This window comes from Globicephala melas, chromosome 11 (assembly GCF_963455315.2).
Source record: "Globicephala melas chromosome 11, mGloMel1.2, whole genome shotgun sequence".
Classification (NCBI taxonomy): Eukaryota; Metazoa; Chordata; class Mammalia; order Artiodactyla; family Delphinidae; genus Globicephala; species Globicephala melas.
The window spans coordinates 6,087,555-6,209,450 of NC_083324.2; the positions used below are offsets into that span (position 1 = coordinate 6,087,555).

Sequence of the window (121,896 nt, forward strand, 5' to 3'; positions counted from 1 at the left end):
ACGAAGCAAACACTCAGAGGGTCCTTGGCTGTGTCACACCCTGTCCTGGGCACTGGGGGGCACTTAGCTCGGACAGCCCTGGGCACACCCAGCCCTTGAAGAGCACCCAGTCTCATGAAGGAGACAGACATGGGGATAATGACAGCACCACATGCCCAGGTTATAATCCAGGTCTGAACAGCGGGTGGTGATGACGATGGTAATAATAACACACTGTACTGGGATTGTTTTCAGAGCTGGCTAGTGAGATAATAGAAATTCAAGAGGAATAATGCAATGCCAGGGCATCGTATGTTTGTGAGAGGTGATAGGGATTTAAGAAAAAAAAGGAAGGAAATAGGAATGATTTGGAAAGGGTGTTGAAATTTAGACTGTTTCTAGAGGAGGCCTTACAGAGAAGACCCATCTAAATGAAGCCCTGAGGAAGTGATGGAGTGAGCTGTGAAGATACCTAGGAAGAGCTCCCCAAGGACAGGCAAGAGCCAGCTCAAAGCTCCCAGACGGATGTTAACTCAGCACGTGAAAAGATGCTCCACATCATTTGTTATTAGGTAAATACAAGTTATTCAAAGCATGGTATTGAAGTCTCTGACATTACTGAGTTTTCTGTTTCTCCCTTCAATTCCGTCAGTTTTTGCTTCATGTATTTTAGGACTCTCTTGTTAGGTACATATATGTTTATAATCGTTACATCTTCTTGATGCATTGACCCTTTTATTATTATAAAATGTCCTTTGTCTCTACTAACAGGTTTCTTCTTAAAGTCTATTTTTTTCTCATATTAGTATAGCCACTCAAGCTGTTTTGATTATGGTTTGCATGATAGAGCCTTTCCCATCTTTTTATTTTCAACATGTTTTTTTCTTTGAATCTCAAAAAACAGCACAAAGTTGGACCATAGTAGGCCTTAAAACAAGTCTTTATACACTTTTAAAAGATTGAAAATCATATAAAACATGTCCTCTGGCCACAGTGGAATAAAATTAGAAATCATCATAGCTGTAAATACCTACAAAAAAGGAGAAAGATCTCAAATCAATAACCTAACTTTACACCTTAAGAAACTAGAAAAAGAAGAGCCAACTGAACCAAAAGCAAGCAGAAGGAAAGAGGAAGGAAGGAAAGAAGGAAGGAATTATTAGAGCTAATAATTAAATTCAGGAAGGTTGCAGGACACAGGATCTGTATCTGAAAATCAGCTGTATTTCTGTGGACTAGCAATGAATGGGCCAGAAGTGAAATTAAGAAAACAATTCCATTTACAACCAAAAGATTAAAATACTTAGAAATAAATTTAACAAAAGAGGTGAAAGACTTCTTTTACACTGAAAATTACAAAGCACCTTTGAAAGTGACCAAAGACGTAGATAAATGGAAAGACATTTGTGTTCATGGACTGGAATACTTAATACTCTTATGATGGCAATACTGCCCAAATTTATCTATGGATTCATTGCATTCCCTATCAAAATTATAGTTGCCCTTTTTTTTTTTTTTTTGCAGAAAATAACAAGCTGATCCTAAAATTCATATGGAAATGCGAGAGACCCAGAACAGTCCAAACAATCTTGAAAAAGAATAACAAAGTTGGGAAGAATCAAACTTCCTAACTTCAAAACTTAATTCAAACCTATCAAGTAATCAAGACTGTGGTGCTGGCATAGGGTAGACATACATTTGGAATAGAATTGACAGTCCAAAAATAAACCTCTGTCTTTATGACCAATTGATTTCTGACAGGGTGCCAAGACAATTCAACAGGAAAAGAAAAGTCTTTTCAACAAAAGGTACTAGGAGAACTGGATATCCACACGCAAAATGAATCATAGACACACATGTAAGAGCTAAAACTGGAAAACTCTTAGACAGAACATAGGTGTTAATTTTAGTGACCTTGGATTAGACAACAGTTTCTTAGATATGACACAAAAAGCACAAGCAAAAAAAGAAAAAAATAAATTGGACTTTATCAAAATTAAACCCTTTTGTGCTTCAAAGAACACCATCAAGGAAGTGAAAAGACAATGCACAGAAAGGGACAAAATATTTGCAAATCGTATATCTAATAAAGGGTCTAATGTTCAAAATACATAAAAACTCTTAGAACTCAACAGTAAAAGACAAATAATCCAGTTTAAAAATGGACAAAGGACTGAATAGACATTTCTCCGAAGAAAATATAAAAATGGCCAATAAGCACATGAAACAATGTTCAACATTTGGGAAATGCAAATCAAAACCACAATGAGATACCATTCCACATCAATTATGACGACTATAATAAAAGAGGAAAAACCAGCAACAGCAAGTGCTGACAAGGATGTGGGGAACCTGGAACTCTTATACATTTCTAGTTGGAATGGAAGTGGGGCAGCTGCTATAGAAAACAGAGTGGCAATTCCTCCAAAAGTTAAACACAGAATTACCACAAAACCCAAAGATTTCACTCCTAGGTATATGCCCAAGACCTGAAAACGTATGTTCACAAGAAAACCTTTACACAAATGTTCATAACAGCGTTATTCAAAAAAGCCAAAGAGTGGAAACAACCCAAATGTTCAGCAACTGATGAACTGATAAACAAAATGTGGTATATCCATGCAAAAGAATATTATTCAGTCATAAAAAGGAGTGAAGTACTTACACACGCTCAACATGGATGAACCTTGAAAATATTACGCCAAGTAAAAGAAGCCAGATAGAAAATGTCACTTATTGTATGATTTTACATATATATATATATATACATACATACACATATATGCCAGAATACGCAAATTCAGATTCCGAGGGTAGATTAACAGTTGCCAGGAGCTGTGGGAGAGGCGAGTTTGGAATGACTGCTAGTGGGTACAGGTTTCCTTTTGGATGATGAAAATGTTCTGGAATTAAATATTGGGGATAGTTGCACAACCTTGTGAATATACTGAAAACACTGATTGTGTACTTTAAATGTTATATAGTTTAATAAAAACAATTAAAAGAACAGCATGTATACCCAGCACTTGTATTAGGACCCTTTTAGCTGCGGATAACAGAAATACAACCTCCACTAATTTAATCAGCAAGTTTACTGGCTCGTGAAACTTGGAGTCCAGAGGCAGAAGGAGCCTTCAGGATTCATTGATCCAGTAACTGAATGTTGGTATCATGAATCCTGACTTGTTAAATCTCTCTGCTCGTAGCCCTCAGTGTCAGATTTTCTTCAGGCTGGTAGTAAGATATCTCAAGTTACTCCGGGCATCACCTCACAAAGCACCATCCAAGGCAAAAAAGAGAGCTCATCTTCTTAAAAGTTTTCTCTTAAGAAAGGGGAAACTTCCCCCAAAGCCCCCAACAGACATGCCCTCACAGCTCACAGTCAGAATTGGCTCATGTGCTCATCCTAAGGCAATCAATGCAAACAGGGATAGGATTACTTTCAGACCACTGAGGTCCAGTCTGGATTTTGGGGTCCAGCAGTTGGCTGGGTGGGGAAGGAGTGGATATCGAACGTAGTAAGAATTAGGAAAGAAGGGGAAAACGGATGCTTGATAGGAAACCAAGAGCTTAATTAAGTTATCTCAACAGAATATGACTGATTCAATTTTTATAAATTTGATTAACCTAATATTAATATATTTAATCAATGAACTAGAAAGAAGTGCATGGACAATGTGGAATCCAGTATTCTCTACAGAGATTTAAGATGTAATAGTACCAACCAAGGATGCATCATAACCTCCATCCTCACTGCAAGAGAATCTCCTGAGAGGTTCCATCTCCCAATAGCTGGAAATCCCCTAGCAAGAGACCTTAGCTACAGAATAAGAGGAACACTTTGGAACTACCTACGCGTGTCTCAACAGCACAAATGAGTTGATTTCTAATCATTCCTCTCTAAGAAAGGGTGATTTGCAGAATATTTCTCTCCTATTTATAAATGGAAAAATAGTTAACAAAAATAAAAATAAACACATTTTTAAAAAGTAGGCAAGGGAATTCCCTGGTGGTGCAGTGGTTAATAATCCGCCTGTCAATGCAGGGGACACAGATTCAAGTCCTGGTCCAGGAAGATCCCACATGCCGTGGAGCAACTAAGTCCATAAGCCACAACTACTGAGCCCACGTGCCACAACTACTGAAGCCTGCGTACATAGAGCCCATGTTCTGCAACAAGAGAAGCCACCACAATGAGAAGCCTGCGCACCGCATCGAAGAGTAGCCCCCACTCGCCGCAACCAGAGAAAGCCCGTGTGCAGCAGCGAAGACCCAACGACCCAACACAGCCAAAAATAAATAAATAAATTTATTTATTTAAAAAATAAATAAATAAAAATAGGCAAAAGACTTGAATAGATGCTTCACAGCATAATATATACCAATGGCCAATGAGCATGTGCAGAAGTGCTTGACTTCAAAAGTCAACAGGGAAACGCCATTTCTAAAATTAAAAGCACTGAAAAGCCAAATGTTTGTGACGCTATAAAGCAGCTCAAAATGTCAAATATTGCTGGTGGGAGTGTAGGATGATATGTCCACTTTAGAGAACAGTTTGTTAGTTTCCTAGAAAGTTAGCAATGCCACTTCCATGACCCACCGATTCTTCTCCTAGTTATTAATCCACGGGAAATGAAAACATATGTCCACAGCGTTATTCAAGAATGTTCATAGCAGTCTTATTCATAATAGCCAAAAAGTAGAAACAACCCAAACGTCCCTCAACAGGACAATGGAGGAATAATTGCGGTGTATTCACACGATGAAATACCACTCAGTAAAAGACGGGAGTCACGACTGCTGCCTGCCCAGCATGGACGAATTTCACAGATAAGATGTTGAGTGAAAGATGCCAGACCCCCAAAAGTACATACTGTGTGGTTCCATTCATAAGATGTTCAAGAACAGGTACATCGAATTCATGGTGATAGAAATCAGAACAGTGATTGCCTACAGGGGTTAATCAGAAAGGAACACGAAAAACCTTCTGGGGTGATGGAAATGTTCTATATGCTGAGAAGTGTGTTCATTACACAGGTACACATTTATCCAAATTCACTTATTGGCACACCCAAGACTGGTACATTTCAGTGTATGTAAATTTGACTTCAATTAAAAGAAATGAAAAAGCTGAGAGCCAGAAGTTGTGACTGGAGGGAGGGTGTCTGGAGCCAAATGGGAAGAAGCAGGGATTCAGGGCTCAAGAGTTTGCCTCTGATGTTCTGGGCCCTGGGGACATGCAGGGGTGTGTGGCTCAGCCTTTGCTGCATGTTCTGGGGACACTGTCTCCCGTTACCCTGCTGTGCAGCTTTGGTGGCTGAGTCAACGGAGCTTCCTGAAACACCTTGGAGAGTTTGTCTCTGAGGAGAGGCTCAGGTGGAGGCACAGCAGCCTCTGGGTCTCCCTGCCTCCGATCCTGAAGCAACCAAGTGTGGGGAGGAACATCCTGCACAGCCCCCGCTTTCCTGAGCAGAGCTGGACGGAGGCTTCTGAGAAATCTCATTTCAAGTGCCTGCTGCCCGCCCAGTCCTGCTCCATGATTTCTCACGGCTCTGCATGGGTGATGACTCAGTGCGGGGGAGGGAAACAGGCACGGCGCTCTGCCCGAGGAAGCCTGGGCTGCAGCTGGGGGAGGAGAAGCTGCCCATCCCTGCCAGGACTTGGGGTTTCCTCTCCTGATCTGTCTGCTGTCCATTCTGTCCAGGCAGGATGAAGGAACAGAAAGGGCTTGAACTTTGGGGACAGACTAAGCTGGGGCGGGGGGGGGCATCCTATTTAAGCCTCAGTTTCCTGTTCTGTAAAATAGGGTGGGGGTATCTTAGGACATTGGGTGATTTATTGAGGAAGAGCACTTAGGAAAAAGCTTTAAGGAGTGAGGGAAACAGGATAGGGAAGCGGGGAGCCAAGTGGGGAAGTGGCCACAGGTAAGGTCCAGCCTTAGCCTGATCCACTGTGGGCTGTGGGTTGTTCATGTCACAGAGTTGTTACCCACTCCAGATGCATCCCCATGTCAGCATTGACTGTGCGGTGCTCTTGAAAGGACGTAACCACCTGGTGAGGTTCCTGTCAACAGACGGCAATTCTCTGGAGAAGGGGGGTGGCTGTGAGCTCTTGGCAGTCAACGTGCTGGAGAGTGGACATGCTGGCCTGGCGACGGAGACCTACTGGTGCTGGGACCCCAACAGCAACTACTCTAGGGGTAAAATACCCGTTGCCCAGGGCTTTTGTGAGTTCACACAATAGGCAGTGAAGAAACAGTAACTATTTCTTAGCTGCGTGAGAAAGTGTACCCAGTACCATAAATGTGTACGCTCTGCCTACTGCAGATTCAACATGTTTTAGGGATCAGGGCAGAGTGAGACCCCAATATCTATGTATCTAAGCATGAGCAATACAAAGAAACACTTAGCAGATGCGAACTATTGTATATAGAATGGATAAACAACAAGGTCGTACTGTACAGCACAGGGAACTATATTCAGTATCCTCTGATAAACCATAATGGAAAAGAGTATGAAAAAGAATGTGTGTGTGTATATATATATATGAATCACTTTGCTGTACAGCAGAAATTAACACAACATTGTAAATCAACTATACTTCAATACAATAAATTAGAAAAAAAAAGAAACACAACAGCCGGAAGTTGGCAGAGCAGTTGTGTCCTGAAGACCCCCTTTTATTCCTGGATCACAGGAAAGTTTGGGGTTCCCAAGGAAAGTAGCTGGAGCAGTGTGGGGGACCCTTTAGGGACCTGGGGCAGTGGCTGCCTACCATCTGGCCTTACTGCCTCGCCACATAATTTCGCCTTCCTTCCATGTACCTAGAAGATCTTCATGCACACCTACCTGAGCCTCTGGTCATCTGTATCAACTCCTCCCCTTAACATTTCTCTATTTTGTGCTTCTAAGAAATTGAGAATTGACCACTAGGTACCACCACCTGGTCCATCCAACCCAAGACTCTGCTTTTGCTGGGGCTTTCCAGAAACAGTGAGTGGGAAATGTTCCTGGGATGTCCACACTTCCTCTAATAGTGTACGTCATGGGAGGAAAGAGCAGTGACTTTAGAGTCAGACACACCTGGGTTTCACTCCAGCTCTGTCATCTGATGGCTGTGTGCTCTTGATCAAGTTGCTTTACCTCTCTGAGCCTCAGATTCTCCCTCTGTAAAAATGTGTAAATTAATGTGCTTGCTCAGAACGGTGATTAGGAAGATGAAGAGCCTCATCACGTGAGGTGCTCAGCACACAGTAAGCCCCTGATAAGCACTGACTCTTTGCCGCTTGTCTCCTCTGGAATGATGTCATGTATTTGGTCCTGTCACCCCTGGGGGAGCAGATTTCCTACGGTAACCACCTGCACTAGGGGGTCTGGCTTGTTTAGCCTAATGAACTTCTTTACCCTCTGGGAAGAGGCCCTCATCCTGTCGGTTTCTGGCCCCCGTTCCAGGAACTGCCCCACAAAGCCTCAATTCTTTCCTCTCAGCTGTTTCTTGCATCTCCCAGGAGACTATCTCTTTTACGAGCATCGTCTTTGTTCCCTCATCTGCACTTTTTCCTTGTAAAGATGGTTTGGCCAAGGTGGTGCCTTTGCCAGTAAGCTGTGTCTTTTGTTTGGAATCCTGGTAAGATGGTATGGAGCCCTAGTGGAATTTGCCATCACAGAGGAGGACTTGAAAGGGGCCAGTGGTCGGGTGCCTGAGCACCTGTTTCCTCCCTGTACTAGAGGTGTCTCTGCAGGTGAGGAGGGACTTCGAGGTCTAAAATGTCAGGGCACAGACAGAAATATCCCAGCCTGACCTTGCGGTAGCTAACAACTAAAACGTGTCTTTTGACACAGTCTGGGGGTTCAGAGAAAGTAGGAGAGAGACCCAAGCATGGAGGGGCCCTGCCCTGAGTTCTGGGACTGTCACATGCAGGGGGAGGGGATCTGGGTTCAAGTTCTGGCATGGCCACTTACCAGCTACGTGATGTAGGGCATTTTATTGAACCACTTTGTGCCTCAGTTTCCACTCCTATAAAATGGGTATGATAATGACAATGAGCCTTTTTCCCCAACACTGGCTTCTTAACTCCTTTACATATGTGCATCGTCACTTCTATAATAGCACCTGCTTTCCCTGGGGAGAAACCCCTGCACACCCAAGCCCTGTGTTTGGGAAAGATTGGCCTTAACCTCCAGGCTTCAAGTTGGGCATGTATTTCAGCCCTAGCCTATGAGCACATTCTACCCTCACACCCTCCTTGATAGTTCAGATATGGATGCTAGACCCCTGGGGGCTCAATGACACTCCAGGGCTTCTGTTGGAAGTTGAAAAACCGGAAGGTCTCTTTCCCCAGGGATTTCAGAGAGATTAGGGTTTCTGCTCAGAGCCGCTCATGGTCATTTTGCCTCCACAAAAGGAGAACATGATTGAGAAAGAAGCCGACACAGAGCCAGGAGATGAAGAGACAAAGGTTCTTTTTTTTTTTTAAAGTATTTTTTAAAATTTATTTATTTATTTTTGGCTGTGTTGGGTCTTCATTGCTGCACACGGGCTTTCTCTTGCTGAGGTGAGCGGGGGCTACTCTTCATTGCGGTGCACGGGCTTCTCATTGTGGTGCTTCCCTTGTTGCGGAGCACAGGCTTTAGGCACGCGGGCTTCCGTAGTTGTGGCACATGGGCTCAGTAGTTGTGGCTCACGGGCTCTAGAGCACAGGCTCAGTAGTTGTGGTGCACGGACTCAGCTGCTCTGCAACATATGAGATCTTCCCAGACCAGGGCTCGAACCCATGTCCCTTGCATTGGCAGGTGGATTCTTAACCACCGTGCCATCAGGGAAGTCCCGAGACAAAGGTTCTTGATAACATCCATTGAACGCCTGGATCCAGCTGGGCCTGAAGATCAGCCTCAGGGTTTTTAATCACTGTTTTTTGCTAAAGCCAGTTTCTGCTGGGTTTTCTGTCCCTTGCAGCTGCAGAGTCCTTCAGCCGTATTGTATATACAATAGTATTATACATCCCTCTCTGGTTGTTTGGAGAATTAAGGGAGACAAGCCATGTGAGGCTCTTAGCACAGGGCCTGGCATGCAGTAGGTACTTAATAAATGCCCCTTTCTCCCAGGGCTTCAGTTTTCTCATCTGTCAGATGGGTGCATTAAACTATATCCTATCACTTGTTAGTGGAGGTAGAGACCCTGAAGGAGAAGTCTGGGCAGTTTTTTTGTTGTTTTTTGTTTGTTTGTTTTTTTGCGGTACGCGGGCCTCTCACTGTTGTGGCCTCTCCCGTTGCAGAGCACAGGCTCCGGACGCACAGGCTCAGCGGCCATGGCTCACGGGCCTAGCCACTCTGTGGCACGTAGGATCTTCCCAGACCGGGGCACGAACCCGTGTCCTCTGCATCGGCAGGCGGACTCCCAACCACTGCGCCACCACGGAAGCCCTGGGCAGTTCTTTTAAAGTAACAATGAAGCACTGTGGTAGGAAGAGCAATGGTCCCACACAATGTCCACATCCTAAACCCTGTACCTGACAGTAAGTTATGTTATGTGGCAAAAGGGCTTTTGTAGATGTGATTTAATTAAGGATTTTGAGATGAAGAGATTCTTCTAGATTATCTGGGTGGGTCCAACCCAATCACATGAGTTCTTAAAAGAACGTAAGAATTAGGTCAGAGAGATGCAACATTGCTGACCTTGAAGATAGAGGAAAGGGGCCTTGAATCAAGGAATGTGGGCAGCCTCTAGAAGCTGGAAAAGGTAAAGGGATGAATTCCCCCTATATCCTCCAGGAAAAAACGCAGCCCTGCCCACACACTGATTTTAGTCCAGGGAGAATGGCGTCAGACTCCTAACCTCTAGGACTGTCAGATAATCCATTTGTGTTGTTTTTAGCCACTGAGTTTATGGTAATTTGTGTTAAAAAAGAGACAACAGGCCCAAAATGGAGTCACTTATACTAAGCTCCATGTCACCAAACTGAGACTTACTATCTAATTTAATTATAATTTCAGACTCTCCCAGGAATAGAATCTTAAACCAGTCAGGAATGACCTGGTCAGCACTACTGAACCTGCCTGATAGAAGCCTGTGCCCCCACTAAAGGAAGGTCACCTTGCATATCCAATTGCTTTGTGCTAGTATAACTTCCTCGTCCTGCTCCCTTCTCAAAAGCCTTTCATTTTGTACAGCTCCTCAGAGCCCCTTTCCGTCTGCTGGATGCGACACCACCTGGTTCCTGAATCACTGAATAAAGGCAATAAGATCTTTAAAGTTTACTCAGGTGAATTTTGTTTTTTAATTTTGTAGCAGCAATGGGATCTGGAGGAAACTCCCAACAACTTTGGGGGCAACAAGAAACACAGGGAGCGGTACCCACAAATGCTTTTAGTTCTCTGCCTTTCTTGCCATTTCCAAGGGTTCTCCTTGGTACAGAGCTATGTTCTCTTTGCATTGAGCCACTGATGTAATTGGCTTTCTAGCCCAGGGCAGGTCAGCTTGAGTTAGCAGACAGTTCTACTAGAATCCAAGTCCCAAGCTCTTGGCCCAGTCCCTGGTTCCACTTTGGGAAATGCTGCTGGTTTAGTCCGCAGTGCCCCATTTGACTGGAATCCCAGTCCACAGTCCCCATTTGTTGGGGATGTGCTGGTTCAGTCCTTTCTCCGGTTCTACACTGGAATTGCTGGTGGTGCACACAGGCCTTCTGTTGGCCAGTCCACAGTAACAGCTCTTTGGTTACTGCTGGTGTGTTAACATGCACAGGAGGGAAAGGCTATTTCTAATGGGAATCTCAGAAGCCAAAAGCTGCAACACTGGTGGACATGGACTGAGTACTTCAAAGCTGTTAGAGCACTCACCACCTAACTCCAGGACTCCTGTGTTAGAATACGTTGATCACAGAATGGGTTAGAGTAACACTAGGTCACTCAACATCCTCAAGAAAATTTCCACGCAGCGAGGTACACTGTAAAACACCACACAATCCCCGACCCAGGGGCACATGCTTCTTAGGTATTTATTTGGGTAATGGGATCCTGCAATTCCCAAGAACCGAGCACACCTTCTGGCACACCCGCTTGTTTATGTCTAAGAACTGTGGTCCCAGGAGCTGTGGATACCCACAAAAATGGCAGAATCTTACCAAGACAACCTAGAATTATAATGGCCTTTATGAGGAATGTTCCAAGACAAGATCAATTAAGAAATGCACTTTAAAACAAGGGCTCCCAAATCAAACAAGCAGAATAGGTTACCTAATTTAGTTGTCATGCAGAAGCCTCCAGAGGGCTTCAAAACTACAAAATAGTTTCATTAGAAGAGTCACTGCCAAAAGCTAATGAAAAATTAAAGATGTAAGATGCACATAAAATAAAAGACTATGACATAACTCAGGCCACTCCCCTCCACCCCTCTTTATCTGCCATCTTCACCAAGCACCCTGGCCAAGGCTGGCGGGCTGGACGTAGCCAGACGCTGCCCTCTCCTCAGCTTCCTTTCACTTCTGCTGACCGTGGGCCCTGCCCAGGGCTGGAACGACTTAGACAGAATATTGTTGTGGGATGCAAAAGCTCTTACCCTCCACTAGGACCGCTACACCACTTCTCGTGGGTCGGCTCCAATCCCACAGTGAAATGTACTGGAGGCGTAGCTGGATGGGATGCTTATACCCCCAAATTCATACCGTGTCACAACACAGGGTGGGATGGTTACGGTGTACAGTGGGAATGTAAGACTGATTTAGATATCAAGTACAAATTTGGAAAAACTGCCAGGCTGTAAAAGCTATGAATCCTCTGAAGGTACATACTAAGAGGCTCCTATACCTTGGAGTATAACTTAGATCACATGGAACCTGGCCTGAAGAAATTGAGAGAGTCTAGGGAAAACCATGGCTTTGACTCTTTATCTGATTATTATAAGAAGTTGTACTCCCCAGACTCATGTGGCATCAGTGGACCGATTACCATCGTGGTGCTACTTGCTATTGACTTTGGAGTTTATATATTGCTCCTTAGTGATGGTCAAGATTCTCCTCCACCATATTCTGAGTATACTCCACATTCCCATCATTATCAGAGGTTCACCAACTCAGCAGGAGCCCCTCCTGTGGGCTTTAAGGCTGAGTTCACAGGTCAGCATGGTGCAACCTCTGGTTTTGGCAGTGCTTGCATGGGCAGCAAGGAAATGAACATTCAGGACCAGGGTTCTGGACTGGCTTGGGAACTGGAGGAATATTAGAATATTTGGCAGCAATAGAGCAGCAACACCCTTCTCAGACTCATGGTACCACCCGTCTCACCCTCCCTCATACTCCAGCACGTGGAAGAGCCCTGCTTACCACTTCTTGGAGGCACAGGTCGCTCTTTGGCATATTCAAGCTCAGAGACCAGACCCAGAACAGCAGCAGGATATGGTGGTACTAGAAGATGATAAAGTAAAAAGTTGAAGTCAAACACTGGTTGCAAAATTTCTGATTTTTCATCACTTTCTTTTTAAAGCAGTGCTACCTGCTAACAACTGGGGAAAGGGAATACACAAAAGTTCTGTGGTGTTTTGTTCCGTAAAGATTTTTGTATTATTTGAGGCTAAGAGGTGATATATGACAAAATGCTTATGTAGAGAATTATATGTTTGTGTAACATACAGATGTATATTACAGTTTTTGAAAGTGATGATTACTGTGGAACGCTAAAAATGTATTGTTTAATTTATAAAACCTGTGGTGCCATAAGCAGCATTAAGAATGAAGTCTTTATACCAATAGACACTGAGTACAGAAAATTTCAGACTTAGGTGGTTTTAGTTTATGAGTCATTGCCTCCTAGAAACAATGCTGATATACTTGGTATTTATTACTGGGTGTTTCCTGTTCTTCAGATATTTAAGCCAAGCTTTGGACTACTAATTATACTCAGCTGTGCGTTCTGATCACTTCTGAGCTCAGGAGCTTTGAATTCTTCAGTGGTGGGTGAGGTTCTAGTAAATGAGAATTACCTTTTTTGGAAAAGTAGAAAATATGTTATCTAGAAGATTGTTGTGAATGTTTGTGTGCTGAAAACAACACTTGAAACCTCCATTTCATTTTAAAAATTGAAATACTTCCATTTTTACAATATTGATTTACAATATTATATTAGTTTCAGATATACAACATAGTGAGTGATTCAATATTTTTATATATTATACTCCATTTCAAGTTATTATAAATTATTGGCTATATTCCCAGTGCTATACAATATATCCTTTTAGCTTAATTAATTAATTAATTAATGGGCACGCAGCATGGCTTGTGGGATCTTAATTCCCTGATCAGGGACTGAACCCAGGCCCTCGGCAGTGAGAGCACAGAGTCCTAACCACTGGACTGCCAGGCAATTCCCTAGCTTATTTATTTTATAGATAGGATTTTGTGCCTCTTAATCTCCTAACCCTGTTTTGTCCCTCCCCACTTCCCTCTCCCCACTGGTAACCACTAGCTTGTTCTCTATACCTGTGAGTTTGTTTTGTTATATTCATTCGTTTTATTTTTTAGATTCCACATATACGTGATAACATACAGAATTTGTCTTTCTCTGTCTGACTTATTTCACTAAGTATAATACTCTCTAGGTCCATCCACATTGTTGCAAATGGGAGAATTTCATTCTTTTTTATGGCTATTCTGTTGTAGACATTTTATATACACACACACACACACACACACACACACACACACCACGTCTTCTTTATTCATTCATCTGTTGTTGACAGACCATATTCATTTTTTTAAAGAGGTAAAGTTCAAATACTTCAACAAATGTCTTCTAATAGCAAAATCATGCAGTTCTCTGTGGAATCTCAAGTGTTGCTGTAGCAGTCTGTTCAATCTTACATTAAAATGACAGAAAAATAAAATAAAATAAGACCACCTGTGGGTGCAGGTGATCCTCTTCACTTCTTGGTCAAGGACCGAACTAAGGATTAAAGAATTTTCTAAACCAAGGGAGGATTCCCCAAAGGTTTTTGGAAAAATCTAGAGCCCTTATTGAGGCCTAGGACCCCAGGCTGCCAGGTCTTTATCAGCTTGTCCTGCCTGCACTGATCGGTCAAACATGCAAACAAAAGGAAGATAAATCTGTAGCGGACTTTAAAGCCCATCTGGAAGATCTCTTCCTATGGCGTTCTGGGTTCCATACGATAAATGATGTCACCCAACCTGCTCTAGCTGCCTTATTTGTAAATGGATTATCTCTTGAGGTTAGTGGTTTGATAAAAGGCAGAAAAAAGGATGGGAGGCCCTTGGCCTGACTGGACTTGTGACTATAGCTGAGCACTTGGAAAGGATTGTAAACAAAGGTCCATCAAGCTGCAATCACCCCAAGGCCAGAAACCTGTAATCTGCTAGGGGTCCATCATCAAAATGCTGGCCTGTGGGTCAATGTCTCATTTGTAATCACCTGGGACAGTGGGAAAATATTTTCCTCAAAGGTTTTATGCAAATCCTTCCACATCAAGTTGAATGCCCCCACATACCTACCATTGAAGGAGGACTCCCAAATGGTTCACTCCCAGGGTTGATGGGTCTCTGAAGGATTTTCTGGTAAACTGTTATGCTATTCCCTTAAATAGCCAAGGGAAACTAAAATTAAAATTAATGGAAAACCATGCCAAATTCTGGTAGATACTGGAGCCTGCAGATGGGATCCTGGGAAAACTGGCAGAAGCCAGTGAAGGGTGAGAATTCTTACCAAAAGCAGCTCTCCTGAATCTCTGCCTGTAGTGCTTGGTGGAAAGAGGAAAATACACCTTCACACTGTCCCTTTGCAAATCCAGACCCATTGGTTATTGGTCCTTTCTCTCCCAGGGACAGCTGTAACCTTCTTGTTTGTCTTCTCTTGTGTCCTGACAGCTTGGCTTGGTGACTGCCAGGCTGGGGGCCTCAAAATATGGCCAGACAGAAATGTGGGTTGAACGTTTGTGGCTAGTGTCCATTGCCAGCCCTCCAGGGAAGTGTCTAGGTCCTTCTTTCTCTTGGCTCCCTTTGGGAGTGGCTCTAGACCTTGGGAGAGTATTGTATTTTGCACCCTCTTTGAGGATGCCTCTTGTATCCATGGGATTGTTCAATACTGCCAGAAATATTTACTGTTTGTCCCAGCTGAAACCTGGCAAGATATTTGAAAAGATTTTTAATGTAGCTCTATTGTCAGAAGTTGGCCAAATTGGAAGCTAATATTCAGAGCCTGATAGGAACTTTGTTTAGGCGTCTTCCCTTAAGCTAAATGTATCTAGAGAGAAAGTAAAACCTTCTGAAGCCCTTATGGAAAAATTTACTAAAACATTCCAAAGACAAACAGCCCTATACCCAGAACATAGAACTCACTGAATTTCCATCTTAGTTCTCCCTGATATAAAGAAGCAAATTGAAGATAATATAGCTGGAAGGAGAGATCAGCCCCTAGATATCATTTAGGCTACAGCCCATTCTTTGAAGAATTAAAAGTCCTTAGCTTTCAAATTTTTGCAAAACCAGAAACGCAGCTCTGGAAACAATTCAAAGTCCACTTATCCTTACCATCTCCAATTCCTAAGATTGAAAAAAAGAAAGAAAGAGGATTTTTAAAACCACAAACTGCCAGGGACTTCCCTGGTGGTCCAGCGGTAAAGAATCCACCTAGCAATGCAGGGAACGCAGGTTCGATCCCTGGTCAAGGAACTAACATGCTGCAGGGCAACTAAGCTCACGTGCCACAACTACTGAGCCTGCACACCACAGCTACTGAGTTGGCGCATCTCAACTAGAGCCTACAGGCTGCAAACTACAGAGCCCACGTGCCCTGGAGTCTGTGCACTACAACTAGAGAAGAGAAAACCCACACGCCACAACTAGAGAGAAGCCTGTGCGCCACAACGAAGAGCCCACGCACCACAACAAAAGATCCCACATGCCTCAATAAAGATCTCGCATGCCACAACTAAAACCCAATGCAGCCAAAAATAAATGAATAAATAAATCTTTTTTTAAAAAAATACAAATACAAATACAAACTTCCAGAGAAGCTCCCTTGCCCAAAATCTAGTCCACAGCTTCCATAAGATGACTTGCCAAGGATGAATACAAATCTTAAGTGTCTTCTCTAAAAATATTAATAAAAAATCCTTTAGCCATCCTAGCAGGTAAACTTAACTTATTCCAACTGCCAAAAAAAAAAAAAAGTTTTAATCCAACTGTTCTTTTATAAGCCAGTGAGTTTTGCATTATCATACCCATTTCACAGCTAAAAATGTGAAGTTAAAGCTATAAGATCTCTGCTTGCATTTGTCTAAATGTTTATGTATGTCTATGAATGTATGTTGTAGTTGTGTGATATTTTTCTACCTTTGCGTGGCATTGCTAAGAGCAATTTGTAAAAGAACTTTAATTCACTTAAAGGAAAATACATGCTTCTAGACTCTCAAAAATATAGAAATTAACCCAAATGTTTTTCAACTTAACATGATTTAGGATAAATCTTTAGTAAATAAAAGCTAGTTTAAATTTTTTGGTTTAATTAAAAGAGGCCTGTCTTTAGACTTATCAGCATTAAATATAAAGCTTTTATTCTACTTAAGTTTACTAAAGTCAAATAAGCTCATGTTATCTGTGTTACAGAATTTGTCAGCAAGGAAAATAGCTTGGGATGACAGCAGACTTTGTCCAATGTCCCGAGAAGTTTTCGTGGATAGTTAAAACATAATTGTTAAGAACAACTGATGTAGACAGATATAAATGAGATAAAAGTTTTCAGGTGAACTTTCAGCAATAACTATGTGTAAAAGTATGTCTACTAAAAAATAGTTTGCCAAGTAGTTTTATAAACTGAAACTTTAAAGTTTTGATAAGTTAACTTAAATGATGGAAATTCATTGAAAATCTAGATCATTTCCAAATACAGAGCATTCATTACTGAATATAGATTTATCCACTTTTAGCTTTTTATCAGAGGAACTAACGCTATTTGGGTCTACCAGTAAACATGTCTTCTTCCACATTTAAAATATGGTACTGTGAGAAAGCATGTGCTTCTAGAGGTAATTCATGTATTCAACCATTTGCCAATCTAAAGAACGCTAGTGTAAGAGACAGTCTACAATTGCTTACTTCTTAGTTTTCCCTAGAAATTAAAGGTTCTTAGACTTAAGAATTCTAATCAATATATGTACTTAAAACTACTTAGAAATAATAAGGATGAAAGGAAACAAGTGTTTATGGAAATTAGGTAAAGAAAGCAAAATGACTGATCCAGGACGAGAAAGAGTAAAAACATAGGACACAATCTGAAGGGGTATTAAAAAAAAACTTGTGGAAGTTTTGTGGAAAAGGAATCTTAGGAAAGGAATTTTATGCATGGTCAAGCTAAGACTGGAATGAATTAATTAAAAAAGGGAGTTTTTATATCAAAAGTACACTGGTACAAAATCAGAATTTGGTTTTCTCTTTCAAAGTTGTTTTGTTTTTTTTCTGACTTTTGGTCTGCTTTTGATAAGAATGATATTGTGAAAGGTTTTTCTTTACCTTTTGAGTAATCTGCCTAGAAAGCAAAGATTTTATGTCTTACCAAAATAATTTCCTGTGCTTCATGTTGTCTTAGGTCTTTGAATATTTAAGAAAACTGAGTTTTCTCAATTGTAAAAGAGCTAAGTTTTGCTTACTATGTAACCTTTTGTATATGCCTTGGAAATCTTTCACTGTCACTTTAGTTAAATATCTAAGCGTTGTTTCATGACGATCTTTATTTAGTCAAGGGTCAAAAACTTTCTATATTTATTTACCAACTTTGTCAAATTCCAAATGAAGTCTTTTTGACTTAGAAGTAACTTAGGGATTTTTCCAGAGGATCCCTGGAACATCTCAGAAGATGTGGTCTCTCTCCTTATATTGATAAAAAAGAAGATGTTGAGCTAATTAGGCTTATTTAATATGTTAAATTATATGGGAAGCATTGTTAAATAAAAAGTAATACCAAGCCTTCTTTATGATGTACTCATAAAGGTATAAGTTATAAGTGTTCCAGAAATTATATGAAATTCCTAAAATTCTGACGTGTCCTGGAATGTTATCAGTCATAATTCTAGTTATCTTACAATATTGTATGTCTCAGAAATAACCAAATTTCTATTGCATTATAATGAACTCTAATCAGATCTTTAACTATCGCCATTATTAAAATCTTTTGTCATTTACAGGCAGTTATTGTCCTACTCTGATGCTTTTGTAAAAGTGAGATTCATGGAAAGGACCCTACCAAGTATTCTTCACCCCTGACACTACAGCCAAATTACGAGGTGTTGAAACTTTGGGACATATTTCACAGCTGAAGAAGACCCCATCTGACATCTGGTCTTGTGTAAATGCCAGAGACCTCAAAATCAAATTGAGTAGGAAGAGAAGTAGTCAACACTGAGGTAGACTGCTTCCTCCCAAAACATCAGATCAAGGGGATCAAGCACGTTTCCTTCCATTCCTCCTTCCCATTCTTTTCTTAATTCTTACACCCTGAGGCTCTTTATGATTCCTTTGCCCACCTTTTTCCTTGCTCTGGCCTGAAAAGTTTACTGTTCACATATCTCAGGCCACTGTAAATGAGGATAAACTGACTGTTGGATTTGCTTTGATGCTGGTGATCCTGTAGTTCTTTCTGCCTGTCACAAATGTCTTCCTGATTTGCAACACCTCAGTTTCTCAAAAAAAAAAAAAAACCACCACAAAAAGCAAAACTCATCCCCGTCTCTATTGTGTCAGACTCTCTGACCTTGGGAGTCCATTTCCTTGTCTCTGGTTAACAACCTCAAACCCAGAGAACCTTGCATCCAGGCTGTGTATAAGGAAAGGAACCCAAGGCACAGGTAAGTAGAATAAAACCTCCTGTGTAGTCTACCGACTCTTAAATTTTACTGACCTGGCTGTCACTTTCTAGGCCTGAGCCACAGACTCAAACGGCAATTACCAGGAGGCATTCGTGATTCAAAATTAGCTTCCTTTGGTAGATCACTCCTCCCCTTGCTCAGAGTAAATGCAAGCAAAGCTATGATCAGAAACCTCTCCTTAACTTTTGAAGATTTTGTAGAATCTGCAGCTAAAGCAATAGCTGCCCCACAAAAATTCTTAAATTCTCTGGCCACAGCTGTTCTTGCTAACAGGCTAGGCCTTGATTATCTTCTAGCTGAGCAAGGAGGTGCTTGTGCAATGGCCAACACCACTTGCTGAAACTGGATTAATACTTCTGAAGAAACTGAAACTCAGCTACATAAAATCACTGAACAAGGCACTTGGCTTAAGAAATTGACTCCTTTCTTTGACTTATTTGATTCTGATTGGTTTGGGTCTCGGGGAACATGGCTCTGAAATGCACTCCAGACATTGAGAATTATCCTGCTTACAATAATCATAGTAGTTCCCCTGGTGTACTGTATTCTCTCAGAAGCTTTAAATTCATGTTTGCAACTGCCAGTCACCAAACAAATGATCTCCCTAAGCCCAGAATGTCAGAAAAGGAATGAAGAGAATGACCAACCAAAGGAATGAAGAAATGAAGAGAATGACTGCACTTGTGACCTGTGAATACCACAGAGATCCAGCAAAAAGATGTCATGACCTGTAAATACCACACAGAGGGTCAGGAAAAACTGTGAGAACTCCGGAGAGGTAGCTGGGAGTAGCGTTAATGGCTTACATTTTGATAGCATCTCTGTTAGACTGAGAGCTTGACCAAAAGGGGGATATTGTTAAAAAAGAGACAACAGGCCCCAAATGGGGTCACTTATACTAAGCACCACATAACCAAATTGAGACTTAATACCTAACTTTATTATAGTTTCAGCCCTTCCCAGGAATGGAAACTTAAACCAGTCAATCAGGAATTACCTGGTCAGCACTAGTGAGGTCATCTGCTTGACAGACAACTGCCATTCTCTCTAGGAAGATGACCTTACCATAACCAGTCCACTTTTTGTTAGCATAACTTCCCTGTCCAACCCCTTTCCGCCTATAAGATCTTTCATTTCATACAGCTCCTTGGAGCTCCCTTTTATCTGCTAGATGGGATGCTGCCCAATTCATGAATTATTGAATAAAGCAAGTAAGATCTTTAAAATTTACTCAGTTGAGTTTTGCTTTGTAACATTTGTTACAGCAGCAACAGGAACTCATATAAGCATTCACATATATTCTTATTCTTTTCATTCATTCATTTATTCATCATTCAACACTATGTGCCAGGTCCTATTAGTAAAACACAATTTCTGCTCATAATCTACGTAGGGACACAGATAATTAATACCCGCTTTGAAAATCTCTGTAATGGACAAATTAAAGCTCAGTTTGATGAGCACTACAACAAAGGTCAGACAGATTTCTATGGCAACAAAGAGGAGGCACCTAACACATCTTGGGAGTGGGGCTGATGGTGGTCAGGGAAGACTTCCTGTAGGAAATGCCATTTAAGCAGAGACCTAAAAGGATGAGCAGAATTGACCAGAATATGAGCAGTGTGGCCTGGGGCATGCTAAAAAGTGTATGGTGGTGTATTAGTTACGTTTCTCCAGAGAAACAGAACAAACAGAATGTGTACATATGTATATAGAGAGGTTTATTTCAAGGAATCGGCTCACATAATTGTGCAGGTTTGATAATTCTAAAATCTGCAAAGTAGGCCTGCAGGCTAGAGGCCCAGGGAAGAATTGCAGTTTGAGTCCAAGGGCCAACTGCTGGCAGAATTCCTTCTTGCTTGGTGGAGGTCAGTCTTTATTTTATGAAGGCCTTCAACTGATTGGATGAGGCCCACCCCCACTATGGAGGGCAATCTGCTTTACTCAGAGTCCACCAATTTAAATGTTGATCTCATCCAAAAAATGCAAACATCCAGAATAATGTTCGACCAAATATCTGTGGTCCAGCCAAACTGACATACAAAACTGACCATCACAGGTAGGCACCAATTTGCTCCACAACATATGGACACACAAAACATCACATTATCTTATTTGTCTCAATCGCGTAAGGGTGTCCCTCTGCCCACACTCACCCGATTGGCAAGCACTCAGTCTCAGACATGGTTTTGTGGGCTACTGTTTTAGGCTCAAACAAGAATCAAGGATGGGGGCTTTCTGTGACAGTGGGAAAACAGGGATGGGAAACAGGGATGGGGCCTGTTCTTCAGCTCACTGAGAGGCTACTGTGGTCATTTATTCTTCTGCTCTCCTTAGCAGCTGTTTAGCCTGCTTCTCTGTGCTCCATTGACCAGCCCCTGTTGACTCCAAAAGTTTCCTTCACCACCAGCCACATACCTGGCCATGGAAACCCTCCTGCCTCAAGCTCTCTGGGTGGTCTCTCCAGCCTCCCCAGGCATTCTGGAACCACAAAGACACTCCCTGTCTTCCTGCTTTGCAAAACCAACAACGCTGAGAAACCCTCCCTTCCCTTCCTGCCCCTTCCTCCCCAGTCAGATCTCTGCCTCTGCCGCTGCCTCCCTCCATGGACCCCCTCCCATCCCCACATTTGCAGTCTGGCACAGGTGAGGGCCCTTCCATAGGCCTGGAAAGTTCTGTCTGAGGCACTGAAACACAAAAGTTGCTGGAGGTATCAGAATCCACACTGAGAATTATAAAGGGGTTTGGGGGAGAGGGGAGGAATTAATACAGGCTTCTCATTTTTTGAGCCATGTGCAGGGGTGAGAATCAGTCAGAGATGAGTTCCTCAAGACACATGGACACATTAGACAAAAGGACTGCTTATGCAAAGGCCCCAGGGCGGGGGGGGGGCAACAAGGAGGCGGGAGTAGACCACGAGGGAGAATGGTGAGAGATGAGGAGGGTGCAGGAGGCAGGGCCAGACCACCGTTGGGCCTTGAGCCAGGGTGAGAAATTTGAAATGTATCCTGAGGATTGAGGGGAGACATGGAATGCTTCTGAGTGGGAAGCAACACAATCACATTTGTGCTTTGGAAAGCTCCCTTTGGCAACCGGATAGAAAGTGTCCTTGATGGGTGTTATGGGCTAAATCGTGTCCCCTTAAAACCCATATGCTGGGGACTTCCCTGGTGGTGCAGTAGTTAAGACCCCACGCTCCCAATGCAGGGAGCCTGGGTTCAATCCCTGGTCAGGGAACTAGATCCCACACGCATGCCACAACTAAGGAGCCTGCATACCGCAACTAAGGAGCTGGCGAGCCACAACTAAGGAGCCCACCTGCCACAACTAAGGAGCCCGCCTGCTACAACTAAGGAGCTGGCAAGCTGCAACTAAGACCCGGTGCAACCAAAAAATTAAAAAACCCGTATGCTGAAGTCCTAACCCCAGTACCTCATAATGTGACTGCATTTGGAGATAGGGCTTTTAAAGAGGTGATTCAGTTAAAATCAGCTCACATGGGTGGCCCCTAATCTAAGATTTCTGGTGTCCTTATAAGAAGAGGAAATTTGGACACACATACACACACGGAGAAGACAGTCACGTACAAGGAAGGAGAGAGACCTCAGCACCTTGATCTTGGACTTCCAACCTGCAGAAGAGTGAGGAGATACATTTCCGTAGGTTAAGCCCTCCGGCCTGTGGCCCTCTGTCACGGCAACCTGAGCCGATTCATACACTGGGGCAAGAGCAGCCGCCAGGACACCACCGAGGCAGCTGCTGTGGTTTCTCAGGGTGGGGCTCGGCCTGGGGGTGATGAGCAGATGGTCCTTGGAGGTGCTCAGAGGCCTGCAGCTGGGCAGGGCCTGGACCAATCACATCGCTTCCCCTTCAAGGATTTGAGAAAGGCGGGGTTTGGTGGTGATTCGGCCACATCTGGAAAACAAGTCTCCCAGCCCCATTCCCACCATGACTTGCTGAGTGGGCTCCCCTGAGCCTTAAGCAGACTTCCTCAAACCTGAAGTTTTCTCTTCTCTCGTCTCTTCGACAAACTGGCATTTTCCAAAGCTTGGTCATACCGAGAATATGACCAAGTTCTTATCAAAAAGGATCAGACCGTTTTTCTTCCTTTTAGAGCACGAGCACACCCAGGGGTATACTTCGTTAATTGTTTTGTGAAAACTTGGCATTTGGACACTTCCAGTGGTTTTTATTGTGGACAGTTCTAGAAGCAATACACACACATATATGGTTATATATATGTATATACACATACATAGTATTTGTGTATTAAGATTTGTATAATTATATATTAATAGTGTTTTATTGAGTTGTTATTAAAGTACAGAAAAGTGCATAAATCTTAGGTGTACAGCTTGATGAGTTTTCACCTCTGCTCATACTGCTGTAACCCCCACCCAGATCAAGGTGTTGAACACCTTCATCCCCCCCAAAAGTTCCCCATGCCCCCTCACAGTCGATAACCACCACCCCCCCACACTCACAAAGCAACCCCTCTATTATCACTACAATTAAGTTTTGTCTGTTTTTAACTTTGTATAATGGACTCTTACAATCTGTAGTCTTTTGTGTCTAGTTTCTTTCACTCGAGATAATATTTCTGAGGTTCATCTACGATGCTGCATTTACCGGCAGCCATTCTTTCTTATTGCTGAATAACATTCCATTATATGACTGGACCTCAATGCATTTACCCAGTCTCCAGCTGATGGACAGAGGCCAACTTATTTTGAACAAAACAGACATCGGTCATGTTGAATTTCAATGAACAAAATGTCAGGGCTGAGTAGAGGGAACCCTAGAGATCATCTGTTTCTATTTTCTTACTTTGTACATGAGGCCCAGGGAAGGAAGGTGACTAGCCCAAGGTCCCACAGCTTTGTAAAGGCACAAATAAGATCCAAACCAAGTCTTCTTCTTCTCTGGCCAATAGAGGCTCTTTTTTTTATTCAACTCCATATCTCACTGTATCTCTTAAACAAATGTGAAAAAATCAATCTTTTACATCCTAAATGGACACATCTTTTCGGCATGTAATGGCAAAGAAATGGGAATTCGGTCTGGAGTGTGTGAAACACAATTTTCTCCCTCTAAAGTCTGACATTTTCCTTGGCAAGAGCTGTAAGCCTTTCAAGCCTCTGGTGCCTGGCCTCGTCTAACTGCTTTGCTCTCCCCACGGTTCCATCTAGAAAGGGAGGCTGGAAAAAGGGCAAGGTTCCTGTTGTCTGGAGGGCATAGGGCTGGGCAAAGACAGCCTTGGTGTACAGACCTAGCTTGGCACTGAGCCTGGTAAGGGTCAAACAGCAAGAAAAAAGGAAGAGAAAGGCCCCAAGTAGGTGACTGATGTGTTGTTTTGTTTTTAAATAAATTTATTAAATTTATTTATTAAATTAAATTTATTTAAAATTTTAAATTTAATTTAATTTAAATTAAATTTATTAAATTTATTTATTTTTGGCTGCATTGGGTCTTCGTTGCTGTGCGCGGGCTTTCTCTAGTTGCGGCGAGCAGGGGCTACTCTGTTGTGGTGCGCAGGCTTCTCATCACGGAGGCTTCTCTTGTTGCGGAGCACGGGGTCTTCAGTGGCTGTGGCATGCGGGCTCAGCAGTTGTGGCACACGGGCTCAGTTGCTCCGCGGCATGTGGGATCTTCCCAGACCAGGGCTCGAACCCATGTTCCCTGCATTGGCAGGTGGATTCTTAACCACTGCGCCACCAGGGAAGCCGGTAACTGATGTTTTCTTTAACTTTTCAGGGCCTTAGGAGACCCTCATGAATGGAGCTTCAAGATTTGGGGTGTCCAGAGCAGAGGGAGAAACCCAGCTTGCTGGACAGCCCTGAGTTGGGATCCCTGCTCAACTAGCTGTATGGGCTTAGGTGAGTCATTTTCCTTCTTTGAGCCTGCGTTTCTTCCTTTGCAAGATGGGGAGAGTCATTCCCACTGGGAAGGTTCAAGGATCCAGTGAAAAGACAATGGGAGAATGGCGATGGGTCAGGCTGAGTTTCTTTTCCCTTCCTACAGTTGATGGCTGAGAAGACTCCAAGGCGTACCTACTAACTGAACTGCTAAGTTACTGAAGCCTCCCCACACCCCCACCCCAGATCCATGGCAAGTCTGGCAGCTTCCACAGGTTTGTCCACAATTCCCATCTGTCCAGCTCCAGGACAAGTAGGCAAGCCCAGCACCATGGTGGAGGAACATGGCTGTCATTTTCCAGGAGAATGAAGGGGTGTGTCTCTGGGACGTTTCTCGGGGACAGATACTACTTGCCATGTGACTTGGGCAAGTGTCTTCCTTTCCCCATTTCTGTTGCTTTAACTGTAAAGTGGGACTAAATAATTCCCCCTATATTGCAAGATTATCACCAGGATTAAGTGAAGTAATGATTGCAAAGCACTTTACACAGAGCCCTGTTAAAAAAGAGGAAGCAGACCCAAATGGAGTCACTTGTGCTAAGTTCCATGTTACCAAACCAAGACTTAACACCTAACTTAATTACAGTTTCAGCCTTCCCCAGGCATGGAGTCTTAAACCAGCCAATCTGGAATTACCTGGCTAGCACAAGTGAGGTAATCTGTCTGATAGAAGCCAGCTGTCCCCTCAAGAAAGGTGACCTTGCCACAAACAAACAGCTCTTCCGCGGTGTAACTTCCTTGTCCCACACCCTTCTGCCTATAAAAGTCTTTCACTTTGTACAGCTCCTGAGAGCTCCTTCCTTTTTGCTAGTTGGGATGCTGACGATTCGTGAATAATTGAATAAAGGCAATAAGATCTTTACATTTACTCAGGTGAATTTTGTTTTGTTTTAACAGCCCAGCAAAGCACAGTGCTTACAAGAATGGGCCTGGGATTCAGTCTGGGTTCAAATCCTGTCTCCACCACTTCCTAGCCATGTAACCTTGAAAAACTCGCTTAAGCTCTTTGGGCCTCAATTTCCTCCTCTGTAAAATGGGGCTAGACCCCACTTCACAGATGGTTTAGTAGCACCAATAAGGTAACAGACGTAAAAAAAATAAAACGATTTGAAGCTGACCACAGGTTCTAGAATGGTAGGACACAGACATGGCCTGGGTGGGATGACAATGGTTAAGGATTCTCTGTTCTTAATCCCCCTGTCTACCAATCACAGCAGTATAATGTAGCTTTAATCAGTTACAGGAATGCAACTGAATTCTATACTGCTACGGCAACCTCTTTTTCACTTTAAAAATGATTCCCTTCCTAGCAGGGCCAACGTGACAACTGGAAAGAATGTGGACTTTCGGTTCAGACTGCGTGTTGAAGCCTAATTCAGTCACAGACCAGCCGTGTGAAACTGGGCAAGGGCACCCCCTCTCTGAGCCTCACTTTCCTCCTCTGGAAAATGGGGGTGCTGTGCTGATCTTGCAGGAGTCCCCTGATGACACATGGGGCCCAGCCCCCAGGCCACCCTCTGGCTGAGGCTCAACGCCCGCCCCCCACTCCCACCCCACCGGACAGGGCTTCCTGGTTTGCCTTTGTGTTGACGTTGCCATGGGAGTGGAAATTTGGCTCAGGGCGGATTGACTGCTGGCCATTAAGGGAATGTTGGTGTTTCTTTACTGTTCTGTGGACTCACCCTCACCCTTCTCATCTGCATTCTGCAAATGGACAGGAAGGCACAGCCTCGGGTGCCAGGAAGTAATCAGGATTCCTGGCTTCCTTGCTTTCCTCTGGCTGTCCAGAAACAGGGCTCAGGGGGCTGCTCCAGGGAGCGGCAAGACCTCTGGGCTTTGATATCAGACAGACCTGGGCTTGCATCCGTCTCATTCATTTTAATCCGCGAGTGACTTCAAGCTGTGACTCTAGGTTTCCCCATCTGTCAAATGGGGATAACAATGGTCTTCCCATTCCCAGATAAATGGGGTGTCTTCTATTCTTGTTGTTGAAGAGGGGCCTGGTGTAGTTTTCTGACCCAACAGTGAGTCCGCCAGCATGAGCAGAGCCGTGCCTTCCTATCACACCTCTCCCCAGGCTCCAGGGAGTGTGGCAGGATACATGCGCACTTGACAATGTCCACTGAGTGCTTGACACACAGCAGATGCTCATTAAGTGCTAATTCCTGCTCCTCCAAATCTCCAAGGCAGGTCTGAGAAGGTCCGAATTTTTTTGGAGGTCATGGTCATCATTTCCTTCTGCTCAGCCCCTTCCCACGTTCCAAGGGCCTAAGGTCTCCTTCCCCCAGGACAGCCCCGTGAGGCCTTGTTCCCTTGCAGGGGAGAAAACTCAGCAGGGAGACTCTCAGTGAGGCAGAGCTGGTGTGTGATAGTAACTATATCCTCTTCATCTGCTTCCCATCCATCAATCATTCACTCAACAAATATTTAACGAGTACTTCCTATGTGTTCTGGCCATAAAGTGGTTAACAGGACAGACTCCTCTTGGCCTGTGGAGTTTATTTTCTAGCTGGGAGAGAGACATGAATAAATAACTACACAAAAGTGAAACAGCACCAGCTTAAACTGGTTTTGCCTCCTTAAATAGGTTGTTGCTTGATGAAACCTTGAGTTATTTTGCAGAAACAGCAATGTGCATGTGCAAGACGGGAGCCCAAGCCTCCAGGATGACCCCAGATCCAAAACTCTTCAGTCTGCAGAACTCAAAGCATAGAAATGTTGCCACTGGAGCCCTTTATAAAGCAAGAAGTCCTTCAATAAGGAAAATCTGGCTTCCAGCATCACAAGTACCTTTATGGATCCATTAGCGAGTCGGCTTCCAAATTTGAAATTCCCCTAACCCTCGATCAGGGAGACAGATCTGAGAGCCTTGCCTCCTGTCTCCTTGCTGGTCGACCTGACAATAAAGCTCTCTTTCGTCAGAAGCTGGTGCCACAGTGTTGGTTTCTATGTGTGTTGGGCAGCAGGCAACACAAGGATGACGGATCTTCTGCAAGGGAATGCAGGGGATGGCCAGTGTATGGGGGTGCCCCAGCCTGCTCTGAGGGGGTCAAGGAAAGCCTCCATGAGGAGGGTCTCAGCCCAAGTCCCCGAGAGCAGAGCTTGAGGCAGGGATTTGTCTGCAAGGGGTTTATTTGGGAAGGGTTAGGGTTAGGGAGGGATTAGAGAAGTGAGATGGGGCAGGAGGAAAGCCAATATAAAGAGGTGTCATCAAGGCGTGACTGTGGGCACCTGGGCTAGCTCTCCTGAGACCACCTGAGGAGGGGACAGAGGGCCTCCTGGCAGTGTCTCCCCAAAGGGAAAAGGGAGCATCGTCCTTGTAGGAGGCCCAGCCAGCTTCCCCAGTGTCCCTCCCATGGAAGGAGCCCAAGGGCGGCCATCCGGCTCAGCCCCATCTGGACTGGAGCTTGGGCCCAGATGAGATGGATGCAGGAGGTGACGCTTTCCGTGCGGCGTGGAGGAGCCTTAGGGAGCGTGCCAGGTGGAGGGACAACTCCACATTCACAACCTGGGCTCCAGGCATTTCTACCGGGCCCTCTGAGTCCTGGAGTGGAAGTGTTGTCTGGAACAGCACATCTTTCCAAAGTCTCAGCTCCTCCTGGACACCTACCCAAAGCTGCACTTCTCCGAGTGTCCAGCAGGATCGCTGTCTCCACCAGCAGATCTCTGGATCTGCTATTGATCTAGGTGGGCATGGGGGGCGTTGGTGAGAAGTAGATTTGTTCCCTTCTCCTCCTCTCTGGACTTCCTGCCTCCCTGACCCTCAAAGGCTTTGGAGAGCAGGAAATTCCCAGACAAGCTAAGGAGGACAGACGATGGCCTGTGCCTGGGGTTTGGGTTATGGAGGGGTAGCTCTGGAAGGCCTTTGGTGACCACAGAAACCCAGAGAAGACACTTCTCAAACACAGATCTCTCTCATGAAATTCAGGAACCCCAAGGCATTTTCCACCCTTGCACTGCTCTCCCCGAGCCTTCCTATTTGCTACACAAATGGCTTCTGGCCAGTGGCCCAGTCCCCAGTCGTGGGGCTGGAGGGAAGATGCCTTCAAGGAGGTGGCAGAGCTGCATTTTGGCCCCTCCCAACTGGCGGGGACAGAGCAATGGCCTGGGAGTAAGGAGGACTGGTCACAGGCTCACTGATTCCTACGGTCATTAGTGCAAAGAAACCTAAGCCAATCTGAAATGCACAAATGAGGTTCATTTTTGTGGGATCGTGTGAGGATTTGCAGCTTTCCCACAGTCTTGCTACCAGCCTACAATGAAAGCAAGTCGTGGACAGAATTGTGTCCCCACAATGACATTTATTAAGCAACCATTATAAGCAAGCAGGCCCCAAACAGTTCATGCAACACATTATTTTTTTTAATTAAAAAAATTTTTTTGTTTGCATTGGGTCATCGTTGCTGCACGCAGGCTTTCTCTAGTTGCAGCGAGCGGGGGCCACTCTTCGTTGTGGTGCGCGGGCTCCTCATTGCGGTGGCTTCTCTTGTTCTGGAGCATGGGCTCTAGGCATGCAGGCTTCAGTAGTTGCGGCACACGGGCTTAGTTGCTCCGCAGCATGTCCAATCTTCCCTGACCAGGGATCGAACCCGTGTCCCCTGCATTGGCAGGCGGATTCATAACCACTGCGCCACCAGGGAAGTCCCTAAATTAAATTATTAAATTCAATAAATATTAGACAGAGATAAGAATATTCCAGAGCCACATTCTGTGATAGTTAGAGTCCCCTTCAGGCAACCAGAATCGCCCTGCATCGGTGGCCAGATGCAGATGCAGAGGAAGCAGCCTGGACTGCCATCCGAGAGCTCATGGAGTCTTACACCCTCTTCATGCCAGGGGAGGGAGTGTCTCTAAAATGTTTTAGCCAAGCTACACACTCTCAATGCCATCAATTTCATCAACAAGTGCCTGTTTCTAGCACTCATTAAGCTGGCTAACAAGCCACTGATTTCACCTCTGAAAACCCATTTTTTTTTAATTTTTGAATTTCACTTATTTTTTATACAGCAGGTTCTTATTAGTTACCTATTTTATACATATTTGTGTATGTATGTCAATCCCAATCTCCCAACTCATCCCACCACCCACCCCCCCTTCCCCCCCTTGGTGTCCGTATAGTTTTTCTCTACATCTGTGTCTCTATTTCTGCCTTGCAAACCGGTTCATCTGTACCATTTTTCTAGATTCCACATATGTGTGTTAATATATGGTATTTGTTTTTCTCTTTCTGGCTTACTTCACTCTGTATGACAGTCTCTAGGTCCATCCACATCTCTACAAATGACCCAATTTCGTTCCTTTTTATGGCTGAGTAATATTCCATTGTATATATGTGCCACATCTTCTTTATCCATTCATCTGTCAATGGGCATTTAGGTTGGTTCCATGACCTTGCTATTGTAAATAGTGCTGTAGTAAACACTGGGGTGCATGTGTCTTTTTGAATTATGGTTTTCTCTGGGTATATGCCCAGTAGTGGGATTGCTGGTTCGTATGGTAATTCTATTTTTAGTTTTTTAAGGAACCTCCATACTGTTCTCCATAGTGGCTGTATCAATTTACATTCCCACCAAAAGTGCAAGAGGGTTCCCTTTTCTCCACACCCTCTCCAGCATTTGTTGTTTGTAGATCTTCTGATGATACCCATTCTAACGGGTGTGAGGTGATACCTCATTGTGGTTTTGATTTGCATTTCTCTAATAATTAGTGATGTTGAGCATCTTTTCATGTGCTTCTTGGCCATCTGTATGTCTTCTTTGGAGAAATGTCTATTTAGGTCTTCTGCCCATTTTTTGATTGGTTTTTTTTTAAATAAATCTTTATTGGAGTATAACTGCTTCACAATACTGTGTTAGTTTCTGTTGTACAACAAAGTGAATCAGCCATATGCCTACATATATCCCCATATCCCCTCCCTCTTGAGCCTCCCTCCCACCCTCCCTATCCCACCCCTCTAGGTCATTGCAAAGCACCGAGCTGATCACCCTGTGCTATGCTGCTGCTTCCCACTAGTTAACTATTTTACATTCAGTAGTGTATATATGTCGATGCTATCTCACTTCGCCCCAGCTTCCCCCTCCCCACCCTGTGTCCTCAAGTCCATTCTATATGTCTATGTGTTTATTCCTGCCCTGCCACTAGATTCATCAATACCATTTCTTTTTTTAAGATTCCATATATATGTGTTACCATATGCTATTTGTTTTACTCTTTCCAACTTACTTCAATCTGTATGACAGACTCTAGGTCCATCCAGCTCACTACAAATAACTCAATTTCATTTCTTTGTAAGTCTAATATTCCATTGTATATATGTGCCACATCTTCTTTATCCATTCATCTGTCGATGGACATTTAGGTTGGTTCCATGCCTTGGCTATTGTAAATAGTGCTGCAGTGAACATTGTGGTACATGTCTCTTTTTGAATTATGGTTTTCTCAGGGTATACGCCCAGTAGTGGGATTGCTGGGTCATATGGTAGTTCTATTTTTAGTTTTTTAAGGAACCTCCACACAATTCTCCATAGTGGTTGTATCAACTTACATTCCCACCAACAGTGCAGGAGGGTTCCCTTTTCACCACACACTTTCCAGCAATTATTTTTTCTAGATTTTTTGATAATGGCCATTCTGACCGGTGTGAGGTAACACGTCATTATAGTTGTGATTTGCATTTCTCTAATAATTAGTGATGTTGAGCATCTTTTCATGCGCCTCTTGGCCATCTGTATGTCTTCTTTGGTGAAATGTCTATTTAGGTCTATTGCCCATTTTTTAATTGAGTTGTTTTTTTGATATTTAGCTCCATGCACTGTTTGTATATTTTGGAGATTAATCCTTTGTCCATTGTTTCATTTGTAAATATGTTCTCCCATTCTGAGAACTGTCTTTTCGTCTTGTTTATGGTTTCCTTTGCTGTGCAAAAGCTTTGAAGTTTATTTAGGTCCCATTTATTTATTTTTGTTTTTATTTCCATTACTCTAGGAGGTGGGTCAAAAAAAATCTTGCTGTGGTTTATGTCAGAGTGTTTTTCCTCTAAGAGTTTTATAGTGTCCAGTCTTACATTTAGATCTTTAACATTTGGAGTTTATTTTTATTTTTGTGCATGGTGTTAGGGTGTGTTCTAATGTCATTCTTTTACATGTAGCTGTCCATTTTCCCCAGCACCTTTACTGAAGAGACTATCTTTTCTCCATTGTATATCCTTGCCTCCTTTGTCATAGATTAGTTGACCACAGGTGCATGGGTTCATCTCTGGGATTTCTATCCTGTACCAATGATCTATATTTGTTTTTGTGTCAGTACCATATTGTCTTGATTACTGTAGCTTTGTAGTATAGTCTGAAATCAGGAAGTCTGATTCCGCCAGCTCCATTTTTTTCTCTCAAGATTGCTTTGGCTCTTGAGGGTCTTTTGTGTTTCCATACAAATTGTAAAATTTTTTGTTCTAATTCTGTGAAGAATGCCATTGATAGTTTGATAGGGATTGCATTGAATCTGTGGATTGTTTTGGGTAGTATAATCATTTTCACAATATTGATTCTTCCAATCCAAGAACATGGTATATTTCTCCCTCTGTTTATGATCTTTGATTTGTTTCATCAGTGTTTTATAGTCTTCTGACTACAGTTCTTTTGCCTCCTTAGGTAGGTTTATTCCTAGGTATTTTATTCTTTTTGTTGTGATGGTAAATAGGATTGTTTCCTTAATTTCTCTTTCTGATTTTTTGTTGCTGGTGTATAGGAACGCCAGAGACTTCTGTGCATTAATTTTGTATCCTGCAATCTTACCAAATTCATTGATTAGTTCTAGTAGTTTTCTGGTGGTATCTTTAGGATTTTCTATGTATAGTATCATGTCATCTGCAAAGTGACAGTTTTACTTCTTTTCCAATTTGGATTCCTCTTATTTCTTTTTCTTCTCTGATTGCCATGGCTAGGATTTGCAAAACTATGTTGAATAATAGTGGTGAGAGTGGACATCCTTGTCTTCTTCCTGATCTTAGAGGAAATGCTTTCAGTTTTTCACCATTGAGTATGATGTCTGCTGTGGGTTTGTCATATATGGCCTTTATTATGTTGAGGTAGGTTCCCTGAGTTTTTATCATAAATCGGTGTTGAATTTTGTCACAAGCTTTCCGTGCATCTATTGAGATGATCATATGTTTTTTTCCCCTTAATTTGTTAATGTGGTGTATCACATTGATTAGTTTGCATATACTGAAGAATCCTTGCATCCCTGGGATAAATCCCACTTCATCATGGTGAATGATCCTTTTAATATGTTTGATTCTGTTTGCTAGTATTTTGTTCAGGATTTTTGCATCTATGTTCATCAGTTATATTGGTCTACAATTTTCTTTTTTTGTGATATCTTTTTCTGGTTTTGGTATCAGGGTGATGGTGGATTCGTAGAATGAATTTGGGAGTGTTACTCCCTCTGCAATTTTTTGGAAAAGTTTGAGAAGGATCAGTGTTAGCTCTTCTCTAAATGTTTGATAGAATTTGCCTCTGAAGCCATCTGGTCCTGGATTTTTGTTTGTTGGAAGATTTTAAATTACTTTCAATTTTATTACTTGTGATAGGTCTGTTTATATTTTCTAATTCTTCCTGGTTCAGTCTTGGAAAATTGTACCTTCCAAGAATTTGTCCATTTCTTCATGGTTGTCCATTTTATTGGCATATAGTTGTTTGTAGTAGTCTCTTACAATCCTTTGTATTTCTGCAGTGTCAGTTGTGATTTCTCCGTTTTCATTTCTAATTTTATTGATTTGTGTCCTCTCCCTTTTTTTCTTGATGAGTCTAAGGGTTTATCAATTTTGTTTATCTTCTCAAAGAACCAACTTCTAGTTTTACTGATCTTTGCTATTGTTTTTTTTGTTCCTATTTCATTTTCTGCTGCTCTGATCTTTATGATTTCTTTCCTTCTACTGACTTGGGGTTTTCTTTCTTCTTTCTCTGTTTGCTTTAGGTGTAGGGTTAGATTGTTTATTTGAGATTTTTCTTGTTTCTTGAGGTGAGACTGAATTGCTATAAACTTCCCTCTTAGAACTGCTTTTGCTGTGTCCCATAGGTTTTGGATCATTGTGTTTTCATTGTCATTTGTTTCTATGTATTTTTTTATTTCTTCTTTGATTTCTTCAGTGATCTCTTGGTTAATTAGTAGCATACTGTTTAGCCTCCATGTATTTGTGGTTTTTACAGTTATTTTCCTGTAACTGATTTCCAATCTCATAATGTTGTGGTCAGAAAAGATGCTTGATATGATTTCAATTTTCTTAAAATTTCCGAGGCTTGATTGTGACCCAAGATGTGATGTATCCTGGAGAATGTTCCATGTGCACTTGAGAAGAAAGTGTATTCTGCCACTTTCAGGTGGAATGTTCTATAAATATCAATTAAATCTATCTGGTCTATTGTGTCATTTAAAGCTTGTGTTTCCTTATTTATTTTCTGTTTGGATGATCTGTCCATTGGTGTTAAGTGGGGTGTTAAAGTCCCCTACTATTACTGTATTACTGTCCATTTCCCCTTTCATGGTTGTTAGCATTTTCCTTATGTATTGAGGTGCTCCTACGTTGGGCGCATAAACATTTATAATTGTTACATCTTCTTCTTGGATTGATCCCTTGATCATTATGTAGTGTCCTTCCTTATCTCTTGTAACAGTCTTTATTTTAAAGTCTATTTTATCTGATATGAGTATTGCTACTCCAGCTTTCTTTTGTTTTCCATTTGCGTGTAATATCTTTTTCCATCCCTTCACTTTCAGTCTGTATGTGTCCCTAGGTTTGAAGTGGGTCTCTTGTAGACAGCATATATATGGGTTTTGTTTTTGTATCCATTCAGCCAGTCTGTGTCTTTTGGTTGGGGCATGTAATCCATTTACATTCAAGGTTATTATCGATATGTATGTTCCATTACCATTTTCTGATTTGTTTTGGTTTGTTTTTGTGGGTCTTCTTCTCTTGTGTTTCCCGCCTACAGCAGTTTCTTTAGTATTTTTGTAAAGCTGGTGTGGTAGTGTTGAATTCTCTAGTTTTTGCTTGTCTGAAAAGCTTTTGATTTCTCTGTCGAATCTGATGAGATCCTTATTGGGTAGAGTAATCTTTGTTGTAGGTTTTTCTCTTTCATCACTTAAGTATATCCTGCCACTCCCTTCTGGCTTGTAGAGTTTCTGCTGAAAAATCAGCTGATAACCTTATGGGGAATTCCTTTGTACGTTATTTTTTGTTTTTCCCGTGCTGCTTTTAATATTTTTTCTTTGAATTTAATTTTTGTTAGTTTGATTAATATGTGTCTTGGTGTGTTTCTCCTAGGGTTTATCCTGCATGGGACTCTCTGTGCTTCCTGGATTTGGGTGACTATTTCCCATATTAGGGAATTCCACCATAATCTCTTCAAATATTTTGTTAGACCCTTTCTTTTTCTCCTCTTCTTCTGGGACCCCTATAATTCAAATGTTGGTGCGTTCAGTGTTGTCCCAGAGGTTTCTGAGATTGTCTTCAGTTCTTTACATCCTTTTTTTCTTTATTCTGCTCCTCAGCAGTTATTTCCACCATTTTGTCTTCCAGGTCACTTATTCATTCTTCTGCCTCAGTTATTCTGTTATTGATTCCTTCTAGTGTATTTTCCATTTCAGTTATTGTGTTGTTCATCTCTGTTTGTTTGTTCTTTAGTTCTTCTACATCTCTGTTAAACGTTGCTTGTATTTTCTCAATCCGGCCCTCCATTCTATTTCCGAGATTCTAGTTTATCTTTACTATCATTATTCTGAATTCTTTTTCAGGTAGATTGCCTATTTCCTCTTCATTTATTTGGTTTCATAGGTTTTTACCTTGCTCCTTCGTCTGTGACATATATTCTTGCCGTCTCACTTTTTTTTCCCATTTTTTAATGAGTGGGATTGTGTTCCTGTCTTACTGATTGTTTGGCCTGAGGCTTCCAACAGTGGAGTCCGTAGGCTGTTGGTTAGAGCTGGATCTTGGTGTTGAGATGAGGACCTCCGGGAGACCCTCACTCTGATGAATATTCCTCGGGGTCTGAGGTTCTCTGTTAGTCCAGTTGTTCAGACTCGGAGCTCCCACCGCAGGAACTTTGGCCCGACCCCTGGTTCGTGAACCAAGATCCCGCAAGCTGCGGGGGGCGGCAAAAGAAAAAAAAAGAACAATAACAAAGTAAAAAATAAGATTAGACTAGGAAACTAACAGCTATGTTAGAAAAAATATAAAAATAAAAATATAGATGAAACAACAACCGGAAGGTAAAACAGAACCACAGTAGTAAAAAGGAGAAGGGGGCTTCCCTGGTGGCGCAGTGGTTGAGAGTCCACCTGCTGATGCAGGGGACGTGGGTCCAAGAAGATCCCACATGCCGTGGAGCGGCTGGGCCCGTGAGCCATGGCCGCTGAGCCTGTGCGTCCAGAGCCTGTGCTCCACAAAGGGAGAGGCCACAACAGTGAGAGGCCCGCGTACCGAAAAAAGAAAAAAAAAAGAGGAGGAAAAAGAAAAAAAAAAGGTGGTAAAGGCCCTGGCTGTGGATTGCACTGAATCTGTGGATTGCTTTGGGTAGTGTAGTCATCTTCACAATATTGATTCTTCCAATCCAAGAACATGGTATATCTCTCCATCTGGAAAACCCATTTATTTTTAACAGTCATTATGCTAATCAGCAAAGTCTCTGGTGCTGATCAACACTGAAGGTAAAGCTCTTGTCCAAGTGGCTTCTGGAGCCAGCAAGGCCTTGCTGGAGAGGATGCCAGCTGGACTGTGAATTCTGGAATAAGCAACTGAAAACTCCTCTGGAGCTGCAGCTTGAACACAAACACATGTTCATATCACATTATCTTCTCTGAAGTGTTTTAGACTTGACATCCGACATCATGGTGGTAAACTTCTGACAGTCAGCTCCCCCAGTGGGCCTCAGTGTCCTCACCTCTAAGGCAGAGCTTTGGTCAAGGCTGGTTCCAGGCTCCCTGTGGACAAGCCTGGGCATTTTTCAACACCTACCTTTCCTCCTTTTTCCCTTCCTTCTCTCCCTCCCTCCCCTCCCCTCCCTCCCTCCCTCCTTTCCTTCCTTCCTTCTTCCCTCCCTTCCTTCTTCCCTCCCTCCTTCCCTCTCTTTCTGAGATGTCATTGATATATAACATTTTATTAGTTTCAAGTGTACCACATAATTATTCAATATTTGTATATATTTTGAAATGATCACCACAGTAAGTCTAGTTAACATCCATCACCAGTTACAAATTTTTTCTTGTGATGAGAACTTTGAACACTCTCTTAGCAACTTTCAAATATCCAACACAGTACTGTTAACTATAGTCACCATGCTGTACATTACACCCCATGACTTACTTAATTTACACACTGGAGGTCTGTGCCTTTTGAAGCCTTTACTCATTTCTCCCACCTCTCACCTCAACCGCCTCTGGCAACTATCGATTTGTTCTCTGTATCCGTGAGCTTGGATTTGTTTGTTTGTTTAGATTCCACATGTAAGTGAGCTCATGCAGTATTTGTCTTTCTCTGACTTATTTCACTTAGCATAATGACCTTAATTAAGGCCCATCCATGCTGTAGCGAATGGCAAGATTTCCTTCTTTTTTATGGCTGAATAATATTCCATTGTGCATGTGTTATATATGTCAATAAATAAAATGTGACATATGTATATATCACATATCAACATCACACTTTTCTTTATCCATTCACTCATTGATGGACACTTAGATTGTTCCTAAATCTTGGCTATTGTAAGTAATGCTGCAAGGAACATAGGGGTGCAGATATCTTTTTGAATTAATGTTTTTGTTTCCTTCAGATAAATACCCAAACATGGAATTGCTGGGTCGTTTGGTAGTTCTTTTTTTTATTTTTTGAGGGCCTCCATGCTGTTTTCCATAGATGCTACACCAAATTATATTCCCACCAACAGTGCACAATGGTTCCCTTTTTTCCACATCCTCACAAACACTTGTAGTTTCTTGTCTTTTCTGTGATAGCCATTCTAACAGATGTGAGGTGATATCTCATTGTGGTTTTGATTTGCATTTTCCTGATGATCAGTGATGTTGAGCACCTTTTCATGTACCTGTTGGCCATCTGTAGGTCTTCTTTGGAAAACTGTCTATTCAGATCCTCTGCCCATTTTTTTTTAAATTGATTAATTTATTTATTTTTGGCTGCACTGGGTCTTTGTTGCTGTGCGTGGGCTTTCTCTAGTTGTGGTGAGTGGGGGCTACTCTTTGTTGCAGTGCGTGGGCTTCTCATTGCTGTGGCTTCTCTTGTTGTGGAGCACGGGCTCTAGGCACACGTTTCAGTAGTTGTGGCATGTGGGCTCAGTAGTTATGGCTTGCGGGCTCTAGAACTTAGACTCAGTAACTGTGGCGCACAGGCTTAGCTGCTCCACAGCATGTGGGATCTTCCCAGACCAGGGCTTGAACCCATGTCCCCTGCATTGGCAGACGGATTCTTAACCACTGCGCCACCAGGGAAGCCCCCTCTGCCCATTTTTAAGTCAGATTCTTTGTTAACACCTTTCATTTTGGAACAGCAGTCCTGCCAGCCAGTTGGGCCTCCCTCTGTCAGAGGTCACAGATGGTCATCCAGAGGCTTCCATCCCAGAAGGCTCATCCTTAGGAAAATGTACCTGATGGCTGCTGAAAGAACCAAGCCTTACCTCCAACACTCTTGTTCAACTAATCATTTGTTCATTAATAATTCTGGGGGTTATTTTCCATGTGCCAGTGACTGTGCTGGTGTTAATTTTCTGTCTCCCCTGCTAGACCATATGCTGCACCCTCTGTGCCTAGTACAGTGCTGGCGCTCAGGAAATATCGAACTAGAGCGTGAAAGAATGGCAGGATAGGAGAAAGGGCTGTGGATGAGGGTAGCAGAGGTGTGGCTGCAAGCTGCTGTCACCCCTGCCTCTCTCTGAGGTTTCCTTGGCCCCTCTGTCTTAATGCTTCTCCCGGGTTGGGTTAAGCCTTGAGAGAGACGTAGAATTAAATGTGAAGCTTCCTTCACTGAGTGCCCTGGAAGAGCTACGCCAGTTAGCCGATGGCCAGAGCGAGAGGCAGTTTTCCTCATCTGACTCCCCTGGGACTCTGAAAAGCCGAGGCCTGGTGAGGTTTCATGGACAGAGGGAGACAGAGGAAAAGGAAAAGCAAGGGCAGGTACAGAGACAGAGTCAGAGCCAACTAATACCAGCTGAGATCTCACTCCATGTCAGTCATGCTGGGAGGACCTAGAGGTCTGTTTGTAAAAATTAATCAGGCCCTGCCTTAATGGAGCTTGGAGTCTAGAGCAGAGGTTGGCAATCTCCAACCAGTGGTCCAACTCTGGCCCACAGATTGTTCTTATAAATTAGGTTTTATTGGAACACAGCCATGTTCATTCGAGTACTGTTTATGGTTGCTTTCATCCAATGACAGCACTGAGTATTTGCAGCAGGGACTGTGTGTGGCCCACCAAACCAGAAGACTGACAGTCTGGCCCTCCACAGAAAAAAGCCTTCCAGACCCTGGTGCAGAGCCCAAGCAGACACACAATCATAAAGAGAAGCAGAGAGAAGAGTGAGGGAAGTGAAAGTACACGCAGCCAGAAAACTGGGAGAGAACAGGAGACACCTGCCCATGTGACATGACGCAGAAGGACAGCAGTTCCCCAAATATTCCACTTGCCAGGACAAAACTCCACCATCTGGAGACTGCTCCTTTGGGCTGAGCAATGCTTTCAAATATCCCCCTGAGGAGGGTCGTTCACCCTCACCTTACACCCTGACTGTGGGTTAGCGGACGAGATCTTGCAGGTGGAGACAAGGCTACCAGAGGTTTCCAGAAGACTGGAAGAAGGGAGAGGGAAAGCCAGTAGCACTGTAAGCAAAAGCAATTGTGTTTATCAGAGATGAGCCAGTGCTGGAGTGTCTCCAAGCCACCCTGGGGTTTCTGAAAGGTGGGACTGCATTTGTGACTTAGGGGTCACTTGCCTCCTACTTGATTCCTCCTCCCCTCCCTGACCTTGGAGAGAGCCTGCCTGGGGTGCCTGCAGGCGTGTGGATGCCAAGATCTGCACACATGTGCAGGCACGCATACATCCTGTACACTAGTGTGGGCTAGGGATGTGTTCACATTTTGGGTTTTTTTGGAGGGGGTTAAAGTTTATACAATTTGGGAGACCCTCATTAAGACAAAGATTTCAAAATTGTCAATACAAATTTAGGTACATATGTACATATGTATTTAGAATTTTTAAAGATCACATTTTTTAAAAACTGACAAATACAAGAAAAATCACAAAAGCTAGAAAATTCACATATATTTTATTAACTACCTGATACCATTGGAAATGCATTTTCTACTCTTTTTTTGGGGGGCTGTAAACTCTTTGACAGCCTCTTCATATGTGCAGGATTTTTATATTTTTATATTTTCTATAGAGAGAAAAGAAAGATAAACCAGTCTTTTGTCTGGCATGGTGGTTGCAATTTGCTTTTATTAACAGTTAGAATGTAAATTGGTGCAGCCACTGTGGAAAATAGTATGAAGGTTCCTCAAAAAACTAAAAATAGAGTTTCCATATGATCCAGCAATCCCACTCCTGGGCATATATCCAGACAAAACCAGAATTCAAAAAGACACATGCGGGCTTCCGTGGTGGCGCAGTGGTTGAGAGTCCGCTGCCGACGCAGGGGATACGGGTTCGTGCCCCGGTCTGGGAAGATCCCACATGCCGCGGAGCGGCTGGGCCTGTGAGCCATGGCTGCTGAGCCTGTGCATCCAGAGCCTGCGTGTCCGGAGCCTGTGCTCCGCAACGGGAGAGGCCACAACAGTGAGAGGCCGGCGTACCGCAAAAAAAAAAAACAACAAAAAACAAACAAACAAAAGAATATATACATATGTATAACTGAATCACTTTGCTGTACAGCAGAAACTAACACAACACTGTAAATCAACTATACTTCAATTTTAAAAAATTTTATAAGGAATTAGGATGTGTAAAACTGGACTTTGTTCAGGTATTTGCTGCTTAGCGTGGCTTTTCATTTGGGCCCTATAGACACAGGGATCCTGATCAACTTTATTTTGTATGTTTCCTATCACATACTTGGATGTGTACTTGGAGTGATGTACGTTGCAGATTTGGGCATATACTGCATTATCAAACATATGCCCAAAAAATTTTTGACTAGGTGTCAATGAGAACTGAATCCAACTATAATACTACATGTCTGATGATTAGAAGAATGTTTCACTTCCATTTCCAATACTAACTTCTGGCTCTGTACCTATCCAACCTCGCTTCCTTTACCCATGTATTCCTGGCATGTGAGGCACCAGAGCACATACTGAGACAGCTCAGCCCAACCTCAGGCCTCACTCCTCCGGGTCCTGATGCAGGGGGAGTTGGCACCAAGCAGCAGAGTGATTCCTGGAGGCCACTGCTATGCCAGGATGGCTAATGATAAAAAATATATAGGGTAGACATGAACCCCACACATACGCCACACGGTCCCACGTACCCTCAACTCAGCTTCCCCCAAATGCTGCTGTCATGACCGAAGTATGGCTAAGGGGAAGGCAGAGCAGTCTTAACCAGCTGCGGGATGTGTTACTTTTCCCGAATGTTCATCAACTGATGAATGCATAAAGAAAACGTGGTCTATCCACACAACGGAATATTAGGCAGTCATAAAAAGAATGAAGTACTGATACATGCTCAACATGGATGAACCTTGAAAACATTATGCTCAGTGAAAGGAGCCCAACACAAAAACCACATATTGCATAATTCCACTGATACGAAATGTCCAGAAGAGGCAAACCCGTCGCGTCAGAAAGTAGATTAGTTGTTGCCAGGGGCTGGAAGGAGAGGACGGAGAGTGACAGCTAGTAAGTATGGGGTTTCTTTTGGGGTGATAAAAAAGTTCTGGAATAAGATAGTAGTGATGGCTGTACAACTCTGAATATGCTAAAAAAAATACTGAATTGTACACTTTAGCCGAGTCTAATGGTATGTGAATTTAATCTCAAGCTGTTATTTAAAAAAGAAGATTACTTTTTTAAAATTTACGAAACCCTATCATCAGGTGAACACATTGCTAGGGTGCCCTCCCAGCTCTCTTAAAAGGCCAATGCACATCACCATAAATTCTCCTTTGGTATATATACGTATCCATTATCTACTGGTACAGTAACGCTGTGTAACAAACAACCACAAAACCTCAGTGGCACCTAACAATAAATACTTATTTGGCTCATGAGTCGTCTATGCTCCGCTGGGTGGTTCTGGTTTTAGCTAGTGTCCCACTTGTGATGGTTGGCCACGGGCTGGCTGATCTAGGTTGGATTCAGCTGGGACCATTGGGGTGACTTGGTTCTGCACCATGTGTCTTGTCTTCTAACATTCTAGGCATGTTTTCACAGTGAAGGCCAAGAGCAAGAAGCAGCACACAAGCACTTTTTCAAGGGTCTACTTGAATTGTGTCTGCTACCACTCCATTGGCTAAAGCAAGCCCCACGGCTGAGCCCAAATTCAATGGGTAGGGAAATAGATCCCCCTCTTAGAGGAGAGGAACTCAAAGCCCCATGTCAGAAGTGGATACGTGGAGGGATGGTAACTCAGGACCATTAAGGCAATCAATTCTGTGTGTGCTTCTATGTATATACAGGTATGTGCCTGCTTATGCGTTTGCAGGTGTATGTCCATGTGAACCTGCTTCTGTATGTTACATTTTCTTTGACTGTGTATACATGTGCTACATGCATGCATGTATGGACACATTCTGGAAGCTTTTCTGCTTGTTGGTCTGTGCAAGTGTGAACTTTCCTAGATAAGTGCCAGGTATAGTGGGCCACAGGTAGTGTCAAGTCAGTGCATGTGCCCCCCAACCCCAATCCCCATGGGGATTCTGGAGTCTCTGTGTCCTTGCCTGTCAGTTCCCCAAGATGGGCAACTATTACAGGAACAAGAGCACAGGCTTTGAAATCAAATACCAGTCCTGCCACTGACTCCAGCCCCAGTTTTCTGATCTGTAAAATGAGGACACCACTTCCTTGCTTCCTTGTGAGTACCCCGTGAGGTAATGCTTGTGAAAGTGCTTTGTAACAGTCACTGTGCTATGGCTTTGTTAGTTACAAGGATGCCGGGGGAGTGATTTCCCTCCCTCCTCCATATCCCAAAGGCTTGACCCTTTCCAGATGCTGCAACTGAAGGTGGCTCTGCATCTCTGAATGTGCAGCCATGGCAACCACTGCCTCCTGCTCGTATGTCAACAGTGCAGGATGGGGTTCTGTCGCCCCATCACTGCAGGGCCTGGGCGTGGCAGAGGAGCAGACTCACGGCAAGTCCTCCCTTCCTTCCCTTCCGAAGTGGTCAGGGGAGGATTCAGGGACGCTCTTATCTATCTTTGTCTGCTCTGCCCCCTCCAACAGCAGCTCGCTTTGGTGCTGGAGCAGTATCTTCCAACTTTAGCACACCCCAAAATCAACTGGGCAGCTTACAAAAATGCAGACTCCTGCGCCTCACTCCAGAAAGTCTGATTCAACAGGTCTGAGAGGGTACTGGGCACCTGCATTCTTACTCTGCTCCCCTGGAGCCACACCTGCAAAAACCCTGCACAGTGGGGCAACCCACTGGCTTATACTGCTAGTCTCCACAACATGGCCAGTCACTTCATTATTCATTCATTCTTTCACCCACTTATTCACTCATCAGTTTATTTGCTTAATCATTCAATTATTCATTCATCCACTCACATGTAAATAATCACTCCCTCATTTGTTTTCTTACTTATTTAAAGACATTTATTAATGTCTTAAGCTCTGGGAGATGAGGAGAGAATTAAGGCTGCAATCCCTGCAACCCTGCAGGAGGTTCCAGGCAGTGTTTTTCAGACTGTAGCAAAATGAATTTAATGGATCCACTAGCATATTTTAAAAAGTGAAACAGAATAGGCTATAATACAAAATATTAGTGTGCATAGCAGTTAGCAAGGGAAAATAGTGTTTGGGAAACTTTTGCATCCAGTGTACATGTGGGTGTGGGTATTGGATTTCAGTGTGAAATGTATTTTCCTCTGGGGGGCTGGTGTCATGGAAATAAATGTCAATGCTGGTTGCTATGGGGGGTGTGCTGGGGGGCAGCACAGCTCTATCTCTCTGCCAGGATGGCACTGGGAGGCTTCACACAGAAGGTGACATTTGAGCTGGGTCTTGAACCATGAGAGGAGTTTTTCCACTGAAGAAGGAGGAAGGGGGGTGCAGGTGGATGGAACAGCATGTGCAAAAGCACAGAGTCATGGAAAAGCAGAGAGAAGAGCAAGGTGACCAGTGGGCCTGTGGTGTGGAAGGTGCAGGTGGAAATGGAGTGAGTGGAGGCTGAAGATTAAGAGAAGACTGGATCCCAAAGGGTGTGAATGCCAGGGAAAGTGCTTGGGTTTTAGTATGATACCATCAGACCCCCTGGGGAGACAGCCAGGAAGTGACGTGGTCAGAGTGGCCATCTGGCGAGACCACACCAGCAAGGCTGGGGCAGGGAGGCCAGCGGACGACTGAGGCTGTTAGGTGGTGTGAGGTGGTGATAATCAGAGCCAGGCAGTGGTCTGTGCTTGGGGTTGGGAGGTAAGAATACGCGTGAGAAGGATGTGATGACTGGCCAGGTGGGGAGAGCATTCAGAAGAGTCTGCAGTGATGCCTGGGTTCCTGTTGTGGGAAGCTGGGTAGATGGAGAAACCGCTGATTCTCCTCCTCTTAAGGGTCCCCACGTGATCTCAGCACAGATACTCTCCCTGGGAAACGGAGGTAGTCGCTCAGTCCTCCAATCGGGAGAGGAGGTTTTATAGCCTTATAATTAAAAACATTAAGTTGGCAATATAGGCTCGTTATACGAATCATAAGAGCAGTGTGATGTCCATTGCTAACCCTACTTCCCCTATTCTGAGTATCTGGAGGATTACACTTCCCCTCACCCCTGGGATGGCTAATTTTATATATTAACTTGACTGGGCCATGGGGTACCCAGATATCTGGCCAAACATTATTTCTGGGTATGTTTGTAAGGGTGTTTCTGGAAGAAATTCATATTTGTGTTGGTGGGCTTCACCCAACCTGTGAAGGGCTTGAATAGAACAAAAAGTAACAGAAAGAGAGTATTTTCTCCCTCTGCCTGATTGCTGGAGCTGGGGCCTTGTTCTTCTCCTGCCTTCAGACTGGGGCTCACACCATTGGCTCTCCTGGTTCTCAGGACTTTGGACTCAGACTAGAAACATACCATCAGCTTTCCTGGGGCTCCAGCTTGCAGACAAAATATTGCGGAACTTCTCAGCTTCCATAATAGCACGAGCCAATTATTATAATAAACCTCTTTAGACAGATAAATAGATATAGATGCAGACAGATATCTATGTATCTCCTATTGGTTCTGTTTCTCTAGAGAACCCTGACCAATGCACCCTTAAAGTGGGGCATGGGCCTATGACTCACAGGGCTGCTGTTCTAAAACTGGCCTGTCTCACACAAAGGGTGACAGCAATACCATGTGAGGATTCTCATCTTTATCTGGAGTGTCTGGAGGGCTGTCACTTCAGACTGGTCCCACTGCCCAGGTCCCCCTTCCCAGCTTGGCAAAGACTGATCTGTGTGGGGTGGAGGGCTCTGGACTGTTGCTTCTGGGGCTTCTGAGTCAGGCAGCAGCACCACCTGCTGGAGATATGAATCCCTCTGCATCTCTTGCTGCCTGGTGGCGGGGAGGGAAGGGGCCAGGCAAGCTCTGGGACTTAGCCCTGAGGCCCTCAAAGATTTGAAGTATGTGCCTACAGGGCATGAGTGGAGAGACCCCATCATTCCCACATTTATTCACAGCATGGTTAAGAGCTCCAGACCCGGGCTCTGACAGACCTGGGCTCTGACAGACCTGGGCTCTGACAGACCTGGGTGCAGTTCCTAGCTGGACCATTTTCTAGCTGTGGAACCCTGAGCTACCCCCGAGCCTCAGGTGCCTCATCTGTAAAACGAGTGTGATCATAACACCTACCTCATGGATGTGGTGAGGGTCAACCTGGTAATGACCACATAACACACCTCAAAAAGGCCTTCCCAGACTATGCCCTCCTGAGAGTTCCCCCATCTCCCTCCAAGCCATTTTTATCCTTTTACTTTGCCTTGTTTTTTTCATTATATATATATAGCACGTACCACCATCTGACATTTTAATATTCCTTGTTCACTATCTTTCCCACAAAATGACATGTCTGTCATGGTAAAGACTCCGTTCACTGCTGTGTCCCAAGAGCCTCCTGCAGGGCTGGGTACATCGCATAGCTCAACAAAAATATTCATGGGTTGAAACACACTTTGTATTTTAACACTAAGTATTCAGTAAACATTACTGTTACTGTGATTATGCATTCATTTATGCATTTATGCATTTATTCATTTGCTCATCTCTTAGTTGATTCACTCACTCACATATATATATTTTTAATCGTGGTAAAACATATATAACACAAAACTTACCATTTTAACCATTATTTTCTATTTTTTTATTGGAGTATAATTGCTTTACATTGTTGTGTTAGTTTCTGCTATGCAATGAAGTGAATGAGCTATTATGTATACATATCTCCCATCCCTCTTGGACCTCCATCCACGCCCCCATCCCACCCATCTAGGTCATCACAGAGCACAGAGCTGAGCTCCCTGTGCTATACAGCAAGTTCCCACTAGCTATCTATTTTACACATGGTAGTGTATTTATGTTAAACCTAATCTCCCAATTCGTCCCACCTTCCCCTTCCCTGCCATGTCCACGCGTCCATTCTCTACGTCTGCATCTCTATTCCTGCCTGCAAATAGGTTCATCTGTACCATTTTTCTATATTCCACATATATGCGTTGATATACAATATTTGTTCTTCTCTTTCTGACTTACTTCAGTCTGTATGACAGACTCTAGGTCCATCTGCATCTCTACAAATGACCCAATTTTGTTCCTTTTTATGGCTGAGTAATATTCCATTATATATGTGTACCACATCTTCTTTATCCATTCATCTGTCGATGGACACTTAGGTTGCTTCCATGTCCTTCCTATTGTAAATAGTGCAGCAATGAACATTGTGGTACATGACTCTTTTTGAATTATGGTTTTCTCTGGGTATATGCCCAGTAGTGGGATTGCTGGGTCATATGGTAATTCTATTTTTAGTTTTTTAAAGAACCTCCATACTGTTCTCCACAGTGGCTGTATCAATTTACATTCCCACCAACAGTACAAGAGGGTTCCCTTTTCTCCACACCCTCTCCAGCATTTATTGTTTGTAGATATTTTAGTGATGGCCATTCTGACCTGTGAGGTGATACCTCACTGTAGTTGTGATTTGCATTTCTCTAATAATTAGTGATGTTGAGCATCTTTTCATGTGCCTCTTGGCCATGTGTATGTCTTCTTTGGAGAAATGTCTATTTAGATCTTCCGCCCATTTTTTTTATTGTATTTTTTGTTGTTTTGATATTGAACTGCATAAGCTGTTTGTACATTTTGGAGATTAATCCTTTGTCCGTTGCTTTATTTGCAAATATTGGGGTGGCCAAAAAGTACCTTTGGTTTTTAAGTAAAAATAAAAGACACATTATTTATTTATTAATTTATTATTATTATTATTAATTTATTTATTTATTTTTGGTGATATGTGGGCCTCTCACGTTGTGGCCTCTCCCGTTGCAGAGCACAGGCTCCAGACGCACAGGCTCAGTGGCCACGGCTCAGCGTGTCCATGGCTCATGGACACAGCACAAACCCTTGTCCCCTGCACCGGCAGGCAGACCCTCAACCACTGCGCCACCAGGGAAGCCCAAAAGACACATTTTTAATTTTCACCAAGAAGTTTATTGAATAACGTATTCACCCTTTTGTTCCACTACCTTCTGTCATCTTTCATGCAACTTCATAATTCCATCTTCCCAAAATTTTTATCTTTTTGAGCAAAGAACTGTTCCAGGTGCCTTTTATAGTCTTCCAGTGAATTGAAATTTTTTCCATTAAGAGAATTTGGTAAAGACCAAAATAAGTGGAAATCCGAAGGTCAATGTCTGGTGAGTAAGATGGATGAATCAGAACTTCCCAGCCGAGCTGTAACAGATTTTGCCCGGTCATCAAAGAAACACACGGTATTGCGTTATCCTGATGGAAGATTATGCGTTTTCCGTTGATTAATTCTGGACACTTTTCATCGAGTGCTGCTTTCATTTGGTCTAATTGGGAGCAGTACTTGTTGGAATTAATCGTTTGGTTTTCCGGAAGGAGCTCATAATACAGGACTCCCTTCTAATCCCACCACTTACACAACATCACCTTCTTTGGATGAAGACCAGCATTTGGTGTGGTTGGTGGTGGTTCATTTCACTTGCCCCACGATCTCTTTCATTCCTCATTATTGTACAGCATCCACTTTTCATCATGTGTCACAATTTGTCTTAAAAATGAAATGTTTTCATTATGTTTAAATAAAGAATCGCATGTAGAAATACGGCCAAGAAGGTTTTTTTTGCTTAACCTAAACATCAAAGCGATGAACATAACCAAGCTGGTGCAAATGATTTTCAACACTTGATTTGTATATTTTGAGTATGTTGGCTATCTCCCGCGTGGTATAACGTTGATTGTTCTCAATGTCTCAATTTGATCGCTATCAACTTCAACTGGTCTACCCGACTGTGGAGCATCATCCAGCGGGAAATCTCCAGCATGAAACTTTGCAGACCACTTCTGACACGTCTGATCAGTCACAGCACCTTCTCCATACACTGCACAAATCTCGGCTGTGTTTTTACCTTTCCTGAAATAATGAAACACAATACACTGAAAATGTTGCTTTTTTAATTCCATTTTCAATATTAAAATGGCTACACAAAAATTCACCAATTTTGGTAAATCTTTGTTTAAATGCACGCTGATATGACAGCTGTCACATACAATCTAACAAAATTGTTTCAAATGAAGTTAAAGACAACTAAGTGCTACTAGAGCCATCTTACGGAAAAAACCAAACAAACCTTTTGACCAACCCAATATTTTCTCCCATTCTGGGGGCTATCTTTTTGTCTTGTTTATGGTTTCCTTTGATGTGCAAAAGCTTTGAAGTTTCATTAGGCCCCATTTGCTTATTTTTGTTTTTATTTTCATTACTCTAGGAGGTGGGTCAAAAAAGATCTTCGTGTGATTAATGTCAGAGAGCGTTTTTCCTATGTTTTCCTCTAAGAGTTTTACAGTGGCTGGCCTTACATTTACGTCTTTAATCCATTTTGAGTTTATTTTTGTGTATGGTGTTAGGGAGTGTTCTAATTTCATTCTTTCACATGTAGCTGTCCAGTTTTCCCAGCACCACTTATTGAAGAGACTGTCTTTTCTCCATTGTATATCCTTGCCTCCTTTGTCATAGATTAGTTGACCACAAGTGTGTGGGTTTATCTCTGGGCTTTCTATCCTGTTCCATTGATCTGTATTTCTGTTTTTTGTGCCAGTACCATATTGTCTTGATTACTGTAGCTATGTAGTACAGACTGAAGTCGGGGAGCATGATTCCTCCAGCTCCATTTTCTTCCCTCAAGGTTGCTTTGGCTATTCAGAGTCTTTTGTGTTTCCATACAAATTGTAAAATTTTTTGTCTAATTCTCTGAAAAATGCCATTGGTAATTTGGTAGGGATTGCACTCAATCTGTAGATTGCTTTGGGTAGTATGGTCATTTTGACAATATTGATTCTTCTAATCCAAGAACATGGTATATCTCTCCATCTGTTTGCATCATCTTTGACTTCTTTCATCAGTGTTTTATAGTTTTCTGAGTACAGTTCTTTTGCCTCCTTAGGTAGGTTTATTCCTAGGTATTTTATTCTTTTTGTTGTGATGGCAAATGTGATTGTTTTCTTAATTTCTCTTTCTGATCTTTTGTTGTTAATGTATAGGAACGCAAGAGATTTCTGTGCATTCATTTCATATCCTGCCACTTAACCATATTCACTGATTAGCTCTAGTAGTTTTCTGGAGGCATCTTTAGGATTTTCTATGTACAGTATCATGTCATCTGCAAATGACATGATAGTTTTACTTCTTCTTTTCCAATTTGGATTCCTTTTATTTTTCTTCTGATTGCCGTGGCTAGGACTTCTAAAACTATGTTGAATAAGAGTGGAGAGAGTGGACATCCTTGTCTTGTTCCTGACCTTAGAGGAAATGCTTTCAGTTTTTCACCATTGAGAGTGATGCTTGCTGTGGGGTTGTCATATACGGCCTTTATCATGTTGAGGTAGGTTCCCTCTATGCCTACTTTCTGGAGAGTCGGTGTTGAGTTTTGTCAAAAGCTTTTTGTGCATCTGAGATGATCATATGGTTTTTATTCTTTAATTTTTTAAGTGTGCAGGTACATTCACACTGCTGTGCAACCATCACCACCCACCATCCATCTCCAGAACTTTCTCATCTTCCCAAACTGAAATTCTGTCCCCATTAAACACCAACTCCCCATCCCCCACCCCCAGGCCCTGGAAACCACCATTTTACTTTCTGTCTCTATGATTTTGGATACTCTAGGGACCTCATACAAGAGGAATCACCGTTTTATCTTTCTGTCACATGTATTTCTGAGTCCCTACTACATACACAGGAAGTGGTTCTTGTAGTGTTACAGTAAGGGTTGGATGAGATCAATGCAGGTAAACCACCTGGAACAGGGCCCGTCACAGGAGCTGTGAGGTGCTGCAGCCTGGGCAGGGAATTAATTCTCAGACTCCTGTCTCTTTTCCTCTGTGGCTGCTATACTCAGCACGGACACCATGTGGCAGCCTCTCGCCATGAAGAGGCCTTCGGCTGCTGCCTTTAGGGGAGCAGAGATGCTGGCAGAAGAGGGGGCCTGTCTGGGGCTCCAGGGGCAGCAGGAAGTGGTTAAGAAGAAGATTCCAGGGGGTGGGATACAGGGGCCTATGTCCTTCAGGGTTTGAATCCAGTGCAGATGGGTGGCAAGGCCCCAACAAGGAGCAGGCAGAGGAGAAGAGAGAAAGGGGCAGCATTTATAGGGGAAAGTGCACGGGCTGGCACGGGACACATGTGGGCTCAAGCCCAGCTCAGCCACTTTTCTGCTGTGTGGTGTTGGGTGAGTCTCTTCACCTCTTTGAGTCTCCACTTCAGCATCTGTAAAATAGGTCTCCTGATAAGACCCTCTGCAGGGTGGTCAGGAAAAGTGAAAACACAGCAAGTGTTACTTGTTTATTGGCATTTATTTGTGTTTACTGATGTGGAGGAGAGAAAGTTTCTCTCTGTGACCATCGCAGAGCCAGGAGGTGAGGGGAATCTTTATTCCTCTTCCTGCCGTTCACACTAAAGGTCACCCTGTTCCCTACTTACTAAGTTCTCACTGCCCGCCAGCCCCTGAGCCCGGTGTTTGGCCACCCTGGGAGGTCAGCAGTTCTCTAAACCACTTTATAGCCTGTGGCTCCGGAGACTCTCCTGCCTGCTTCTCAGCCCCAGCTGCTTCTGCAAGCTCTTTTTCTTTCCAAGCAAGAGTGACCAGGCAGGAGTGGTCATATCCCCATTTTACAGATTCCTTGCTAATCTCAGAAACTAGTGTTTATTGCCCACAAGAAGTCTGATTTAAGAACCAGACACAAAAACTCACATATGGTATGATTCCATTTATATGAAATGTCCAGAGACGGTACATCCATAGAGACAGAAAGTAGGTTAGTGCTTACCAGGGCCTGGGGGAGGGGAGGATGAGGAGAAACTGTTTAGTGGGGTTTTATTTTGGAGTGACGAAATGTTTTGGAACAAGATAGAGGTGGTTGTATAACGTTGTGAATGGACTGAACATCACTGAATTGTTCTCTATAAAATGGTTGATTTTTTGGTAATTTCACCTCAATTTTAAAAAAAAGAAGTCTGATTTAGGAATATGTTACTGTTATTGTGACTATCAAAGATAAGGCTGGTGGGCAGGTGCAGTGGCCTTCCAAACCTTGAAATCCAAGACTAGAGCTTTACTCCCTCTAATAATTGAGGAAGGACCAGCATTCATCTGTCTATGTGTCCACCAGCCTTCCAATCATTCATGTATCCACCCTCTCACCTACTCATCCACAATTTATGATTAATCTATCTATACTCTTATTATTCATCCACCAATATATCATCCTCTCTTGCCACTCAGCTACTTGTCTGTTCATCCACCTACCCATCTATCCATCCATCCATCCACGCATCAATCCATCCATCCACCCATTCATCCACTCAGCAACCCATCTACCCAATCATCCACCAACCGCCCATTCATCCATCCATCCATCCATCCACTCATTCACCCATCCATCAGACCTTAAGTACCTTCTCAGTTCCAGGCACCCTTATTTTAATGACAAGCAGCCCCAATTAGTCCCTAACCTCAAGGAGTTCCCTAAGCCCAATGGATGAGACATATTTTTAAGCAATTACAACAGAGTACGATAAATGCTCAAGGAGGGAAGCTGAGAAGATGTGGAAACCCTTAGCAGGAGCAGCTAACTCAGCTTGGAGTTAGGGGAGTGTTAGGGAGGGCTTCCCCAAGTGCAGCAGTTTTCAGGAGGGGTGGGGTGGAGGAGGAGCAGGAAAGGAGCTTCCTGCAGAGGGAACTGCACAGTCGAGTGTGGAGGTGAGACAGCACGGCAAAGGAATGTTCAGGGAGCTCGGAGTTAGTTAACAGTGGACGTGAGGGAGGGCAGTGACCAGAAAGGACGGAAGAGGGACCCCAGCCCCAGACCAGGTGGATGTGGGCTCCCCGGGTCATGGCAAAGAGTCTGGGCTTCATAGGGAGGGATGGAGGGAGATGGGGAGCCTTGGAAGGTTTTAGGCAAGAGAGTGACAATATTAAATCAGATCTGCATCCTAGACAGATCCCTCTGCTGCAGCTGGAGGCTGGGTTGGAGGGAGCGGGACTCGAGGAAGGTGGGTAAGAGCCAGACGAGGGGGTCCTGGGCTGCCTAGTTGTCTGTGGAAGTGACCGGACTGCAGTAGCCAGTGTTGTGGGGTTCTCACTCGCTGCCTCCCAGCCCCAGCTGCCCTCAGCAGGCCCCCATTCCCTCCTCTGAGCCCAGCTGACTGGGCCCCTGCTGAGATCTCAAGTGATGGGAGCCTGATGCTTCATCACTTTGCAGGAAGTGGTGGTTACGGGGTCCAGGGTTTTGCCTCTGGCTGTTCTGCGGACTCAGAACCACTGAGAGGGGCAGAGAGTGGAGGAGGGAGAGGGGCAGAGAGTGGAGGAGGGAGGAGGATCCCCTTCCAGGGGCAGGGGTCCAGGATCTACAGGGGACAGGCCCTTCTTCTGGTGGCCATACCCTCCCCACCCCATGTCACAACCCTGCACAGGGGCTGTTCCTGCAATGCCTCTTACTCTATTGCCTCCTTGAGAAGGGGCAGGGATCCCATTTCACAGACAAGGAAATGGAGGCACAGAGAGGCTGAGTGACTTGCCCAAAGGCACACACTGAGAAAGCAGCCCCATGGAGGCTTGAACACACGTGCCTGACCCCTGAGCCTCCGCCCTTTCAACTCTTATAGCCACTCCCTTAATATCTGTCATCTTAAAAAAACTGCTACAAAGTACAATGCATGCCTAATTTCCACATCCACACGTCCACACTGAGAAGCAGAATAAACTGAGGACCCAGCGTGCAGGCCAGGAGCCCTGGGGCCTGGCCCTGAATCCTGCTCCTCTCCTTACCAGAAGAGCTGTGTGACCTTGGGCAGGCTCCCTAGCCTCCCTGTGCCTCTGTGTTTTCATTTGCCAAACGGGATAATGAAAGTGACTACCAGGTGAGATATCGGGATGGACCAATGAATTAGCTTGTATAAATGTTTTAGTAACAGTTAACATTTATTGAGTGCAGGTCATGTACCAGGCACTGTTCTTACAGTTCACACATATTTATTAATTTAATTCTCACAACAGCCTTATGAGACAGGACTCACTATTAACCCTATTTTACAGATGAGGAAACAGAGGCCCAGAGAGGTGGATCACTTTGCCCTCGGTCATACAGCTAGGGAGAGCAGAGGCTGAGCTCTTCAGGCCGTTCTCTCACTGGTGCACCCTGAGGGACAACCATGTTCAATAACTGCTGGCCACAATGACTGCACCCGTCTCCACCACCAGCACCAGCATCACCCACCATCACCTGAACCTCAGCCCTGCTGCCAGGCCTCTGGGGAGATGGCTCAAGAGAAGGGACAAACATGGGCAGGGAGGGTCCTTCCTCCCCTTCATTTTGTCTGAGTAGACAACCCAACCCGAGAAGCCAGGCCGGCCAGCAAGGGGGGCAAGGAGAGCAGGAGAAGGAGCAAGGAGGTCTGGAGACACAGAGCCCCTGTTCGCCCCTGTGGCCCACACCACATTCTCCCGCCTCCCCTACACTACTAACAGCTAGTAGTCACAGTAATCTCATCTGCGGGGAGGGGCCCTCTCGGGGGGTCCTGGGTTCTGAGATCAGCCACCCTTCCTCACTGCAATTAGAAGACCCCAGTCCTGCAGGGGCCTCAGGAGGGAGCTGCAGGGATAGGAGGTGGCTCCCTCCCCACAGCCCAGCTCCCTCCGACCTCCACCCCAGCCTGCCCTGCCCTCCCTCACCGTTCAGCACACAGGGGTTTCAGAGCCACCCTGATTCTCACTTTAGTTAAAAGGAAATGTCCTCTCCAGAGTTGTTGGTATGGTTTTTCTTTTCCTCCTTGGCACATTGGCTCAGCCTCCGAGCCGGAGCCTGGTGCCTGGTTAATTGAAAGTTACACATGAGCAAGGACACAGCCCTCTTGGGAGGGAAGGAGGAGAGACACAAGCTGGTGTTGGCATTTTTCCTGCAGGGAGAAGCGACCAGGGGCCGGGGGGCAGAAGGCGAGCAGGGGTCTGGAGACGCCAAACCCGCCCCCCCTCAGAGCAGGCCCCCTCCAGCTGCTGCAGACCCTGTGGAAGCCCCAGACACCAAACATATCCCAACTCTAAATAATGCCTGTGCTCACTTTCTACAGAAAAAAATGACAAAACAGAGCAAGATAAAGAGACCAGAATGCTCTAGTCCTCCCACCAGCTGGAGATAATTGTTGCAAACACCTGGGTATGTACAGCCTTCCAGAACTTCTGGACACTTTGCCTAAACAAATCATTTTATTGCCTTCCCCCTCTTGATTATATAAGTGATAGATGCTCATCGTAAACAGCTTAGAAAATAAGTTTTAAAAGCATACAAAAAGTTTTAACCACTTACCCATAAAGGCACACCAAGAGACTGTGTATAGAGAAGAGTGTAGAAAATGTGGGCTCTGGAGTCAGACAATCTTGGCCTTGATGAGAAACTTAATTTCTTGTGCCTCAATGGTCCCACCTGTGGAATGGGAATCATAAAAGGCCATCTCAGGGGTTGTTATGAAGGGGAATGAGATCAATGCATATCCTGCCTTGCCCTGCTCAGTAAATTTAGCCAGTATTGCTGCATACAGTGTTAACCTTTGGGGAGATTTCCTTCCAGGCATACAATACAATACAATACAACCCAACCCAACCCAACTGAATACAATGTGAATGACACTATGTATGTATAATTTTGTATCCTACTTATTTTACTCATCATTGAATTTTCGACACTTTCAGAAAAATGACACTGACTTTTCTTTTACCACATCACTTCTAATGGCTGGGTCATGTTTCGTGGGCTGGGAGTGCCATCATTTATCCCACAAACCCTATTGCTGAACTAATGGGTGAATTCCTTTCTTCTGTTGTTGTTATATATAATACTGTAATGAAAAACTTTTAATACAAATTTTGCCCAGCATTGCTGAGTATTTTCTAAGAGATTCCTAGAAGTGGAATTGCTGAGTCAAAAAGAATGAGAGGGGCTTCCCTGGTGGCACAGTGGTTGGGAGTCTGCCTGCCGATGCAGGGGACACGGGTTCGTGCCCTGGTCCGGGAAGATCCCACATGCCATGGAGCGGCTGGGCCCATGAGCCATGCCCTCTGGGCCTGTGTGTCCGGAGCCTGTGCTCCGCAACAGGAGAGGCCACAGCGGTGAGAGGCCTGCGTACCACCAAAAAAAAAAGAAAAGAGAATTCTTACTCTATTGCCAAATTATGTTCAGAAAGTTTTAAAAAAATCAATTTAGGTATCTGTCCTACATCTATAAATGTGTTCATTTCCCTGCACCCTTGCTGATACTGCCATTTATGTTTTTGTTTTAATTTTGCAGATTTAATGGATGAGGAAGATTCCCTATAGAAGCTTTTTTAGTTACTAGGTGAAAAGATGAGTATCTTGGTATTTGGTGTTGAGTGTTTGGTAGCTAACAGAGCAAGTGTCTCATCTCTCTGCGCTTCTGGTCCCTTAAGTGTAAACTGGGGATAATAATAATGTCTAAAAAAAAAAAAAAAATGTCTATTTCATAGGGTTGTTGTGAAGATAAAATGAGTTAATACATATAAACCTGCTAGAGTTCTTCTTGATAAATGTCAAATAAACCTCAGCAAGTATCATTATCTTTGTTGCTGTTGCTGCCAAATTTCACAGGCATAATTCAGGGCCTGTCTGCTAAAGGAAAGAACACTGTGTGATTTTGTGTAGGTCTCATGTCCTCTCTGGTCCTCAGTTTCGCAATCTGTCAAGTGGGGCTGAGAATGCCTGCCTTGTCCATCTTGGAGGGTTGTTGGAAGAAATCAATGAGGGTTTCCCTCTCAGAGGGCTGGGCACATGTGAGGGTTTACGGCCTCTCTTCTTGCTTTATGGGCCTCATATTCCAAAAAGAGGTGCAGACAGTCCAGGAAGTCTGCCTGGAGGAAGGGCACCAAAGCCAAGACTTGAAAGAGAAGCTGGAGTCAGCCAGCTGGACATAAGGAGGAGGGGGCTGCAAGCAGAGCAAACAGCATGTGCAAAGGCCGAAGGTTAGAAGAGCCTCAGGAGGTGGGGGAAGCGGATGGCGAGAGAGAGGATGGGAGTCTGAAAATGCGACTTGTGACTGAACACTTGATCATTTCAGTCTTGGGCTGTTACAAACAGTGCTTCTATGAACATTCTTATACACACCTTTGAGTGAACATGAGCATGCATTTCTGTTCTACCTAGGATAAAAATGGTTGGGTCATAGAGTATGCATATATTCAGCTTTAGTTGATACTCAGGCTTCATTTTTTAAAACATTTTGCTGTGAAAAATTTCAAACATACAGAAAAGCTGAAAGAATAGTATAGTGAGCACCCATATACCACCACCTAGTTCTATCATTAACATTTTATTATACTTGTTTTATCATATCTCCATCAATCCATCCATCTTCCATCCATTCATCCCTTTTTTTTTTTTCCCCAGCATCTACATATTTTCAAGAACCAAAAAATTCCCCTACCTCTCTCACCATCTGGCTCCTCACATCTCATTGGCCATAACTGCTCCCATGCCTATGACTCTACCAATCACTGTCCAGGAGAACAGAAATCACATGATTGACATAGACCAATCAAGATTTACCCTCTGGAGTTGGGGAATAGGATCAGGGTTTGGTACTGAGGAAGAAGGGGGGAAATGGCTGTTGGTTCACTGTCTCCAGACACCACCTTTGCAGACAGAAAAATGGGCTGCGTGGGAGCTAAGCATCCCCCAAGGAAGGGAGCGTCCCATACGGCTGAGAGCTGGGCGCCTCCACTTGGCCGCCTTGCCTCATTTACTCCTAGTTGTGACCCCCTTGGGTCTTGGCAGGCCTTGGGGGCCCTGGAAGCAGGAGACAGATCTGCTTCTTCCATCAGGGTAGGGGAGAAGCAGGAATACTGGTCTAGCTGAGTTGGAGCTGAGCTGCCATCAGGGACCTCCCATCCCTAGGTTCTGTTGACTGGAAAAAAAAAAAAGCACAACCTATAAGTTGAGGATTCTGTTTCATTTGGGGCATTACTGAGGACTTAAGCCTGAGATAGCCTCTCAGATAGCTCTCGGGGACTGTTCTGAAGAGTTAAGTGAGAAGTCAGGATATACAGTAGTTTAAAAAAAAAAACAACCCAGGTAGTTAAACATCAAAAGATGACTGCTAATTAAAGAAAACCCAGACATCTCAGGTTAATGAATTTAGCGCTTTTCTATCTATGGGAAGATGCAAGAGTCTGGGCCTGGTGAAATTATTCCTTTGATATGAACCTTAACTAGATAGGCCCAGTATCCTTTCTTCATTCTGAATCCCATGTGCACCATTGGCGTGGCTGCAGTGGCTGAAGGCTTGATGGCCACAACACCCTTTGTTTACTAAAATGGAAGGTGACATTCTTTATCCACAGCTCCAACCTTGGGGTGCTGTGTCAACCTGGAAGAGGCCAGGTCTGAGTGAAGAGGCCTGCCCCCCAGTTCAGAACCATGCTTGGCACATAGCAAGTGCTCAATAAATATGCCATTAAATCAATTTTTAAAAAGATTTGATTCTAGGCTTTGGGCAAATTACTAATCCTCCCCAGGCCTCAGCTTCCTCATCATGAAAATGGGAAAGTAAAGAAAAAGGAGAAAGATTGATAGAGCAACCCCTGTCCTACCCTTACATAGCTTCCTGCCCCAGGCCTGCACACAGTACTTGTCAACCCCTCCCATCCTTTCTCTATAAAGGACTGGAGAGAAAGGGCTTCTAGAACCCTGGACCTCCAAGGGCACCCCAGCCAGTAGCACCAGCAGCATCTGGGACCCATCCCAGGCTTCCAGAATCAGGTGATGACCATGCTCATGTTGGAGGAACACTGATTTCCCAGGCAAAGCGGATGCTGCTGGTCCAGGGACTGCACTCTGACAACCACTCAGCCCTGGCTGCATGTTAGAATCACCAGGGGCTTTAAAAAGTCGGAAGCCTCAGCCTCCCCACTAGAGATTCTGAGTTAATTGACCCAAGATGGGGCCTGCCAAGATATTTTAAAAGCTCCTCAGGTGATTCCAACATGTAGCCAGGGTTGAGAACCATTGCTTTAAACGATTTGGGGGAATGTTGTCACTTATTTACTGACATTTATGTATTCATCTATTTAATCATTCATTTGTGTTTATATTTGCTGATTAATCTGTCTTCCTGTATTCTCACTGGTTCATCCATCCCCCCATTTCAATCACCACATGGTTACTGAACTTTACAACCTGACAGGCATGTGCTTGGTGCTGAGGACACAGGAGCGGAACAGTTCCTGTCCTCGTGGGACTAACAGTGTATCTGGGGAATGAGAATGGGAGGGGACATATCAATACAGTGCATTTGTGCACAGACAGGCAGGTCTGGAGGCCCCCAGGGCATGCATGCAAGGGGTCTGGCTCAGAAAAGGGTTCTGGGGGAAGAGGATGCCCCAGAGGGCTCTTGAAGTATAAGCAGGAGTTTACAAAGCAGAGCACAGTGAGAGGCACAGGACGTACCTGGCAAAGGACAGGCACATGCAAGGCCATGAGTGTGCAGAGGGCCAGGAGCAGCTGGATGTGGCTCAAGGTGGGAGACCAGGTGAGACAGGGCCTTGCGGGGTACAGCCAGGAGCTTGAACTTAATTCTCAGCACAGCAGGAGGCTGTTGGAGGGTTTGCAGCAGGTGAGTCTCATGAGTTGTGTAAGCTTTAGAAAGAGCTATGTGTGGACAGTGGGTTAGACAGTCAAGAGTGGAAGCCAGAGACCAGTGAGGTAGCCATTGCAGCCACCAGGTGAATCGTGAGATGGGGAGAGGAGAGGTCTGAGCTGAGCTATATTTGGAGGGGGGAACTCCCAGATCAAGGGCTGGTGGGGGTCTGGGGTGGGAGAGCTGGGTTGGGTGGAGGCTGAGAGCCCAATCCTGCCTGAGGCTCAGAAGATGCAATTTTGAATGTCCCAGTTGGCTCTCAAGCCCCAGATGGGACCAGCTGTGGACCCCATGTGACCCTATTAGTCTCACTGGGAGTTGGCTCCCTTGCTTCAAACGAAGTCTAATGAGGCCATCGTTTTGTTAAAAAGCTTCAGCTTGAAAATATTCTGAGTGCAAGGGCCAATTTTTCAAATTAATGTTTTAATGGGCCAGGACTTGGCAACAAGCCCTTGGGGGAGTGTTATTCTTGGAGTGGGGGTAGCGGATGAGGAAAGAGAGTACATGCTTATCTTCAGGCATCTGGTGTCCCAAGTCCCTTTTCCTACTGGACCATTTCAGAAGTCATCTCTACCAGGAGAATCGTAGAATCAGCCCCTCCCAGGTGGGCAGCCAACTCTCATCTTCCTGTCATCTCTATCAAGTGGATCCCTCTGCTTGCATACCTCCAGGGATGGAGACCTCACTCACTACCAAGGCAGCTTGTTCTATTGTTGGAGAGTCCTGACCAGGGGAATGTGCTTCCTTCAGTTGAACTGGAGTCCGTCACCCACCCACCCCTAATACACACACCTTTGGCCCCTCTGGGATCACAGAACACCCTGACCTGACCTTCTACCTTATTTGCTTACTCATTTATTCAATAAATGTTTCTTTTTAAAGCAAATCACTTCATTTTTCTAAGCATTATTTTTTCATCCATCAAATGGGAGTAATCAGGCCTACTGTCACCAGCAAAACCTGTGAACAATTCCTGGGGAATATAAATGGAATCTGGGTAATGAAAAAGTCTAACCTTTTTAAAAATTTTCCTTTGCCCTTAGTCTAGTTTCACTCGCTCATAGGGTGTTGCATGCAGAGATCTTGCACCCAGTTCCTCAGACCAGAGCTCCTAGTGCGACAAGGCCGCACCTGACACTTCTGCACACGACACTGCAATTCAAGATGGTGATGTCAGGCCATGTGCAGAGACGCTATGCCTGGCACCTGGATCTGAAGCCGTGAGCAGCACAACTGCGCCCAACCAGTAAGAACTCCGCTCCCTCTCTGCTGGGGGGGACCCTATAAAGCAACCCCACAGGTGGCCTTTTGGGGACAGCGTGTGCTCTAGATCCCGAGCTCACACCTCTCCATTCTTCGATCAAAGAATAAAACTTTCCTTTGCTCCTGAACCAAACTCAGTCTCGCTCTATTGACGCAAGTGACTCGGGGCAGGAGGACCCTTGTTGGGGCCTGACTCAGAAGGGCTGGTAATAAGTTTTGGTGACCCAGATGGGCTGAACCATGGCCTTTTGCCTGCACCTATCCACTAGGCTCCGGGCTTGCCCCGACTCCAGCAGGAGGATGGCAGAGGCTTTGGGAGGTTCACATGGAAATGATCTCCTCTGACTTGAGGACACTGATGGGGTAGGACGGCAGTAGCCTTCTGCGGAATACAGAGCAACTCTGCCCAGCAACCCAATACCCAGGTGTGCTACACACAGAGTACAGCCCCAGAGTCATCTGGACTGTGCCCCCTTAAGGGATCACACTGTGGCATCACTGGGATCAGAGAGTGAAAACTCAGGCATGTCTGTCTCCTGCCTCTGGATGGCCTTCCAATGGTACCAGACGCCCAGGAAAGGTGGGGACCTGTGGACGAGAGGGAGGTCTCTTACTGGTGCCACTTACTCGGTTCTGAACACCAGATCAGGCAAACTTGGTCACAAGAGTTGTAAAATTATTGGGTATCAGAAAAGGCCCAAGAACTGGTGTTCATAGAGCCATTAGAATGTAAAATGGATGAATACACTCTCATCCATTTCTTCCTATGTGTCCCCAAATGCCCTATACCCCCCTGCTAGGAAGCGATATCTCACATAAATTGGGGGCTACTATCCACCTAATGGGAGACAAACTGGAGACTGCTGTCCCCTTAGACAAGGGGCACAAGGTGATAATGTTAATGACTGAGGACAAACCTTCCCAGACAGAGCAAGTCAACCTCCCTGGAGTAAATCCTGAGGTCTGGGCCGAGGGACGGGTGGGATGAGCTGTAGGAGCCAGTCCCATAGTAGTCCATCTAAAACCTGGACATACATGGCCCAGTAGAAAACAGTACCCTCTCTGCTGGGAGGCCTTGTTGGGCATCGCCCCTGTGATACAGGGCCTAAATGACCAGGGCCTTTTTAGGCCAGGCCAATCAGCCTGCAATACCCTCAATCTCCCCATAAAGAAACCCCGGGGGGGATATGTGATGGTACAGGACCTCAGGGTAGTCAGTGAAACCGCTGAGAATACACATCCAGTAGCCCTTAATCCCTACGCACTGCTGGCCACTCTACGGTCCACAAGGACCTGATATTCTGTCTTAGATTTAAAAGATGCCGCCTTCTGTTACCCATTAGCCCCAGAGTCATGAGAAATGTTTGCGTGGCAGGACCCAAACACACAACAAAAGCAACAATACTGCTGGACGGTCCTGCCCCAAGCGTTCGAAAACTCCCCCACCATCTTTGGGGAAACTTTAGCTGAAGACCTAAAGATACACTCCAACAAAAATACTGTAACCACCCTGAACCACCTAGCCGATAAAGGATATAATGTGTCCAAAAAAAAGGCTCAAATGTCACAAACTAGGGTGACCTACCTAGGCTTCATTCTCACAGAAGGTCAGAGGAGCCACCCCAGGAAAGAAAAGAAGCCATGTGCAGCCTCACCCCTCCTACAACTAGAAGACAGCTTACAGGCTTCCTGGGGATGGCTGGGTTTTGCCGCATCTGGATCCCTAACTACGATCTAATAGCTAGGCCTGTATATGAAAAGTTGAAAGGAGAGGATGATGACTCTTTTGAATGGAATTCAGAATGCAAAGGGACCTTTTAAGAATTGAAAAAGCAATTACATCAGGCCCTGGCCCTCCCAAATTTAACTAAACCTTTTGACCTTTACTTTCATGAGAGAAGGGGAAACCCCTTGGAGTGTTAGCTCAAAAACTGGGATCCCTTACTCAGGTGGTTGCTTTTTTCTCTGAACAATCAGATCAAACCACTAAGGGGTGGCCTCCTTGCCTATGGGCAGTAGCAGTTACTACAACCCTGCTAAAGGAGGCTTTAGTTAAAAGTTAATGTTTGCAAGAGGGAAGACATATGGGAACATATGTTTATGTATGACTGATTCACTTTGTTATAAAGCAGAAACTAACACACCATTGTAAAGCAATTATACCCCAATAAAGATGTTAAAAATAAATAAATAAATAAATAAAATAAAGAGATGCCTGTAAAATCAGAAAAAAAAAAAAAGTTAATGTTCGGTCAGCCAATCACTATATGGACCATACACCAAGTTCAGGCTTTAGTTAGTTCTAAGAGAACAGAATGGCTATCCCCCAGAAGGTCAGTTCAGATTCAGGCTATGCTTTTAGACAACCCAATAGCTACCACAAAAACCTGTCACACGCTAAATCCTGTCACCCTGCTACCCACAGAAACGGAGCCCCTGGAGCATGACTGTATAGAAACCATAGACACGGCCTATTCCAGCCACCCCAACCTAGGAAGTGAGCCTCTCCCAAACCCCAAAGAGGAGTGATTCACAGATGGGAGAAGCTTTATGGGCAGGGAAAAAGGCTGGTGGGACACGCAGTGACCTCTCAGACCCAAGTCATAGAAGCAAGAAGCTTACCTCCAGGGATTCTGCCCCCAAACTGCGCTGATAGCCCTCACCGGAGCTTTAGAGCTCGGTGATCTTAAATGTTTACACAGATTCCCGGTACGCATATGCCAACCTACATACACACGGGGCTATTTGTAAGGAAAGAGGTATGCTTACTGCAGAGAATAAACAGTGAAACCTGGCTTAAGCATACGGAAGCTCTTAGCACTAGTACAGCTTCCAAAAATCACGTGGCAGTGATTCACTGCAGGGGTCACCAACAGGGGGATGCAGAATTAATAAAGGGAAACAAGGTGGACGGAACTGCCAAAAGGGTGGCCCAGAACCAGTAACTTGGCGACCACTCCTCACACCCTGAAAGCCAGATCCATCCAATTATTCCCCCGTCTACACAAAGGAAGAATCAGACACAGCCCCCAAATGGGACTTCAGTAGAGATCTAGGGGTGGCTAGTTAAAGAACACGGGCAATCCTTCTCTCCCCAAACTGCAGCTTGTCAAGCCATCAGGGAGGCTCATCACGAAACTCACTACAGGAGGAAAGCCCGTTTTAACTGCTTAGTTGGTTGAGGTCGTGGTAACTCCTGGCATGATAGGTAACACCCCCAACACAAGACCCCCAAGAGGCCCCCAGATAAGGCCCATTCAGACCAGAGGAACATATCCTGGAGAAGACAGGCAGATTCACTGCACCGTCAGGCCGAGGGCACCGGCCAATTTCAGGCATCTCCCGGTGCTAGTAGACACAGCTGAAACGGCAGCTGAAGCGGTTAAGGCATTATTAAAAGAAAGAACCCCCAGGTTTGGGCTCCTAGGATCCCTACAAAGTGATAACGGTCCAGCATTTGTGTCTGAAGTGACACAGGGGATAATGAGTGCCCTGGGCAAAGGATGGACCTTTCATTCAATCACTGGGGAACGGTGAGAGATCCCATCAGACCCTGAAATGGGCCTTAGCCAAGCTACGTCAGGAAACTCAAGAAAATTGGATTAAGTTGCTTCTGATTGCCCTGCTCCTTGCGCAATCAGCCCCGAGGGATGAGTTAAAGTTAAGTGCATTTGAACTCAGGTACGGTAGACCCATTCTCCAAGCCCGAGAGATGGGGCACCTTAACCTCCTTGAAATGGAACCACCCAAGTGTGCCCTCCAGGTAGAAGAAACCAGGACGCTCTCACGGAATACGGTGACCAGGTGCTGCCCGCACCCACCCACCAGGCCCCCAGCCCATCCGGCCAGGAGACCAAGTGCATCTAAAACCCTGGAAAACCGGCGGCCCGCCAGCCCAGCTCGCCCCTAAGCAGATGGACCCCACTCGGTGACCCTAACCCGTCACACCGGAAGTCACAGAGATCACTCCATGGGTGCCTCACACTCGAGGGAAGAGACCCCCCCAACCTCCACAGAGACGACCTGGAGCAACGGCCCCTCGACTACCTGGGGGAACCTCTCTCTGAGCTGAAGCTTCTCTTCTGAAAAACGACCAAAGTGTGACCAGCGAGATTCAGCCCCAGCAGAGCCTCGACGTCAGGGCACGCTCGCCCACGGCCCAAAGACTGAGAGACCCGTGTTTTCAGGAAAAACTTGACATGTGACCATTATCCTCTTGCTAATATTTGGGCCACGGATCTTAAATTGTCTGGTGTCCTTTGTCTCCAAAAGGTTAGACAAATGGGGGTCGCTCAGGGATGCGAACAGTCAGGGCTGAGGCCTGGGGGCAACCAAACGTACCTAAAGGCAGCCGCGGAGCAGTTCCGCGCCTCCACGGGGGCTATCATGATGCCCCAAACCAGCAGGAAGCAGCCACAGAAGACGAGCCAGGGCCCCTCAGCGCCCCTCGACAGTGAGGAGGAGGACGCACGACACAGGGGGGGTTTGTCACCAGCAAAGCCCATTAACAATTCCCGGGAAATAAAAATAGAATCTGGGTAATAAAATCAAGTCTAACCGTTTTTCTTTTTTTTTTCCTTTGTGCTTTGTCTAGCTTCACTTGCTCAGAGGGCGCTGCAGGCAGACACTTCGTCAGAGAAGAGTTACTGGTACAAAATGGCGGCGCCGACACCTCCGCTTGCGGGCTGTGTGCAGAGGCACTGCGCTCCGCACTGCGACCTGGAGCCGAGAGCCCCGTGAGAACTCCGCCTCCTCCCCTGCCCCGCCCAGGAGATCCCTACGCAGCAGCCCCGCCCACGGTCTGTCGGGAAGAGCACGCGCACTAGAGCGAGCTCGCACCTCTCCACGCGCCCTAGAGCGAGCTCGTACCTCTCTCCAGGCTTTGGTCAAAGAAGAAAGCTTTCTTCTGCTTATGAGCTGAACTGGGTCTTGTTCTATTGGCTTGAACAACACCAGGCAGGAGGACCCTTGTTGGGGCCCGACTCCAAAGGGTCAGTACCTTATAGGTTTTGTGGGTATTAATGAGATAGAGGCTAGGCAGGGCTTAATTAGCTAGTGTGTATTGTGAAATGCTGTATTTCAGGAATCAGAAACCAAAAGCGGATCTCTTTTGAGCACTGGCGTGTGATAAACTTCATGCCAGGACTAGGGACCCAAAGACCCATGAGACACAGCCACTCCCCTCCGGCCCGCAGAGGTTCGTGGGCCGGTGGGGAGACAGTGCGTGAGCAGAGAGGGGAGGACCCTGCCCCGCAGCTCTGACGGAAGCGAGGGGCCCCCCACGCAGCCTAGGAGGTGGTGAGCCTGGTAGGATCCAAGGAGGTGACTTCTGGGCTGAGACCTGAAGGCTTTCCAGGAGAAGAGGGGCAATTACAGCCATGGGAGTGCATGAGTGAGGAGTGGTCCTGGTCCAAACCAAAGACTGTGTCCATCTCTCCGCCCCCCTCACCCCGGCAGGAACCCCCATCCCCACAGCCCTGTACAGCGCTAATCAAATGAAGGTGACACCCAGGCCCTTCCCAGATTGTTTGAATAATTTCACACTTAGAAGTTGCAAAACTAGTATAAAGAGTTTCTGTACAACCTTCACGCAGATTCCTCAGGTGTTATTTCTCCACATTTGCCTGTTTCATCACTCTCCCACTCGACACATACAACACACACATACACATACCACATATGTGTAAATTATTTTTCCTCAATCATTTGAGAATAAATTGTAGACAAGATATTCCTTCACCCCTGAATATTTCCTAAAAGCAAGGACACTCTCTTACGTATCCACAATGCATTGATCAAAATCAGGAAATTAACACTGATAAAATATTATTATCTAATCTACATATCTTATTCAAATCTCACCTAGTGTTCCACTAATGCCCTTTATAGCAAAAGAAAAAATTTTTTTTTCCTCTGGCCCAGTGTCTAATTCAGGATCAGGCATTGCATTCAGTTGTCATATCTCCTTCATCTGAAACTCCTCCATTTTGTCTTTTATGACCTTGACATTTTTTTAAGAGCATAGATCGGTTGTTTTGTAAAACGTCCCTCAATTTGGGTTCCTAGATTCTTTTAAACAATGTTTCTTGATGTGATTGGCTACCAACTTTCTCCATCAGAAAGGCTTGGAGTGCTTTTTAGAAGGCAATTCCTGAGCCCCTGCCTGATGGCTCCAGCACCTGCGGGCTTCCTGCATCAGAACGACTTCCTGCATCAGAAAGTTTGAGATGGGGCCGGTGCCTTGTGCATTTGTCTGCCCAAGTAGACTGCTGTGGTGTCCAGTCCTGTGACTTAGAGCTGTGTGGCCTTGGGGGAGTTGCTGTCCCTCTCTGAGCCTTAGCATACTCATCTATAAATGGAAATAATAGCCTGCCCCTTTTTGCAGGTTGGTGGTGGGGAGTAAACAGCATTCCAGGAGAAAGTGCTGGGCAGGTAGAAGGCCTTCAGAAATGTAGACATCCTTTCCTTGTCCCTGCACTCCTGGAGAACTGCTGAGGGGAGTGCAGCTGGCTAGCGGTCTCCAGCTGCGGCTGTAGCATTTGCACAAGTCCACCTTCCCCTGGCAGCCCAGTCAGGACCCAGCATGGTGGAGGTGCTGTGGCCTGGGCAGTCCTCCATGTGGGGCTCCTTTCATGACAGCCGTGGCACTGGGGCTGTCCTTTGGTCTGGCTGACACCATCCCAGCCCTGCCCCATAGTCTGAGGCTCTTCCTACTCAAGCCTCCTTCCTTCTCTCTCTCCTGGCACAGGTGCCCGAGTGTTTCCCTGCTGGCTCCTGTCCTTTCTCCCCTGTACCATTTAAAGACATTTACCTCCCCCTTCAGATCTCTTGCACTTCTAGCTCTGTCTTTGGTGTCTTCTTCTTTCAGACCTGAGCGGACCCAAACCTCAAGGAAAACACCAACAAATCCCCTTGAAAACATCAGGGGACACCTCCAGCAAGCAGGTCTCCGGAGCCCCTGATTTCTCCTTGATCAGTGTTATGATGTTATCGTCTTCATCATGGCTGGGCTCCCCGCTCCATGTCCCCATTAGCATTTATTTTAGCACAAGAAGACTTTCCTTCAAGAGCAAAATATTCAGTCCTTAAATGTATGTGCATCATGATGAGATGTTCTTGTCAGTAAATTGTCCGCCTCCACACTGGCAAGCCCACGTGGCTTTGTGGGTTTTCTTGTTAAATACCATTTGTTATGTATTTCCCATTATAACAGGTAATAGCCACGTTTGTGGCACAGAGTGGAGGTGGTGGATATCGGAGCTGGTGCGCACAAAAAACGGAAACGAGAAGGGAGCCAGAGCAGGGGTGAGGCCAGGGCATGAGCGTGAGAGCACCGACACATCATGGGGGTGTCCTGAGGGTCAGCTGAGAAAATGCTTGGGAGGAGTTGGTGCAGGGCCTGCTGCTTAGTGGAACCACAATGGATCTGTTATCATCATCACTGTTGTGAGCATCCCCACGGCCAACCGCCCACGGGGCAGCTCCCCCAAGCAGCCCCACAACAGCTCAGTGAGCCTGAGGCGTGTCCCGGGGGAGGGTCTACGGAGGACCATGAAAGGGATGGTTTGCCAGGACCGAGAGGGGAGTAATCTGCTGGCGCTATCATGGGCACTCACAAAGCTGGTCTTCAGAATGGGCCCATCTGAGCATTGATGTGTACCAGGCCCACTCCTACCTCTCCTGCTCACCTGGTTAGTGACTTTCCTCTGATCTCCCAACTCTCTCAGACCGTTACTTCCTACCTTCTCCCACAACTGGATAAGGCTTGTTCCTCTAATAAACACCTTATTCCATAATACTCAGAGTGGTCCTGCTTCCCAGACTGAACCTTGACAGACAGACTTAAGGTGGCAACGTGTCAAAAACTGGTGAACCTGGGTGACTGTTGAACCTTTCTTACAACTTCTCTGTAGAATTCAAATTTTAAATAAGATTTTAAAATTAAATATTTTGAGGAATGAATCACGAGGGAATGAATGTTGTTAACTTAATGTGCTCCTATTATCCTAGTTTTAGACCTTCATTTAGTTGACCACATTTAAGTTTCTTAGAACAGTGAAAGCACCTCCCTTCTGTGGCTCAGAATCATTTTCTATCCACTCATTCCAAGACTTCTGGGGAAGTCCAGTTCCATGTCCCTGGATTTTGAGCCCAAATCTCTCTCTGTTGGGGAAAAATGTTTTCTGTGTATCTCTCGCTGTTTTGATGAAAGAGGCTATTTGTGACCCCCACCCCAAAGAACTGAAGGTCTGACATTGTATATCATAGAACCTTTATTATTTTTCCTCTATATTCTTAGAAACGTACATAACGCCCGTGCTCTAGTTATAACACCATTTATAGACATTTAAAATGCATCTTCATGTATAAATATTTTACATTTGGTCCATAGAACAGATAATTTTACTAAATAATACTGTAATATTTTTTAAAACAGGCTCTGTATATAGTTTGAATATGTATATATTACATATATTTTTTAATATAGAGATAGATTTACTTGGTGTTCTGAGAATAAATCCTTATTGCAAAAAAAAGCATATATGATAATACAATATCTTTCCCTCCCCAGGGCAAATACTAAAAAAAGTTACACATATTCACAGTTCTCACAGTAATTGTACGACACATAATATTGTGCTATATAAGTAGGTTTGGATGGAAATCAGTTAAGGGATTTCTTGCCAAACATCTCACTTAGATTTGATTACAAACATTAAATACGCTGCATTTGTCTTCGAAAGACTTGTTCTTAGTTTCAGAATGAAGAACAAAGAGAAAGTTAGAAGTCTTCCTGCCCTTATTCTAAAGGAATTCACACAAAGGATGGGGGCTGGGACCATGAGACACAGTGAAGGGTTCCTTTTGTTCTAAACCCTATAATTTAACAATACATATGCATTTTGATCCTGGATTCACCAGTTGGCATTTGGGATGCCTTAGTAATGAGACTATTTTACAGATGACTTCAGGAAAAGCTTTTAGATTTCCTACACAATATCAAATGAGACCCTATGTACCAAGCATGAGGATGAATGTACATATGTGTGCATTTATATGTGTACGCAGACTTTTTGTTTTTTCTCTACAAGAATGTGCTTAATATTCTGAGGGTAATACCTTATTGCAAGAACTGGTATGCTGGTCACTTTTGGACGAGGATGACAGATTAAAAAACCCACAGTCACAGTTATTTACCATAGTTATTAAGGATTAGGCGTAAAACACAACTCGTGAGTTAACTAGCTAAGGAGTACAGGGCACAACATACGATTTGCTACATGGGAACCCATGTTCCTGGCAAATGAGAAGCGCTGAGTTGCTGGAGCTTGCAAGAAACTGTCTTCACCCGATTTGCTGCCACCACTGTGGAGCCCAGTTCTGGAACGGAACAAATACTACTTCCCAACGAAGCAGCTTTAATCTCGGAAGCACTTGGCGGGGCAGGTCTGGATTAACACTAGCTCCTCATTTACTGGGCTGGCAGATCTTAGTGGCAGTGAGGAGATTCTCACTGGGGGACTTCAGGGAAGGGGAGAGGGCAGCAGCCTTGACTGGGGTTGCAGTGAGGGAGACGTTTTAAGAAGGAGACAGAAAGATCGCTGGATCCACTTTGCCTCAAGGACAGAGCCTCACTCTGATTTCCTCTGCAACTGTTCTGTGCTCTGCAAAGCCGGGCAGCCTAGGAGAAACTGGGGCTCCTGATTAGGGAATTTCCCCAGCGGGATCTGAGGTCCCCGGAATGGTGATTAAAAAAATCAGTTGTGCTTGTGGCAGTTTTCCGAGGAGCAGCGCCCATCGGGAACGATCGCTGTTGGGCCAGGCGCAAGCAGAATGGCGTGGTGAGAAGCGGGGGGCGGGGGGGCCAGGAAAGCTTAGTGCACAGATGCTCATTCCGCCGGGCGGCAGGGAAACAGGACACTGGGCGGAGTGCTTGAGAAAGCAGTTCTGGGAACACCGAAGGGGCTGGGGGTTGTCAAGCTGCCTCGGGAAGGAGAAAACCAAAAAATGAAAGAGCTCTGCTGGCTCTCTGCTCTTAAGAGTGAGCTCTCCCTGGAAATGTCCATTATACAAAATGCCCTTTTCATGTGCACAGAGCAGTGTTCCGACGGAACCGAACTCCTGCCAAGTCCGAGATAACAGTCATGGGTTTCGGCAGTAAGAGAACAGTCAGGAATACAACTAAAAGCCAGGAGTGCGCGGCCTCTCCGCATCACACTCGCTGGCGGGATAAAAATGATCTATCACAGCGGTCACACAGGCCGACTGCTTGATGCTGATGGGGCCCAGATTAAAAAGGTCACCAGCCCGCAGGTGCTGGAGCCATCGGGCATCTTCTTTGCCCACGGCGGGGCCCACGGGGGTGTGACTGTCCCCACCTCCCTCTCTTTGCATGGTGATGGTGTCTGGACTCGCCACTCGAGGTAGGTTGAGATAGACGGTATCTTCAGACATCAAGTGGTGGTCGTGTACAGCCAGGGTCGGGGTGAGAGTGTGGGTGGGCGAGCCGCCCTGCACCCCTAGATGTAGGCCTCTTTGCTGGCGGAGCCGCTGGCCTGCGGCTGCTCTGGGCCATTCTCGGGGCGGACAATGTCTTCGCTGGGCTGGATCATGACCTGGATGCGCTGTGGACAGCGGGAGGATTCAGGCTGGGAGGGAGAGGGGCTGGCCTCTCGTTGGCCCACCCTCTTCTCAAGTCTCCCCTGTTTGTTCTGCCTGCGAGGTGCTCCCAGGTGCCAGCCCCCTCCTGCACACCTTCCAAAGCTCCGCTGGGCCACACCCACTCCCTCTCACTTGGGTCCCTGCAGTAACTGCCCCCAGCCCTCCACTTCCATTCCTGCCCCTCATCCCCTTCATTCTACTCTCAACACCCCAGCCAGAGGGGGATCACATCCCTCTGCTCCTCAGGACCCCACGAGGGCTCCCATTTCACCAAAGTCCTACACGGCCCCACAGGATCTGGCGCCCATCACTGCAGACCTCAGTGTTCTCCCCTCAGCCCCTTGCTCTCTACACTGCAGCCACACTGGCCTCCTCACAAGCACCAAGCAAGCACCTGCCCCAGGGCCTTTGCACTTGCCGGACCCTCTCCAGGGACACCCCTTTCAGACAGTGACACAGCTCAGTCTCTGTCTCCTTAGGTCTTGGCTCAGCGTTATCTCCTCAGCGAGGCCTTGCCCAGCACCCCCTACACCCTCTTTCTCCATATTCCTCATCCCCATCAAATGTGACTTTATTTTGTTAATTGCTGATCTTCCTCTCTCAGAATGTAAGGTCCATGAGGGTAGGATTTTGCTCATGGCTGTGTCCCCAGCACTGACAATAGTGTCTGGCACATAGCAGGTGCTCAATGCATGTTTGCTAAAGGGGTGCAACCTCCCCACCTTCTCTGCACACCCGCCCTGCCATCCTGCCCCATCAGCACTGTCCTCAGACGAGTCTTCCCTTTCCCACCGCTGGGCCTTTGCACAGGCTGTGCTCCCTTCCACAAATGCACCCCTTCTGCCTCTCTGCCACTCTCAGACCTGACTACCTTTTGAGACACAGCAGCGAATCATGGTAAACAAAAGTGTTGGACCTGGAGTTGGAAGAAAGGGCTGTAAGGCCCCAGCTCTGCTAATACCTGACTGCAAGGGATGGGGAAGCAGTTTCCCCACCCGGCACCTCATGTGCTCTTTCTGTGAAGGGAGGAGGCTGGCCCAGCAACTCCAGGGGCTGCGCACAACACGCCACCCCTATGATGCAGACCTTACAGACCCTCATTCTGGCTCTGAGTGTGTCTGGCAGGGACATCTTGGTGGGCAATAAGGCTGAGAGGCACAGATCTAGGTCCTCCCAGCTGTGGCCTTCCACCTCCTCAGTGAAATCTCCCCGGGCTACACTTACTTCATCAATGTCTCAGCACCTGGACCTCCAGCACTGCCTTGTTTCACTCAAGAATTCAATATAATTTAACAAAGAGCTGACGTGGACCTCACATATGCCAGTGGGTCCCTGCTGGGGGCAGCGTGCCTTACGTGAGGTCTAGAGTTAAGCTCTTAACACATCTGATCCCACCCTTACCTGCTCTGAAACCTCAATGGCTCCCCATTTGCCACTGGATAAACTCAGGATAAAGTCCAAAGTTCTTGTCCTCATTTTCAAAGCCCTTCATCATCTGGTCCAACCTTCTTACATTCCCAGCCTCATGTCTTATCACCTCCCTGCACCCCTCCCCACTCTACCCTCCAGCCTCACTGATCAGTTTATACCCCTGGGACTTCTCTCTGCTTCTACTTTTATTATTTATTTATTTTTTAAAAAATTGAAGTAGAGTTGATTTTATGTTAGCTTCATGTGTACAGCACAGTGATTTGGTTTTATATATATGTGTATATATATATATGTATATACACATCCTTTTTCAAATTCTTCTTCCTTATAGGTTATTACAAAATATTAAGTATAGTTCCCTGTGTTATACTATGTCCTTGTTGTTTATCTATTTTATATATAGTAGTGTGTATATGGTTTTTTTTGTTGTTGTTGTTGATTTTTTTGCGGTATGCAGGCCTCTCACTGTTGTGGCCTCTCCCATTGCGGAGCACAGGCTCCGGACGCGCAGGCTCAGCGGCCATGGCTCACGGGCCCAGCCGCTCCGCGGCACGTGGGATCCTCCCGGACCGGGGCACGAACCCGTGTCCCCTGCATCGGCAGGTGGACTCTCAATCACTGCGCCACCAGGGAAGCCCAGTAGTGTGTATATGTTAATCTCAACCTCCTAATTTATCTCCCTTTGGTAACCATAAGTTTGTTTTCTATGCCTGTAAGTCTACATCTGTTCTGTAAATAACTTCATTTGTATCTTTTTTTTCCCCCCTGCTTCTACTTTTAAGTCTGGATAGTCCTTAGTTCTCTTCTTTGCTGTCCCCTCTTTAGGAAGCCTTCTCTAACCCTCCATAATGCAGGAGGATGTCTCCCTGGTTCACCCCAATCGTGACCTCTGACACTCTACTTTCACTGGCTATCAAGTTGTCTGTCTCCCCAAATAGACTGTGCTCCATGAGTGTAGGCGTGGTGCCCAACAGAGTGGGGAAGGGGCCCAGCGACAAGAAGGGTGAAGAAGGGACTTACCTGCTTCAGGGAGCCCTTTAAGGTGAGGAACATGTAGGCCATGTACCCCGGGATGAGGACCATGGAAGACAGGGCCATGAGCCAGCCCACACCCTGGCCCCACTTGGGAAAAACGTAGCTTCCCATGGTGAGAGGGGTCATCTGCACAGCACTGAAAATGAACACACCCTGGGGAGGGACAGGAAAGAGGAGGGAGGCAGGCAGTCACCCAGGCTGGACTGCCAAGGCCCCTCCCTAGACCCTGCGGCTGATAGGTCCTCTGCCCTCTACCCCTGCCCTGGGGCTGACCCTCACAAGGGCTCAGCATCTTGGGAATCCTGCACCCAAGGCCACTGCTAGGACATAAGGTGCCTTTGTGTATAACAGAAGAAGCCACTGCTTCCGGGAGGACCAACAGAAAAAGGTGCCTTCTCGGTGGCAACCAATAGAAAAGGGCATCCCTTTTGCGAAAGTCAATACTAAGAAGGTGCCCCCTCTGGAAGGACCAATAGCAAAAGGTAGCTTCTCCGGGAGGACCAACAGAAAAGGGCATCCCCTCCTCCAGGTTAACCAGTTTGTCAAGCAGAACAAGGGTGGGAGGTCGCCCCGAGTCGGCCATTGGCTGAGTGTCCCTGTGCAGGACACAACATATGCAGTGGCCCAGCCTCACTGCAAGGACCTGGGCAGCCCCTCCCAGGCCTGCTCGTGCCTCGGCTTCCCCTTGCAGGAGGGAACGAGGGATGCTGAGGATAAGAGGCCTCCCCGAGTGACTGGTTTGGCTTCAGAATCAGGTTTGAGTGCAGCACCAGCCCACTGGGTGATGCTGGCTGGTGAGCCCCAGTACCGACAGCAGTCAAGTGGGGCAATAACGCCTACTGTGCTGATGTTTGAGGATGCTGCAGCGTGTCTGGTACCATGCAGGGCACACAGTAGATGCTCAGCACAAATGAGAGAATAGTATTCCTAGGGAACAGAGGTCTGTGGGTCTCTTCCCCCTGCCTTTGGCTCCAGAAGTGTCTCTCTGGACCTGAGTCACCCCAGGGCCCGGTCTGGTCCTGCCCTTACCGCCACAATGATGGGGGTGAAGAAGGACCAGCAGAGCTTCCACCAGATGCAGGGCCTGGAGCCAACCATCTCTTGGATGTTGTCATAGAATCGGTTGACACCTGTGACAATTGGAGCAAGAGCAGGAGGGATGGGCGAGCCATGGGGACTGCAGGTTCAAGGCCCCGACCTGCTGTTTTGTCACAGTGTGACCACGGGCAAGTCACCTAACCTCTCTGAGCCTCAGTTTCCTCATCTGTAACATGGGGCTAATGCTCTGGGGTGGGGGTGGGGGTCCTTATTAGCTAAGGATTCAATAACCAAATCCCCCAGCAAACGAGTTGTATGGGAGAGCAAGTCACCTGAATGTGAAAACATCCACCAACAAAAGGATGTACTTACAAAGAGCATCCCCGTCACTCTCAGTGTCCCTCCCACCCAACATCTCTCCCAGCCATTCCTTCAAAGCTTTGCTGGGCAGGGGTGGTTTTCCCTGCTGATCTGATGCATAAGCAACTGGTGATGGATTGCAAATTGCAAAGAAGAACTGCCAATCTTGCAAAAAAAACAAAACAAAAAAACCCACTGCAGATGTCCTGAAGTTCATGAGAGTGACACTGGGCACTGGGCACTGCTCAGATCATCAGCAAAGTCACTGACAGTGAGGACCTGACAGTGCTAGACCAGTTAGAAAGCAAGAAGAAAATGATGAGGAAGGGTGAGGTGGCAGGACTACAAACAACATACACAGAATACCAAGGACCCAGAGGGACTCTGGAGAACACTTCTTCCAAAAACATCATCTTGCTGTGACAACCAAAGTGCCCGGAAGGACAGCCTTTTCACTATCACGCAGTTGGGTCAGGAAACTTAGCCCACAAAATCAACAAATAAAAATCATCATGTCCTACATTCTAAGATAGTGCATACTTTTAATTATAGCCTAGCTTTTAAAAATATTTAACTTTAGAACTTTTTTATAGTTTCAGTTTCCTTTTTCTCGATAAAATCTCAAAGAGGTCTTTTATGGCAAAATTTATGAAGAAATTTTGACTCCCATTTTAAATGAGTTTATTTAACTCTTCTTCTTATGGTATCTTCTAAACATGGGACGTCCTGTGCTAACTTCATCGAACTGCAGTGAGGACCGAATAAATTAATGTATGGAGAGGGCCTGGTGCTCAAGTCGTATTTACTGAATGATGACTGAAGAAAGGGATGAATGAATGAATGAACAAATGAACGAGGGAGGGAGGGAGGCGGGGTTGGTGCTTACCATAAAACCAGGAAATGGAGACGCATTCAAAGAACACGAGGAACAGCAGGCTCATGCCACTGGCGGAGTAGTAATCAAAGAGTTTGAAGACGTAAATGCCCCCCTGCGAAAGCAAAAGAGCTGAGAGAGGGTCCACCTCCCCGGGGGACCACTGCATTCAGTTCCTGGTCAACACAGGCTGTGTGGGTTGGGATTAGGCTACACTGCATCAAGAAGGCTTGAGGGTAGATGAGAGGAAGCACAGAGGTCTTTGCGACCCTGCAAGGATGTGGGCATGGACTCTGGGGAATGGGAAGAAAATGCCCAGGTGGCGGAGGGAAATGTCCCATTTCTGGGAGGGCTGGAGGGCAGAAAGAGGAGCTGGTCATCTGAGCCATCTGTTCACAATGTTAAACCAGTCATGTCTCTCTCCAGAAGCTCTTCCATAGTTTAAATAAGACTGTAATGTAATATATAAAATGTAAAGAGATGTAAAGTAAAATAAAATAAAATAAAATCCAAATGCCCACCCTGGAAGGTCCTGCATGATCTGGCTCTGCATCCACTACCTACTCCCCCACTCCCTCTGTCGCTACCACGCTGGCCTTCTTTCTGTCCCTCAAGCTTGCCAAGCCCATTCCCACCCCAGGGCCTTTGCACCTGCTGTGCTTTCCTCCCCTAGCTAGATCTTCCCCTGGCTGACTCTTCCTCGCCATGTGAGTTTCAGCTGAAATGTCACTTCCTCAGAGGGACTGCCCTGACTACTCTGTCCAAGGCACCGTCCTTCCCACCCCTGCTGTTCATTCTCTGTCCCACTATCCTCTGTTCTTCATGGCATTTAATGATCTAATTTGCATGTCAGTCTTGTCCACCAAAATGAAAGGTGGGATGGGACAAGGCTGGGGCATAGAGGGCCTGGGAGTGGCCCCAGGCAGGCAGCAGCAGAGGTGTGCCAGGTGCTGACGCGCTCACCTGGGTGATGTTAGACAGGCCGATCAGGTAGGAGACGATGCAGACGGCGGCAATGAAGAGCTCCCTGCGGTTGCGGAGCAGCCTGGGGTACTCATCCACCAGGGCAGTGATGAAGCCTTCCACGGTGCAGAACTGCGGGGGGCGGAGGTCAGCCACCCCAGGCAGCCCCAGCCCCACCCACCCAAAGCCTCACCCTGTGGGGACGGCAGGGCCAGGGGAACCCTGGGTTCCAGGCCTGACTCTCCCTCTGCCTCCCTCTGTGACCTCAGGAGAATCCCTTCCCCCTGGGCCTCAGTTTCCCCATCTGGAAAATGCAGAAGGTAGCTGAGCTGATCCCTGAAGTGTCATGTGGTAGAACATCCCGAGGGTTTGAAACTCTTGGCCAGCTTCTAGGGGGCCTAAGACAATGGGCTCCTCTCCCTGCTTGGTCCTGGACCAGTGAGGCTGGGTGGGGGCTCCTCAAGGCGCCAGGGAGGGTAACCTCACCTGGCTGTCAATGCCCAGCATGAGCAGCATGGAGAAGAAGAGGATGGCCCAGAGGGGAGAGATGGGCAGCTGTGTCACCGCCTCCGGATATGCCAGGAACGCCAGCCCAGGGCCTGTGGCAGGAAGGGCAGAAGAGGAAAAAATACAAGGCGCTGAGCCCCTGCGGCATCCCCAGCGCACCCACTTCCTGAGCTTTATTTCATCTCATCTTCAGAGGAAACGTTTCAGTGAGTGTTATCAGCCTCCCTTTCCAGACAAGGAAACAGTTGGGGGGAGGGGCTGAGGAAGGGGGAGGCAGGAGGCTACAGAGTTGGGTCCAGAGGCAAGGGGACCAGTGAGATAAGAGGAGGGACTGCAGTGACCTGGCCAGCGGTGGGGACTGGGGACAGTGCAGGTGCAGACAGGGGGCCGGATGGAGAGATACTCAGGAGGCAGAGTGGGCAGGCCCTGGTTTCGGTTGGTTTGTGAGGGAAGGGGAGGGAAGACAAAGGAAGGGTCCAGGATGATGCTGGGGGCCTGGCCTGGGCACTAGACACTGGAACCCTTTGCTACGATGGGAGAACAGGGTAGGAGAAGGCTTGAGGAGTTTGGGACCCTGTGAGTGTCTGGGGGTGGGTATCCAGGAGATCAGGGAAAACCGTGGAAGAAAGAAACAGACTGTAACCCCTCTGGGGTCTGGCTCTGGAAAGGGGGTTGGCTGGGAAGTTCCAGAGAAATGAGATGCTGCGCTGCCTGTGCAGGGGAGAGCAAGCCCTTGGAGGGGAATGTTCCTTTCCACACGACACGCCCAGCTCCCCACGACAGAGAAGGGACAGGTCACATTGCCTCCCTGAGCCTCTGCTGAGCACACAGCGGGTCCCCCGCGTTTGAGCAGGGAAGGGGGTGTGTCTGGGGCTGTCCTTGGACCCTGTGGCATGGATGACTGTGTGGAGAGCAGAGTGGGCACAGCCCAGTCGGTGAGAACCTTTTTGGAACTGGGACAAAACCACCGATGCGGGCGCTTTGAGTCACGATGGTGAAGGTGTCTGGGTTGGACCAAAGTTGATATCCCAGGGGACAAGAGTAGGTCTGCTCCCCCCAGATGTCCAGGATCGTGCTGGAGGTGCCAGAATGGCCTGGCTTTGCAACCAGCCAGGTCTGGGGTCAACTCCAGTCCTACCACCTTTGAGCTCTGTTAATTTGGGTAGGTGACCTTGGTGAGTCTCGGTTTCCTCACCTATGAGATGAGAATAACAAGAGCACTGACCCCATAGTGTTGGGAAGATTCAGGGACACTGTCCATGTAAACGCTCAGGGCACTGCGGCAGGTAGGGACACTCAACGCCAGCGAGCCACGGTGGTGATGACGGTGACAGCGATGAAGATGTACAAAGTCCGCGGGGTTAGCCCCTCCCCCCAGCCCTCCCCAGTGCGGTGCTGACCTGAGGCCGCCACATCAGCAATGGACCTCTTGGTGACATGGGCCATGAAGCCCACGATGGAGAAGATAACAAATCCTGCGAACATGCTGGTGCAGGAATTGATGCAGCAGACGATGATGGAGTCCCTGCAGAGAGGGAGGGGTGGGGTCAGGAAGGGTGGGGCTGGCGGGAAGGTGAGCTAGCGGGCCGTGGTTATCAAGGGGCCAGGCGGAGTAGGGTACCTGTGAGCCGAGCTACTGGTGTGCCCCTCCCCCCGCCTCCCCCGGAAGGGGTGGAACCGGAAGGAGTGACCAGAAGGTTTTGGCTCAGAGATGGGTGGAGTTGACAGGCCAAGGGAGGGGCGTGCTCTCGGAGGGGCGTGGCCGCGGGGAAGCACCTGTAGACGTTGTTGTGGAAAGAGTTGTAGCTGCCGAGAGCGATCAGGGATCCCAGGCCCAGCCCATAGGAGAAAAAGATCTGGGTAGCCGCATCCAGCCACACCTATAGGCAGAATGATTAAAAAAAAAAAAAACGTCAAAGTCATAATCATAGCCCGGAACGCCCCAGGGCCTTTTACACGTGCTAACCAGCTCTACCAGGCAGCAACCCCAGTTCACATACGCGGGTCCCTCCGAGAGGTGCGATAACTTATCCTAAAGGTGGTAAACGATGGCTCAGGACCCAGATGTGCTCTTAACCCCGCGGGGGGCGCTCCAGGACCAGGTTGGGAGGTCGCTCACCTCAGAGTCCGACAGCTTGCGGAAGTTGGGCGTGATGTAGAAGAGGATGCCCTCCTTGGCCCCGGGGAGCGTCACTCCGCGGAAGAACAGGATGATCAGCATGATGTAGGGATACGTGGCAGAGAAGTAGACCACCTGGGAGGAAAGGGGGCAAAGGGTTACGCCCCTTCCAGCGCACCCATGCTTTCCTTAACCACTTTACCTATATCCCTACCTGTTGTGGCTCTGGGCTTGGTTCCAATTCATCTTCCTCCAGGAAGCCTTCCTGGATTCCTAACCTGCTCCTCTTGGCCACTTTTCTGAAGCTGCTCCTTGGTGTCTGAATCAACCAGCTCAGCACCCATTTTTTCCCTTTTCCCTACCCTTCCTATTTTTTTATTTTTATTTAAAGTATTCAAATAATATATGTGGTGACAAGGAAATTTTTTAATTACATATGAATACACACACAAATTAGAGTTCCTTTCAACAGCCCGTAGAATACAAGTTACATGAGGGACAGGACTTGTCGTGTTCACTTCTCTGTTTTCCCAGTGCCTAGAACAGTCCATGGTATATAGTAGACACTCAGTAACTGCCTGACAAATACATAAGTGCATGGATGTTAATATTTTAATATTCTCTTTTGAGACTTTCCTTTGCATATATGATTACATTTTCTGACAAATGAGGTGCAAATTATATACTTGCCTTCTCATTTAACATGTTTAAAGTTAAAAAACACAGTACGTACAGCTTTGTTTCTTGTTTCGTTTACTGAATGCTGTTTTACTGTCTTATACACTGTGATTTTTAATTATACAAAACAGTCCCTCAGGAGGTCCCACCACCCTTTTTAAAATTTCCCCTACTGTTATCCGTTCAGGTTATTTCGAATTTTATGTGAGTCTCAATACTACTACACCGGACACCCTGTAGATAAAACTTTGTCTACAAAATTATTATACTATTCTTGAGAAAAATTCTTATAAGTGGATTTACTGAGTAAAAAGGAATAAACTTCTCAAGGCTTTTCGATCCACATTGCCTAATTACCTCCCAGAAACTGAACTTCGTCCAGTACTACAGACAGTGCCTTTCCCACAAAGGGGCCAGCACTGAGGATAATCACCTTACAAATTACTTTAAATTGATAATCAAGAGACTGACGTCACTGTCTGAAATGGCATTTCTTTGCTCACCAGTGTGAAAGAGCAATTTTCAAGGTCAGTAACCTCTGTACCTCCAAGTCTGATGTGCCCCTACTTCCCGGTCAGCATAAATTATTCTCTGGGTTAGTCTCATCTCCCTGACGACTCTGAGACTCTTCAGGCTTAGGAAAGGCAGCCACGATCCAGCAGAAAAAACACTGTCCTTGGAATTAGGAAAAGGGGATTTAAAACCATCTGTGTCACCTACAAGCTGTGTGACACTGGGTCAATTTCTCATCCTTTCTGAACCTAGCTTTTTCTTGTCTGGGTACAATCAACCTTTTTGCTCAGACAGGTTGGGTGTATGAGGACATACAACATGCTTAATCCATGTCATCTATGTCTTGCTCTTCACTGGGTCTTTGGCATGGAGCCAGGTATACAGTAGGAGCTCAGTAAATGCTCATTGATAGACTGGTTGACTCACTCAAAAGATGCAGTGAGAGGGGCTCTACTCTCTGTCCCCAAGAAGTAGTCGGTCTCCTAAGGCAGCAGGAACTTTAGGTACCACCCACAACCCACAAATAATTATAATAGACATCATGTATTGAGTGCCGACTGTGTGCTAGGCATACGCTCTACATTCCATGCAGACTGATTATCTCACTTAGTCTTTGAGACAACCCTGTAAGGCACTAATACTGTGACCATTTAGCAGATGAGGAAACTGAGGCTCGGAAAAGTGAAGTGACTTGCCCAAGTGCACACAGCTAGGGCCCAGGGGACTGACATTCAAATTCAGCTCTGTCTCCGCCAAAGCCCTTGGGCCCTACATTCTTCCGCTGCCTGAAGTTGGGCTGGGAGACACCTGTGCCCTCCTCCTGCTCACCTAGCCTAGGGACAAAGCAGAGATGTTTGACAGCGGCCTTGGTTCTGAGAACCCGGTGGATCCGAAGGTCCCACCTGACCGCAGTTGGGCAGCTTCTCGTTAGCTGGGTCCGTGCCCAAGTGTGTAATTCACTAAGGTTCTGTTTTGCTCGATTCAGCTTCTTGGGCAGTCTGGACCTCCCTGTCTGAGCCGGATTCAGTTCAATTCCTTTCTTTCCCTTACTTGCTCTAAGACCTCAGACAATACCCTTGCCCTGTGAGTTTCCTTCCGGTCCAGGCCAGTGAGAGACTTGGCCATCTTCTGTCCCCAGACTCCTGGGATGGGGCTTGAAAACAGAAAGAGGTGGGGGTGAGGCCAGTCCCCACCTCACCCCTGATCTGATTGGCAATTTAATCCCCAGGTGTCCCCAGGCTGGACATCCCAGCTTGGCACGGCTCTGCCTTTGCCAAAAACAAAAACAATAACAACTCCTCTTGCTAGCTTCTGATTTCTTCACAAAATCAGCAGCTCATTTGATTCACATAACAAACCAATGGATAAGCGGTTATTGGTCCTATTTTACAGAAGAGGACACTGGGTTTCAGAGAGGCAAAGCGATTTGTTCCAGGTCACACAGCCACATAAATGGCCAAGATGGGTCAGAACCGTTTGAACACAGGGCCTGAGTATTTAACCACGAACCAATCCATCTCTATTACCTCCTCAAAGGCCGGGATGTAACTGTGCTCACCTCTGGATCACCTGCACCTAGAACAAAGCTTGGAACAGAGTAGATCTCAGGGATGGTTTGTCAAATGGTCCAGGAGCCACATTTGCCCTCCGCTTTGCAATGGTTCTGTCCGGCCCAGGGGAATCTCGATCTCAAGGCATTCACCATGAGCCTGGCACTGCACTAACAGCATGACTTGCAGTATTTCCTTTAATCCTTTTATTCCTATTTTACAGGAAAGGAAACTGAGGCACAGAGAGATGAAGGCACCTGCTTAAGTCAAAGCTGGATGGGGTTCCTGGGAGCTATTGACTCCTCACCCAGAGCAGAGATCCCTTTGTAGACCCATCCCCCTTGGGTCCCCACTGTGCACACCTCTTACCTTTCCAGTCCAGCCAACACCCTTCCAGATACAGAAATACACAAGGATCCAGGCGATGGCCAGGGTGATGGCCAAAGGCCAGCGGATTTGACCTGGCTTATCCAGCCCGTCTGTCATCTGATGCATGTTGCGCCTGGTGGAACATCAGAGGGAGGACAAAGTTACGTGGGGCTGGTGGGGGCTGGAGTGACCCGGGGGCGCCCAGGGCGTGATGGTGCTGACAGCTGTGATCACTGGGCTCCAAGAGCTGGGTGGGGGCCACGGGTCCCTTACACTAATCGGGAGAAAGTACTGTTTGCTCAAGGGACCTGCCAGTGACTTAGTTCTGCCACCATGGCCGCTCACCTGGATGTCTGCAGAGGCCTCTCAGCAGGACCACCCCCCTTCACTTCTGCTCTGTCCCCACTCCAGCCCCTTCTAACGTCTGATCACGTCACTTTCCTGCTTAAAATCTTGCAGTGAAAGCTCGCTGTTGTTCTCACTGGCCTTGAGTGATACGCCACCGCCCCCAGGGATGGCCCCGCACTCACTCCCAGAACTCCACCACGGCGCTGGTCATGGTGCTGGTGTTGACGATGCTGTAGTTGGAGAAGCAGCGGTCTGTGTTCCAGGGGTTGTCACACTGTTTCCATGGCAGCGTCTGCAAAGACACAGCGGCACAGATAAACCACATAAGACCCCAAGAGCTGGCCCCAGTGGCCCCAGCACATCCCGCACATCCTCACAGTCCTCTGAGCCTGCTCACACCCATTACCTCACCTCCCATTCCCAACAGCTCCAGGTGCAGGTCATGTTGTGAGCCCCATTTTAGAGATCAGAGAGGGGCAGCAACTTGCTCAAGACCACACAGCTCCTACATGTCAGGGCTGAAATCTGAACCTCAGCCTTTTCACTCTGAATACCAGCTCTCTGAGCTGTACCGTAAGGTCTCCTGTGTCCACCCTGGGGCCACTTCCCAGCTACGTGACCTTGGGTAAGTAACTGTGCCCGTCTGAGCCTGTGCACGATGAAGTTAACAGTGAACACTTACAGTGTTTGTTCTTTGCTGGGTATGGTTCTAAGCACTTTACACTTATTACTCCTTAATCCTCACACAACCGTATGAGGTGAGGTGAGTTTTACCTTAAGCCCCATTTTATAAATGAGGGCACTGTGGCTCAGAGAGGTTAAGTCCCTTTCCTGAAGCGGCACAGTTGGTATAGACTAGGGTCAGGATTTGAACCCAGGCTGTCTGGGTCTATATAACATGGGCGAATGGTGCTAGGACGAGGACACAGGGCTGCCGAAGGCAAACCACGCCCACCACCCGGAGGAATGGCCCTGTCGGCAGAACGGTGGTCCCAGTAGAGGGAGGGTGGGGTCTGGGTCTGCCTCCTTCTGGGGGGCGGGTGGTCCAAGGGGCCACTCACTGTGGTGAAGGAATTGTACAGGTAGTAGATGGCCCAAGAGATGATGACAATGTAGTAGATGTTCAGCCAGAACGACAGCACAGCAGCGGCAAGGCCCACACCTGGGACCAGACACATCATCACGACCTTCATTTAATACAGTAAGAATCATAACCATCCCAGCTCCTGTCATCGTTGTCATTTTCCAGGACATCTACAGTGTCACTGGAACTTGGAGAGAAGCAGGGACTTGGCTAAGGTCACACACACATGGCAAGTGAGGGAGCCAGGACTTGCGTCTGGGGCCCAGCACAGGCTGGTTGCAGGGCGGACTGGGGCCTTGGCTTGCCAGGCAAGCACGACCCTGCACATGTCTACCCGAGTGTCCATCAGGCACTGAACAAGGAAGCAGAGGATGTCGCGCCCAGCCCCTGCCGGGGAAATGAGTTCACGGGGCAGGGCAGGCTGACGTGCGTGCGGGGCCTCTGGACTGGGTCCTCCTCTGACCAGCATTGCCATGGGTCACCTGGCCCCTGCAAGGGCTCCCCGCTGCTCAGACGTGACCCAACAGCTCCCTCTGTCCAGGGCCCGGAGCTGTGGGCAGGAGCACGACCACAACCCACAGCTCCACTCTGCACACTCACCCTTGAACATGGGGGCCAGCTTCCACACCCCCAGGCCCCCGATGGACGTGTACTGGCCCAGGGAGCACTCCAGCAGGAAGAGCGGGACCCCCGCAAAGATGAGCGTCAAGAAGTAGGGGATCAGGAAGGCCCCTGCGGGGTCAAGAAGAGAGATGCTCGTGGCCTTGAGCTTTTAGAAACCCGGTCGGTCAGAGAGAGCATCACAGCGGGGCGTTCTGGGGTCCCTGCCACGATTTCATTATATTCTGACTTAAAAGCAGCACCCGAAGCCAAAGTGAGGCCTGAGGACGTCCTTTGCTCAAGACCCATGCCCTGCACTTTGCAGAATGAAGACGGGACCTTTCGGGCATCATTAACAGAGGACTACTGCCCTTTGGGAATCCTTTGGAAAAGGACAAGAAGCAGAAGTGGGGCCTGGCACTCCCATTGGAGTCTTTAGGGGACCCATTTCCCCAAGGTCACCCCAGAAAATGCCTAAGCAGGACACTCTCCGTGTGTGTGTGTGTGTGTGTGTGTGTCGGGGGGGGGGGTGTGCAGACCCAGCAGGAGGTCACCAGGCCAGCACCTACCGCCACCGTTTTTCCCGCAGAGATATGGGAACCTCCAGACATTGCCCAGCCCGATGGCGTAGCCCACGCAGGACATGAGGAAGTCGAAGCGGCCCTTCCATGTGTCCCGGTCTGGAAGGTCTGCCGCCTTTTTCTGCACCTTGACCACCAGCGTTTTGGGCTTGTCATTGGCCACGGGGACCTCGCTGACCTCCGTGGAGATCTGCCCGTCGGCCACCTTGCTGCCATTGGTCGCCATGTCTCGGAGTTTGGACGCAGGGGTCCTGGCAGACGGACGTGCGATGTCAGCCCTGGTCTACGTGGACAGCAGTTTTGCGGCTCAAGGTCACCCTAGGAGAACAGAGGGATAGGGTGACAGGCACTGAAGGTGTTAAGATCCTGGAGTCGCCCCAAAATAACAAAACAAAATAACCCACAAACCAAGGGACGAAGAGGGCTCTCCCTCTTTTTCCTGCCAGCTCCTGCCCCAGGAGGAAGGAAGATGCCTTTTGCTTCCAAAGTCAGCATGTGAGAATGTGGTCTTGACGTCTCCTGGGCTAGCATCAACGCTGGCCATCTGTGTCACGTGCCCTCCGTTACGTGTCCACGTCAGAGAGTAGCCCCAGGCAACCAAATTTCCAAACAGAAATATTATGTGCACTTCACCTTTGCCTCCCAGGATGCAGTTGGGAGATTTTCCATTCGCTGAGGCCGTAATAGCCAAGGCAGGGTAAGCAATGCAGGATTTTCCTGTGAGGCTGAATAGGGAGGTTTCCTGGCTGCAGCGGTAGGTGAAGGCGGTATGTGAGCACAGACTCTGATCATGATCAAAGTCCTCTTTGCCACTTCGGAGCTGTGTGACTTTGAGTAAGCTTCTTAACCTCTCTGGGCCTCACTCTCCCTATCTTTTAATTTGAGGATGATCGTAGTGGACCCCTTACCGGGCTGTTGTTCTTCACTTAGTGAGCACCCAGTGGCTGCAAACAGTGAGGACCTGCTACTAATTCACCAGCAGTCCCCAAGCCTGGCTGTGTTTCCAAGTCATTTAGGAAGCTCTACGAAGACACAGGTCCCCAGGTCCCTCCCCAGATGTGCCACATCAGAATCTCTAGGAGACAGCCCCACATCTATACTTTTTTTTTTTTTACATCTTTATCTGAGTATAATTGCTTTACAATGGTGTGTTAGTTTCTGCTTTGTAACAAAGTGAATCAGTTATACATATACATATGTTCCCATATCTCTTCCCTCTTGCGTCTCCCTCCCTCCCACCCTCCCTATCCCACCCCTCTAGGTGGTCACAAAGCACCGAGCTGATCTCCCTGTGCTATGCGGCTGCTTCCCACGAGCTATCTACCTTACGTTTGGTAGTGTATATATGTCCATGCCACTCCCTCGCTTTGTCACAGCTTACCCTTCCCCCCTCCATATCCTCAAGTCCATTCTCTAGTAGGTCTGTGTCTTTATTCCTGTCTTACCCCTAGGTTCTTCATGACATTTTTTTTTCTTAAATTCCATATATATGTGTTAGCATACGGTATTTGTCTTTCTCTTTCTGACTTACTTCACTCTGTATGACAGACTCTAGGTCCATCCACCTCATCACAAATAGCTCAATTTCTTTTTATGGCTGAGTAATATTCCATTGTATATATGTGCCACAAATAGAACTACCATGTGACCCAGCAATCCCACTACTGGGCATATACCCTGAGAAAACCATAATTCAAAAAGAGTCATGTACCAAAGTGTTCACTGCAGCTCTATTTACAATAGCCAGGAGATGGAAACAGTCTAAGTGTCCATCATCAATGAACGGATCTATACTTTTAACAAATCCCGATAAAGGAGATTCTTAGGCCGGGAGCCCAGCCCAGCCCTCAGGCAAGGAAGGACTACCAGCTTGGATGACCTCTCTGACCCTCGGTCTCCCCCAGATGTTCTACCTACATTCTGTACCCTTCTTACCTATTTAGTTGCAGAGGCAGCATGGGGTAGAAGACAGCATATGACACTGGATCAGACCTGTCCTGGATTCAAATCTCCAGTCCACCTTTTACCAGCAGAGTGACCCTAAGTACTACTCTTGATTTCTCTGGCCTCAGTTTTTCCACCTATAAAATGGGGAGGGGGAATCCTATCTGGCTTGTAGAATTATGGCCAAAATAAACTTTAATGGCTGTGAGGGTGCTTTTCACCCAAATGGTTCAGAAAAGAACTCCATAGATTGTTGTTTTGATTTTGGTTGTTGATGTTACCTGATGGTTTTCTGTGCTGGGTCAGCTCCAGAGCAGCTCCCTCTGCAACCCCTGGGTGAGAGCCTGCAAAGCAGAGGACAGGAGGGACGTTGAACGGACAGACGGGCTGATAGCAGCCCTGGGCAGAGAGCAGCAGGGGTGCAGGAAGCCTGCCAGCATCTGAGCTGCAGACGGGCCCCATGGAGCCACCCAGCAGGGGTGACCACAGCATGTGCACACAGCAAGATGCCAGTCGCCGACGCTGGGAACGTGCAGGAGTGGGCTTGCTGCCCTCGGGACAGTAGTGGGGGTGGGCATGAGGGTGATGTGAGGAAGACGTTCCATAATTTTACCAGAAGGAAAAGAGAAATCAAGAGAGGGGCTGCAGCTCCGCAGGGCCCCGTGGGGAGCCAATGAATGCAGCAGATATTTTTCTCCATCCTCCATCCAAACTTGCAGAAGTGTTGCCAAAGACCATGTACGAATATGGGAGAGAGTGAAGAACGTAGGTTTCAAAACAGTTCATTTAGTGTGACCCCATTTTTGCCCCATCCCCCCAAAACTGTTCATTAAAAAAAAAATCAAAACCTAAAACACCAGAAGGATATACCCTAAGACATTCACAGTGAGTAGTTTCTAAGTGAGTTGTATTTTCTTCCTTGTGCTTTTCTGGATTTCTATAATGTTCCACATTTTTTAAAAAAATTAAAATACCAGAATAAACTTATGGAACCCTCAGAGCAAACGGAGCACGTGAGCACTGGCCAGTGGGCTCTCAGTTGTAGGAGCTGAGCCAAAGCAACGTGTGGTGTGGGCCTGGCCCTGTCCCAGCAGCCCCTCCCCTCAGCTCTGCCCCACCTGGGGGCACCCTGTTTGCTGTGCACTCATCCCCCCACCACATGCAGTCCCCGTTACCAAACTCCACTGTCTCTTCCTAGAGTTCACAGAGAACCAGACCACCTTCGGATAATCCAAACTTTACCGCCAACCCTGCTTCTTGTTCTCAAGGATGGTCTCAGATGCCCATCTAAATCCTGGCCTGAGCAGGGGAACATCAGAGGGAACTCCAGACTCGGGTGGGGTGACTGCTTCCTAACATCAGGAATGGCAGGAGGCAGCCGATTCTATGTCCACCAGGGAATCTTGGGGACAGAGCAGCCTCAGGAAAGTGGGGAGAGGCTAAAGCAGCCCCTCTTTTGGGGGAGGAAGGGTCAACCATTAACTGTTAAGACAATGATGCCCTTAACTGTCTCCACAATTTAAACTTACAGGTACTAGCCTCCATATTTGTTCAAAATGATCCAACCACTTTGCAGCAGGGCTGGTCACCTGACCCCGGCAAGTCAATGGAGCCTCCTTCCCTGGGAACCCGGCGCGGGGCCGAGAAAGAAGGCAGTCTCTCCAGCAACTTGGGAACTCTAAGGCGGCCATCTTTTGCCCACCTTGTCCTCAGAGCAGCAGAGAGAGTTGGTGTGCTGAGGAGGGAGGAAATCAGAGATCAAACGACAAAGAGAGGGTCTTCCAGGCATTCTACTCTGCGGTTCCAGGCTTTCTTAAGACTGGCTACGTTCCTGCTCTCGGAGTTTGCAAAGCATCCCCATGGTTGTAAAACAAATTCCCCATTTTTGCAGGTTGGGTCCGGGGTTCCTGCTACAATCCTGAATCTCTGCACACACCCCTGTGTCCTGGAGGAACAGCAACTTCTGGGCTTCATTCTGGGTTTACTTGTTGATTCTCAGGGAGACTCAAATCAAACCAAACTCTAAAATCTACTGGGCTTTGGAAACTGGTGTGTGCCCTGGGCCACAGGGTCATCTGACGCCAGAGAGAGAGGTAGAAAGATGGCAGGGCGTGTTGAACCAGGTGGAACGGGGTGTGTATATCCTTTGCGGGAACCGTTCAAGGCTGAAGGAGGAGAGCTCCGGGTCACCAGGAAGTTTATTCCATCGTCTTCTCCATGAGTATACTGAAGCCCTCCGGAGAGATCAAAGAGGGCGGCTGCTCCAGAGAACTCACAACGAGGAAGACATATGTGCAATTTCCAGAACTAGGGCACGTATACAGATTCAGCCAAATGTCTGCAACTTCCCCATGAAGAGCCGTATAAGCATACGTGCAGTTTTCCAGGATCAAGAATGTAAAGCCAGGAATCAGTATAAATGATGCTTCTTTGAGGAATCAGACTGAGAAGGCCCTTCCTGCAAGGACCAGCCCAGGCCTAAATCAGACAGAACTTCGCTCCCTCCGACGCTTATGTTGGGCGAATTACGTCACCTCTTTGATCCTCATCTGTAAAATGGGGGGAAAATAATGCCTCCCTCCAAGGCTTGTGGGAAGGTTAAATGAGACATGCCTGTAAAGCATGGGAAAGAACACCCGGCTCATAGCGAGGGTGCAGGGAGTTTCAGCCGTTATCATCGTTGTGATTGCTGCCATCTGTGTACGGATCGTGGCTCTTAATCTCGTGTTCTCAGCTTCCCAGAAGGCCACAGAGATGATGATGATGTAACAACCATAACTGTAATAAGAATAGCAGCTAACATTTATTGAGGGCTTATTATTCAGGCCCTGGAGCGACTTTCAGCATTTTCAGAAGCCAGATATAAATCAATCTTTTAGTCATCATGGGGAATACTAGCTAATAAAAATGTCAAGCCCTTTGCTTTGGGCTGTCTTTATACCAGCTCAGAGCGGTCTAGCTGATCACCTTGGGCCAGTCAGAAGCCAGCAGTGGTAGCTTTGTGTGTTTGGTTAATAAGAAAAAGTATTGTTCTGTAGTAAATAAAATCTGGTAAGAAAAGAAATTCCAAAACATCTCAGCGATGGGAGGAAAATGATAAAAGGCCCCCATTAGTGAAAAAGCCTGGGACCCGGTGCTAACCCAGAGCGGCTCCAGGAAGCGGCCTCATTCACACACTGCTCAGGTAACTTTAGTTCCTGACCTGGCTGGTTCACCTGTCGCCCCCTCCCCCATGAAGAACGGCACACAGAAAGCACAGGCACATGCATGTTCATGGCAAGGGAACCCACTGTCTTTCTAGAAAATTAATGATCTCTGAAGCAGAAGCAACCTTTTCACCAGTGTTACTCTCTCTTTCCTGAAACTGGCACCTGTGCTCTGCAGTGCCGGCGCCGCTCGGGGTCAGAGGATGGCTCTGCGGGTCGGTGGCAGGGAGGCCCCACCTCTCTTTCCTCTTCCTCTTTTATCTGCTGGCGGAGCTGGTGGAAGGAGAGGCCTCACCACCTCAAGATTTGAAGCATGTTTCCAAGGACTTCTTCCAGAGTCTCCCCGTTCTTCCTCGTCAGGTGGCAATATTCTGCAGACCAAGAATCCAGTCGTTCACGTGCCAACATTCACTGAACTCCACCAAAGCAACGTTCTAAATGGTACAGTTAATGTGAGACCACAAGCGACAAGTCCTCTGTATTCACTCACCTTCACACCTTCATTCATTCAACAAGCATTTACTGAGCTCGTTCCAAGAGCTGAATTGGCGATGGGACAGTTGTTCCAAGCGTTTTGCATTCTGAACTACACACTGGTCACCAGAGTTTGAACCAGTGATCTAACAGGTGCCGGCAGAAAGATCCTATTTTGTAACTACATACTGAGAGCCTAATGTGTGCACGGAGCTGGGCTGGATGGTTAGGTGGCAAGGATTAATAAGACAAGGTTCCTGACCTTGACAAGGTCACAGCCTTTAAAGAGAAATAGCTCTGCTACAGTTATTCATAATACTCTGTGATAAGTGCTACAAGACTGTATGAACCAGACAGGCCTAGAAGGAATGATTTAATTCAGCCAGAGAAGGTATTCCAGATGAAGGGACGTTTGAGCTGGGTTTTGAAGGTTGCATAGGTGTTCATAGGCTCAAAAAGAGGGAAAGGGCATCCCAAGTAGAGGGAAACACATGAACAAAGGTAGGGAGGTTTGAAGCTAGGAAGTTTAGTTTGTGAAGTGACTCAAAAGCCAGGCTAGGGAACTTAGGGACCAACTGCAGGGATGGGACAGGGGTGACAATGTGGTCAAGTTCATATTATAGAAGAAGACTCACTCAGGGAGGCTCTGGGGAGGATGGAGTTAGAGAAAGAGATTCGAGACAGGAAGATGCTAAAGATGTTCCCATGATGCCCCATCCTTCCTCAATGAGCACCATCGATAAAAATGGGGCCAAAGCAAACAGGAAGAGTATGTCTGCCAATCCCTGAATGAGGAAATGCTTTGTAAGGAAAAGAAAACATGTGGAGTTTGGAAGCTCTAGATCAGGAGTGGCAACACGGGTCAAAATTGGCCCTTGGGCTTGCTTTATTTGGCCTGAACAAAATTTTTTTTCAGTTTGAATTAGGAGCCAGAAATGTGATGCTCTAGAATACAGCATTTTAACGAGAGGGAACAGCAAGTGCAAAGGCCCTGAGGCAGGAATACGTTTGGCATGTTTGCGAGATGGCATGGAGGCCAGGGTCGTGGGAGTCCCAGGGCAGGAGGGGACAGATCTAGTTAGAGGCAGGCAGGGGCTAGATCATGCAAAGTCTCAGAGACCACGGCAAGGAGCTCAGATTTTATTCTAAAGGGGAACGGAGAAAGTGGAGGGTTTAAGTGGTGGTGGTGGCCTGACTTACATTTATGAGTCTCACCCTGGCTGCCCAGAAGAGGCTGCCCAAGAGCAAGGGTGGAAGCAGGGAGGCTCCTTAGGAGCTGAGAGTCCACGCGAGGGATGATGGTGACCTGAACAGTGGCAGCCAGGCCAGAGATGGTGAGGAGTGGACGGGGATCTATTTTGGAGGTGGGGCCCCGCAAACCTTGCTGGAGGATTGGCTGTCAGCAGCCCAGCCCTAGGCCAGATGGCAGGCTGGGGGAGGGGAGCATGTGGCAGCTGCCTTGGACAATCCCCCTCTGTCCTACTGCACCAGCGGGATGGGTGGCTGCGTGGGGTAGGGACCTGGGCAGAGGCAGAAAGGCCAAGGCCTAGTCTCAGGCTGTCACTGTCTAGGGCCAGGGCTGGGCCCAGAACCCACTGGGAGCGAGTGGGGCACCGGGAAGAGCCAGAGGCGGGGAGGGGGGGCAGCAGGCCGGGAGGGGGCCGCTCCCTCCCATGACGCTGTGCGCACTCCTGCTTTGTTTTGCTCCTGTTCTGTAATTACAGAAATTACAGAGCCTTGCTTCAGACTGCAATCACTCTACTCCCTTCTCTTTCTTTTTGAAACTCTGCGGTTCAAGAAAAAAATTAATATTGGGTTTGGCAGCATGCCAAGGGGAAACAATACAGTTTATTCTCTCCTTTAGGGAGCAACGCTAGGCTCAGTTGATTGGACAAGGCTTTATTGAGCGTCTGTTGTGCACCCAGACCCACGCCAGCCCCTACCAAGGGAGAAGAGCCAGCATTTATTGAGCGCCTGTTGTGTGCCAGGCACTTCACAGGTGCTACGTCATCCAGTCCTCCTCCCAGCTCTAGAGGCCAGGGCTATTTCACCCATCTGACAGATGGGGAAACTAAGGCTTGCCAGCCTGAGGCTACTGTAAAGGAGTCTCACATGGCTCAGCGATCCAGAGCCTTGCTACTCAACGTGTGGCTCTCCGTGGGCAGCATCAGCATCACTGGCAGCCTGTCAGAAATGCAGAGTCCTAGGCCCCACTCCAGACCCACAGGATCAGAAGCTGCACTTTAACAAGGTCCCAGGGATTCAGGTGCACACGGCAGCTTCAGAGGCGGTAGGTTATGGGTGACCCTGATTATTTCATGGAGCTTGATTCAAATCCCTGCGTGACCAGGGGCTAGATATTTAGCTTGCTCGAGCCTCAGTTTCCTTGTCTGCAAATATGGACCCTTACACTTCATAGGATTGTTGTGAAACTCTGAAGTGAGATAATGCATGGAATGAGACCAGGGAAAGCAGAGGGCCTGGCACACAGGAAGCACTCAATAAATAGCAGCTTAGATTGCCATTCAAAGAGATGAATGGCCACGGAAGTGCTTTGTAATCGAAAAACGCCATACAAATGTGAGGACCAATTAATAGCTGATGATCCAGTGCGGAAGCGTAGAGGGAGGGTAGACTGTGCAGGTGGAGGGCTGGTGCTATGGGCAGCCCTTGCCACGGACTGCCCTGGAGGTCAGTGACGGCTCCCTGGAGAAGGTGCTCTGATGGAGAAGGGGCAGCTCGAGAGGATCTCCAAGGCCTCAGGGCTTAGGCCTCAGAGGCCTGACCCCAGTCTGGCGGTGAGGAGTCAGTCTTTGCCAGGGTGCAAGCTGCAGGCTAAATGGATGGCTGCAGGTCCAGGCGTTAGGCTCTCATCCTTGGACCAGTGGGGCTTGGGGCCAGGACCAAGGCAGCCTCCTTCCTGGTTCAAGTCTGTTCCATGCCACACGGGTACACCTGGCCTATAGCAGCAGACTACAGATGGAAAAAAAGGCCCAGAAAGGGCTGGTGGCTGGTCCAGGGTCACATAGCACATGAGTCATATGACCCTTACAGACCCCCACCACCCCAAATCTCAGCCCCCTGCACACTCTTACTTAAGACACGAAGGAAAGAAGCTTCACATCTAGGTGCAAAGCCCTCCGCTGGTTCAACAAACCTGAGAGGTAATCTGCAGCCCCAGGCGCATTTCCCAGTATTAAGTGTTGAATGCCTCTTCTCTACAACATCCCAGCGTGACTTTCATGTAAGTTACATATTTTCCCAAACTGTCTGTTCTAACAGGAAATGCGGCCAATGGTCACCACTTTACACAGGCCCAGGGCTAGATTTAGATTTTCTAGCCCTTGGCCTGGCCCAGCAAATGCTAAATACAGTGAAGCTAAAATGATTATTCGTCCCATTTTGCAGATAATGGTACTGGGGCTCAGAGAGGTCAAATAACCTGCCCAAGGTCACACAGGAATTTAGCCCAGGCCCTCTGCTCACCTACCACCTGCCTCCCAGACACTGGCCTGGGTGAAACTCTCTGAAGCGTCTGCCTGCTGGGTTCTGGGGAGGAAGAGAGGTGACAGCATGGAAAGGGGTTTGCCTGGTCCCACAGCCCTCGACAGACGATGAAACCGAGGTGCAAGCCCTTCCCCTCGGCCTGCAGCCTTGGAGAGCCTGGAAGTCTGGTTCTCTAGGGTGCCCCCTAAACCAGAAGGTACGAGAAGGTTAGAGGGCACCACCCCACACCAACAACCAGAGTGAGAAAAAAATCAGGTTTATATCAGCTGGAGGCTTCCTAGACTCATTCAAAGGTGAAATAAGTCATGCTGCTCTTTTCTCTGCGGCTGCACACAGGAAAACATCCCCAACTTTTCATTAACAAAAAGGAAAGAGATAGGAGAGCTCACAGTACGAGAAAGAAGTCAGCTGAGTGCTTAGCTGACAATGCCAGGGCCTGCTCTAAATGCTTTATGGATAGTAAACGGCCGTTCTCACCCCTCTCCCCCATTTTACTGATGGGTAAACCAAGGCAGAGGGAGGGAAAGGGAATTGCCAAAGGTCTCCCAGCTAGGAACATGGGGGGCCAGGACTGGAACCCAGGCAGCTGGGCTCCTGTGTCCACACTCAACCAGTGTCTCTAGCAGGGTGCCTGCGGAACCCCTGAGCCCCACCTTTAGGGTGTGGGAGAACGGTAATTCCTTCCAGGGCAAACCCCCAAGGACAAGGCCTGCTGCTCTTTATAGGAAACCCAAAAGGGGCTGCTGACGCTCATCCTCTGAGGTCTGGCTTCATGAAAGGCTAACTTGTCCCCATCGTCATACTGGGCAAACCCTGCAGGGGTCCTGGGAGCCGACAAGAGGTCACGTGGGATCCAGGCTGAGCAGCTCTCACCAGGCCCCTGGGGCTGGGGCCCTAACGAGAGTCCCCCAAGGAGACAGCCAGCCCCAGGGGTGGCGATCCCCTCTGGGAGTCCCCAGCTCTCCTCCACCTGCAGACACGGCCTGTGCTTGCAGCAGGGAGAGGGCCTTTCTAGGGCCCAGCAGAGGAGGAAGCACAGTTAGCTTCAGACTCTGGAGTCTGCAGACCCCGGTCTGAATCCTCACTCGACACACTACCAGCTGTGTGACCTTGAGCCAGGCCCTTTCCCTCTCTGTGCCTGGGTTCCCTTCTGTGTGAGAGAAGAGGAGTCAGACTCTAGCCGGCAGCATCGTCCTGACTCCCATCCTCATTCTCATCTCAGCCCCCCTGCCTCGCTCACACAATCAGCGGTTTGCTAACATCTGTTTGGCCGCTAATTGTCCACAATGCCCGACCGAGCACCTCGCTTTGTCGAGGTAATTTTCAATCCAATCCGACCTGCATCAACCTCGCACCTCCAGGGAGCCAGGTCCCACGCTGGGTGCAGAGGGATCGTCTGAGTCTGCCGCCACTGAGCGCTGGGGACAGCTGGGTGACGGGCCGCGTGGATAACCAACATCCATGCGGTAAGTTCTTCCATGGCCCAGATAGAGGGGGCCTGGGTTCAGGCAAGAAACTGGGAGATGATGGCATTTGGGCTAGTGGAAAGGGGACAGAAATGGGGACATTCCTTTTATAATCACAGCTACAGAAGCAGGACTAGAATCCTTGCTCCAACCACAAGCCTAACTGCTTCTGGTCCGTCTCAGGCAGAGAGGACGGGGGAAAAGCATAATGTTTTTAGAGACAGTGAAGGGCCTGGCTTGGTTGGACAGAATCTGGGGTCATTTAGGGAGCTTGGCTGGGGAGGTGGCAGTAGCAGTAAAGGGCTCTGAATGCAGGAAAGGGGGTGCCCTGTGTCCTGCAATAAGAACAGTGATCATGCCAAAGGTTTATTCAGTGCTTACTCTGTTCAGTGCATCTCATAGATGCTCGCATTTAATTTTCACAGATACGGAGACTGAGGCTCAAAGGAGGACAGCAACTTGCCCGCGGTCCCAGATCTGGAGATAACAGCTCAACTCCGAAGCCCATGCTTTTAATTGCCCCTCCCCACACTGAGTACTGGGAAGGCGGGAGCTTGGGGACCTTGGAGCCTTTGAAGGTGGAGAGATCTGATCTGATGGTGATTTGGCAAGAACCCGTCAGCTGTGTATGTGGGGAGGTCAGGGATGGAAGGACAGTGCCTGAGCTGGGACTGTGGGCGGGGGTGGGGGCCATGGGGAAGGCCCAGTCACTCTACACAACTTGGCTCCTATCCTGATGCGTAACTAATTCTTCTGTCCTACCGCCCCAGCTCCCCTGTCCCCTCTGTACCAATGGGACCTGGGTCTTCAACTTGCTCTGCTTCCCCCACAGCAGCTCACACAGTGCCAGACGCACATCCCGAGTCCCACCCTGGTGGCAGGGGACGTTGTTATTACAAGTCCTCGAGAAATGTCTGCTTCGGAGGAGGTGGCTGGCACCTGTCTCCAAAGCAGTGGTGTGCTGGTAAGCTTTAACAAAGGTCTCTCCGGAAAGCAAGTGATAGTCCTGACTGGGGGCGTCTACTGATTCCTGTGGTGTCCATGTTCCCACCAAAGCCTGGTCAGGGTCCACCACGAGGTCACAGGATCAGAAAGAGATGCGCATACTCAGCAAACCTCACAGGCTCATTCCTGTAAGGAATGCCCTGGATGTCAAAAATGAGAGACAGGAGAGAGGGAGACTGGAGGGGAGCAGCAGAGTAACGGGGAGAAGGGGCAGGAGGTAGAGGGAAGGAAAGAGAAAAAGGAAGAAAAGACGGAAGGAAGGGAGGGAGGGACGAAGGAGAGAAGGAAGGAGACGCAGGTGTGCTGTTGATTTCCTCTGTGCTGCACCAGGCTCTGCTCTGTGATCGCACAGAACCTGCCCAAGACCCCAAGGACAGAGGGAGCCTATGTTTCAGAAACCCCCGGCAGAGCCCAAGGTCGCAAGTGGTTGAAGAGCTGTGATTGGAAGCAGGCCGCTGGGCCTCCCCTCCCCCCAGCTCCCTCCAGCCTTCCTAACTGGCTGTGCCAGGGCAGGCTCCAGCACCCCTGAGAACCACCCAGGGGTACAAGGGGACCCGCAGTGGAAGAGCCAAGGCTGCCGGCTTCCATGCCCCCGCAGTCTGCGAGGGAGTCTCTCTTCCTCCCTTCCTCTGCCTGGTGTGGGGAATTCTGGAGAATTCTGCTCCAGGGGACGCCTCTGAAAAGACCCTGCTCCACCAGCCAGAAAGGATTAATTCAGATCAGGAAATAAGAGGGACAGGATGCCCACCCAGCATTCTTTCACATTGCTCTTTGCCTTTTAAGACACACTTGTAAGAAAACCAGGGGGTTAAATAACCATTCTCTCCTGTTCAAGATGTTCTTCAAGGACTCTGAAGGGCATTAGGATTAAGGCCCTTTAAGAACTCAGATTTGGGAAAAAGAAAAACATAATACCGCAGGGACTGGCTGAACTAAATGGTGATCCGTAACAAGTCATGGGCAGACGCGCACCTGGAATGGAGAGCTGAGTCCGTGTCACGGAACGGTACTTTGGTGACGGTGGCCCTGGGCAGCTCCACGGTTCCTTACCAAGTGTCCACACCTGGGACTCCACTTTCTCCTCTCGACGGCTCCGCAGCCTTTATCAGCCCCCTTCTGGAGATGCACACACCAAAGCCCCAAAGACAAACTGTCTGGACTGAGATCACACCAAGTCACAATAAGGACCACCAGGGATGTCACACCGATGGCCTGCGGGCCGAATGGGTCCCACACGCGTTTGGTTGTGTGCTTTGGGGACGGGGAGTAGGTATGTGTTTTCCAGTTTACTACAAGTCCCACCATGACCGTCACCTTGTTCCTGACCTCTTTACTCATTTCTTTGACCTGCATGGCCCTCCATGGCCTTTGAGTTCGCAATCCTAATATATAGGAGCAGTCTAGTCACTCCAGAGAGCTCTTTTCTCAAAGTGGTACAAGAAGGGGTTACTGCTGCCCCTTCCCTAGGAAATATGCAAAATTCGGGGGTTGGTTAAAAAAGCGAGGTCAGCAATATGAGTTTATATTTGGGAAACAACAAATCCTATTGTTCTTATAATACAGCTCAGTTAGATTTAAAAAAATGTTGAGAGACATTGCTTCAGAATATTTTGCAAGAATGAGGAGGGAGTGTATTTTCAGAGTCGAGTAAGGGTCAGATTCCTGGGTCTCAAACATTTCCCACAAGAGAAAGCTAATTTTGTTTTTAAAAGACTCAAGCGAATGCTCACTTTAGCCAACACATCTGTTCCTGATTCGTTCACCAAGCTTTCTAAAGGAATCTTTATAGCATGAATCCCCCCTTCTTTGTCAAGCGAAAAAGCCCATGTAGTGAGAAGCACCTATCCATTTGGGAAAGTGAGATTTTTATTAAGTAAACGTCCTTAAGTCCCACGAACAATGAAGAAATGCATGAGTAACTTCCACTTGAGAAGTCAAGGGTACTCAGAGGTTTATTTGTCACGAGACAAGACGGAATAGGGCAGTGGTTCACGGCACTGGCCTTGAGGTCAAGAAAACCTGGTTTTGAGTCTCAGTTCGGATGCTGCGTGACTACAAAACCTCTCTAAGACAGAGGTGATGATATCTATGTTCATGGCCACTGTGACAATTACATGGGAGACAGTGTAAAGTGGTTCATACAGAGCCTGGTACATAGTACTTGCTTGTTACCTGGCAGAGATTATAATAAATCACCTGATTAGGGCTAGTATTATTACTTTTTAAGATAGTTATGGGAAAAAAGTCCTGGGCAGAATGCCACACTTATCTTTTTTTTTTTTTTGGCGTTATGCGGGCCTCTCACTGTTGTGGCCTCTCCCGTTGCGGAGCACAGGCTCCGGCCGCGCAGGCTCAGCGGCCATGGCTCATGGGCCCAGCCGCCCTGCGGCATGTGGGATCTTCCCGGACCGGGGCACGAACCCGTGTCTCCTGCATCGGCAGGCGGACTCTCAACCACTGCGCCACCAGGGAAGCCCCACACTTATCTTAATGCACATGCAACCGATAAAAGGGAATGGTTGAGCCACTGGCAGACGCCAATCACATCAAATTCTCAAACTGCTCATTAAACACGGTTCCTGAAGTGTTCATGGGTACCTATCCCTGTAATTAGCACGTTTGCTCAAATCCCGTTAAATGTCAACCGTCTTCATTTGTCCACAGAATGAATCTCCCTGACTCTCTCCCGCCTGCCGACGATGGAGGGGTCAGAACCTGGGCGCTTGGCCTCACTGCTTTCCATGCACCCTGCCATCCAGCCTCAGGAGCAGCAGCGAACAAACGACGCTCCCTCTCCAGGAACCCAGGAACAGGTTTCTACTCTGGGGGTGGATCTGCTCAGACAGGTTTGTGGTAACAAACAAAATGGTTGCTTGCCTCTAAGTAAGCAGGATCCCAGCTCTCACCACTGCTTTTGAAATAGCCCAAAACGCCTGAGTCCAGCACCCTCTTTCTGCTTCCAAAATGGAGTGGGGTTGTCTGCCAGCTTGCATCCCATCTTTGCCAGCATGCAAATGATATACTTTGGGGTTTCTTGGGGTGTTAACCCCATGATCCCCAACCCCCAACTAGAGAAGTGAATATATTGCACCAGCAGTTCGGGATAGAGAAATGAAGAGTGTGGGTGAGAGTATTTATTTTCCACGGGGCTGCAGCGCAGGGTCCTGTGGATAGCCGGCATAGAGCAAACACGGTTTCCCCGGATGTGGTTTGCAAATAGGCTTCTAGGGACAGCACATTTAAAGTGAGGTACACCAATCATGCCTTACAAAGACAAAATATTTATTTATATTTTTGGTGATGGGGACTGTTCATTTGTTCTGCTGATATTCACTAGCCTGGAATGAAGATCCCTGTTATTTATTGCTCTTGCACTTGTTTTAGCCAATTTCACTCTTCCAACACCACACCTTACAAGCTGATACACGGTTGGGAGCAGACCCTTCTCCAAGCCTCTTCTCTTTGGTTAATAACAGTGACTGTTTGTGCTCAGCAGTGGGGCTTGATGCTCTTCCTACCTTACCTTATTTGGTCTCATAACAATCATAAGAAGTAGGTCTTTTATTACCCATTTTACAGATGCGGACACTGAGGCTCAGAGAGGTGAAGTGACTTGCCCTGGGTCACACAGCTAGGATACGGGAGGGCGGGCTTCGACTTTGGACTTACTGTTTCCCATTCCTCTTGGGCTGGAATTGTTGCTCCTGGCCCACCAGAATCTTCATGTTTGAGACTCTTCGCAACAGTCTTTCGAGAGGTCCACGTGCTCCGAGTACACTGTGTCCCCAACTGCCCTCCCTCTCGCTGTGCCCCCTTACGGGCCCTCTGTAGCCTAGACTCCCTGAAGCCACTGGAGGTTTGAACGCCAGCTCTATCTCTTGCCCAGGTATGTGACCTGGGTGAAGTCACTTGCCCCCTCTGCACCTCACTGTGCACCTCTATGAAGTGAAGGAAATTATCCCTTTCTGCGAGGTTGTAGCAAGGATGCTTCCAGACAAAGCAAGTTTCCCCGCAGCTGCCCTCACTACCAGCCTCTTTCTTGGGGAAGCTCAAGCCCTAGACACAGTCCCCTCCACTCACTCGCTCGCTCTAGCAGCTCCTGAATCAGCATTCAACACACATCACTCTGCCTTGTGCAACGCCATTATCTCCTGAGGACACAGGCTCCATTGCCATGGCAACCAGAGTCCTTCCAACAACTCTATTTAATGATTTCTCAGCAGCAGAGCCGGGCTGGCTTGGGGCAGGGGAAAGAGCACGGGGTTAGGGGTTAGGAGCTCTGGGTCCCAGCACCTGCAGGCCTTAGACCCCCCTCCTCTCTAGGCCTCAGTTTACCCATCTGTAACAGAGGTGTCTGAAATGGGTGGCTTCTGTGACTTTCTCTGGCCTAGAAAAACCTGAGAAACAGATTTCAAGGTCCAGGAAGCAGGAGGCAGGGAACCAGAGTTACTGAAGAGGATTGAAGGTTTGAGTGACATTTTACATCCACAAGAAGAACCAGAAGCTGCCTTTGGTGACCACGTTCTCTCCTGAGGAGTTGCCATCACAGCCCTCGCTGTACCCAACTTGCAGGTGTGCAAACTGAGGCTCAGGGAGGGCAAAGGGGTCCATGGGCACCAGCAAGTAAAAGGTCCGACTCCCGGAAAGGCAGGAAGGGTGGTGCCTAGGGAAGTATGACAGTCCCCTGCCTGTCCCTCTGCTCCATTCAGCCCACGGCTGGTTTTGCTCTGGCCCCCACTTGTGTGGCCTCTGGCTCCCACTTAAGGAGGCACATAGACAATCACAAGCAAGAGCTAAGCACCTGCTACGCGTCCCTAACTATTCTGGGCACCAGAGACACCAGACATGGCATTCCTGCTCCTGGTTTACCTCCATGACCCACAGTAGGGCCCAGCACACAGTAGGTGCTCAAAGTTTTATATGGTCCAGTTGTTGGCCCACATCTGCCTCTGACCCCCCAGAGGCCTCTAAGAAAATCTCCCAGAGCAGATACCGATGTCTCAGCTCCAAGGAGCCGCTGCGGACCCCATGCTGGGGAGGGGCCAGTGCGAACGAGGCTTTGTGACTCCTGGCTGGCTCCCGGGTTGGGGAGGGGGCGTTTCTGCCTTGGCGCAGGCTGATGGCGCTGCTTTTAGGCACACCCGTGGCCAGCCCAGTGGCGCTATTTAACTCCTCCCGGGCTGGCGTTTTGGTTTAATACCCGCGGCATAATTAACAGTGCTGCATCTGCTCTGTCATTAGCGGCATTCACTGCCATTTGGAAAAAGGGCTCTTAGTTTCCCAGTCATTAGTCTCAGGGACGCTATTATGGGGAAATGGAGGAGGAAGTGGGGCACGCAGCCCCCCTTTACCGCTTGGAGAGCTGGCGCCGGGCACAGGGAGCAGCCGATCGACGTGTCCGGTCCAAACCCCTTGGCTTTACAGACTGAGAAAGCGACGCCCAGATTAGGGAAGGAGCCGGCCCACTGTCCCCCAGGCTAACGGGCAGCCCGCATAGGAGGCAGCTCTCCCGCCACTTCCTGGGGTCTGCAAGCCCAGGCCTCGGGTCTCCCAGCACCTGTCAGTCAGGGGGCGACCCGGGCAACCACAAGAGTGCCCTGGGCTCAGGGTCCTACTGAGGATCCTGAGACATGGCTTGTAAAGTGCTGGGCTCAGCGCTGCATCAGCGCTCAACACCGGGGCTTGTACAAGTCTGATGACTGCGTGTCACAGCACTGAGACGACCTGTTAGGAGCGTACGTGCAGTACAATGAGTGCATTTAAATTCCTTCAGTAAAAAATAAATAAATAAATAAAGTCCTTCAGTAAGACTGCTTCTTCTCCATCCCCAAGCCCACTTTAAAAAAAAAAAAAAATCATAGGTGGGTCCTTGACCTCAAGCTCTGGAAACAGCCAACGCGAGCGCTGAGAGGCTCGGGCGGCGGCGAGGGCTGGACGCAGGTTGGACAGCGCACAGCGCATGGGAAGCAGCGGCCTCTGGCTGTGGTCACTTTTGTGTTGTTTATCCTCCGCCTCACTGAGTGAAAGCCCCACCTCCCCCTACTACGCTCTCACTCAGGTGCTCTCCAGAGGCAGCAGGGGCGTGGGAAGCACAGGGGGCTGGCATCAGCAAGTCCTGGGTCTGAACCCTGCTGTGTATGTACCCCGGGGGGAGCGATTCCACCTCCCTCAGCCTCAGGGTCCTCCTCCGGCCTATGGGGACAGCAACACTGATCCCCTAGCACTGCTCTCACCAGCCTCGGGCGGCCCATGACTGATGCCTGGGAGGTGCTCCTGCACCAGTGGTCAGGGCTGGGCTGGCCACGCAGCCAGGGGACATGTCAGACCCTCAAGTGTCCCTGCCACCCCCAGAAGGAAGCCCCTAGACCTCGTGATATTCCACAGTCTTCAGCATGGGCAGCAGTCCATGGGCAGACAGGAAGGGGGTACGGGCCAGGGTGAGTGGTTTGCATCCCATTCCCCCATCCCTTCCCTTCCCTCTTGGGTGGGGCAAGACTCCAAGGCACAAAGCGGGTCCCAAACCACCCGAGGCTCACATACAAACACTTGCCCACACCTCTCCTGGTTACCAAGGCCCTTGATCTTTCTAGATGATCTCACAGGACCCCTGGTGTTCATTTTCATCTAAATCCATCTAGATACACACACGTGTGCGTGTGCCCGAGCATCTGAAAGCAACCATACTTCCTTTCCGCGGGTGCTGCCACCGCTGGGGAGTCCTGGCCAGATGAGCACACTTCAGACCCCAAACTGGATGCGACGGAGGACATGTCAGCTGCTGGCCAGAGCTCAGGGGAGGCTAGAACAAGATCAGGGACCCTGTCCTTCAAACCTCACGCTGTGCCTTTCCACACTATCTGGCAGGCTTGACCCCGGTGCTGTGTTCTGCCTCCTACAAATCGAGGCTCCTCTGGGTTCCTTCCAAGGGGCTACCTGGTGAATTCGGATTCGGGCTTAGGAAAGGTGATTCCCCTCAACTGGGAAACCAGAGGTCATGGGTGAGGGTGTTCAGGGCTTGCAGAGCTCCTGTTTCCCCAACCAAAAGGTGGAGATAATAATAGTAATAATAATAATATTGCTTTCACCTGGAGCTCCCAGGGCTCATGCAAACTTCAATGGAAAGCATTTTGTGAAATTCTGCTTAAGCGTTAAGTGTGTGTGTATTTTACGTGTGTGCAAAGAGGCCTCATCTGAGTCAAGGTCATTCTGATTTGGGCTTTTTGAGAAAAGTCACTTACAGAAGATGTCTCTTTTTGTCTGACAGAGGACCGTTCTCCAGGATATCAAGAACCATATTTTCTTCCCCTGGCATACTTCATACAGGAGCAAAAGAAAGAACAGCCACAAGAGCTTTTTTTTTTTTTTGTAAACCGTGTTGTTCTGATGACTGGGAGAATTGCTTTCAGCACTAAGTTCCAGAAAACTGCAACACTGATACCAAATGTCATTTCTCACCTTCTTGTGGCTGCTGCCTTCTCCCTGCACAGAACCTCCTTACCAAACAATAAGGCCATGAAAGCAACCCGCTGTCAATGTCTTTCCAGGCACCTTTGACCTTGAATGTCCCTCTGGTAAGAACTCAGTTATCTCCAGAGTTGGCATGCGACACCAATCTTGCAGACACTGGGCAGCTGACAGGTGGGCAGAGCTGCAGGTCACTGTCCGAAACAGCCACTAACTCCTGCATCCTCCAGGCTGACCTGCATGCCAGGATCTCATCCAGCCCCGGAAGCTGGGAGCCCCTTCTGTAGCCAAGACGGTCCCTGGCACCCTAAATGTGGCCCGTTCCACCTAGCTGCACACCCCCTGCTTGCACAGGGCTCCAGCCAATCGCTCCACAAGGCCTGGCCTCCTTGTAATTTCCAATTTGTGAGAAATGTAAAAATAGAAGGCCATTCGCTGCAGGCAGCTCTCATCAAATCGGATGCCACTTTCGTGTCATGTCAGATCACGGTACACAGAGCTGACGGCTTCCTCGGCTGCTCTCGATGGCTTCCAGAGCAGCAAGAGGGTGGTGACAAACTGGGGGGCACCGAGAGTCAGGGCAAGGTGGCTGGGTGCACAACGTCAACAGCAGCTTTAAATGAATCTACAGCATAGGTCATGAATGCGCTGTACAGGGGGGCACCTGAGTGCAAATCCAACAGAGGCATTAGCAACTGAGGGACACTGGGTACAAATTCATCTCTCTGCCTCAACCTCCCCAGCTAGCAAATAGCAGCTATCACGCTACTGGCCTCCTGAGCTGTGGCAAAGCTCAACTGATGGAACGAACTGGGAAGTGCTTTCTATTGCACAGCTCCTTAAACAGGGCATCGTGGGCCTTGCCAAGTGAGCAAGGCCAGGGCCTTTTCCGTGGCAGGGGTGTCAGCACCATGTGGCCGCCTCTGGGCTCCAGGGCCATTTCCTAGGCCAGCGATCTTGCAGCAGGTGCCTAAACCTCTCTCTTTCTCAGTTTCCTCATCAGTACAGGGACAACTCCACTATGTAGCTCACGGGGTTTTGTGAAAATTAAATGCAATACTAGCAGGAAGGCACACAGCACACTCCCTGGCAGATCACCAACTTGCAATAACTCTTAGTTATAACTGTTATTGATGATATTATCATTGGAACAACATTTAGTGGGTTTTTCTTTCCTGTTTATGACTGGATCCAAGTCTGTGCTGAAACATCACAGCTTGCGTTCGCAGCTACGGTCTATGCCAGGCAACCCTATCTCCGCTATTAGCCGGCTTGCCGCTGACTCTCACCCCCTCCCCTGCTCCGGAGGCCCTCAGGTGAGCTGGGAGTGAACATGCTGGACATTCGTAAAGCTCACAGAGGCACGTTTTCTGGGAAGCCCGATTTTGGGGTCCACATCGGGCCTCCCAGCCTTTCCCCCTCTCAAGTACCACCCTGTTTCCCACCACCTTCCAGCGACCTGCAGAGAATGGGGTAAAGGTGGCAGAAAGGCCCCTCGGCGTTGGGGCCATTTGGGGAGCTGGTGCCGAGGAATGCCACAGAGCAGTGGATGAACAGCTGATGGTCTCCCCACTGAGGGAGGTGCGGGGGGTGGCGGTGGGCTGTGGCTGCAGCTCTTTGCAATTGCTGTCGATTCAAGGTTGTTTTTATCGTGGCAGGTGTGCTCTGCCCACCGTCCAGGCAACTTGGCCCAGTTGAATGGAAGGGGCGGTTCTGACATGGGCAAAGGTTGACACATCTCTGTTTCCATCTGGGGAGCAGGGGGATTAAGAGTCTCTAACTGGGTTTGGCGTTGAGATGTGGCTGAGGGAGAGGGCTTAGGTGATCAAAGGCAAGGAAGCGCTAGGCACGCCTCAGGCCAGGTGACAGGGAGGGACTCAGGCACTCCACCTGCTCCCAAGGACAAAGGGGATGGACTTTAGGATGCAAGGGGCTGGAGGCGACAGCAAGGCTTAATCAGCCGGGGATGATGCTCAGCCTGTGATCCACGCCCCACAAGAGGGACAAAATGACATCTCCAAATTCCAAGCGGCTTGGGATGTCTCTATCTCAGCTACTGAGCTCACAGACAAGCGTAGGAACAGCGTCTTTATGCGAAGGCAAGAAGCCGCCTGACACTGTGCTTTATTTAAGGTTGCTCTTAGCATATGTGGGAAGGCAAGGGAGCAGCCACTGCTCAGACGGCAGTCCAGAGGGGCCTCAGTGTCAGTCATCAAACCCTGACCATCGCCCCATCACCTCACTTTATGGAGGTGAAAAACAAGGCCCAGAGACCCATCAAAGGGGCAAAGCGTTGGCCTGGAAGTCAGAAGAGTGGGGTTCAAATCTCAACCCTGCCTCCTCCTGGCTGTGTGACCTTGGGCAAGTCACTTTCACTCTCTGTATTGCAGTTTCCTCACCTCTGAAGGGGGGGATTAGAATAGTACCTGCTGCGCAAGGTTACTGTAGGAATTATAAGCGGGATACATTGGCAGCTTTCAATACTGCATTCCTACCTTCCCATGGGGATGAGAACTTGCCCAAGGTCACCTGCAGAAAATGGCAGCAGCCCAGCTCCAAGCCAATCCTTCTAGGGCTCGTTCCTGGCCGAGGTCTCGGAGGCCGTATTTTGTAGCCTTCCAGCTCAACGACGCAGGGAGGTCCATGCTAGGCTGTCCTCACCTTCCATCTATGTAGGCTTTATTGTAAGACATTGACTGAGTGCCTGCTGGGTGCTGGGCCACGCGCACACACATTCATAGCACTTGGAGCTCCTGGTTGCCATGCGTATGAAATCCAGGGAGAGACAGGTCTATTGTGCTTCTGTCAGCTTTGAGGGACTTGCTCTTTCCTTTGCCCTCTGAGTTGCCTCCTCCTTGGCCCCTAGACGCCCCTCCCAGCCCCATCCTGAGCTCCTAGGGGACCCAGTTCTCACTGAGCCTCCAGCATGGACTAAAGGGTAGGACATCAGCAGAGATGGTTCCCTCTTCTCTCCCACAGCGGCCGCCTCTCTACTGTAATTCTGAGGGATCGCCCCACTCTCTAGATGCTCTGGCAGACAAGCCGGGCTGCGTCCCACTGCCTGGGACTCGCTGTTTGTCCTCTGAGGACTGGCCACTGAGCCAGCGCTTGGCTAGAGAGAGAGCGCTTCCTTTGTTTGCCGCCTGCCTGACAATTTCTTTCTGAGGCTCAAGGGAGGCTCAGCCATTTTGCCCCATTCCTGGGGGGGGGGGGCGGGGTCCCTCTCACTTCTCCAGGGACTTGTATCATCCTCTGTGTGTGGGGAGGAGGGGGAGGGAGGGTCTGAGGCTGCTCTGACCAGGACCAGAGCAGGGGCTGGGTCAACCCTTCCCAGAGAGAGCATTCCAAGGAGAAAGAGGGAGTACAGATGCCTGTTGTTCCCACTGACCTCCTTTGTTCTGGAATTTGGGAGTTGGGGTGCCTTTTCACACTCCCTTATAAATGCATTTCCCCCAAAGTTCCCAGAGAATCTAAGCAATACCCCAGCACCCAACACCCCCTCTCTTGCCAAACACCCACCTTGCCTGTCACAGATAAAGGTTTACCCCAAAGTCCACTCACTTAGCCTGACACAGTCTCTGATTTGGGGGTGTCACCAAAGCTCAGGAGCCATTTTATTCAGAGCCCCCAGTTCTTCATGAAGATGAGGCTGAGCTTACTGGGAGAGGGAGAGAGAGCTCAAGCCCCACATCGGGAAGACACTAAACATCATCACTGGGCTTTTAAAAACCCAATCTTCTCCTTGGGGTTCACATCTATCTGGGGAGTAGATTAGCCCAGAGCCTCAGTGCCGGGCTGCCAGGTCTGAGTTCCTTGTCCAAAAAGCAAGCTACGCTAGAGCACGGCATCTGTGGGTGCCAGCCGTGGGGACGTGTGGGTACAAAGGGACCACGCATGAAGACCCACTGATTATTTCCCCCCGGGCAACCTCGTGGAGCAGGGTCGTCCCTTTTTCCAATCCTCGGAAAGTAAATGCCAGGATGTAAGGCAAGAAGCTGAGAATGGTCCCTGCGGTAGCAAGGAGACACCGTCCTCAACCCCTCTGAGATACCCCCCTCACTCCACATTCCTCGGGGAAAGGAGTGGGGAGACCGCGTCGCGAGCTTCAGCGCGCTCAGCTCAAGCCCGAGCTGTGGTGTGCTTTCTAGCCAACATTTCTTGACAGCTTAAGCGGCCCTAGGACAGAAAGGAGGTGTCCCATTCTCAAGTCGCCTGGTCCCCAGAGCCCGGAGAGAACAGGAGAGGGGCACAGCTCGACCTCGGCGCAGCTGACCCCAGACGGAGAAGTGGCGCACGACTAGCCAAACGTTATCATTCTTTCCCGGGTCCCCCGCCATCCCCTGGGGATGAACGCGGCGCTTCGACGGCTCCAGCAGAATTCAACACCAGCTGGGGGTCCAAGGGGCCCGCGACCAGGAAAAGGCAGGAGATTGTAGCGACCCTCGGTCCCTCTAGTTCCCCCGGTCCCCTACGCGTCCCATGGGGATGGCCGGGGTGCGCCTCGACTGTCGGAGCGGCACCTCAGGCTCCTTCCTGTGGCCCGAGGCCGGGCGAGGCGCCGGGGCTGGAAACTCGGCGTGGCCGACCCCATCCCGCCCGGCCCGCGGCGGCGGCTCTGGGCGACCGTCCGCGCTGTCCAGCCGTCCCGGACTCTGCGCCCCGCGTCCCGAAGCCGGCAGCCCCTTCCTACCTGCGGCCGGGGCTGCGCTGCCCGCGGCGGGCGCTGCGCGGGCAGCTCGGCCCCTCCGGTGCGCTCCGGACGCGGGGCCGCTCCCGCCTCGGGCCGCGCTGCGCTCCCCAGCTCCTCGGTGCCTCAGCTCCGCGTTTCTCGCCCGCAATCTCGCTGCTCGCTCAGTCTCTCGGGGGCGGGCGGAGAGACACCGGGAAGAGAGGGGCGGGGAGTGCGGGGGGCGGGGCGCGCGGGGGGCGGGGCGGAGGGCGCGCGGGCGGGGGCGGGGGCGGGGCCGGGGCGCCGGAGCCCGCCCAGCCCGGGGAGGGGGCTGCTGCGACCCCCCGCCAGCCGCGCGACCCGTTTCCGCGGCTTCTTCGGCGTCCCTTCACCCCACTCCCTTCCTTCCACTCCTGTCTTCCCTCCTTGTCTCTCCCGTTTCCCGCTTCCAGTTCTTCGCTCTCCATCTCCCCTCCCTCCCCCCTTTTCTCTCCTTTTCTTCTCTCTCCTCTCTTCCCCGCCCCATCCGCCTCGCCCGCTCCCCTCTCCCCCTCACTCTCTCCTTCCTTCGCCTTTCGTCTGGTGGCCTCTTCCCTGCCTTGGCCCGTCTGTCTGGGTCTCTGTGTCCCAGTCCTTTTCAACATGGATTTCCCTCTTGGCTTTTCTCTCTCCAGCCTTGCTGATCTGCTTCTGATGGTCTTTTTCGTTTCTCTTTCTCTGTTTCACCCTCTTCTCTTTCTGTAGGTCACAAGGCCCCCTCAGTGGGGGTGAGGTGTGGGCTCCTGCCCCCTCCCTGCTCCCCTGCCTGTTACACAGGGAACAGTTTCTGAGCTGAAGCAACAAGGCTTTTGATCCCAGGCAGGATGTGTGCATAAGGCGGGGAGGGGCGGGTTGGTGAGGACTCCCTCTCTGCTGCCAGGGGGTGGTGGTGGAGACACAAGTGGCTATGCGTGTGGATGGACAGATGGATAAACAGATGATTAAAAAGAGAAACACAGCCTGTAACAACACCCAGGGATGGCAGCAGAACACCCCCTCCCCCTCCCCTGCCCCCCCCAGCCCTGTCCCCCAGGTACCCTCCTCCTTCCAGTTCTTGAGGTTTGAGGGATTGTCCCAGAGAAGCCTCTCTCCCAGCCAGTGCTCACCCAGTACCAGAGGACTCCCTCCCTACCCCTTGCCAAGTCCTGACCCCTGACTCCTTTCACAAAGACTCCTGGTAATGGGGCCATGACTGCCCTTCCATCTGGGTTCCCCAAGGACTCACAGAAAGGATCCCTTCTCTCTACCCCTGACCTACTCTTTGCCTCCTCTCTCTGGCCCCAGGGCTGGCATTTGCTGATAGACTTGCCATCCCCCACCCCACGTTGCCCACCCACCATCCATCCTGGACCCCACAACCTCCAGTGCTCCCCAAGGTGACCCTGACTGCTCCTGGCTCTTTCCCACACTCTCACCCACAAGCATGGAATCTTGATATCTTCCTTGACCCATCCATTCCTCCCGTCTACTGGTCACCACCTGAAGACACCATGGTGAACAAGACAGGCCACAGACCCCAAGGTGGTCCTGGTCCGGTGTGGGAGACAGGCTTCTGTCAAATAACCACACAGGCCCAGAGTGACAAGCTCTGCTGGGAGCACACATTCCAGGCGATCCGGTCCAGCTTGGGATGGTTGGGAAAGGTTTCCTCAAGGAAGTGTCATTTGAGCTGATGGCCAAAGGATGAATAGATGCTATCTGGATGGAGATGCGGGACACAGATTTGAGCAAGGGTATGAGAGTAGCAAATATGGAAGCTATTTTTTCTTGCCTGACATTCATTTCAGCTTGTTCAGGCGACAGCACCTCAATTTTGATTTGGGGAACTTCCCCTTCTCCACTCATATTCGTATGGTTGGGTGGAGTTCCCTCCTTTCAGGGGTGGACATGTGACCCAGGCACAGCCAGAGCACATCACCCTGATCTCAATGGAAAGAACGTGTGACATATGGGTTGATGAGAACTGTTCCTGGGACTTTTGCTAAAACTACTGTCAAACACAAGTTTGATCTCCACCACTGTTCCTAAGCCTGCAACTGCTGGCAGCCAGCTTTGTCACTCCTTGAACAGATAATATCTGAAAATGAAGCCAACACAGAGGAAGGCAGAACTGAGAGAGGGACAATGGACAGAGTCCTGATGAGTATTGTTTGAGTCCCTGGACTCAGCCATGCCTGAAGGCAGTTTCATTATTGAAATCACATTAAGTTCCTTTTTTGTCACTTACGCAAGTTTGAGTTCAGTTTATGTTGATTAAAACCAAAAGAGTGCTGATCAATCCAGTTCTGGATTGAGAAATAGGAAGCATTACTGATATAAACGAATTATATTAACCATTTCCACTCCCCTTTCTTCCTTCAAGTCTCCTCGATAATCTCACAATCATCTCTCTTTTTTCTGTATTCCTATTCAGAAGTTAATTCCCCTCTATTTTCATTGCTCTATATGTGTTTTGCAGGGGCTTCCCTGGTGGTGCAGTGGTTAAGAATCCACCTGCCAACGCAGGGGACACGGGTTCAAGCCCTGGTCTGGGGAGATCCCACATGCTGCGGAGCAACTAAGCCCATGTGCCGCAACTACTAAGACTGCGCTCTAGAGCCCACAAGCCACAACTACTGAAGCCCGTTCGCCTAGAGCCCGTGCTCTGCAACAAGAGAGGCCACCGCAATCAGAAGCCCGCATACCGCAACAAAGAGTAGACCCCGCTCACCGCAACTAGAGAAAGCCCGCGTGCAGCAATGAAGACCCAACGCACCCAAAAATAAATTAAATAAGTTTTTTTAAAAATGTGTTTTGCCTACAGCAAAGTCTGGCTGTCAGGTCAGTTTCATAGACTGGACCATCTAATGCTTGAATTATCTCCATAACATCCCCTGCTCCCCACTCCCCTCCCTCCCTGCCTGCCCATGACTGTCTAGCATCTGTCTGCACATCTCCAGTGATGGGAAACTCATTATTCCACCAGGCGGATGGTTTCAAACAACAAACTCTTATCTCACTGGTGTTCCAAGGACTGTCTACTGTGCAGAGGGGAGCTTCAGATAAGGGACCCTATACTATAAAGTTGAGATGTCTGATGCACCGTCTCCATGTCCTTCCTAAAAGCCTGGTTAAACTCTTCCAGAGAACTTACATGCATCCCTCGTGGGCTAGAGGGATAGTTTCTGTTAGCAGAGTTCTCAGAATGTGGGCTGGCAACCATTGGTGGTAGCTAGGATAATTTTCAGTGAGGTGGAATAACTTGGTGCACAAAAGCTCTTCCATATTCATCTCCCTGTAACATCCTTGTGATTTCTGTCCATGGGCAAGTCTCAGGTTGGGGTAATTTGTCTTTAACACCTCTCACAGTACTGAGCCATCCCATTTTAACTGAGAGATAAGCCCTAGGACTGTAGCCCTGGTAGACACCAATATCTAGTTAGAATTGAACACATTGCTCAACTGTCCTTGTATCTATTTTAGTGGAGACCTATTTCTGGCAAGTGATACTGATCTTCTAGTTACAGTGTGATGTACAGTTTCCTTTTCAGATACATTTATTTAATCTAAAAAAGGAAAATACTTAAGTAAATAAAAATAGACACAATGCACAGATTTTTGCAAAACTCTTGCGGCTGGTTTGCAAGTGACTGAAGTTTGCGTAGCCTAATTTAGAGAAATATTTCACCCATGTGTTCGTTCACTCAACAAATGTTCATTGAGCACCTCTGAGACGAGACACGGGGGAGGACTCGACAAAGAGACAACACAGCTGGTAGGAGATTCCATTAAAGAGGGCAAGGCCTCACCATGGAAGGTTTAATCACCACATGGAAGAACTGGATCTGACCTTGTGGGGCACTGGGGAGCCATTGAATGTGCTGGAGCAGAAACAGTAAGGTAGGATTTAAGATTGTTGAAACTGGCCAGGTATGCAAGGTGGATTGAAGGGGAGAAGATTGGAAGCCAGGAGACCAGTAGGGGGCTGCTGTAATGTTGTAGGCGTGACATGAGGGGGACTGGCGCCTAACAGTGGGCACTCAATAAATGGTTGAAACTATTATTGTTAATATTATTGTTGTAGTCCCCTCCTTTCCCTTGACTTGGGGCAGTTCAATGAGTCATAGACTTACAGGGCTTCAGACTGGAGATGGCCCTGAGATATTACCTAGTCGAATATCTTTATTTTAGAAATGGGTAAATTGAGGCCTGGAGAGACACAGTGACTTGCCTGCGAGCACCTGGCTACCTGGTAGCAGAGCCAGGAAGGTGATGACCGCTAGCTGTATTTTGGAGCACTGCTGTGTGCTAATCACTGACCCATGGGGAAACAGAGAGTCACTGGCCCAAAGTCGCACGGTAGAAGTGGAGCAGAGCTGGGATCCCAGATGAAGCCTGGCCATCTCCACAGGTGGCACCCTGGGCCATTAAGTTCATTAATCTCACCCCTGCACCCCCAGGCACAGGTGATGCTGTGGGAAGAGACCTGATTTGGGGGGGGGGCGGGGGGGCGGGATGTCCAGATCTGTCATCAGCCCTCTGTGTGTCCTTGGGCAAGTCCCTTTCCCTCTCTGAGGCCCAGTTTCCTCACTTTCAAATTAAAGAGATTTCACTTCCCTTCTGACATCCCAAGTCCTCAGGCTGCTGGGTGAGGGGCTCAGGAGGAAGGCCATGCCTGAGTCTGCTCCCCACAGCTTGCCCAGGCCTCCTGTCCTGAACCCTTCAGCTGCTCGTGGCAGACTCTGTTTCCACAGACAACACAATTCCATCATCCAGCTTGTCCAAAATTCTAGTAACACTGACAAGCCTCCCTTCGACCTAAGAAAATATCCCCTGTAGGGAAACAGGGCTTCGTGTTTTGTTTTCAGAAGGGATGCTATTACCTTAACCACACGCCCTCCACACCAGAAATTCCCCATTAGCAAAAGAGCCACCACATTAATGTGTGTAACCACTTGAAAAACCACAATAAACCTCGCGGGGGATAATAGGACATAATATCATTTTGTTATCCTGTCCATGAGTCACGCTGGGGCAGATCCTTGGCAGCGGCCCTGTTGCTGAATGTTCAAATATTTGTGCATATCATACCATGCTGGGCTCAATACTGCAACACCCTGACAGACTGCCACTTCCAAAGAGGCAACCCCCCACAAGATGGGAAGCAGGCTGTTCTCAGTACAGACAGGGCCTGTCCCGAGGAGATGGCCCGATAAACTCTTCTCCACAGCGTACAGTTTGTGGGTAATGTGCCGGCTTTGGAGCTAGACAGACCTTAGCCAAGTGACCGCACCTTCCTGGGCCTCAGTTTCCTCATCTATAGGATGGGAATAATAATAATAGTTATAGCTTCTACCTGACAGCATTGCTGGGAGAAAGCCAGCTCATGTTCTGGTACGTGGTAAATGCTCAAATACTCTTATTATGCCGGTGCCATTTGCAATCTGCTCTACCCCCGAGTCAATAAGATTCTAACTGAGAGTTGAAGGCAATCTCAAATGCCACCACCTCCAAGAATCTTGTCTGGCTTTTGCCCAACTGCATATGATTTCTTCATGCCTCCAATTCCTACACAGATCTCGTTCCTGCTTCCCTTTAAAGGTACTCACCACTCTACCTTTAATGGGAGCACACACTGCTGTTCCTTGGAGCCCTGCACACAATAGGGGCTCAATATTCATTGACACTTTGTATCTGCTCCCAGGGCAGAGAGCCCAGGGCTATTGGGTTCCTTCCACACTCATTGCCAACATCCAGATATATGAGACTACTTTCAGTGCTCCTCAAGGGTCCCAACCTCTGGGCCTTTACATATGCTGTTCCCTCTAACAGGAACACTGTTCCCTTATCCTCTTCTCTAGTGGACTTACCTTTACTCTGCAGGTTTTGACTTGGATGCCAGTGGGATGACTCCTGCCCTCACGGCCTGGCCCTGTTCCCTGGTTGGACTCACTCTGCACGTTTCCCCATCATAGAAATGTGCACACTGGGTTGTTTAACTCCTGGTTTCATCCTCTCTCTCTCTGGACTCTTAAGCTCTGCGAGGTCAGAAATGGTACAGCCCAGTGCTTGGCACACAGGAACTGCTCACTAAATATCTGTTGAAGAGAGAAATGCACACATGAAAACCATGGGATCATGTCTTACTCATGTGGCAGGTTCTTGAGGACCTGCCCGTTGGCTCCTCGGATAGACAGGGTGTGAGAAGGGCTCGGAGTTCTGAGAATTCTGACTTTTTCTCCCCTGAGCACTGCCAGGCTCCTGGAAGTGAAAACCCTGCCTGCTGGCAAGCATCACAGTCACTCTCAGGACGGATCTGAATGTCACTGTCACCTGCGGGCATCTGAAAACCAACCCAGGCTGGTTCCCATGTGTAGGGCACTGAGGACCCCCAGGAGGAGATGGGGCGAGTGTGGTGACTGTGCTGGAGGGAAACCAGAGGCCTGGAAGAAAGGCACAAAGAGGGAATTAGTGCTGCGAAAAGAATATGGGCCTCAGGGTGGGGAGACTAATTCACACCCCAGGAGCTGCATTACCATGGGCAAGTTCATGCCTTGAAAATTCTAAGTACTGTAACTATGTGAGTATTTATTGAGCTTCTACTTAGTGCCAAAGCCCTTCGCATGAATCATTGCAATCACCCTCCCAGTGACCCCACAGGATGGGAGGTGTTATACCAATTTTACAGCTTAAACTAAGACACAGAGGGTGTCTGGATCTTTTTTGGGTTCCCCATAGGCCAAGCTGAGGAAAAGGACTTGAGTGCAAGTGGGTTATTTGGGAGGCAGAGCTAACACAGTAGGGAAGTGGGATGTCAGAAGGGCAGGCAGCCGGCGTAGGGTGTTTGATCCAGCCAGCTACCAGGTGGGCAGCCGGCACTTAATTCCAGGGACAAAACTCTAGGAAACAGGGTAGCACATGCATCTCAGAGTTACCCCACCTGAGGGGAAAGGGAGCTGGGGTATTGATACACCAATTCTTGCCAGCCTTTGGTTGAAGACTGCTCCAAGGGTGCTAATCTCCTGGCACTTCTGCACTAGGAGGCACTTGGCCGAGCAGCCTTCTGGGGTTGCGGGGAAGCCCCCAGGCACAGCATTACAGGAAAGAGAGTGGGAGGTTGGCCAGAGCCCCTGGGAAAGTCAGGTGCAGGGTTATGGGTGACATACTGTGTATCCTCCAGTAGGAAAGGGGTGGACACTGCAAAGGTAGCTGATGCCTGATGGGGCTGAGGCACGGAGCATTGTCCAGAGTCTGCTCAACCTTATTCACTTTCTGGAATTTTCGCCTTCCAAGAATGAGGGGCAGCTGGGGTAGACGTGTGAATCCTGATCTTAGACTCAGGAGTTCCTGGCTCGTTCTAGGACCTCATGGCTGAGTGACATCCCTGGGCCACAGTTTCTTCCTCTGTTCCACAGGCGCAGCCGTGATTACCTAGGAGAGCTGTTGAGAGGCAGAAGGAGTTCATGGCACTCAAACCCTGGCATGGAGTGGATGCCCCATCAGGGCTTTGGCATCCATACCTCTATCTCTATCTTAGGAAATCCAGAAGCAGCAAATGCCTGCTCCACTTTCATTATTTGCCATCCAAATGGCAGCTAATCACAATATTGTTATTTATGAGAGAAATGGATTCAGCATTTTTATTCCAAACAGAAGCTATTGACATTCCTAGAATAGTCCCGGGAGAGGGAAAGCCCATTGCAAAGTGCTCCTTCAGAAACAATTTGCAATCTGTGGCCCAGGCATGGGTCCAGAGATGTGGTCCTTGCTGGTTCTCACTGACTGATAAGGAGAATAAAGCACTCCACCGGAGGCCAGGGCTAGGGGCCGGCAGCAGCCAGGAGAGAGCTGACATCTTAATGGGAGAGAATATGGCAGCGCCCTGGGATTGCAGCTTGCCTGCCCAGGCTGAGGTGGGCCGGAGACATCTTGGCAGGTGGGTAAAGAGGGGGCCACAGGGCGTTTCTGTTCTCTTCTGCTTCCCCCCTTGCCCTCCCCCTCCCTCCCTTTCTCTCTGACCCTCTCTTACTTCTCTTTTTACCTTCCTTTTCTCTCCCTCCCTCTCTTCTTTCTTTCCTTATTTTGTTTTCCTTCATTTTTCCTCTTTAAAAAATATTATTAATTAGCCGAGTACTTCTGGTATTTACACCCTGTAAACGATCACAATATTTAAGACAAAAGTTCCCTTTGATCTTCCCATTTAATCCTCATTTACTCCTCCTCCCCTTTGCAGACATAATAGGAATAGTTTGCTGCATGTCCTTCCACACATTGTTTTCTTCCCATTTGGGTACATCTATAAATACCTAGTAAACATCTTTTTGTTTGTGTGTTTATATTATAAAAATAGCATTGTACTCTAGATGTCATTCTGTCATTTGCTTTAAAACAACAACAAAACCTTTTTTTAAGCAAGTTTTCAGTTCATGCAAAATTAAGAGGAAAGGACAGACATTTCCCATATACCTCCTGCCCCCGCATGTGCACAGCTTCCCCCATGATCAACACCACCCCGCAACGTGGTACATTTTTTACGACTGATGAACTTAGGTTGACACAACGTTATCACCCTAAGTCCACAGTTTACCTTAGGGTTCACTCTTGGTGTTATTGTATATGTTCCATGGGTTTGGACAAATGTATAATGACATGTTCCATTATTATGGCACCCACCGCCCTAAAAATCCTCAGTGATCCGCCCACTCATCCCTCCCCTAGCCCCACTCTTGGGCAACCAGTAATTTTTTACTGTCTCCATAGTTTTGCCTTTTCCACAGTGTCGTATAGTCAGAATCATACAATATGTAGCCTTTGCAGATTGTCTTCTTTCACTTAGTAATACGCATTTAATATGTCTTTTTATGGCTTGATAGCTTATTTCTTTTCAGTGCTGAATAATGTTCCATTGTCTGGATGTACCACAATTTATGTTTCCATTCACCTACTGAATGGACATCTTGGTTGCTTCCAAGTTTTGGCAGTTATGAATAAAGCTGCTGTAGATATCTATGTTTGGTTTTTTTTGGAGGTAAGTTTTCAACTCCTTTGGATAAATAACAATGAGTGGTATTGCTGCATAGCGTTATAAGAGTATGGTTTTGTAAGAAACCAACAAAACGTCTTCCAAAGTGGCTGCACCATTTTGCAATCCCACCAGCAATGAACAAGAGCTCCTTGCTCTAAATCCTTACCAGCATGTGATGTTGGCAGTGTTCCAGATTTTAGCCATTCTAATAGGTGTGTAGTGGTATCACATTGTTGTTTTAATTTGAATTTCCCTGATGACATATGATGTGAGACATCTTTTCATATGCTTAGTTTTGATCTGCATATCTTCTTCTTCAGTGAGGTGTGTGTTAAGATCTTTTGAGTTTCAAATTGGGTTGTTTGTTTTCTTATTGTTGAGTTTTAAGAGTTCTTTGTGTATTGTGGATAGGTCTTTTGCAAATATTTTCTCCCAGTCTGTGGCTTGCCTTCTCATTCTTTTGACTTCGTCATCTGCAGAAGTTTTTAATTTTAATGAAGTCCAGTCTATCAATTATTTCTTTCTTGAATTGTTCCTTTGGTGTTATTTAAAAAGTCATCACCATACCTAAAGTTATATAGATTTTCTCCTACATTATCTTCTAGGAGTTTTCTCCTTTTGTATTTTATATTTAGGTGTATGTAGGATCTATGATCCATTGTGAGTTAATTTTTGTGAAGGGTATAATGTCTGTGTCTGGATTCATTTTTTTGCATGTGGATGTATAGTTGTTCCAGCACCATTTGTTGAAGAGACTATCATTGCTCCATTTCATTTCCTTTGCTCCTTTATCAAGGATCAGTTGATTCTATTTATCAGGATCTATTTCTGAGCTCTTCATTCTGTTCCATTGACCTATTTGTCTCTTCTTTCACCAATAGCACACTGTCTTGATTACTATAACTTTATAGGAAGTCTTGAAGTCAAGTAGTGTCTGTCCCCCAGCTTTGTTCTTCTTCAATATTGAATTGTGTTCAAGGTCATACAGCTAGTGAACAGTGATGCCAACTCAAGTCTTGGACTCTTATTCCAGCATAGAAGAGTGGAAGAGACAAGGCTGAGAAAAACAACTAAAGTGAGATCACAGGGGACCTTGAGCACCAGACTGAGGCACAAGGACCTTGTCCTGATGGCATTGGGGACCCAAGGAAAGTTCTTGAGCAGGAGACTTACTGGGAAGCCTTGGGAAGATTAATCTGGTGATGGTGTGTGGTGTGGGTTGGATGGACAGAGAGTGAGGGGGACCAAGAGGCATTTAGGAGGTGGCTGCAGTTATCCAGGGAGGAATGATGACACCATGAGAAGAAACCCTAAGGACAATACCTGCACAAAACACCCCCAACTGTCCACTGGGAGGGCCACATGGACGTCTCTTGATGTCCACTCCCAAGGCCGCTCCATATACGACGGTGCATGTCATATTGTGGAGCTGGACTCACCTTTGGCTCTAGAGATGGGCACGTGACCCAGGCCTGGCCAATCAGGGTAAATTCATCATTCCCACTTGAGTGATTGGTTCAGGGAGGAGCACATGACCAAGCTGGCCCAATCAGAACGAATCCCAGACCTCTGTTGATGAAGAGTGCTTGCCTAAAATCAAGGCCAAAATAGAGGCAAATGTAGTCAAGGAGTAGTGAGAGTGAAACTCAGTCATAATGAGTCCTATTGATATAATCTGAGCCCCTGGATCCAGCAACGCCTGAAGCCCCGCTGGGACTTTTTCTTTTATATGACCCAACAAGCCCCCTCCCCTAGACAATGTTTAGTGTAAGCCAGTATGCACTGGGATTCTTTTGCTTGCAACCTAAAGTGTCCTAACCAACACACCAGTAACCTAGATCAGGAGTCAGCAATCTATAGCCCATGGGCCAACGTCCGCCTACCACCTGTTTTGTTAAATAAAGTTTTTTTGGGAACACAGCCATGCCCATTTACTTACTTATTGTCTATGGCTGTTCTTGCACTGCAAGGCAAGTTGAGTAGTTGTTACAGAGACCCTATAGCCCACAAAGCCTAATATGTTTTTTATATGGTCGTTTACAAAAACATACATCAATGCCGGACCTAGATCAATCTCTCTCACCTCCTATTAAGGAGGAAACTGGGGCCCAGAGAAGGGCTGGCCTAACCCTGGGCAGAGCCAGGCCTAGAACCCAGGTTTTCTGAGGCCCAGGCCAGAGTCCTTGTCCCCAGACACTGCCCCAAAGTGTTCTCTGTCCTTCTGGAGGGTGTTTGATTCACTTGGCAGTTGAATCCCCCTCATAGGCCCAGACAGAATCCTTCTCTGCAGCCTCCCTGTGATGCTCCTGGGAGTAGCAGGGAGCATGGGAAATTGAATTCCATAAATAACCGAACCTGACAGTCCAGCCAGTCCAGCCCGCCTCCCCTAGCGACCTGCTAACGGGAGCCGGAGCAGACACGGAGGACAATTGTCCTGATAGGGACCCCATCCAAATCCCGCAGATGCTCTCCTGGCCATGGGACCCAGGACCAGAGGAAGGTCCACTTGTAGAATGCTTGTACATCATCCAAATAAGATAGGGCAGGGGTTTGAGACTCACCCATCATAAGGGGGCTGAGAGGTGATTTGGGTCACACAGGGTAGGGCTGGGAGGGCTCAGAGGCACAAGGAATGTGCAGTCAGAGAAGGTTCTCTGGAGTAGGCAGTCTGGAGCATTGAAGGACAAAATTAAAAACGTTCAGGAAATCCTTTGCTACGTCTCTGAACCCTTCCCCTCCCCCAGCCGTCTACACTCCAGCCACATGAGCATAACCCAAACGTGCCAGACCCACTTCTGCCTCAGGGCCTTTGTACTGGCTGTTTCCTCAGTCAGGAGCTGCCGACTCTCAGACCTTCACGTTGCTGCTTTCTTCTCGTCATTCGGGCCTCAGCATACTTGTCACCACCTCTGAGAAGCCTTCCCTCGCCGCCTATCCTGAAGCTGCTGGCTGAGCCTAGTCGGTCTCCCTCTCATCCCCCTTTCTTGTTTTCTTGTATCTCTGGCCTCTAGAACAGTCCCTGGCCTGGGGCAGGGGGAGATCAATAATATCTGTTAAGTGAGTGACCGGGGAAGCACCATGTGCCCTGGGTACTTACAGTTCAGTGTGGGAGACACAAATCCCCTGTGGTGTGAGAGGCTCCACGAAGGGAAGGGGAGGGGAGGGCAGCTTGGAGACGGGATCTGCCGTGGCCTTGGGGGGCGGGGAAGACTTCCGTGAGCAGGGCAGGGTGGGCAGGAGTGAGCTGGGAATGTGTGAAGGAGACTGGTGGAGGGAAAGCGAAGCATCAGAGGTGAAGGAGCGTGGGTGAGGAGCTCAACGCAAGAGCGGAGGGGAGGTGGGGCTGTGAGGCTGGACGGGGCCAGGGTTGGGGGGCGGGGGCGAGGCCCAAGGCCAGGGCCAGCTGTGGCGTGTTAGGGAGGCTGGACTTCATTCCAAGCCAGGACGGTGGTGGAGCAGGGACATGACAAAAGCAGCCCTGGGCTTGAGAGGCTCATTTCAAGGAAGTGTTGGAATCAGAAGGCAGGACCAAGGTGGGAAGGTCTCTCTCCTGGGAAGGGGTAGGGTGGTCACCAGAGAAGAAGATGGGGTGACCTGGATGCTCTGTTCCACCGCCTCCCCCAGCATCCACACCCAGGGCTGCTGTCCTGCCACAGCCCAGGCCTGGCCCCTCCAGGATGCTAGGTGGGCAGCTTCCTGGAGGAGGTAACCTGGAGCAGCCCTGGACCCATTCGAACAGGGAGACCTTAGCCCAAGGCTTTTGCTACCAGTGG

At 47.8% G+C, this 121,896-nt stretch overlaps 1 protein-coding gene, 1 long non-coding RNA gene and 1 pseudogene across 4 annotated transcripts; 1 reads left to right on the forward strand and 2 right to left on the reverse strand.

Annotated features, from left to right (window-relative positions):
* The window catches only part of LOC115844101 (store-operated calcium entry-associated regulatory factor-like), a 62,951-nt pseudogene extending 50,564 nt beyond the window's left edge, over positions 1-12,387 (forward strand).
* A 16,765-nt stretch (positions 12,388-29,152) lies between these two features.
* Positions 29,153-65,274, reverse strand: LOC132598079 (uncharacterized). Its single transcript, XR_009565738.1, has 3 exons — positions 65,192-65,274; positions 55,033-55,149; positions 29,153-29,400 (listed from the first exon to the last, which is right to left on the reverse strand). It is a non-coding gene; the product is annotated as an uncharacterized lncRNA (long non-coding RNA).
* Positions 65,275-68,888: 3,614 nt separating this feature from the next.
* On the reverse strand, positions 68,889-109,250 carry SLC6A1 (solute carrier family 6 member 1). Of its 3 annotated transcripts, none has more exons than XM_060307414.1 (16): positions 109,102-109,235; positions 87,571-87,633; positions 85,334-85,663; positions 84,765-84,896; positions 84,142-84,242; positions 83,263-83,372; positions 82,733-82,865; positions 79,623-79,757; positions 79,280-79,383; positions 78,904-79,028; positions 77,483-77,595; positions 76,997-77,128; positions 76,046-76,148; positions 74,791-74,891; positions 73,747-73,914; positions 68,889-71,258 (listed from the first exon to the last, which is right to left on the reverse strand). In XM_060307414.1, exons 3-16 carry the CDS (start codon positions 85,569-85,571, stop codon positions 71,154-71,156), a joined length of 1,800 nt encoding a protein of 599 aa, XP_060163397.1. In that variant the 5' UTR covers positions 85,572-85,663; positions 87,571-87,633; positions 109,102-109,235; the 3' UTR covers positions 68,889-71,153. The 3 variants fall into 3 exon arrangements, with proteins under 3 accessions (XP_060163397.1, XP_060163398.1, XP_030696610.1); XM_060307415.1 differs by lacking the exon at positions 109,102-109,235 and adding an exon at positions 90,580-90,858; XM_030840750.2 differs by lacking the exon at positions 87,571-87,633 and having other exon boundaries at positions 109,102-109,250.
* Between the last annotated feature and the right edge of the window lie 12,646 nt (positions 109,251-121,896).

What these genes read in the sequence shown, in the direction of transcription:
- SLC6A1 (XM_030840750.2), bottom strand. Translation starts at nt 85,571, where the DNA reads ATGGCGACCAATGGCAGCAAGGTGGCCGACGGGCAGATCTCCACGGAG. An exon ending in GCCGTGGTGGAGTTCTGGGA is followed by an intron (nt 82,866 to 83,262) that starts GTGAGTGCGGGG and finishes ATGTTCCACCAG; the next exon opens with GCGCAACATGCATCAGATGA. An exon ending in GCCTGTCTAACATCACCCAG is followed by an intron (nt 76,149 to 76,996) that starts GTGAGCGCGTCA and finishes TTGCTTTCGCAG; the next exon opens with GGGGGCATTTACGTCTTCAA.